The 129,877-nt window shown below is 45.1% G+C and overlaps 2 protein-coding genes across 3 annotated transcripts; one reads left to right on the forward strand and one right to left on the reverse strand.

Annotated features, from left to right (window-relative positions):
• The first annotated feature begins 19,290 nt into the window (after positions 1-19,290).
• LOC139231806 (GTPase IMAP family member GIMD1-like) lies at positions 19,291-50,050 on the forward strand. Its single transcript, XM_070862534.1, has 4 exons — positions 19,291-19,674; positions 21,889-22,057; positions 24,939-25,024; positions 49,790-50,050. The coding sequence occupies exons 1-4, from the start codon at positions 19,291-19,293 to the stop codon at positions 50,048-50,050; spliced, it is 900 nt and encodes a 299-aa protein (XP_070718635.1).
• A 9,015-nt stretch (positions 50,051-59,065) lies between these two features.
• Positions 59,066-120,979, reverse strand: aimp1a (aminoacyl tRNA synthetase complex interacting multifunctional protein 1a). 2 transcript variants are annotated; one of them, XM_070872588.1, is made up of 7 exons: positions 120,911-120,979; positions 113,418-113,551; positions 99,671-99,784; positions 86,922-87,086; positions 80,060-80,268; positions 69,197-69,365; positions 59,066-59,303 (listed from the first exon to the last, which is right to left on the reverse strand). In XM_070872588.1, the coding sequence occupies exons 2-7, from the start codon at positions 113,524-113,526 to the stop codon at positions 59,137-59,139; spliced, it is 933 nt and encodes a 310-aa protein (XP_070728689.1). In that variant the 5' UTR covers positions 113,527-113,551; positions 120,911-120,979; the 3' UTR covers positions 59,066-59,136. The 2 variants fall into 2 exon arrangements, with proteins under 2 accessions (XP_070728689.1, XP_070728688.1); XM_070872587.1 differs by lacking the exon at positions 120,911-120,979 and adding an exon at positions 114,185-114,279.
• Positions 120,980-129,877: the final 8,898 nt, after the last annotated feature.

The raw sequence follows: 129,877 nt of genomic DNA on the forward strand, positions 1-129,877 counted from the left end.
TCGGGATGTAGCTCAGGATCTGGAATATTAGGTCCTTCATTGAAACACCTGTGAACTCATCCCTTTTTGGCGTGGAAGCAAGTCATCCTCGCTTTGAGGGACTGCCTATGATGATGACTATCCGTGTGTACCAAGTGCCTTGCATAGTTTAGTGGATGTTACTGTATGTAAGTCTTCACAGTTCGATGTAACTTCCATTCGCTGCGTGGACTTGCTCTGACAATGCTTGAATTTGGGGGCCAGGACCTAACAGTAATGGGGAGGCTACCGACTTCCAGATGTATATGAAGACTGAGGAGTTAACAACATGAGGGGTGGGCCTGCAGATCCCAGTAGCAAGGTTGACATTGCATGCAGACCCTTGCAGTGGATGAGGCTTCAAATGGGAACTTTGGATCTGGCTTCACCCACGTAGAACATGGATTCGGAAACACTACATTGAGCAAAGAGTGCACATTGAGTTCAGAGCTTAGCATGTTGATGTTTAAAGTGTAAGATACTCGCCCCCACCAGCCGCGTGATGTCGTTCCACTTCTTTCAGCATTGAGTGGCTGTCCTGGCCACCGTGTCACTCGCAGACACTCGTTCCGCGATTTCCCTCCCGAGCCGTCTGTATGTCTGTGGTTGTGCTCTCCTCCCAGCCTCTGTCCTGAGCAACTCCCGCCGCCTCTCCAGGGCATCAAGGAGAGCATCCAGGGCGGCGTCCGCGAACCGGTGGGCACGCTGGTGAGCTGCTGCTAGGCCTGCCATCCTCACCGTCTGGGCGAGTGCATCGGAAGCGACTACAACCACGGGGCTTGAGGCGCCCGATCAACGCCTCAATGGAATCCAGGCCGCACCATTATGTCTGTGGCCACGGCTCCAAATGCTGCCTAACGCCCGGATGTTGAGCTCTACTTAACGGCCTACTTAACGCCGCTTACCGCCTCCTGGTAAGTGCAACGCCATGATTTAACCCTGCAATCCACGCTTCAGGTGGCAAAACTGAATTTCATGTTTCAGGGCCGCACCTAACATCTGGCGTTAAAAAATCCTCTCAGCCAGTGACACCGCCTCAAAAACGGCAATACCCAATTTTGGCCCCTTAGACTTTTCGGAGTGATTAAAAAGAGAAGAGAAGAGTCAGCTTGGCTTAGCGGTAGCACTGTGGGCCTAAGTCCCATTCCAGGAGTTAAGGACACAATCTAGGCTAACATTTCAGTGCCCTCACGAGGGGTTCCCTGTCGGAGTGGCCAACTTTCAGATGAGACTTTAGACCGAGACCCAGACTACCTTTCCCATGGCACTATTTAAAGTAGAGCAGAGGAGTTCTCCCCAGTGTTCTGGCGAGTGTGTTACTGTTATCAGTGCGTATGCCCCAACCCTGGAAGCTACAGACGAGGCCAAAGAGGAATTTACTCCAGCCTTGAACAATCCCTGACTCGAGTGCCAATGGGTGGCAAGCTGATTCTCCTTGGCGATTTTAATGCCAGATTTGGAAAGGACACAGACCTATGGAGAGGAGTGATTGGCAGGGAAGGGGTAGGGAAAACCAACTCCAATGGTATCCTCCTCCTGACGAAATGGTCAGAACACGGTCTTGTCATAACCAACACTTTATTTCATCAGAAAGACAAGTACAAGGCCTCCTGGTAACACCCTCGCTCCAGGCACTGGCATCTGATCGACTAGGTACGAGTGGCCGCAAGGACGTCCACATCACTTGTGCCATGACAGGAGCTGACGACTGTTGGACTAACCACCGTCTAATCTGCTCTGCTATCTCCATCAATCTAGCCTCAAAACGGCGGGGGCAACAGAAATGCTGCCACAAAAAGATCAATGTTGGAGCACTCAAAGACCCTGCAAAGAAAGCCCTACTCAGCTAACGCCTCACAGCCAACCTGACGACCTCAATGAATCAGAGCCGCAGAGTGTTCACAGTGCCTGGCCTGCCCCTCACCAACATTTATCTCTCAACCAACGTTACCAAAACAGATCATTTCATTTGCTGTGGGCCATTGCTGGGCTGCTGCATTTGCCTGCAAAACATCAGCGACTACACTTCAAAAGTAATGAATTAGCTGGGAGATGCTTTGGGACGGCCTGAGTACATGAAAGGTGCTATATAAATCTAAGGCCTTTTTTCCTTTTCTTTTTAACTAAATGTAATACATATCGAGCAATATACAACTATGTAAACTTAAGGAACAGAAAGAAAAGACGGAACTAAAAAAAAAACAGGAATGTGGGAAGGGAGGACCTTGAGACAATCACTATCACTAGGGGGGTAGTGCTGGACAGGCTAATGGGACTCAAGGTAGACAAGTCCCCTGGTCCTGATGAAATGCATCCCAGGGTATTAAAAGAGATGGCGGAAGTTATAGCAGATGCATTCGTTATAATCTACCAAAATTCTCTGGACTCTGGGGAGGTACCAGCGGATTGGAAAGCAGCTAATGTAACGCCTCTGTTTAAAAAAGGGGGCAGGCAAAAGGCAGGTAACTATAGGCCGGTTAGTTTAACATCTGTCATGGGGAAAATGCTTGAAACTATCATTAAGGAAGAAATAGCGGGACATCTAGATAGGAATAATGCAATCAAGCAGACGCAGCATGGATTCATGAAAGGGAAATCATTTTTAACTAACTTACTGGAATTCTTTGAGGATATAACGAGCATGGTGGATAGAGGTGTACCGATGGATGTGGTGTATTTAGATTTCCAAAAGGCATTCGATAAGGTGCCACACAAAAGGTTACTGCAGTAGATAAAGGTATGCGGAGCCAGAGGAAATGTATTAGCATGGATCGAGAATTGGCTGGCTAACAGAAAGCAGAGAGTGAGGATAAATGGGTCCTTTTCAAGTTGGAAATCGGTGCCACAGGGATCGGTGTTGGGACCACAACTGTTTACAATATACATAGATGACCTGGAAGAGGGGACAGAGTGTAGTGTAACAAAATTTGCAGATGACACAAAGATTAGTGGGAAAGCGGGTTGTGTAGAGGACACAGAGAGGCTGCAAAGAGATTTAGATAGGTTAAGCGAATGGGCTAAGGTTTGGCAGATGGAATACAATGTCGGAAAGTGTGAGGTCATCCACCTTGGGAAAAAAAACAGTAAAAGAGAATATTATTTGAATGGGGAGAAATTACAACATGCTGTGGTGCAGAGGGACCTGGGGGTCCTTGTGCATGAATCCCAAAAGGTTAGTTTGCAGGTGCAGCAGGTAATCAGAAAGGCAAATGGAATGTTGGCCTTCATTGCGAGAGGGATGGAGTACAAAAACAGGGAGGTCTTGCTGCAACTGTATACGGTATTGGTAAGGCCGCACCTGGAGTACTGCGTGCAGTTTTGGTCACCTTACTTAAGGAAGGATATACTAGCTTTGGAAGGGGTACAGAGACGATTCACTAGGCTGATTCCAGAAATGAGGGGGTTACCTTATGATGATAGATTGAGTAGACTGGGTCTTTACTCCTTGGAGTTCAGAAGGATGAGGGGTGATCTTATAGAAACATTTAAAATCATGAAAGGGATAGACAAGATAGAGGCAGAGAGGTTGTTTCCATTGGTAGGGGAGACTAGAACTAGGGGGCACAGCCTCAAAATACGGAGGAGCCAATTTAAAACCGAGTTGAGAAAGAATTTCTTCTCCCAGAGGGTTGTGAATCTGTGGAATTCTCTGCCCAAGGAAGCAGTTGAGGCTAGCTCATTGAATGTATTCAAATCACAGATAGATAGATTTTTAACCAATAAGGGAATTAAGGGTTATGGGGAGCGGGCGGGTAAGTGGAGCTGAGTCCACGACCAGATCAGCCATGATCTTATTGAATGGCGGAGCAGGCTCGAGGGGCTAGATGGCCTACTCCTGTTCCTAATTCTTATGTTCTTATGTTCTTATTAACTAGTTCCAGTAAGTCAATGACATGAAAACAACTCCCATTGTACTTGCATGTCACTATGCCCTTAAACCTAGTACATACTACCAAGGCTGAAGAACACACTGCTGAGGAAGTACAGTGCCACCATTGTGCATATCTGCATATTCCCATCAAATGGCAAAGAGACTAGAGTGGGCCAGTGCTGGTCTGTTTCCAGTATGAAAATATATCCTTTTCAACTTCAATTATTTGCAAAATGTAAACAACCAAATGTTTGATGTATTCTGAAACATGTAATTTAAATTTATTTCACTCAGGGACAGGAAAAAGTAGCAAAAGGCCGAAACTAGCGCAAATCCACTGAGAAGACTGGACTTGCACATCATAGCCAGAGTAAGACAATGACTGTATGGTTAGTGTGTGAACTACACTATTTAGCCACATATTTGAAAAGGAGAATCAATGTTAAGATGTAAAATGATAATCACAAATGGATGTGAATTAATATGGTTATATAACAACTTGCATTTATGTACTGCCTTTAAGGTAACAAAACCTCAAAAGTACTTTTCAAGGGGAATTAGACACTGAGTAGCTGGGAGAAGTGTTTTTAGAGTTGAATCAAGCATAGTCAATGAGTTAACTTTTAAGGAGGCTTTTAGACGGTGAAGAAAGAGATGTCATGGAATAAGAGTTTAGGAAGAGAGTTCCCGTGCAGGGACATAGTAGCTATAGGCTCCTCCTGTGATGCTGGAGGGTGAGTGCGGTTGGTGAGAGCAGGGGTGATAGGTGAGCGGGACTCATTATAGGAGAGGTGGAACTCATGGGCAGTGAGCTGGGCGGTGCAGGGAAGGCATGATTGATCAATGTAAATATAATATTCATTGCAATATGGTAAACTTTTCAACAGAGGTGATACATTGAAGTATTGACATTGTTTTACAAGCAAGGTATACTTTCCAGACAATTTATTTTTAAGGAAATTTTACTTCCTCATGTGTTTACTTAACCTTTAATACTGTCGCTATTAACCCTTAGACTGCTGGCACATTCTGGGCGCCTCCTGCTTCCTGGACCAACCTGTTTTTTACAGTTCATTTCACACATTACGATGCTGATGTAAATATTGCAGTGATAAAGCTACAATAACATCAGCAATAGCTTTATTACTGCAATGCTTAGTTTAATAATTAACAAGATTAAGCACCTAAAATTGAACATAAAATTTATAAAATACAACCTGTGCTTACGTCCAAATCCTTTTTCCTTCTAGTCTTTCTTTGCTATTCCCTTTTCAAATTTGAACTTTATTACTCTTTGCTACCTATTCAATCTCTACCCTGCCCATTTTAACCCTCTCGTGGCTTTTCACTTTAACCTTAAACTCTTTTATTTACCTTTCTTCTTCAGTGGGTAGCACTCTCACCTCTGGGTCAGAGGGTCATGGGTTCATCGTCCCACTCCGGAGACTTCAGCACAAAAAACTTTGTTGTGAAACTACTTGTTGGAGAGGTTTTTTTAACCAGGGTTAAAACATTTAATTAAATTGCAAGAAATCTCGTTTTATTAATCAACTCACTTCATCTCTAAAACCCGGCTATAGCTGCATTGCTGTTGTCACCCATGGATTGTCAAACTTTCCCCAATTATAAGAACATATATTTTATAAGAAATAGGAGCAGGAGTAGGCCATACAGCCCCTCGAGCCTGCTCCGCCATTCAATAATGTTATGTATTTAACCCTTTGTAACCTGCATGACACCTGACCACCAGAGGGCCCACCTGTTAAAGTCCCAAGGGATCCCAGCATCCCTTGGGAGCACAGTGTATAAGCAGGCCACCCATGAGGTACCTGCACTCTAGAATCTTATTAAAGGAGCTAAAGTAACACTTGCTCATTATACACAGTGCTCAGTTTCACCCTTTATTGTGAGTGTATCAATTGGCGACGAGGTAACGAACAACTGCACGAAAATGCAAAGAACAGTCAGCATCCTGGAGAAATTCTCAGAAGGGGACAATTAGGAGGCCTTTATGGAGAGACTTGACCAATACTTTGTGGCCAATGAGCTGGAAGGGGATGAGAACACTACCAAAAAAAGAGCGATCCTCCAAACTGTCTGTGGGGCAACAACCTATGGTCTCATGAAGAATCTCCTGGCCCTGGCAAAACCAACAGAGAAATCCTATGAAGAATTGTGTACACTGGTCCGGGAGCACCTAAATCCTAAGGAAAGCATTTTGATGGCGAGATATCGGTTCTACACGTGTCAACGATCGGAGGGCCAGGAAGTGGCGAGCTACGTCGCTGAACTAAGGCGCCTCGCAGGACATTGTGAGTTTGAGGGATTCCTAGAACAAATGCTCAGAGACTTTTTTGTACTGGGCGTTGGACATGAGACAATCCTTCGCAAACTGTTGACTGTAGAAACTCCGAATCTAAGTAAAGCCATAACGATAGCCCAGGCATTTATGTCCACCAGCGACAACACCAAACAGATTTTGCAAAATAAAGAAGTTTCGGCCAGTACTGTGCATAAAGTAACGTCGGTCTCGAGCAGAAATGTACATGGTAGAATGTACACGCCGGCTGCTGCAGCCCGAACTCAGATAACCCAGAGTCCGCCATCAATCGATAATGCGAGGCAGTTAATACCCTGCTGGTGCTGTGGAGGTGATCATCGGCCCCATCAGTGTTGCTTTAAGCACTATGCGTGCAATGGTTGAAAACAATGGGACACCTCCAACGAATGTGCAGACGAGCTGCAAACCCTGCAAACCCTGCAAACCACCACGTTGCAGAGGATCGATCTACAGTGGATCAGGCTGAATTGGAGACTCGTACTAAGGAGGCAGAAGTGTACAGAGTACACACATTCACTACGAAATATCCACCAATAATGTTGAAAGTTGAATTGAACGGCATTCCAGTATCTATGGAGCTGGACACAGGGGCAAGTCAGTCCATTATGAGTAAAAAGGCCTGCGACAGGCTGTGGGGCAAAAAGGCACACAGGCCCAAGCTCAGCCCCATTCACACCAAACTAAGGACTTACACCAAGGAACTAATCCCTGTAATTGGCAGTGCAGAAGTCAAAGTCTCCTATGACGGAGCAGTACACGAACTCCCGCTGTGGATTGTACCAGGGGATGGCCCCACGTTATTTAGCAGAAGTTGGCTGGGAAAAATCCGCTGGAACTGGGACGACATCCGAGCGCTTTCGTACATTGATGACGCCTCATGTACCCAGGTTCTGAGCAAGTTCCCATCGTAGTTTGAGCCAGGCATCGGAAGCTTCTCGGGAGCGAAAGTGCAGATCCATTTGGTTCCCGGTACGCGATCCATCCACCACAAGGTTCGGGCGGTACCGTACATGAAAAGTGGAAATTGAGCTGAACAGGCTGCAACGTGAAGGCATCATTGCGCCAGTGGAATTCAACGACTGGGCCAGTCCAACTGTCCTGATACTTAAGGAGGACGGCACGGTTAGAATTTGTGGGGACTATAAAGTAACGATTAACCGTTTTTCGCTGCAGGATCAGTACCCCTACCCAAGGCAGACGACCTATTTGCGGCCCTGGCTGGAAGGAAGACATTCACCAAGCTGGACCTGACCTTGGCCTACATGACACGGGAGCTGGAGGAGTCTTTGAAAGGCCTCACCTTTATCAACACGGACAAAGGTCTGTTTATCTACAATCAGTGCCCTTTCGGATTCGGTCGGCCGCGGCAATCTTCCAGCGGAACATGGAGAGCCTGCTAAAGTCAGTTCCTTGCACATTGGTCTTCCAGGACAACATATTGGTTACAGGTCGGAACACCATGGAGCAATTGAAGAATCTGGAGGAGGTTCTTAGTCGGTTGGATCGCATGGGGCTCAGGTTGAAATGGTCGAAGTGTGTTTTCCTGGCACAGGACATCGAATTCTTGGGAAGGAGAATCGCAGCAGACGGCATCAGACCCACCGACGCCAAGACGGAGGCCATCAAGAACGCACCGCGACCACAGAACGTGACAGAGCTACAGTCATTCCTGGGACTCCTTAACTATTTCGGTAATTTCCTACCTGGGTTAAGCACCCTGCTAGAACCCCTACTTGTCGGGTGTGTGCTACAACAGGATAACGAATCGGGGATTTTGCAACCTGTCGCTTATGCGTCCAGGAGTATGTCCAAGGCCGAAAGGGCCTACAGCATGGTTGAAAAAGAGGCTCCGGCGTGCGTTTATGGGGTAAAAAATGCACCAATACTTATTTGGCCTCAAGTTTGAGCTTGAAACTGACCACAAGCCGCTCATATCGCTGTTCTCTGAGAGCAAAGGGATTAATACCAATGCCTCTGCCCACATCCAAAGATGGGTGCTCACGCTGTCTGCATACAACTATGTAATCCGCCACAGACCGGTCACAGAGAACTACGCTGATGCTCTCAGTCGGCTGCCATTGCCCACCACCGGGGTGGAAATTGCTCATGGTCAAGGAGGCATTCGAGGACGAGATGTCCCCCGTTACAGCCCGCCAGATCAGGACCTGGACCAGCCAGGACCCTTTACTGCCCTTGGTAAAAAAACTGTGTCCTCCATGGGAGCTGGTCTGGTGTCCCAGTGAAGATGCAGGAGGCGATTAAGCCGTTCCACAGACGCAAAGACGAGTTGTCCCTGCAGGCGGACTGTCTATTGTGGGGCAATCGCGTGGTCTTGCCCAAGAAAGGCAGAGACACATTTATATGTGAACTGCACAGAACCCACCCAGGCATCGTAATGATGAAAGCCATAGCCAGATCCCATGTGTCGTGGCCCGGCATCGACTCGGGTTTAGTTGAGCAATGCACCCAGAGAGGCACCGCTAAGTTTGTGGTTGTGGCCCTCCAAACCGTGGTCAAGGATCCATGTAGACTATGCTGGCCCATTCCTCGGCAAAATGTTTTTAGTTGTCGTGGACGCTTACTCAAAATGGATTGAATGTGCAATAATGTGTGTAAGCACGTCTATGGCCACCATTGAAAGCCTACGAGTCATGTTTGCCACACATGGCTTGCCTGATGTCCTAGTCAGCGACAATGGACCATGCTTCACCAGTGCTGAATTCAAGTAATTCATGACCTGCAACGGGATCAACCACATCACATCTGCCCCGTTCAAGCCCGCATCCAATGGCCAGGCAGAACGGGCAGTTCAGACCATCAAGCAAAGCTTGAAACGTGTGTCGGAAGGCTCCCTGCAGACCCGGTTGTCCCGAGTGCTGCTCAGCTACCGCACCAGACCCCACTCACTCACTGGGGTTCCCCCAGCTGAGCTGCTCCTGAAAAGGGCGCTTAAAACAAGGCTCTCTCTTGTCCACCCTGAGCTCCATGATCACGTGGAGAGCAAGTGGCATCAACAAAGTGTGTACCATGACCGCGCAAATTTGTCACACGATATTGAGATCAATGATCCTGTGTTTGTGCTCAATTATGGACATGGTCCCAAATGGCTTGCTGGCACGATTACAGCCAAAGAGGGGAGTAGGGTGTTTCAGATCAAATTGGCCAATGGACAAACGCACAGAAAACGTTTGGACCAAATCAAATTGCAGTTCATCAACAGCTACGAATAACCCGAAGAGGACACCACCAACTTTGACCCTCCAACACACACACAAGTGGCAACTGACATCATGGTTGACCATGAAACTGAACTCATCATCCCCAGCAGCCCAGCAAGGCCAGCTGCCCAACAGCCCAGTGAAGAACTGGCCAACCCATCCACACCCGCATTTGTACCGAGACAATCAACAAGGGAGCGCAAAGCCCCAGATCGTCTCACCTTGTAAATAAGTATACTGTTGACTTCACGGGGAAGTGATGTTATGTATTTAACCCTTTATAACCTGCATGACACCTGACCACCAGAGGGCCCACCTGTTGGAGTCCCAAGGGATCTCAGCATCCCTTGGGAGCACAGTATATAAGCAGGCCACCCACGAGGTACCTGCACTCTGGAATCTTATTAAAGGAGCTAAGGTCACACTTGCTCATTACACACAGTACTCAGTTTCACCCTTTATTGTGAGTGTATCAAATAAATCATAGCTGATCTTATCCTGGTCTCAACTCCACTTTCCTGCCTGTTCCACATAACCCTTGACTCCATGCACCAAATTCTGTTTCACAGCTACCAAATTGAATATCTTCTGTAACACTTGTACAGGTGTACAAGTTGTACAGGGCATTGGTGAGGCCACACCTGGAGTATTGTGTACAGTTTTGGTCTCCTAACCTGAGGAAGGACATTCTTGCTATTGAGGGAGTGCAGCGAAGGTTCACCAGACTGATTCCCGGGATGGCGGGACTGACCTATCAAGAAAGACTGGATCAACTGGGCTTGTATTCACTGGAGTTCAGAAGAATGAGAGGGGACCTCATAGAAACATATAAAATTCTGACGGGGTTAGACAGGTTAGATGCAGGAAGAATGTTCCCAATGTTGGGGAAGTCCAGAACCAGGGGTCACAGTCTAAGGATAAGGGGTAAGCCATTTAGGACCGAGATGCGGAGGAACTTCTTCACCCAGAGAGTGGTGAACCTGTGGAATTCTCTACCACAGAAAGTTGTTGAGGCCAATTCACTAAATATATTCAAAAAGGAGTTAGATGAGGTCCTTACTGCTAGGGGGATCAAGGGGTATGGCGAGAAAGCAGGAATGGGGTACTGAAGTTGAATGTTCAGCCATGAACTCATTGAATGGCGGTGCAGGCTAGAAGGGCCGAATGGCCTACTCCTGCACCTATTTTCTATGTTTCTATGTCTATGTTTCTATGTAACACTGTTAACTGAACAGAAAACAAAACGGTAACTACAGTGCACTACTCTATTACCTTTGCTACCAGAATTGTTTGCACTGATTTATTTTATTGCCGAGTGAAATTAAGTTATACATTTGTGAGAAGCTATCTATATACAACTATCAATGGAGACATGATATTTTCTAAAGGTCAACCATACAGAATTTGCTCAAGTACTGCTGCCCTCGATAATGTCACATCAGCTTTTGTGATAATCGGTGCAAGTGAGCTGACTGACATCAGTTCTTCATGTAAGAATTCAATTCAGCGGTGCCCTAAAGTCAGTGGCTGAGAAATTGGTTTTGCGCCTGAATCAGTGCACGATCAGCAGCACTCACAGAATCAGGACGACGGCAAACTGGCCCACTGACCTTATTACAACAGCACTGGCCCTAGAGGTAACTCGCCAGTCACGGGGGCAGCAAGATTATCTGGCTGGAAAGCCTCAGGGCAGTCTGGTGCGGATGAGGGGTGTAGTGGGGGTGAGGGGGGGAAGTGGGGGTGAGGGGGGAGAGTGGGGGTGAGGGGGGAGTGGGGGTGAGGGTGAGCGGTGAGGTGGGGTGGGGGTTGAGGGGGGGAGTGGGGGGGTGAGGGGGGAGTGGGGGGAGAGGGGGGAGGGAGGGAGGGGGGGGGAGTGGTGGGTGAGGGCTGGAGTGGGGGGGGAGGGGGGAGAGGGGTGTGAGGGGGAGGGGGGAGTGGGGGGGGGAGGGGGGATTGGGGGGGTGAGGGGGGAGTGGGGGGTGAGGGGGAGTGGGGGTGAGGGGGGTGAGGGGTGAGGGGGAGTGGGTGAGGGTAAGGGGAGTGGGGGTGGGGGGGTGAAGGTGAGGGGGAGAGTGGGGGTGAGTGGGGGAGAGTGGGGGAATGGGGTTGAGGGTGAAGGGCGGAGTAGGGGTGAGGGCGAGGGGGTAGTGGGGGTGGGGGTGAGGCTGAGGGGGGAATGAGTTGGGGAGTGGGGGTGAGGGGGAGTGGGGGGAGATGGAGGGGGGAGTGGGGTTGAGAGTGACGGTGAGTGGGGGTGAGGGGGGAGTGGGGGTGAGGGTGAGGGACGGAGTGGGGTTGAGGGTGAGGGGTGGAGTGGGGGTGAGGAGGGAGTGGTGGTGAGGTTGAGGGATGGAGTAGGGGTGAGGGTGAGGGGTGTAGTGGGGGTGAGTGGGGGAGTGGGGTTGAGGGTGAGGGGTGGAGTGGGGGTGAGTGGGGGAGTGGGGTTGAGTGGGGGTGAGTGGGGGAGTGGGGTTGAGGGTGAGGGGTGGAGTGGGGGTGAGTGGGGGAGTGGGGTTGAGGGTGAGGGGTGGAATGGGGGTGAGTGGGGGAGTGGTGGTGAGGTTGAGGGATGGAGTAGGGGTGAGGGTGAGGGGTGTAGTGGGGGTGAGTGGGGGAGTGGGGTTGAGGGTGAGGGGTGGAGTGGGGGCGAGTGGGGGAGTGGGGTTGAGGGTGAGGGGTGGAGTGGGGGTGAGTGGGGGAGTGGGGTTGAGGGTGAGGGGTGAAGTGGGGGTGAGGGGGGAGTGGTGGTGAGGTTGAGGGATGGAGTAGGGGTGAGGGTGAGGGGTGTAGTGGGGGTGAGTGGGGGAGTGGGGTTGAGGGTGAGGGGTGGAGTGGGGGTGAGTGGGGGAGTGGGGTTGAGGGTGAGGGGTGTAGTGGGGGTGAGTGGGGGAGTGGGGTTGAGGGTGAGGGGTGGAGTGGGGGTGAGTGGGGGAGTGGGGTTGAGGGTGAGTGGTGGAGTGGGGGTGAGTGGGGGAGTGGGGTTGAGGGTGAGGGGTGGAGTGGGGGTGAGGGGGGAGTGGTGGTGAGGTTGAGGGATGGAGTAGGGGTGAGGGTGAGGGGTGTAGTGGGGGTGAGGGGTGTAGTGGGGGTGAGGGGTTGAGTGGGGGACATGGGATGCGAGGCAATCAATGGCCTGCAGCAAACATGGAGCTACTCCTGCTCCACAATGTAATGAGTCAATAAGGTGAAAGTTAACTTTTGGGGTGGCACCCTCGAACAGCTCATTGGTTTGGCTGCTGATCACATGAAAAAATCCGATGGCATGGCACATGCTGCGGTTAGTCGCGAGCCAGTTTTACAGAGGAGCCTGAAACGGGCGTTAGCTCCATTGCTTATGCAAATAGGGGGCCTAACGACAACTCCGGGCAGGCACCCGTGACACCTAATAAGCAATAATACCAAAGCAAAATATTGCGGATGCTGGAAATCTGAAATAAAAACAGAAAATACTGAAACTTTAACTCTGCTTCTCTCTCCACAGATGCTGACTGACCTGCTGAGTATTTCCAGCATTTTCTGCTATTGTTACACCTAATAAGCAGCCTGGTCCAATGTTGCAGGTGGTGCACTTGCAGCTTGGAATGAGCACCGAATACCCCAACCCCCCAACATTGGATCCAAAGGTGTCCGTTTTATGCTTGTAAAACGAATGAGAACGATCAGTTTCTAAGACATTGTGAGTCATTTTATTACCTAATTTCTCTGAATAAAAATGGCTGCTCAACAACAACAACAACTTGTATTCATATAGCGCCTTTAATATAGTGATACATCCTAAGGGAACGAACTTTTGGGGCCATCCGACACGGAGGAGGACGCTCCATAGACCCACGCGGTTGACAGTGTCAAAGGCCTTTGTAAGGTCGAAGAAGGCCATGTATAAGGGCTGAGGCTGTGCCTTATATTTTTCCTGCAGCTGTTGCGCTGCAAAAATCATGTCCACGGTGCCCCGTAGGGGACGAAATCCACACTGCGACTCCGGGAGGAGCTCCTCGGCCACAGGGAGAAGACGGTTGAGGAGGACTCTAGCGACGACTTTCCCAGTGGCTGATAGCAGGGAGATTCCTCTGTAGTTGCCGCAGTCGGACTTGTCCCCTTTTTTAAAGATGGTCACGATCACGGCATCTCTGAGATCTCCCAGCATGCTCTCCTCCCTCCAGATGAGAGCGATGAGGTCATGTATTCGCGCCAACAGTGCCTCTCCGCCATACTTCAGTGCCTCAGCAGGGATTCCATCCCCACCTGAGGCCTGACTGTTTTTAAGCTGTCTTATGGTTTTTTCTACCTCGTGCAGTGTTGGGGTTGCACTGAGGTGGTGGCGGGTAGCATGCCGCGGAATGGAGTTGAGAACACTCGAGTCAAAGGCAGAGTCTAGATTGAGGAGATCTTCGAAGTGCTCCTTCCAGCGGGCCCAGACTACCTCGGTGTCCTTGATGAGTGTTTCCCTGTTCTTGGAGTGGATGGGGCCTTGGGTTTTTGGACTGTAGGTGGCCTTGACAGCGGTGAAGAATCCTCGTGTATCATGGCTGTCGGCCAGCTGCTGTATCTCCTGTGCTTTCTCCACCATGTGTTCTTTATGTCCCAGGTTTTTTATTGGACCTCAGCCATGAGCCGCCTGTAATGCTACTTTGCTGCTCCCGAGTTGGGTTGTTGCTTAAGGCTCAGAAATGCCCTGCGCTTGAGATCTATATGCTCTTGGAACTCCTGGTCATTTTCATCAAACCAGTCCTGATTTTTCCTGGTTGAGTGACCGAGTGTCTCTTTGCAGGCCAGGCCAACATCCCCAGCATTGAAGCACTGACCACATTTGATCAGCTCTACTGGACAGGCCACATAGTTCATATGCCAGACACGAGACTCCCAAAGCAAGTGCTTTACTCCGAACTCCATCACGGCAAACGAGGCATAGGAGGGCAGCGGAAACGTTAGAAGGACACCCTCAAAGCCTCCCTGATAAACTGCAACATCCTGGGAAGGCCCGGAAGCAGTGTCCTAGGGGGAGTGTTTGCTAGTGATGTTGGGGAGGAGTTAAAATAATATGGCAGGGGGATGGGAACCTATGCAGGGAGACAGAGGGAAGTAGAATGGGGCCAGAAGCAAAAGATAGAAAGAAGAAAAGTAAAAATGGAGGGCAGAAATCAAAAAGGGCCACATTACAGCAAAATTCTAAAGGGGCAAGTTGTGTTAAAAAGATAAGCCTGAAGGCTCTGTGCCTCAATGCAAGGCTTATTCATAATAAGGCGGATGAATTAACTGCACAGGCAGCAATTAATGAATATGATATAATTGGCATCACGGAGACATGGCTCCAGGGTGACCAAGGCTGGGAATTCAACATCCAGGGGTATTCAACATTCAGGAAGGATAGACAGAAAAGAAAAGGAGGTGGGGTAGCATTGCTGGTTACAGAGGAAATTAACACTATTAACAGTAAGGAAGGACATTAGCTTGGATGATGTGGAATCGGTATGGGTGGAGCTGCGGAATACCAAAGGGCAGAAAACGCTAGTTGGAGTTGTGTACAGACCAGCAAACAGTAGTAGTAAGGTTGGGGACAGCATCAAACAAGAAATTAGGGATGCGTGCAATAAAAGTACAGCAGTTATCATGGGCGACTTTAATCTACATATAGATTGGGCTAATCAAACTGGTAGCAATACGATGGAGGAGGATTTCCTGGAGTATGTTCGGGATGGTTTTCTAGACCAATATGTCGAGGTACAAACTAGAGGGCTGGCCATCCTAGACTGGGTGATGTGTAATGAGAAGGGATTAATTAGCAATCTTGTTGTGCGAGGCCCCTTGGGGAAGAGTGACCATAATATGGTAGAATTCTTTATTAAGATGGAGAGTGACACAGTTAATTCAGAGACTCGGGTCCTGAACTTAAGGAAAGGTAACTTCGATGGTATGAGACATGAATTGGCTAGCATAGACTGGCAAATGATACTTAAAGGGTTTACGGTGGATAAGCAATGGCAAACATTTAAAGATCACATAGATGAACTTCAACAATTGTACATCCTTATCTGGAGTAAAAATAAAACGGGGAAGGTGACTCAACCATGGCTAACAAGGGAAATTAAGGATAGTGTTAAATCCAAGGAAGAGGCATATAAATTGGCCAGAAAAAGCAGCAAACCTGAGGACTAGGAGAAATTTAGAACTCAGCAGAGGAGGACAAAGGGTTTAATTAGGAGGGGGAAAATAGAGTATGAGAGGAAGCTTGCCAGGAACATAAAAACTGAGGCAAAAGCTTCTATCGATATGTGAAGAGAAAAAGATTAGTGAAGACAAACGTAGGTCCCTTGCAGTCAGAATCAGGTGAATGTATTTATAATGGGGAACAAAGAAATGGCAGACCAGTTGAACAAATACTTTGGTTCTGTCTTCACGAAGGAAGACACACATAACCTTTCGGAAATACTAGGGGACCGAGGGTCAAGTGAGAAGGAGGAACTGAAGGAAATCCTTATTAGGTGGAAAATTGTGTTAGGGAAATTGATGGAATTGAAGGCCGATAAATCCCCAGGGCCTGATAGTCTGTATCCCAGAGTATTTAAGGAAGTGGCCCTAAAATAGTGGATGTATTGGTGATCATTTTCCTACAGTCTATCGACTCTGGATCAGTTCCTATGGACTGGAGTGTAGCAAATGTAACACCACTTTTTGAAAATGTAGGGAGCGAGAAAATGGCTAATTATAGACCGTTTAGCCTGACATCAGTAGTGGGGAAAATGTTGGAATCAATTATTAAAGATGAAATAGCAGCGCACATGGAAATCAGTGACAGGATCGGTCCAAGTAGCATGGATTTATGAAAGGGAAATCATGCTTGACAAGCGTTCTGGAATTTTTTGAGGATGTAACTAGTAGAGTGAACAAGGGAGAACCAGTGGATCTGGTGTATTTGGACTTTCAAAAGGCTTTTGACAAGGTCCCACACAAGAGATTAGTGTGCAAAATTAAAGCACATGTTATTGGGGGTAATATACTGACGTGGATAGAGAACTGGTTGGCAGACAGGAAGCAGAGAGTCAGGATAAACGGGTCCTTTTCAGAATGGCAGGCAGTGACTAGTGGGGTGCCGCAGGGCTCAGTGCTGGGACCCCAGCTATTTACAATATATATTAATGATTTAGATGAAGGAATTGAGTGTAATATCTCCAAGTTTGCAGATGACACTAAGCTGGGTGGCGGTGTGAGCTGTGAGCAAGAGGCTGCAGGGTGACTTGGACAGGTTAGGTGAGTGGGCAAATGCATGGCAGATGCAGTATAATGTGGATAAATGTGAGGTTATCCACTTTGGGGGCGAAAACACGAAGGCAGAATATTAGCTGAATGGCAGCAGATTAGGAAAAGGGGAGGTGCAACGAGACCTGGGTGTCATGGTACATCAGTCATTGAAAGTTGGCATGCAGATACAGCAGGCAGTGAAGAAGGTAAATGGTATATTGGCCTTCATAGTTAGGGGATTTGAGTATAGGAGCAGAGAGGTCTTACTGCAGTTGTACAGGGCCTTGGTGAGGCCACACCTGGAATATTGTGTTCAGTTTTGGTCTCCTAATCTGAGGAAGGACGTTCTTGCTATTGAGGGAGTGCAGCGAAGGTTCACCAGACTGATTCCCAGGATGGCAGGACTGACATATGAGGAGAGACTGGATCGACTGGGCATGTATTCACTGGAATTTAGAAGGATGAGAGGGGATCTCATAGAAACGTATACAATTCTGACAGTACTGGACAGGTTAGATGCAGGAAGAATGTTCCCGATGTTGAGGAAGTCCAGAACCAGGGAACACAGTCAAAGGATAAGGGGTAAGCCATTTAGCCATTTAGAGAGTTGTTAACCTGTGAAATTCCCTATCGCAGAGAGTTGTTGATGCCAATTCATTGGATATATTCAAGAGGGAGTTAGATAGGGCTCTTACGGCTAAAGGGATCAAGGGGTATGGAGAGAAATGGGTACTGAGGTGAATGATCAGCCATGATCTTATTGAATGGTGGTGCAGGCTTGAAGGACCGAATAGCCTACTCCTGCTCCTATTTTCTATGTTTCTATGTTTCTATCCCCACCGACAATTGGGAGTCCCTGGCCAAAGATCGCCCTAAGTGGAGGAAGTGCATCCGGGAGGGCGCTGAGCACCTCAAGTCTCATCACTGAGAGCAAGCAGAAACCAAGCGCAGGCAGCGGAAGGAGAGTGCGGCAAACCAGTCCCACCCACCCTTCCCTCAATGACTATCTGTCCCACCTGTGACAGAGACTGTGGTTCTCGTATTGGACTGTACAGCCACCTAAGAACTCATGCTAAGAGTGGAAGCAAGTCTTCCTCGACTCCGAGGGACTGCCTATGATGATGACATCACAAGGCACTTCACAGGAGTATTATGAGCTAAAAATTTGACACCGAGCCGCATAAGCAGAAATTAATGCAGATGACCAAAAGCTTGGTCAAAGAGGTAGGTTTTAAGGAGCATCTTGAAGGAGGAAAAAGAGGTTTAGGTAGGGAATTCCAGAGCTTGGGCAAGGCCACCAATGGTTGAGCGATTATAATCAGGGAGGCTCAAGAGGGCAGAATTAGAGGAGCGCAGACATCTCAGGGGGTTGTGGGGCTGAGGGGATTACAGAGATAGGGAGGGGAGAGGTCATGGGAGGATTTGAAAATAAGGATGCAAATTTTGAAATCGAGGTGTTGCTTAACCAGAAGCCAATGTAGGTCAGCGAGCACAGGGTGAGTGGGACTTGGTGCAAGTTAAGACATGGGCAGCCGAGTTTTGGATCACCAGCCACATTCACAGTGATAAAGATGTACTGCTCCTGAACTAAATGCACCAATTGTCAATTAATTTTAGGAATACAGCACCACAGCTTTTTGTATATTGGAAAATATTATTTAGATCTTCATTATTAAAGCATGTTTTTTGTGCAAGGAAAATGCAGTAAAGAAATTACTAAAACATTTACATTATAGGGACTTTTTCTATTACAGATATTAGATAAAATATGTAAATGTGTAATCTGGAACAGGCGTTTAATATGCAAACGTTAAATTAGCTGTAGTTTTAGTTATCTACAACTCATACAGGAAGAAAATGTATAATTATTAATCAATAATGATTCATGACTAAAAACACAAATTGATTTTAACAGCATCACTAGGCAATGTACAACCGAAACCAGCATCACATGAGGATACTCTAGTGAACTATTAACTCTAAGCAAACAGTCTGTATCAAGCGTGCGGTGGTACAGATGATTACATGTCAAAGTACGCACCACTGAATACTTCAAATCAGCCGGACCAAGGAGTTCTTGTTCAGACAACTGTGGTAACTATATATTATAAATACCTAAAAAAACAGTAATAAGCAAAACCACGTAAAATTCATTTAGCATTTAACCTTAAGGCAAATTGTACATTTAACAAGACTGTCGAGGGACGGAATGGCAAACAGAGATTGGTAAGAGAGAAAACATGAGGTAAAAGAAAAGTAGGCAGTCACGCATGGAAAGAAAAACAGAATGAGAGAGAGAAAAACAGATATACGTTTAAAAAAAACAGATTGACAGAAAATCGAGAAATGAAGAGGGATGCAAATGGACAAGAGACACATAGGTCGAGAAAAGATGGGAGAAGTCGAGAAGTGGTAGAGAAGGGTAGCTGTGACATTAGGTAATAGATTAGTGAATTACGGGAGTTACATTTATAAATGTCTTAATTCTATAACCGACTGCTAAGTAAACAAGGATAAAATTAAATCTTTTTTTATTTGAGACAGAAAACAAATTTGTGTTTCCTGCTTGATTATTTCTTCCAGCAGTTTCACATCTTTATAAAAAGATGGCAGACTATGAGGAGGCGGCACTGAACCTTCTACTCCTGGGAAGGACCCAGAGTGGAAAGAGTGCAACTGGAAACAGTCTCTTGGGAAGTTGCGAGTTTCAAAGCAAGCTCTCCTTCAGCTCCGTGACAGATGACTGCCAGCTGTGCAGTGTCCCTGTGGACAACCTCATGCGTCGTAATGGCAAGAAGCTGAGGCTCGAGGTCAACGTACTGGATACTCCAGGGTATCCCCATTCAAAGTTTAACAAGGACATTGTAACAGAATCCATTCAGAAGGCTTTGGGCCAAACATTCAAGCAAGGTCTACATTTTGCCATCATTGTGCTTAAGGCAGACATCCCACTTTGTGAAGAGGACAGTCAAATTATACAGCTGGTAAAGGTAAAAAAAAATTATTTTCGGAACTGTTTCCATTACTGAATCCTGGACAGAAAAATCAAATACGTGTTAAAAGTGAATATATAACGTTCTACCTTGTGAAAGGGAAAATCTAACTCGTGAACCAGGCACGATTCAGGATAGTTAGTTAGCTAGCAAATCTGATGGAAGGACAGATAATTGGAACCAAAAATAACAGTTGTGGCATCCTGTGTGGAGGGGAACGGGCAGGTCGGAAGGCCTCCTCATAGGACTGCTCCTGGGCATAGCCAAGGTGGCCATTAACTGATCCAGGCAGCGGGCAGTCGAGGGGATCGTTCAGCCCGACTGCCTGCCTCTCTTCCGCAGTTACATTCGAGCCAGGGTGTCCCTGGAGATGGAGCACGCGGTGTCCACCGGTACGTTCGCGGCCTTCCACGAGAGGTGGGCGCTGGAGGGACTGGAGTGCATCATCACCCCCGGCAACCAAAATTAAATTTGATCCTTTAATGTTAAAAGTTTAATAAGGGGGGCACTTGTATTAGTGTTTTACAAAAATAGTTGTAGCTTGTCTCACTTCAGAAGGTCACGTGAGCAAGCCCTGCTCTAGAACTTCAGCTCATAATTTGGGGTGATATTTTAGCGCAGTACTGAGGGAGTGCTGCATTGCTGTTAAACGACACATGAAACCAATGCCCTGAAGTATAAACTGCGAATTGGTAGGGCGATCCAACTTGGGTAGGGCAAAATTGGAATTGTTAATTTATTAAGTGAGGTGCACTTCCTTTTATTCAGTTAAGGAGAGCCACAGCTATTGGTTATACAATGTAGCCCAGACCATTATAACCCACCTGCTGAAGAAGGCTGCGTAAAGTAAAATTTTTGATGGAATTCTCCCTTCAGTTCTATTTCCTCTACCTTGGTCAAAGATGTACTGTCATTGACTGATCATATGCATGGATTAAATGTCATTGTCCAAAATTAAATATGAGCTACCCAGTTGGTTTTATGTATTCGTTCCTGGGATGTGGTCATCGCTGCAAGGCCGGCATTTATTGCCCATCCCTAATTGCCCTTGAGAAGGTGATGGTGAGCCGCCACCTTGGGCCACTGCAATCCACGTGGTGAAGATACTCCCACAGTGCTGTCAGAAACATAGAAACATAGAAAATAGGTGCAGGAGTAGGCTATTCGGCCCATCGAGCCTGCACCGCCATTCAATGAGTTCATGGCTGAACATGCAACTTTAGTACCCCATTCCTGCTTTCTCGCCATACCCCTTGATTCCCCCTAGTAGTAAGGACTACATCTAACTCCTTTTTGAGGGCATTCCAGGAGTTTGACCCAGCGACGATGAAGGAACGCTAATATATTTCCAAATCATGATGGTGTATAACTTGGAGGGCAACTTGGAAGTGTTGGTGTTCCCATGCTCCTGCTGCCCTTGTCCTTTTGGGTGGTAGCAGTCACGGCTTTGGGAGATGCTGTCTAAGAAGCCGTGGAAGCTGCAGTGCATCTTGTAGATGGTACACACTGCAGCCACGATACGACGGTGGTGGAGGGAGTGAAGGTTTAAGGTGGTGGATGAGGTGCCAATCAAGCAGGCTGCTTTGTCCTGGATGGTATCAAGCTTCTTTAGTGTTATTGGAACTGCACTCATCCAGGCAAGTGGAGAGTATTCCATCACACTCCTGACTTGTGCCTTGTAGATGGTGGAAAGGCTCTGGGGGGTCAGGAGGTGAGACACTCACCGCAGAATACCCAACCTGTCTTGCAGCCACCGTATTTATTTGTCTGGTCCAGTTAAGTTTCTGGTCAATGATGAGCCAAAGAGGAGTTGGTGATGGTAATGCCGTTGAATGTTGGAGATAGTCATTGCCCGGCACTTATGTGGCGCGAATGTTACTTGCTACTTACCAGCCAAAGCCTGAATGTCGTTCGGGTCTTGCTGCATGTGCCCACAGAATGCTTCATTATCTGAGGAGTTGTGAATGGAACTGAATACTGTCCCATCATCAACAAATATCTCCACTTCTGACCTTATGATGGGGGGTAGGTCATTGATGAAGCAGCTAAAGATGATTGGGCAAGGACACTGCCCTGAGGAACACCTGCAGTGATGTTCTGAGGCTGAGATGATTGACCTCCAACAACCACAACCATCTTCCTTTGTGTTAGGTATGGCTCCAGCCAGTGGAGAGTTTTCCAACTAATTCCCATTGACTTCGGTTTTACTAGGGCTCCTTAATGCCACACTCCATCAAATGCTGCCTTGATGTCAAGAGCAGTCATTCTCACTTCACCTCCAGAATTCAGCTCTTTTTTTTCCTTATTTGGGCCATGAATGAGGTCTGGAGCCAAGTGGTCCTGGTGGAACCCAAACTGAGAATCAGTGAGCAGGTTATTGGTGAGTAAGTGCCGCTTAATAGCCCTGTCAACAACACTTTGCTGATGATTGAGAGTAGACCGATGGGTCGGTAATTGGCCAGATTGGCTTTGTCCTGCTTTTTGTGGACAGGACATACCTGGGCAGTTTTCCACATCGTCGGGTAGTGTTGTAGCTGTACTGGAACAGCTTGGCTAGAAGCAAGTCTGCAGCACGACAGCCGGGATGCTGTCAGGACCCACTGCCTTTGCTGTGTCCAGTGCGCTCAGCCATTTCTTGATATCCCGTGGAGTGAATCGAATTGGCTGAAGACTGGCTTCTGTGATGGTGAGGACCTCAGGAGGAGGCTGAGATGGATCATCCTCTCGGCACTTCTGGCTGAAGCTGGTTGCAAACACTTCAGCCTTATCTTTTGCACTCACGTGCTAGGCTCCGCCATCATTGAGGATGGTGATGTTCATGGAGCCTCCTCCTCCTGTCAGTTGTTTAATGGTCCACCATCATTCACGACTGGATGTGGCAGGACTGCAGAGCGTTGATATGATCCATTAATTGTGGGATCGCTTGGCTCTGTCTATGGCATGCTGTATCCGCTGCTTTGCATGTATGTAATCCTGTGTTGCAGCTTCCTAAGGTCGGCACCTCATTTTTAGGAATGCCTAGTGCTGCTCCTGGCATGCTCTTCTGCACTCCTCAATGAACCAAGATTGGTCGCCTTGCTTGACGGTAATGGTAGAGTGAGGGATATGCCAGGCCATTAGGTTACAGATTGTGGTGGAATACAATTCTGCTGCTGCTGATGGCCCACAGCGCCTCATGGATGCCTAGTTTTGATCATCTAGATCTGTTCTATTGTTATGTCTCTGAAGATCTTTATGATTTTATCCCTTCCTCATAAGTTGGTATTATCCACAAACTCAGATATTCAATTTTTATTACTTCCATCATATCATCTCTTAGCAATGTTGCTGTTGTTAACAACATTTGAACAGTACAGATTCTTGAACTTACTTCAAGATATTTTCTGATGACATCTGTGCAATTAGATTTAGACATCACCTCTTTGTTCTATTATACTTAGCAAGAATTCAACTTCAATAAGTTCATTAGGCATGACATGTCTTCCCAAAATCCATGTTAGTTTGGATGTATTGCATTTATTCTCATTACATTCACTTGAGCAGCCTCCTTTTAACTCATGAAAAGAAAGATTTTTGAGCATTCTTGCACATTGGTTAAATTTAACTGGACAGGGTAGGATTCTAATTATATTATAACAATGAAAAGGAGTAACTGACATCCTGTAAATAAATTATAAATATAATTTTAATCTAATTTTGAATAGAAAAACAGGCTTTCTTGCTCTCAATGTTATCCACCAACATAATTCATTCATAGAAAGAACAAAGACTTGGATTTATATAGCGACTTTTACGATTACCGGACGTCTCAAAGCGCTTTACAGCCAATGAAGTACCTTTGGAGTGTAGTTACTGTTGTAATGTAGAAAACGCTTCAGCCAATTTGCGCACAGCAAGCTCCCACAAACAGCAATGTGATAATGACCAGGTAATCTGGGATTTTTTGTTATGTTGATTGAGGACTTGTAATAAGTTACAAACACTCTTGGAGCTTAAAAACAAATTAATCCCTCATCAAATGAGTATAATTTCTGTAACACATTTCTGTAATTCAGTCAGATTCAAGTTGATTATGGATAAGGACAAGAATAGGCCTGGAAAAAAAGTTCCGAATTGGGGAAAAGCTAATTTTGTTAAGTTAAGGAGTGATTTGGCCATAGTGGACTGGATACAGCTACTTGTGAGTAAATCAGTGTTGGAACAGTGGGAGGCATTCAAGGAAGAGATCCGGGAGGCTCAGGCCAAACAAGTGTCCTTAAAGAAAAAGGCTGGAAAAAAATCATTCTAGAGCCCCCGGATGTCTAGGGACTTACAGGGGAGGATTAAGAAAAAAAGGGACGCTTATGTCATAGACCAACTGCTAAATACTTTAGAGGAATATAGAAAGTTAAGAGGCAAAATTAAAAAGGATATTAGGAATGCTAAGAGAGAGCACGAGAAATTCTTGGCCAGTAAAATGAAGGAAAATCCTAAGATGTTCTACAAATATATTAAGAGTAAGAGGGTAACTAAAAATAGGGTAAGGCCTATTAGAGACCATGAAGGTAATCTTTGTGTGGAGGCAGAGAATGTTGGTAGGGTTCTTAATGAATACTTTGCATCTGTTTTCATAAAGGAAAGAGGTAATGCAGATACTGCTATCGAGGAGGAGTGTGATATTCTGGATGAAATAAATATAGTGAGAGAGGAAGTATTAAGGGGTTTAGCAGCTTTGAAAGTAGATACCGGTAAGTCTCCAGGCCCGGATGAAATGCATCCCAGGTTGTTGAGCGAAGTAAAGGAGGAAATAGCAGAGGCCTTGACCATCATTTTCCAGTCCTCTTTGGATCTGGGCATTGTGCCGGAGGATTGGAGGACTGCTAATGTACTACCCTTGTTTAAGAAGGCAAAAAGGGATAGGCCGAGTAATTACAGGTCTGTTAGCCTAACCTCAGTGAGAAAATTATTGGAAAAATTCCTGAAAGATAGGATAAATCTGTATTTGGAAAGGCAAGGATTAATTAGGGACAGTCAGCACAGATTTGTTAAGGGAAGATCGTGTTTGACTAACCTGATTAAATTTTTTGAGGAGTTAACTAAGAGGGTCGATGAGGGTTGTAAGGGGGGGGGTCTCTATGAGGGGTCAAGTTCCCGTCTAACCAACTTGAGCGGTTCGAATCGCTCCCACTCCCTTGGGTTCTAGTCTCTGGATTTATTTGGGGGGTGTGACAAAAGTGCAAAGGACACTGGTTTGACGCAAAATTACTTTGTTTTTATTGCAGTCAAGGAAATACAAGCTTATTACTCCAGTAAGAAAATAAAAGACCAAACTTACAATCGTTCTAATAAGGGACAATACAAGGAAAAGGTACAAGGTTAAACTTATAATCACTCTTATTGTGTTCCTAACACAGATGAGGCTGCACACAGGGAGGTTAAAGTAACAGTGACCTCAGTCTTTAATAAGACACCCCAGAGTGAGGAACAGGCCTAAGGGGCTGGCTTATATATAGTGCTACCAAGGAATGCTGGGATCCCTTGGGACTTCAGGGGATGAGCTCCCTAGTGGCGGAATATGGGAGTGCATGATTTACAGATACACAACATCAGTCCCGCCGCCCCCCCCCCAAAGTCATAGAAACATAGAAACATAGAAAATAGGTGCAGGAGAAGTCCATTCGGCCCTTCGAGCCTGCACCACCATTCAATAAGATCATGGCTGATCATTCACCTCAGTACCCATTTCCTGCTTTCTCTCCATACCGCTTGATTCCTTTAGCCGTAAGGACCATATCTAATTCCCTCTTGAATATAGCCAATGAACTGACACCAACAACTCTCTGCGGTAGGAAATTCCACAGGTTAACAACTCTCTGAGTGAAGAAGTTTCTCCTCATCTCGGTCCTAAATGGCCTACCCCTTATCATTAGACTATGACTCCTGGTTATAGAAACATAGAAAATAGGTGCAAGAGTAGGCCATTCAATGAGTTCATGGCTGAACATGCAACTTCAGTAACCCATTCCTGTTTTCTCGCCATACCCCTTGATCCCCCTAGTAGTAATGACTACATCTAACTCCTTTTTGAATATATTTAGTGAATTGGCCTCAACAACTTTCTGTGGTAGAGAATTCCACAGGTTCACCACTCTCTGGGTGAAGAAGTTTCTCCTCATCTCGGTCCTAAATGGCTTACCCCTTAGCCTTAGACTGTGACCCCTGGTTCTGGACTTCCCCAACATTTGGAACATTCTTCCTGCATCTAACCTGTCTAAACCCGTCAGAATTTTAAACGTTTCTATGAGATCCACTCTCATTCTTCTGAACTCCAGTGAATACAAGTCCAGTTGATCCAGTCTTTCTTGATAGGTCAGTCCCGCCATCCCGGGAATCAGTCTGGTGAACCTTCGCTGCACTCCCTCAATAGCAAGAATGTCCTTCCTCAAGTTAGGAGACCAAAACTGTACACAATACTCCAGGTGTGGCCTCACCAAGGCTCTGTATAACTATAGTAACACCTCCCTGCCCCTGTACTCAAATCCCCTCGCTATGAAGGCCAACATGCCATTTGCTTTCTTAACCGCCTGCTGTACCTGCATGCCAACCTTCAATGACTGATGTACCATGACACCCAGGTCTCGTTGCACCTCCCCTTTTCCTAATCTGTCACCATTCAGATAATTGTCTCTCTGTTTTTACCAGCAAAGTGGATCACCTCACATTTATCCACATTATACTTCATCTGCCATGCATTTGCCCACTCACCTAACCTATCCAAGTCACTCTGCAGCCTCATAGCATCCTCCTTGCAGCTCACGCTGCCACCCAACTTAGTGTCATCTGCAAATTTGGAGATACTACATTTAATCCCCTCGTCTAAATCATTAATGTACAATGTAAACAGCTGGGGCCCCAGCACAGAACCTTGCGGTACCCCACTAGTCACTGCCTGCCATTCTGAAAAGTACCCATTTACTCCTACTCTTTGCTTCCTGTCTGCCAACCAGTTCTCAATCCACATCAGCACACTACCCCCAATCCCATGTGCTTTAACTTTGCACATTAATCTCTTGTGTGGGACCTTGTCAAAAGCCTTCTGAAAGTCCAAGTAAACCACATCAACTGGTTCTCCCTTGTCCACTCTACTGGAAACATCTTCAAAAAATTCCAGAAGATTTGTCAAGCATGATTTCCCTTTCACAAATCCATGCTGACTTGGACCTATCATGTCACCTCTTTCCAAATGCGCTGCTATGACATCCTTAATAATTGATTCCATCATTTTACCCACTAACGATGTCAGGCTGACCGGTCTATAACTCCCTGTTTTCTCTCTCCCTCCTTTTTTAAAAAGTGGGGTTACATTGGCTACCCTCCACTCGATAGGAACTGATCCAGAGTCAATGGAATGTTGGAAAATGATTGTCAATGCATCCGCTATTTCCAAGGCCACCTTCTTAAGTACTCTGGGATGCAGTCCATCAGGCCCTGGGAATTTATCGGCCTTCAATCCCATCAATTTCCCCAACACAATTTCCCGACTAATAAGGATTTCCCTCAGTTCCTCCTCCTTACTAGACCCTCTGACCCCTTTTATATCCAGAAGGTTGTTTGTGTCCTCCTTAGTGAAAGTACTTGTTCAATTGGTCCGCCATTTCTTTGTTCCCCGTTATGACTTCCCCTGATTCTGACTGCAGGGGACCTACGTTTGTCTTTACTAACCTTTTTCTCTTTACATATCTATAGAAACTTTTGCAATCCGCCTTAATGTTCCCTGCAAGTTTCTTCTCGTACTCCATTTTTCCTGCCCTAATCAAACCCTTTGTCCTCCTCTGCTGAGTTCTAAATTTCTCCCATTCCCCGGTTCACTGCTATTTCTGGCCAATTTGTATGCCACTTCCTTGGCTTTAATACTATCCCTGATTTCCCTTGATAGCCACGGTTGAGCCACCTTCCCTTTTTTATTTTTACGCCAGACAGGAATGTACAATTGTTGTAGTTCATCCATGCGGTTTCTAAATGTCTGCCATTGCCCATCCACTGTCAACCCCTTAAGTATCATTCGCCAATCTATCCTAGCCAATTCACGCCTCATACCTTCAAAGTTACCCTTCTTTAAGTTCTGGACCATGGTCTCTGAATTAACTGTTTCATTCTCCATCCTAATGCAGAATTCCACCATATTATGGTCACTCTTCCCCAAGGGGCCTCGCACAACGAGATTGCTAATTAATTCTCTCTCATTACACAACACCCAGTCTAAGATGGCCTCCCCCTAGTTGGTTCCTCAACATATTGGTCTAGAAAACCATCCCTTATGCACTCCAGGAAATCCTCCTCCACCGTATTGCTTCCAGTTTGGTTAGCCCAATCTATATGCATATTAAAGTCACCCATGATAACTGCTGCACCTTTATTGCATGCATCCCTAATTTCCTGTTTGATGCCCTCCCCAACCTCACTGCTACTGTTTGGAGATCTGTAGACAACTCCCACTAATGTTTTTTGCCCTTTGGTGTTCTGCAGCTCTACCATATAGATTCCACATCATCCAAGCTAATGTCCTTCCTAACTATTGCATTAATCTCCTCTTTAACCAGCAATGCTACCCCATCTCCTTTTTATTCTATCCTTCCTGAATGTTGAATACCCTTGGATGTTGAGTTCCTCATCCTCAAGCCACGTCTCTATAATCCCAATCATATCATATCTGCTAACATCTATTTGCACAGTTAATTCATCCACCTTATTGTGGATACTCCTTGCATTAAGACACAAAGCCTTCAGGCTTGGTTTTTTTTAACACCCTTTGTCCTTTTAGAATTATGATGTAGTGTGGCCCTTTTTGTTTCTTGCCTTTGTTTACTCGGCCTTCCATTATTGCTTTTTACCTTTCTACCATCTGTTTCTGACTCCATATTACTTCGCCCTGTCTCGCTGCATAGGTTCCCATCCCCCTGCCATATTAGTTTAAACACTCCCGAACTGCATTAGCAAATGTTACCCCCAGGACATCAGTTCCAGTCCTGCCCAAGTGCAGACCGTTTCTTTTGTTCAGATCCCACTTCCCTCAGAACTGGTTCCAATGTCCCAGGAATTTGAATCCCTCCCTCTTGCACCACTGCTCAAGCCACGTATTTATTCTAACTATCCTGCTCCCTCTACTCTGATTAGCATGTGGCACTGGTAGCAATCCAGAGATTACTACCTTTGAGGTACTACTTTTTAATTTAACTCCTAGCTCCCTAAATTCAGCTTGTAGGACCTCTTCCCACTTCTTACCTATATCGTTGGTACCTACATGTACCACAACAACTGGCTGTTCACCCTCCCTCTCCAGAATGCTCTGCAGCCGCTCCGGGACATCCCTGACCTTTGCACCAGGGAGGCAACATACCATCCTGGAGTCTCGGTTGCGGCCACAGAAACTCCTATCTATTCCCCTTACAATAGAGTCCCCTATCATTATAGCTCTCCCACTCTTTTTCCCGCCCTTCTGTGCAGCAGAGCCACCCATGGTGCCATGAACCTGGCTGCTGGTGCCTTCCCCTGGTAAATCATCTTCCCCAACAGTATCCAAAACGGTATATCTGTTTTGGAGGGAGATGACCGCAGGGGACTCCTGCACCACCTTCCTGCTCTTGCCTTGTCTCTTGGTCACCCATTCACTATCTGTCCTAACCCTTACCTGTGGTGTGACCAACTCACTAAACGTGCTATCGACAACATTCTCAGCATCGCGCATGCTCCAGAGTGAGTCCATCCGCAGCTCCAGTGCCGTCATGCGATCTGTCAGGAGCTGCAGCTGGACAGTGTACATTTCTGCTCGCAAACAGAGTTCCAGTTAATTTATGAACATTGCTATCACTTGTGTGTTGAGAGATTTGTTTGGTGTTATCACTGGTGGACATAAACGCCTGTGCTATCGCAATGGCCTTACTGAGGGTCGGTGTCTCTACAGTCAAAGGTTTTCGTAGGATGGTCTTGTGGCCAATGCCCAGTACAAAAAAGTCTCTGAGCATTTGCTCCAGGTAGCCATCAAACTCACATTGTCCTGCAAGTCGCCTTAGCTCAGCAACGTAGCTCGCCACTTCCTGACCTTCAGATCGCTGGCACGTGTAGAACCGATAACTCAGCATCAGCACGCTCTCCCTTGGGTTAAGATGCTCCTAAACCAGTGTATACAGCTCCTCATACGACTTATCTGTGGATTTCACCGGAGCCAGAAGATTCTTCATGAGGCTGTAGGTCGGTGCCCCGCAGACTGTGAGGAGGACCGCTTTCCTTTTTGCAGCGCTTCCTTTTCCGTCCAGCTCATTGGTTACAAAGTACTGGTCTAGCCGTTCCCAGTCCTCACTCTCTGAGAACTTCTCCAGGATGCCCACAGTTTGCTGTATTTTAGCGTTGGATTCGTATTCTCGTCGCCAGTTGTTGTGTTTCTAACACAGATGAGGCTGCACACAGTGAGGTTAAAGTAACAGTGACCTCAGTCTTTAATAAGACACTCCAGAGTGAGGAACACGTCTGAGGGGCCGGCTTATATACAGTGCTCCCAAGGGATGCTGGGATCCCTTGGGACTTTCAGGGAATGAGCTCCCTGGTGGCGGAACATGGGAGTGCATGCTTTACAGATACACAACAACTCTAATAAAAAACCATACGCAACACATTCAAAGGGGATTGCAGTAAAATTATACCTCCCACCTCCCAATACCTAATTCTAGCTAGGTTGGACTCCAGGGCCAGCAGGGACTATGCTCACCAATCCTTTGACAGTTACTGGTAGATCGCGGTTTTGGGGTTCGCTGTATGTGGTAGGGTCTGCTTGCTGTACCCCCAATGTCGGAGAAGACTTCTTGCTGCAAAATCTTCAGTTGGGTTGAGTCCGTTGATGCGGTAAGGTGCGTTTTGGATCTATGGGGTAAGTACCTGGTTTTCTTCGTTAGAAATAGGTTTCTACAGTCTTTTAGGTAAGGTTTTACCCATTGGTAGGTCAGGATTAGATTGTAGAGTGGAAACTTTTCGATTCTTCGTTTTTTTCCTGTTGGAGTTTTGTACGAGTTTGGTCGATCGCGGTGGTTTTTCCGGTGATACCACGTTGACTGTGGTCGGTTGCTGCCGCGATGGTCATTTTTTTCCTTCCTTCAGGACTTCAGGACTTCGAGGCTGGAGAAGTTAGTTTACAACTGTCGCGTTGGTTTACTCCTTGTCTTGATGAGGTAGTAACAACCTTGTAGCTACCTAGCAACCTCACCTCTGTTGAAAACAGGGGCCAGTTATATGATTTCAGTGGTTCTAATCTTGGCGCCAAATCAGTTCAAAATCCTTTGTATAATTTTGGAGGCCTTGGTTCTTCTTTGTAATATTTTGGCGGGCTCGATAAAAGTTGATATGTTTTGGGTGAGTTGATGTTCGAAAACTGTTTCCTGATGGAAATATTAGTTTGGTAATTGCAATGTTCTTTTGTGCTTAGTCTTTCGCAAATAGCCTGGATTGGGCCTCTTTGTGATGGATATGCTGAAATGGGTTTCCAGACCCATGTTGATGGGTAGCTATCTCTGGGTGATTTTGTGATGTAAATGTTTCTTGTGGGGGAAGGATTTTCGAATACTCATCCCTCCAGACAGGTTAACTTAGTCCTCACACCAAGGTAGCTTCACTTAATCAGACTGTCTCCTGCTAGTTCCTTAGGCCCACCTACAGCCTTGAATTTGTCTTTTAAAAATTCTATTAAAGTTCGTAGTTTCTTCCATAAGCACTTTAGGGTTCCAAACTTTTCGGTAGATAGTCCCAAATTAAATTTCCTTTCAAATGAGCCCAAACACTGGGGGGGTTCTTGTGAATTTTGCATCCTTCAGGGTAGTGCGTACAATATAGTGTATATATGGATTTTAGCGAGGCTTTTGATAAGGTCCTACATGGTAGACTGGTCATGAAGGTTAAAGACCATGGGTTACAGGGCAAGGAGGCAAGTTGGATCCAAAATTAGCTTGGAGGTAGGAAGCAAAGGATAATGATTGATGGATGTTTTTGTGACTGGAAGGATGTTTCCAATGGGGTTCCGCAGGGCTCAGTACTGGGTCCCTTGCTTTTCGTGGTATATATCAATGATTTAGATTTGAATATAGGGAGTATGATTAAGAAGTTTGCAGACGACACAAAAATTGGCTGTGTGGTCAATAATGAAGAGGAAAGTCATGGGCTACAGGAGGATATCAATCTACTGGTCAGGTGGGCAGAGCAGTGGCAAATAGAATTTGAATCCAGAGAAGTGTAAGGTGATGCACTTTGGGAGGGCGAATAAGGCCACTTAATAGTGTAGATGAACAAAGGGACCTTGGAGTGCTTGTCCACAGATTCCTGAAAGTAGCAGGCCAGGTGGATAAGGTGGTTAAGAAGACATACGGAATGCTTGCCTTTTTTGGCATAGAATATAAGAGTAGGGAGGTTATGCTTAAATTGTATAATACTTTGGTTAGGCCACAGCTGGAGTACTGCGTGCAGTTCTTGTCGCCGTATTATAGGAAGGACGTGATTGCACTAGAGAGGGTGCAGAGGAGATTTACTCGGATGCTGCCTGGAATGGAGAATCTTAGTTATGAGGACAGATTAAATAGGCTTGGTTTGTTCTCATTGGAACAGAGGAGGTTGAGAGGAGATCTCATCGAGGTGTACAAAATATTGAAGGGCCTGGACATCGTGGTTAGTAAGGATCTATTTCCATTGGTGGAGGGGTCTATTATGAGGGGGCATAGTTTTAAGGTGGTTGGTGGAAGGTTTAGAGGGGATTTGAGGGGGGGTTTCTTTACGCAGAGGGTTGTGGGGATCTGGAACACATTGCCTGGAAGAGTGGTGGATGCAGAAACCCTCACCACTTTTAAGAGATGGTTGGATGCGCACTTAAAGTGCAGTAACCTGCAGGGTTACGGACCCAGATGTGGTAATTGGGATTAGACTGGATGACCTTTTGTTGGACGGAGCAGATATAATAGTAAGTACTGCAGGGAATAGAATACAGCCAGGGTGATCTCCTGGACTAGTGTCGATCACTGGATGGGCCGGAGAGGAATTTTCCCAGATTTTCTCTCCCTAAATTGACCTGGGTTTTTATCTGGTTTTTGTCTCTCCCAGGAGATCACATGGCTCCAGTTGGGGTGGAGTGTAGAATGTTTTAGTATAAGGGGTGTCGCAGTTGTGGTGAGGCGGACTGGTTGGGCTGGGTGCTCTTTGCCTTTCCGTCTTTGTTCATAGGTTTATATGTAACCTTTAGGGCTGCTGACCAAGGGCCGTGCGGCTCTTTGTCGGCCGGTGCAGACATGATGGCCTGAAATGGCATCCTTCTGCGTTATAAATTTCTATGTTTCTAATACTTTACTGGTGTCTAGCAATCTTGCAGCTACAGAATTTTCAAAAGAACATGTTTGATATGGTAGTGAAACAATATGCTGTCCTCCAGCTGAAGTGAAGGCTCATGCTCACGATGGTCATGTCCGTGAAGACCAAACACAATCCCACAATAGATCAATCACCCCAGGCCAGTCTCGTACCAACTCGTCAAACAGTACTGTTGGCAGAATGCTGCAAGTACATCATCTGCTCCTCATCTTTTCTGGGCAATCTTTTTTTGAATTCATTCGCGGGATATGGGCGGTAAGGCCGGCATTTATTGCCTATCCCTAATTGCCCTCAAGCAGGTGGTGGTGAGCCACCTTCTTGAATACAACTGAATGGCTTGCTAGGTTATATCAGAGGGCTGTTAAGAGTCAACCACATTGCTGTGGGTCTGGAGTCACACATATATATATATATATATATATGGGCCAGACCGGGTAAGAACAACAGATTTCCTCCGCTAAAAGACATTAGTTAACCAGATGGGTTTTTACGACAATCCGGTAGTTTCTTGGTCACCAGATTTTATTTAATTAACTGAATTTAAATTCCCCAGCTGCTGTGGTGGGATTTAAACTCGAGTCTCGGGATCATTAGTCCAGGCCTCTGGATTACTAGTCCAGTAAACCACTATGCTACCATATCATAAGAATAAAATGAAAAAAAGAGGGAGAAAATGTCTTAAATAATAGGAAAAAGTTCATTCTCCATACTTCCTATGCCCGACTTCCTGTTGGTGCTCTAACTTGCTGTTGCATTGCCATCATGCAAAATAGGTGGATTTGACTTGGAATATTCTATAAGTTGGGCACCCATGAGTCATGGTAATTATCTTTTCCCAAGTCCCATGAAGCCTATTGTCCTTTAGCTATCATTAGTGTGATAGGGAAAAGTGTGAGATAATGCATTTGGGGAGGGTGAATAAGGCAAGAGCATACACATTAAATGGTAGGACACTGAGAAGTGTAGAGGAACAAAGGGACATCAGAGTGTCCACAGATCCTTGAAGGCAGCAGGCCAGGTAGATAAGGTGGTTAAGAAGGCTATCGGAATACTTGCCTTTATTAGCCAAGGCATAGAATACAAAAGCGGGGAGGTTATGCTTGAACTGTAGAAAACACTAGTTAGGCCACAACTAGAGTATTGTGTGCAGTTCTGGTCACCACATTAGAGGAAAGATGTGATTGCACTAGGAAGGGTACAGAGGAGATTTACGAGGATGTTGTCTGGACTGGAGAATTTTAGCTACGAGGAAAGATTGGAGAGGCTGGGTTTGTTTTCTTTGGAACAGAGGAGGCTGAGGGGAGACCTTATTGAGGCATATAAAATTATGAGGGGCCTGGATAGAGTGGATAGGAAGGACCTATTTCCCTAAGCAGCGGGGTCAACAACCAGGGGGCATAGATTTAAAGTAATGGGTAGGAGGTTTAGAGGGGATTTGAGGGGAATATTTTTCACCATACCTCGGAAGCCTCTTGTCAACAAAGGCAGACATTGATGCGGAGATTCAACACCGCCTCCAGTGTGTCAGTGCAGCCTTCGGCCGCCTGAGGAAAAGAGTGTTCGAAGACCATGCCCTCAAACATACCATCAAGCTCATGGTCTACAGGGCTGTAGTAATTCCTGCCCTCCTATATGGGTCAGAGGCATGGACGACTTACAGACGACACATCAAATCGCTGGGGATATATCACCAACGATGTATCCGCAAGATCCTGCAAATCCCCTGGGAGGACAGGTGCACCAACATCAGTGTCCTCACCCAGGCTAACATCCCAGCATTGAAGCACTAACCACACTTGATCAACTTCGTTGGGCAGGCCACTTAGTTCGCATGCCAGACACGAGACTCCGTAAACAACTGTTATATGTGGAGCTCCTTCATGGCAAACGAGCCAAAGGTGGGCAGCGGAAACGTTATAAAGACACCCTCAAAGCCTCCCTCGTGAAGTGCAACATCACCACTGATACCTGGGAGACCCTGGCCGAAGATCGCCCTAGGTGGAGAAAGTGCATCCGGGAGGGCGTTGAGCTCTTTGAATCTCAACGCTGCGAGCGTGAAGAGGTCAGGCGCGGGCAGCGGAAGGAGCGCGCGGCAAACCAGTCCCACCCCCCCTTCCCTCGACGAATGTCTGTCTCACCTGTGACAGGGTTTGTGGCTCTCACATTGGACTGTTCAGCCACCAAAGAACTCACTTCAGGAGTGGAAGCAAGTCTTCCTCGATTTCGAGGGACTGCCTATGAATGGTGGGGGTCTGGAACTCACTGCCTGAAAGGGTGGTAGAGGCAGAAACCCTTACCATATTTAAAAAGTACTTGGATGTGCTGTAATCTACAGGACTACGGACCAAGAGCTGGAAAGTGGGATTAGACTGGATAGCTCTTTTTTGGCCGGCGCGGACATGATGGGCCAAAATGGCCTCCTTCCGTGCTGCAAATTTCTATGATTAGCTTACAGACATAATTCTGTTTGAACATACTGTCACGTGCAACTGAAAGTGAGTGATATTTTCACGTGGGACATCACAACCAAATGAAGACAATTCCTCGGGGAGGTTTTGTCTCAGCATAAAGTCATCACTTTGATGTGTACTAAGTTCAACACTTATATTTTCACTCTTGGCTTTTTGGAGCTCAAAATTGTGATTTAAAATCAGTTTGTTTCTACTTTGGACTAACCTTGGAGGCAGAATGAAGCTGCTGGAACTATGACCAGTGTAAAATGAACTAAAATTGGAATTTAGTTCAAGGTCTGGCATTTAAAAAAAAGAATCACTCTAACATACATTACATTTGGGATTCAGATCAAAGACTAACTTTAAAATATCTCTCCAAGACACATTAAAGTTGGAATTCAGTTTAATGTTACTGTGAAATTGAACGGTGCCATCGGCACACTGCAGTTCCTTGCATTAAAATTACATTCATGGTATTTTCAAAGAAAAATAACAATATTTGCTTTGTAGAATTAAGTAGTTACTACATTATAAAGTCAGATAGTTCAGAACAGCAGGCAAGCTGGCTACTGCATCAGTGCAACACATAGCCTATAATCTTACCTCGTTGGAAGCTGTTTTGCTTGATCAGAGTTTTGTTAAGTCCTTCTGAAAACATATAGGGAAATACGCAACAAGATAAAGAAGAAGCTATTTGTTTCTTCTACTTAACATGGACCTGAGTATAAATGAATGTAATGTGAAGCAAATGGGGAGCAGGAAACAATGAACTTCCACATGGCAAAGGGTGATCTATTAGCAGAGGGGTGTGATTTATTATCATTCACTGAATGCTTCCTGTCGCTGTGAGTGAGACTATTCAAAGACTAGACCCAGCTGACGGGCATTTGACTGCAAGTTAAAACAAGATGATCCTCGCATTTAAAACATGAATGCGAGGCACATTTCAAACTGTATTTGTATTTTTGAGATCCCAGTTTCAAAAGGATATGGGTGCATTTATAAGGGTTCAAAGAGAGCAACAAAAACGACTCTGGAATTTGGAGCTCTGAATTCTAAGATTAGATGAACAGAGCTGAGCTTTTCATTGGAGCAAAGATGAGGTGGGACAGAGAAGGCCACATGATCCAAGGCTGTAAAATGCTAATGGACCCAGATGATGTAGATGGAAGCATGCTCTTTCACTTGGAATGTAAGCACAGCACCAAAAAAAAAGCTTCACATTTTTTATTGATGTCTCCAGTATGTCTCCCAGCAAAAGCAGTTGACACCCTTTCAATTAACTCTTTTCAAAAACAAGTAATAAACATCTGTCTGGGAACAGGGTTGCAAACCAGAGCACACATTGGTTCCTGTGCTGTTGAATTGGGTTTTGGAAATACTGACTTGGGGCTTAACAGGACAAGACTGGATTGTGGAGATGTGACGGCAGATGAATATTCTGGTTGAATTGTCTCTGGGGATCAAGAAGTATTTACGCAAAAAAACACTCTCTGGATTCCAAGAGTCCATGATGTAGGGTGAATTGTACTTGCTCTGTGTAAGGAGTGGTCTAGTGAGCCAAATCGCATGTTCTTATTTCATACTTCCTTTATATTCTTATGTATAATTTGACCTATTGTGAACCTTATTCAACTTAATCTCCTGAGGAAGATGATTACCACAGCTATAGTTATGAATATCATTTTCTCTCTTCCTGAGCCCCAAAGATCACTGAACAAGAAGTCCAGCATATCGTAGAATCATAGAATAGTAAATAACAAGAAAAAGGAGTAGGCCATATGGCCCCTCGAGCCTGCCTTAATAAGATCATAGCTACTTCAACACCTTCCCGCACTATCCCCATTTCCCTTGATACCCTTACTATCCAAAAAGCTATCGATCTTTGTCTCGAATATACTCAACGACTGAGCATCCACAGCCCTCGGGGGGGGGGAAAAGAACTCCTAAAATTCACAGCTCTTCGAGTTAAGAAATTTCTCAATCCTAATGGCCGACCCCTTATTCTGAGACTGTGACCCTTGGTTCTAGACTCTCCAGCCAGGGGAAACATCCTCCCTGCATCTACCCTGTCAAGCCCTGTGAAATATAGGCCCAGTCTCCTCAATTTCTCCTCATAGGACAACCCCCCATCTCAGGATTCAGTTTGAACCTTCATTCCATTCCCTCTAAGGCAAGTACACAGTACTCCAAGTGTGGTCTCACCAAGGCTCGATTGAATAGCAGTAAGATTTCTTTACTCTTGTAGTCCAATCCTTTAGTAATAAAGGCTGACACACCATTAGCTTTCCTAATTGCATGCTGTATATGCATGTTAACTTTAAACTCTGAATGCCAACATTTCCCAATCTCTCACCATTTAAGAATATTCTGTTTACTATTTTTCCGACCAAAGTTGATAACTTCACATTGCTCCAACATTATATTCCATTTGCCGTGTTCTAGTACGGACCATAGAGTCTGTGCCGGCTCTTTCAAAGAGCAATCCAGTTAGTCCCACTCTCCCGCTCTTTCCCCAGATCCCTCCAGTTTTTTTTCTCCTTCAGGTATTTATCCAATTCCCTTTTGAAAGCCACTATTGAATCTGTATCCACCATCCTATCAGGCAGTGCATTCCAAATCCTCACCACTCGTTGGGTAAAAAAAAAATCATAACCACTCATAAAATATCATTCTATTATATTACGTTACGTCCTACGTTATTCAACTCCAACTACTAGCAGAGAGGCCACAAGCATGGCTACTGTGAATTAAAGTGATGTCACCAGTATAGATGGTAGAATGCTCTTCTGGGGTCTGGGATAAGAAAGAAAGAAAGACGTGCATTCATATAGCATTTTTCATGACCACCGGACATCTCAAAGCGCTTTACAGCCAATGAAGTACTTTTGGAGTGTAATATTACACTGTTGTATTGTTCTTTGTATAAGGTCTTTGTTTGGGTAATGGGAACATTATCATCGGGATGGACTGGGGGAATATGTGCAGAAATCATTGATAATGGCAGGGCAGATTGAGAAAGTGCTTAAAGAAACATACGGGATCCTGGTCTTTATAAATAGAGGCATAGAGTACAAAAGCATGGAAGTTATGATGAACCTTTATAAACATAGAAACATAGAAAATAGGTGCAGGAGCAGGCCATTCGGCCCTTCGAGCCTGCACCACCATTCAATATGATCATGGCTGATCATGCAACCTCAAACACTTGTTCGGCCTCAACTGGAGCATTGTGTCCAATTCTGGGCACCGCACTTTAGGAAGGATATGAAGGCCTTAACGAGGGTGCAGAAAAAATTTACGAGAATGGTTCCAAGGATGAGGGACTTCATTTACGTGGATAGACTGGACAAACTTGGGTTGTTCTCCTTGGAGCAGAGAAGATTGAGAGGAGATTTGATAGAGGTGTTCAAAATCATGAGGTGACTAGACAGAGTAGATAGAGAGAAACTGTTCCCATTGGCGGAAGAGTCAAGAACCAGAGGACACAGATAAAAGGTGATTGGATAAAGGACCAAAGGCGACATGAAAACCTTTTTTACACAGCGAGTGGATAGCCTCTGGAATGCACTGCCTGAAAGGGCGGTGGAAGCAGACTCAATCATGGCTTCCAAAAAGGAATTGGATAAGTACCCGAAGGAAAAAAAAATTGCAGGGCTATGGGGAAAGGGCAGGGGATTGGGACTAGCTGAAGTGCTCTAGCAGAGAGCCGGCATGGACTCGACAGGCCGAATGGCCTCCTTCTGTGCTGTAACCATTCTGTCATTCTAGAGAGATGAGTTTTCTTCTGCGTTTCTTGAACCTCCTGCAATCATTCATTGTGTCTATGTTGTGGCTCTGAGGAAAATCTGACTTTTTTTCTGGTGTGAGATTGGCTGCCAACAAATGTGTCTTCATTAAAAGTTTTAATGCGACTCTGGTCTTCAAACTTTTCATTTCCTGTGCATCTGGCTGTAAATTGTCATTGTTCTTGTGTGTTTGCCCAATGACTAATTTTCATTCTGTAAATGAAATCATTGTGGGAACTGGAAGGAAGTGAGGAGTTGGGAGAGACAGAAAGGAGCCTCACTTATTAACTGGATCGTGCAGTTTAGTTATTGTTCAAATAGTGTTTTGTCTGAAGTTTCCAGCAGTTTTATTTACAAAGTTTGCGATTGGTAAGCAAGCAATCATAGGGTATTCAGTTTAAAAAAAATGAAGACTTGAATCTACATAGCACTTTAATTCTAAGAAATGTCTCAAGCTGCAATGTGGACCACACGCTGTCCGATTTCTCTACTCATTCAGATATTCATCCTTTTTTGGTGAGGCTAAGCAGAACAAAGACATCAACACGCTAGCTCAGGTACAAAACCTGATGTCAAACAGTCACCTTCAAAAGAAAGAAAGACTGACTTGCATTTATATAGCGCCTTTCACGACCACCGGACATTCCAAACCGATGTACAGCCAGTGGTACTTTGAGGTGTCTGCAGCTGTCGCGCTGTAAAATTAATGTCGGTTGTGCCCCGTAGGGGACAAAATCAGCACTGTGACTCCGGGAGGAGCTCTTCAGCTACAGGGAGAAGACGGTTGAGGAGGACTCTAGCGACGACTTTCCCAGTGGCTGATAGCACGGAGATTCCTCTGTAGTTATCGCAATCCCCTTTTTTAAAGATGGTCACGATCACTGTATCTCTCAGATCTCCCGGCATGCTCTCCTCCCTCCAGATGAGAGCGATGAGAGAGGTCATGTATTCACGCCAACAGTGCCTCTCCGCCATACTTCAGTGCCTCAGCAGGGATTCCATCCCCACCTGAGGCCTGACTGTTTTTAAGCTGTCTTATGGTTTTTTCTACCTCGTGCAGTGTTGGGGTTGCACTGAGGTGGTGGCGGGTAGCATGCCGCGGAATGGAGTTGAGAACACTCGAGTCAAAGGCAGAGTCTAGATTGAGGAGATCTTCGAAGTGCTCCTTCCAGCGGGCCCATACTGCCTCGGTGTCCTTGATGAACGTTTCCCCGTTCTTGGCCAACAGTGGGGTGGGGCCTTGGGTGTTTGGATCGTAGGTGGCCTTGACTGCGATGAAGAATCCTCGCACATCACGGCTGTCGGCCAGCTGCTGTATCTGCTGCAGCGTGGAGGCCCCGTCCTGTGTGAGAACACCAGCGGCAGGTCAGGGCCATAAAAGGAGCGGCGTGGAGGCCTCAGAGCAGCGTGGAAGCATACTACTTCAGGGAGCAGCGCGAGTTGGTGCAGGAGGGAGACAGCAGTGAAGAGTGACATCATCGAGGTCCAGGTCGGTGATTGGAGCGTGGGCAGACACAGCAGGAGCGGCGAAAGACTGTAGAGTGACGTGATCGGGGTCCAGGAGGGGCGCGAGTTCAGGGCCAGGGGCCCAAGGGCAGCACGGGCCAGCCCACACTGCGATACGTGTGCGCACTAGGTCCGTGCAGCAGAGCAGGTCTCCAGTCATCTTAGATAACCCTTGCCACTGGACAAAGACCTAGCTCTATCAAGCCCGTGTGGTGACTGGTGTGCAATAGCCACCATATGTTAAAAAAAATCCATGTACAGGCATCTTCCACCCTTCAGGATGTAGTTCGGGACCTGGAATATTAGGTCCTTCATTGAAACACCTGTGAACTCATCCTTTTTTGACGTGCAAGCAAGTCATCCTCCTTTCGAGGGACTGCCTATGATGATGATGGTATCTCCTGTGCTTTCTCCATCCACCACCTATTTTTTAGGTCCTGAGTTTTTTGTTGGACCTCGGCCTTAAGCCGTCTGTATTGCTGCCTTGCTGCTCCCGAGTTGGGTTGTTGTTTAAGGCTCAGAGATGCCCTGCGCTTGCGAATTATTAGCTCTTGGATCTCTTGGTCATTCTCATCAAACCAGTCCTGGTGTTTCCTGGTTGAGTGACCGAGCGTCTCTTCGCAGGCACTGGTTATGGAGGCCTTGAGGGCAAACCAAGCGCTGTGGGCATTCTGCGTCTCGGGGTCATCAGGGCACACCAGGTTAGCTGTGAGACGCTGACTGTATAGCGCTCTCTTAGCTGGGTCTTTGAGTGCCACGGCATTGACTTTTTTGCGGCACTGCTTTTTACAGCACGACAGCTGCAGGAAAAATGTAGGGAACAGCAGCAGCCCTTATACATGGCCTTCTTTGACCTTACAAAGGCCTTTGATACTGTCAATTGAGAGGGTCTATGGAGTGTCCTCCTCCGTTTCGGATGCCCCCAAAAGTATGTCACCATCCTCCGCCTGCTCCACGACGACATGCAGGCCGTGATCCTTACCAACGGATCCATTACAGAACCAATCCACGTCCGAACCGGGGTCAAACAGGGCTGTGTCATCGCCCCAACCCTCTTCTCAATCGTCCTCGCTGCCATACTCCACCTCCGTCAACAAGCTCCCTGCTGGAGTGGAACTAAACTACAGAGCCAATAGGAACCTGTTCAACCTTCGCCATCTCCAGGCCAAGTCCAAGACCACCCCAACCTCTGTCATCAAGCTACAGAATGCGGACAACGCCTGCGTCTGCGCACATACCGAGGCAGAACTCCAAGTCACAGTCAACGTATTTACTGAGGCGTACGAAAGCATGGGTCTTACACTAAACATCTGTAAGACAAAGGTCCTCCACCAACCTATCCCCGCCGCATAGCATTGGCCCCCAGTCATCCAAGATCCACGGCGCGGCCCTGGACAACGTGGACCATTTCCCATACCTCTGGAGCCTATCAACAAGAGCAGACATTGACAACAAGATTCAACTCCGCCTCCAGTCAGCCAGTGCAGCCTTCGGCCACCTGAGGAAAAGAATGTTTGAAGAACAGGCCCTCAAATCTGCCACCAAGCTCATGGTCTACAAGGCTGTAGTAATACCCGTCCTCCTGTACGGCTCAGAGACATGGACCATGTACAGTAGACACCTCAAGTCACTGTAGAAATGCTACCAACGATGTCTCTGCAAGATCCTGCAAATCCCCTGGGAGGACAGACACACCAACATTAGCGTCCTCGATCAGGCCAACATCCTCAGCATTGAAGCACTGACCACACTCGATCAGCTCCGCTAGGCAGGCCACATTGCTCGCATGCCAGACACGAGACTCCCAAAGCAAGCGCTCTACTCGGAACTCCTTCACGGCAAACGAGCCAAAGGTGGGCAGAGGAAATGTTTCAAGGACACCCTCAAAGCCTCCCTGATAAAGTGCAACATCCCCACCGACACCTGGGAGTCCCTGGCCAAAGACCACTCTAAGTGGAGGAAGTACATCCGGGAGGGTGCTGAGCACCTCGAGTCTCGTTGCCGAGAGCATGCAGAAATCAAGCGTAGGCAGCGGAAAGAGCATGTGGCAAACCAGTCCCACCCACCCTTTTCCTCAACGACTATCTGTCCCACCTGTGACAGGGACTGTGGTTCTCGTATTGGACTGTTCAGCCACCTAAGGACTCATTTTAAGAGTGGAAGCAAGTCTTCCTCGATTCTGAGGGAATGCCTATGATGATGATGATGATGAGCTGGTTGAAGGATAAATTCTGACCAGGACACGGGGAGAACTCCCCTTCTCTCCGAAAAAAGTCATGGGATATTTTATGTCCACCTGAACAAACAGACGGGGCCTCGGTTTAACATCTTATCCAAAAAGTAAATCAAGTACACTAGTATTTCTCACTTAATTCTTTTTTAAATGAAGATTGTTTTGGGAAATAAAAAGAAAATATACTTCAGTTCTCCCTCAAATGGTCGGGGAAAAAAAATCCTTTTGGAGGATTTGGCAGTAATATACCACAGACCATTCGTGTATTTTATGCTTTGGGACCTTGTAGAAAGCTACTATCCGATTAAACTATTGAGTACTTAGGAAAAGGTTTTTCTTTAGTGCCTTTCATTTAAAGACTGGCTTTTAAATTGTAGATACAAATTCAGAAAGAGAATAAGACAGCTGACATATAACAATTGCAATGTAGAGGCAGTGATGTTAACAGATAAATAGGGATAATAAGCAGAACCATTTTTGTTCTTTTCTCCTGCAAACATTCTGGAAAGTAAACAAAGCAAACTGTCTCCAAAATCTTTGAAAAATACTTGACCAGTAGCCAAAAGTGTTTCACCCCAGATCTCCTGTAGACAGAAAGCTGTTAAAGATTATTCACTAACCTGACTACATAAATCTATCGGATAGAATAAAGAGCTCCTTTCTTTGTGATATATAAGATTTTATAAACATAAATAAATGCAAGAAAAAAAAACATGAGACTTATATTTAAAATAAGAGTAAGGGAGGAACTTCTGTTTGAAAATATGTTTTTGATTACAACAGGGTGTGTGCCTTTTTGTTTTAACATACTGGATTGCAAGAGAGGCTCTGCCTTTTGTTTTAATATGTATTTGGTTGCAAGACTGGCTGTGCCTTTAGTTTTAAAACACATACTTGATTATAAGGCTGAGTGGCTTTTGTTGTAAAACGGGAATTTGGTAACAAGGTATTTGTTTATAGAGGGACTGTTTCAGCATCGTTTATTTCTCATCATAAAACATTTCAACCGACACAAAATCATATAAATCAAGAACAATCCTTCCGTTGACTTCAGCAGGGGTAAATAGTTCAGCAGCGTGCAACCTCTGCACAAAATATTGAATGTTAATGCGACCAATTGGAGATAGAATAATGCTGTGAAAGTCAATCTATCTATATTCAATGTTTTTAATTATATCTGTGCACATTGCCTATCTACAAAACCTTACTTCCTGTTATCCTGTTTTAGTGACATTTTTGTACCAACTTTTTCAATTATAAATTCATGTGTAAACATTTATAATTGGAACTGCCTTTGTAAACCTGTCACACTGTAATTACATCCTCCCACCAGTGGTGGCCCTATAGGGCCTCAGATTTGCATCTCCAAACTCCTCAGCTGAGAAATTCCTTTGCTTTACCAACTTGACTCCTCTGGTTCCCAAATTGCGATCAATATTGTTATTGAACTGTAAAAATGTCAAATCTAAATATTACATAAAAATATGAACAGAATAAAATAGGATCATAAAAAGAGGAGTAGGCCATTCAACCCCTTGAGCCTGCACTGCCATTTAATGAGATCATGGCTGATCTGGGATCTAACTCCATATACTCAGCTTTGGCCCATATCCCTCAATACCTTTGGTTAACACAAAGCTATCAATCTCCAATTTAAAATTAATAAGAATATAAGAAATAGGAGCAGGAGTAGGCCATTTGGCCCCTAGAGCCTGCCCCGCCATTCAATAAGATCATAGCTGCTCTGATCTTGGCCTCAACTCTACTTCCCTGCCCGCTCCCCATAATCCTTGACTCTCCTATCATTCAAAAATCTGTCTATCTCTACCTTAAATATATTCAATGAACCAGCCTCAACAACTCTCTGGGGTAGACAATTCCAAAGATTCACAACCCTCAGAGAAATTCCCCCTCATCTCCATTTTAAATGGGTGACCCCTTATTCTGAAACTATGCCCCCTAGTTCTAGATTCCCCCATGAGGGGAAATATCCTCTCAGAATCTACCCCGTCTAGCCCCCTCAGAATCTTATACATTTCAAAAAGATCACCTCTCATTCTTCTACACTCCAATGAGTACAGGCCCAATCTGCTCAACCTTTCTTCATAAGACAAGTGCTTCAACTCAGGAATCAACCTCGTGAACCTTCTCTGAACTGCCTCCAATGCAAGTATATCCCTCCTTAAATAAGGAGACCAAAACTGCACGCAGTACTCCAGGTGTGGTCTCACCAATACCCTGTGCAGTTGTAACAGGACTTCCCTACTTTTATACTCCATCCCCCCCCTTGCAATAAAGGCCAACATTCCATTTGCCTTCCTAATTATTTGCTGTACCTGCATGCTAACTTTTTGTGATTCATGTGCAAGGACCCCCAGATCCTTCTGTACAACAGCATCTTGTAGTCTCTCTCCATTTAAAAAATAATTTTCTTTTTTATTCTTCCTACCAAAGCGGATAACTTCACATTTTCCCACATTATACTCTCTGGGCCAGACTTTCCCTAAAGGCCCTCAACGTCCGATTGTCCACTGAGAAGCACCGTTAACATCGGCGAAGAAAGCTAGCAAGGATTTCCATTTTAAAGTTTAAAGTAAGTAAAACTAATTGCCCAGTGAGAAATGGGCATTGCACACTCATTGTCAGCAGTTTTCTCGGTGGGTATGTGCAAAGTTAGCAACATGGGCGGCCGTTACCAGAATGGATGGTAAGTAGTAAAATTTAGTCCGAGGCTGCGGTTAGGCCTGGGGGAGGGGGGGAAAAAATACCTTTTTAAAAAAAATGTCATAAAAAAAAACGTACAAAGTATTCCCAAGACAGTTTTAGCCCTAATGGCCATGTTAAAATTAAAAACAAATAATTAAAGAACCTTTAACTGACCTTTCTTTGCAGGGTCCCCCTTTATCGCCCTGTTCAAGCAGCATTTACAGGGCGGGTCTCTCGGCGATCTCGACGCCGGCGGTGAGGCCAAACTTACGCCCTGGCGGTTGTTCTCGACGTTGCACGTGGGCAGTTTGCTCCCAGCGGGCGACTTTAGATGTGGGCGATAACGTTGAAAAACTTACGTGGAAACTCTCGCCAGACGGAAAATCAGCTGTAACACTGAGAAAATCGCCGACAATGAAACAAAAGTCCAGCCCTATCTGCCAAATTTTTGCCCGCTCACTTAACCTATCTATATCCCTTTGCAGATTCTTTGTATCCTCTTCAGAACTTGCTCTCCCACCTGTTTTTGTATCATCAGCAAATTTGGCTACATTACACTCAGTCCCTTCCTCCAAGTCATTAATATAGATTGTAAATAGTTGAGGCCCCAGCACTGATCCCTGTGGCACCCCCGCTAGATACAGTTTGTCAACCTGAAAATGACCCATTTATTTTCTCTTCGTTAGCCAATCTTCTATCCATTCTAGTATATTACCCCCAACCTCTTGAACTCTTATTTTGTGCAGTAACCTTTTAAGTGGCACCTTATCGAATGCCTTCTGGAAATCCAAATATGTATCATCTACTGGTTCCCCTTTATCCGTTACATCCTCAAAGAACTTCAGCAAATTTGTCAAATATGATTTCCCTTTCATAAAACTATGCTGACTCTGCTTGACTGTATTATGACTTTCTAAATGTCCTGCTACTGCTTTCTTAATAATGGACTCCAGCATTTTCCCAGTGACAGATGTTAGGCTAACTGATCTAGTTTCCTGCTTTCTGTCTTCCTCTTTTCTTGAATAGCAGCGTTACATTGCAATTTTTCAATCCACTGGGATTTCCCCAGAATCCAGGAAATTTTGGTAGATTATAACCAATACATCCACTATCTCTGCAGTCACTTCTTTTAAGACCCCAGGATGCAGACCACCATTAGTCCCATTTGCTTGCCTAGTACTTTTTCTCCAGTGATAGTGATTGTTTTAAGTTTCTCCCCTCCCTTATTATTTCTTATCTCCACCCAAACTGATTCTACATCTTGATCTTCTGAGCCAATATCGTTTCTCACTAACGCACTGATCTCATCTTTTATTAACAGAGCTACCCCACCTCCTTTTCCTTTCTGCCTGTCCTTCTGAAATGTCAAATACCCCTGAATATTCAGTTCCCAGCCTTGGTCACCTTGCAACCACGTTTCTGTAATGGCTATCAGATCATACGCATTTATTTCTAATTGTGCTGTCAACTCCTCTATCTTGTTACGAATGTTGCGCAATTAACAATTGATCGAGCATCAATTGCCGTTTGCGGAAGAGAATTCCAAACTTCTATCGCCCTTTGTGTGTAGAAGTGTTTCCTAATTTCACTCCTGAAAGGTCTGGCTCTAATTTTTAGATTATGCCCCCGAGTCCTCGAATCCCCGAGCAGTGGAAATAGTCTGTCTCTATCTGCCGTATCTGTTCCCCTTAATATCTTGGTATTCCATACCCGTCAAATGCCCTGACTGTGATAGCCTTGCGCAAGGTCCAAGTGAAGCAATGAGAAACAGAAACAACAATAAAAAAATAGAATAGTTGCCAGCAACAAACTGAATATGACTTAATAAGAAACAGGTAGACATATGGGCCTAGAAATTTGTGGCTGCCACGAATGTTGCTAGTGTCACCATGGCCTCGGGTTAACTGGCGCTGAAAATGGTTGCTCCGGTAGGAGAGAAAAAATCGCGCTGGGGACTAAAGATCTGGCAATGATGAGGCCATCCCTGTCCTGCCGGGCAGCAATGTGGTTGGGTGCTGATGCCCTCGGTCCTGTGCAGCATCAGGGATTGCGGCGAAGATTGGTGGTGGTGCTTTTACATTTGAAGCTGTCAATTCAACAGCTGATTCAATGGCCACTGAACTCGCGCCTCAGCTTGACAGACGTGGTCCATGACTAGCATGAACCCCGTGAGCGAGCTGTCAAATGCAAGACGTGAGCTCAAATTCATTCTTAAGTGGCTCTAAACAAGCCACTAATTATTTGAATTGGGTTCCCTGCTATGAACCCGCCGCTGCTTGTCGGTTCTGCTCAGCGCTGACATACCCGACATCGGGCAAAGGCGCGTGTCGGCGGGTTCACAGTGGCTTCCCGACCCACTAGGGAAAAAAAAATCACTTTCCCACCTGACCCGCCTGCTGACCCTTCCCACCCCCTCTTCAAAATCCAGCCCTATGTTACTATTCAATGAGAACCACCTCTTTATTTAACCTACTTTCATTTTAATTGTATATACTAATGTATAACTATCTGCATTAATATAGTGCCGTTAATGTCCCAAGGCGCTTAAAAAAAAAACTTGTTCATGGGATGTAGGCATTACTGGCAAAGCCAGCATTTATTGCCCATCCCTAATTGCCCTTGAGAAGATGGTGGTGAGCTGCCTTCTTGAACTGCATGGTGAAGGTACTCCCAGTGCTGTTAGGGAGTTCTATGATTTTGACCCAGCAACGATGAAGGAACGGCGATATACTTCCAAGTCAGGATGGTGTGTGACTTAAAGGGGATCGGGAAGTGATGATGTTCCCATGCGGCTGCTGCCCTTGTCCTTTTAGGTGGTAGAGGTTGCAGAGGTGCTGCCGAAGAAGCCTTGGTGAGTTGCTGCAGTGCATCTTGTAGATGGTACACACTGCAGCCATGGTACAGAACCATGAACCTATCAGACTCTGAACAATTGGTTGTCCAGTACTTTACAGTAGTAGTTGCCTTGGTATAAAAAACTGGAAAATGTGAGTCTAGATAGGCAGCTGAAAGAAATTAATGTGAACTATTATCTACTTCTATAACTAGACAATAATGGTATCTTATCCCTTTATGACTATACAGTTTCTTTTTAAACTGTAATGTAAAATGTTAAAATAATTGAAAAAGCTGGCTTTGCTTAAAATAAGTTGACATTATATTGGATTAACCTTTAGACTGTTAGTACTTTTTGGAACTTCAGTACTCCCTGACCTTCGTGAGATTCAAACTCAAACACTGATGCTGAAAAATCCCCATATCCTATAGTTGTGAAATATGTTACTTCACAATTTGGGGGGAAACAGCAGCAAATTGTCACACAGCAAGGTTCCACAAACTGACCAGATAGTCTGTTTTAGTGATGTTGGTTGGGGGATATATATTGGTCAGGACACCGCAGAGAACTCCCCTGCTCCTCTTCGAAGAGTGCCATGGGATCTTTTACGGCCACCTGAGAGAGCAGACGGGGCCTCGGTTTAGTGTCTCATCCAAAGACTGCACCTCGGGCAGTACAGCACTCCCTCAGCACTGCACTTATGTGTGAGCCTAAATTACGTGATCAAGTCCTACACGAGGCTTGAACCAAGACCTTTTAACTTAAAGGCAAGAGTTCTACCACTGAGCCAAGGCTACAAAAACAAAAATTTCTTTCTCTTGTTTCTTTTTCTTTTACTTTCCTAGGCACCCCTCTAGTCACTAGTTTAACATTTCAGTTATATCTTACTTATTCTATTTTAACATTGAAATTTCACTTTTTCTTTATTTATTTAAAAACTAAACTTACATTTCTTTCACTGATCTGCACCATTCTGGAACAGAGGCCCATTTCTGGCTTAAAGTCCCCGTTTGGCTAGAAATCAGCTCCAAAATGTGGAGTTTTGTGCCAGAGTTTGGTTTACAAGCCCTCCTGAACCTACTCCCTCTTAAAAAAAAATCCTGCTGAGAAGTGAGTTATGTATTTAACTGCAACACTAGAAAAGCACATATACGAGTGTGTAAATTGTTGTGTTTATTGTCTTTAAAGATTAAAGGTATCATTTGTGTTGTTGCAGGGCATTCTTGGAGCCGAGTGGAATGATTTTACTGCAGTGGTCGTTACCCACAGAGATATAGTTGAGAAAGCTCATTATAATGAAGACACGTATTTGCAAACTGCCGCTGAACCTTTACAAAGACTCCTGGCATTTGTGCAGAACAGGTTTCACTTTGTCAACAATGGCACACACTTTCTCAAAAACGAGCAGGGCCCACTTTTGCAAAAAATAATGGGATTTGTTAAACAAAATAATTACAAAGTTCTAAAGTTTAATTGAAGTGTCGAGAATTTGTACTCACAGAAATTCAGTACTTAGATGGATAAACTGCTGTGGTCAGAAATCTGGTTTATGATAGCCATGCTTATTTATGATGAGTTCTTAGTTCATTTGTCATCTTTAAACGATTAAACTTTTGTTTGCCTTAAACCTGCAGTTATGATTTTGAAGCAATAAGCTGGTCACAAAGTTCAGATCATTTTCAAAGTCAAACCAAGAATCACTCGATCTTGAATATGAGATTTGGTTGAAGTAATTTTGAGACAGTCTTAATGGATTTTTTTCTAGACCTTGCAATGATGGAGATACATCCAAAAGAAACACTCAAGCTAGATTGTTGTGTCTTGTTCTTAACCAGACCAGAACGCATGCAGCATTTTTTGTCGGGAGTGGGAGGAGTGGAAGGGGAATGAAATTGCATTTACTGTGTTCGGTATTTAACCTGCAATAATGATTTCTTGTTTTTGTTCAACAAAAATAGCTTGACACTTTCAACAATGATCAATGAATCCAAAGACATACACAACCAGTTAGAGTTCAGTGATATGCCACAGCACGAGTCTCATTGCCTTGCCCGTCACTATTAGCTACCACTCCAGCTACATGAAAGGGTCATGGATGGAAATAGCTAAACACGACATTTGAAACAGCAGTTCCTGTTCCATAATGCAGTGAAGCTTTTGTAAATCTCAAACATATGATAGTTTTCAGAGGGAAACATTCAAAATGCTTTTAGCAAACTACATTTAGAAAAATACTCCAAGAAATCTGTCAGAGGAGAATACAATAATCGAACTCCAGGATACCTGGTCAGGGTTTGTGGGTTGTCGAGCGTCTCCAAAACAAAAGGAAATTGGCGAGCAACATTACTCTCTGCACATACAACCCTATCTACAAGAGAAGCTACATACTAGCAGCTTCCACATTCTTAAGTTACAACACAAATGATAAATTCCAGCAGTGGAGAGTAAAAAAGATGACACAGGCTAGATAGTGATTACTTGAAGTCACAGGAGCTGCAAAACCACCAGGCTCAATTAACGATACCAAGAGGATTCTTTGCTATGGGGGCATTCAACGTGACCTCATGTTGCCCGTGAAATCTTTTTAAAGAATAAAGGAATGGCTAAGACGTTTAATATGTATCTCACCTCTGTATTTTCAGAGAACAGCCAAGGAAGGACGACAGGAGTATCAGGGGACTGTGTGCAGGAATGCTAATACGATATAAATATTAAAATGAAAACAGTATTAACAGGGTTAATGGAATTCAAGGGTTAGCCCAGATGGTCCATGCTCCAGAATACTGAGGGAGGTTAGCAATGAAATACTGTTGATACTAACTAATTTTCCAAAATGCTTTGGAAACAAGAGTTGCATCTAATGACTGGAGGCTGGCAAATGTTACCCCTCTGTTCCCAAAGGATAAAGGAATTAACTACAGACTAGTTAGCTTAACATTGGTAGTAGGAAAACTATTAAGACACCACAATAAGGAATAATATTAGTGGGCACTTAGAAAAGTATGCACTAATCAGAAACAGTTAGCACAGATCTGTAAAGAGCAAGTCATGCTCAGCTAAGTTAATGACTGTTTAAATAAAAGTAATGCAATAGACGCTATATATTTGGAAATTCAAAAACAAGAAAGGCTTTCATTTATATAGTTATACCTTTCACGACGTCCCAAAGCACTTTACAGCCAATTAACTACTTTCGAAGTATAGTCACTGTTGAAATATAGGAAATGCAGCAGCCAATTTGCATAATACAAAGTCCCATGAACAGCAATGTAATCATAAGCAGATTTTTTTTTAGTGATATTGATTGTGGGCATAAATATTGGTCAGAACACAAGAACTCCCCGACTCTTGTTCGAATAGTCCCGTGGGATCCTTTATGTCCACCTGAGAGAGCAAACGGGTCTCGGTTTAACGTCTCATCTGAAAGACAGTACCTCCACTAGAATAGGAGCTGGAATAGGCCATTTGGCCTTTTGAGCCTGCTCCACCATTCATTAAGATCATAGCTGATCTTCTACCTCAACTCCACTTTCCCACACTATCCCCATATACCTTAATTCCTAAAAATGTATCGACCTCTGACTTGAATATACTCAACAACTGAGCATCCACAGTTCTCTGAGCTAGAGAATTCCAAAGATTCACAACTCTTTGAGTGAAGAAAGTTCTCCTCATCCCAATCCTAAATAGCTTGACCTTATTCTGAGACTTTGACCCTGAATTCTAGATTGCCTAGCCAGGGGCAAAATTTTTCCCAGCATTAACTCTGTCAAGCCCTTAAAAACTTTTGAGGGTGAAATTGGGTGCATTTGCACCTCCCGTTAACGGCCCGGGGTGGGGGGTGGTGGCACAAATGAGTTTGCGACCGGGCATAGCGAAAAACTCCCTCTAAATTCGTCCTGAGTTTAGTGGCTGCGTTATGGCGTTGTGCCTCAATCTCCTGCGCCCGGAGATTGTGACGTGATCGCCGTGCGCATCGCCCCGGTCCCTAAAGTGGGTTTCCCCCCCTGAAGCAGCATGGGGCGATAATAGTGACTGCTTCAGGGGATGTGTAATGGGCGGCTGCTACTGGGGAGAAAATTCAAGGGGAATCTGCCTTTATTTGTTGCCACTCCGGTCACGGTTTGTTCACGGGGTCGCTGCAGCAATCGCTCAGCCCAGAGTGCTGGGCTGATCGCATGGAACCCCCGCTCCCCGGTGATCCAGGTAGGTGGCTTCTTCTTTGGCAGAGTATACAGCTTGGGCTTTCGCCTTTAATTGAGGGAAGCGCCCCTTGTACGCGGCAGTGCTACATGGCCCAGTGCATAGCGCTGCTGAGGCGTACGTCCCGTTACTGCTCCACTTCCTTAGGGGGGCGGTAGCCCAAATTTAGCGAGTGGGGCGGGAATTCTGTGCCTGGCGCAAAGCTTTCTGCCTCTCGGATGTTACCGCTCTCAAAAGGAGCGATAATGAATTTCTAGGCCCATATGTTTCAATTAGATCACATCTCATTCTTCTAAACTCTAGGAAATAAAGGCCTAGTCTACTCAATGTCTCCTCATAGGGCAATCCCCTCATCCCAGGAACCAGTCTAGCAAACCTTCGTTGTACTCCCTCTCTAAGGCAAGTATGCCTTTCCTTAGGTAAGTAGACGAGAACTGTACACAGTACTCCAGGTGTGGCCTCACCAATGCCCTGTAATTGTAGTAAGACTTCTTTACTCATAGTTCAGCACACCGTCAGTACTGCGCTGAAGTGGCAGCCTAGATTTTTGCATTTCAAGTCTTTGGGGTGGGACTTGAACACACAACCTTCTGACTCAGAGGCGAGAGTGTTACCAATCAGCCACGGCTAAAAAGCATTTGATAAAAGTGCCATACGAGAAAATTGTTGCAAACATAAAGGGCCATAGTAAGAATAGGACATTTCTTAGAAACGTAAGATCTAGCCAGTATTACAGCACACGGATCTGTGTTAGGACCACTCTTGTTTTCTATATGCGTAAGTGATTTGGATAGGGGCATGGATAAGAGTACTGCTAAAATTTGCTCTTGATATGAAACTAGGGGGGAAAGCAGGAGACTGAGAGGGACACAGATAGGTCAGGAATGCATAGATAAGTGGAGAATGTAGTTTAGTATAGAAGTAGTACAAGTTGGGGAAAAAGACAATGGAAATACAACAAATGCTAAAATTCTCCCTGGGATTAAATAAAGGAACAGAAAGAGGTTGGGGTACAAATACATGGACCTTGATGTTAAAAGCAGGATTCCAGATGTAAAAAACATTAAAAAGGGCAAATGGGATCTGGGGGTAAATGAGAACATTGAGTACAAAACGCAAGGAGGTGATAATGAATCTGGACAACATTGGTTAGATAACACAGTACTGTCCGCAGTTTTGAATACTCTGTTGTAGAGAAGATAATGGCCCAGAAATCCCAGTTTCTCCTTCCCGCGGGCTGATCTGAAGCTGCCGCACTCACGCAAGATCCCGGTCCTGAGGCCTCCCCTGACTGCGTGTCGCAGCGTGTGCACGTCGGGACGCGCGCTGGCCTGGAGCTGAAGTCACATGACTCTGGGCAGCCAATCAGGTATAGGATATTCTCATTCATAATAATGGGAACTCCATAAGTTGGGAGTTCCCATTATTATGAATGAGAAACAGCCCCCTAAACACACATAACTAATAAAATATAAAAAAAATGCACAATATATTTTTATTAATTTAAATTAGTTATTTATGTATTTAAAAAATGTATTTTCCGTAAATACCACAATCTTGCCCATTCAAATGTCCTCGCTCTCAAGATACGGAGGATCTGTCAAGCTCCAGCTTGTCAGATCAGAAAATCCGGCTTTCAACGCATGCGTAGTGCGCGCTGAAAACCGATTTTTGCAATGCCTTCCCGGGTCCATAGAAACTCCGTACGGACCCGGGGAAGCCGGGATTTCTGCTTCATTAGGCACAGAAATGATACATGATAGATTCACTGGTATGATACAGGATGAGAGTATAAAGACTAGTATTTATGTAGCACCTTTCACGTCTACCAGACGTCCCAAAGCGCTTTACAGCCAATTAAGTGCTTTTTGAAGTGCAGTTACTGTTGTAATGTAGGAAACATGGCACCAATTTGCACACGGCAAGCTCCCACAAACAGCAATGTGATAATGACATCATCTTTTTTTTGGTGGATGTTGATTGATATTGGCCAGGACATTGAGGATAACCTCCCATTCTCTTCTTCGAAATAGTGCCATGGGATCTTTTATGTCCACCTGAGAGAGTAGGCGGGGCCTCGGTTTAATGTCTCATCCGAAAGACAGCACCTCCAACCGTGCAGCACTCCCTCATTGCGAGAGGGTATTCCCCGTGGATCCTACAGGTTTTGAAATGAAGATAACTCTATAGTATGCATACATTGTGATAATATGGCTGCAAGTTCCTTCAGGTGACCACTATCTGTATCCTAGGCAGAACAGAAATAGCCAACGAGAAGTTGATGAGAACATATCCTGGCCCTGGAGCTACCTGTGGGCATAGATACCACGAGGGAGACTCTGAAGGAGAGAGACCTAGAAACTCCAAAAAGTGTGCGTCTGAGCTGCTACTGCTTTAGCAAATTGTTAGGAACATAGGTACAGACTAAGCCACTGAGCCCCTCATGCCTGTTCCACCATTTGATAAGACCATGGCTGATCTGTGACCTAACTCCATATACCCACCTTTAGCCCATATCCCTTAATACCTTTGGTTAACAAAAATCTAGCAATCTCAGATTGCCATTTGCAGAGTTCCAAACTTCTACCACCCTTTGTGCAGAAGTGTTTCCTAATTTCACTCCTAAAAGATCTGGCTCTAACTTTTAGACTATCCCCCCCCCTTCACTTAGATCACCCCTTAACCATCTAAATTCTAGGGAATACAACCCTAATTTGTGTAATCTTTCCTCATAACATAACCCTTGAAGTCAGGTTTTCTGGTAAACCTACGCTGCACCCCCTCCAAATCCAATATATCCTTCCCAAGGTACGGTGCCCAGAACTGCTCACAGTACCCCAAATGTGGTCTAACCAGGGTTTTGTATAGCTGCATTCTACCCCTCCAGATATAAAGGCCAGCATTCCATTAGCCTTTTTGATTATTTTCTGTATCTTTCGATCTCCGCTGTTTTTAGTGTATCACCATTTAGAAAGTATCCTGTTCTTTTCTGTGTAGGTCCAAAGTGGATACCACATTTGCCGACATTGAAATCCATTTGCCACAATTTTACCCATTCACTTAAGTCTGTCACCATCCCTCTGTAATTTTATGCTTTCATCTACACTGCCTATAATGCTACCCATCTTTGTGACATCGGCAAATATGGATATATGACTTTCTCTGCCATCATCGAAGTAGTTAATAAATATTGAGTAGTTGAGGCCCCAACACAAATCCCTGCAGGACACTTGTCACATCCCGCCAATTTGAGTTCCTACTCAGCTGCGAGGAGGATGCTATGAGGCTGCAGAGTGACTTGGATAGGTTAGGTGAGTGGGCAAATGCATGACAGATGAAGTATAATGTGGATAAATGTGAGGTTATCCACTTTGCTGGTAAAAACAGAGACAGACTATTATCTGAATGGTGACAGATTAGGAAAAGGGGAGGTGCAATGAGACCTGGGTGTCATGGTACATCAGTCATTGAAGGTTGGCATGCAGGTACAGCAGGCGGTTAAGAAAGCAAATGGCATGTTGGCCTTCATAGCGAGGGGATTTGAGTACAGCGGCAGGGAGGTGTTGCTACGGTTGTACAGGGCCTTGGTGAGGCCACACCTGGAGTATTGTGTACAGTTTTGGTCTAACTTGAGGAAGGACATTCTTGCTATTGAGGGAGTGCAGCAAAGGTTCACCAGACTGATTCCTGGGATGGTAGGACTGACCTATCAAGAAACACTGGATCAACTGGCCTTGTAGTCACTGGAGTTCAGAAGAGTGAGAGGGGACCTCATAGAAACGTTTAAAATTCTGACGGGTTTAGACAGGTTAGATACAGGAAGAATGTTCCCAATGTTGGGGAAGTCCAGAACCAGGGGTCACAGTCTAAGGATAAGGGGTAAGCCATTTAGGACCGAGATGAGGAGAAACTTCTTCACCCAGAGAGTGGCGAACCTGTGGAATTATCTACCACAGAAAGTAGTTGAGGCCAATTCACTAAATATATTCAAAAGTGAGTTAGATGAAGTCCTTACTACTAGGGGGAATCAAGGGGTATGGCGAGAAAGTAGGAAGTGGGTACTGAAGTTGCATGTTCAGCCATGAACTCATTGAACGGCGGTGCAGGCTGGAAGGGCCGAATGGGCTACTCCTGCACTATTTTCTATGTTTCTATTATCCCTACTGCCTGTCTCCTGCCACTCAGTTAATTTCCTAACCAGGTCAATAATTCGCCCTCAATTCTGTGAGCTACCTTAGTTAACAGTCTTTTATGTGAGAATTTATCAAATGCCTCTGGAAGTCCATATAAATAACTCCATACACATTTCCCTGTCCACTACTTTTGTCACCTCCTTAAAAAATTCCATCAGGTTTGTCAGACATGACCCATTTTTCACAAAACCATGCTGGCTCTCTCTGATCAACTGAATTTTTTTTTGAGGCGTTCCATCACCCTATCCTTAATTATAACTCTAGCAATTTCCCAACAGATGTTAGGTTAACTGGTCCATAATTCCCTAGTTTCCCCCTCTCACTATTCTTAAATGCGCAAATTTTCCACTCTAAAGAAACGATTCCTGAATCAAGAGAACTTTGGAAGATTATAGTTAGTGTATCTGCAATGTGTGCACCAACTTCCTTAAAACCCTGGGATGGAAACCATCTGGCCCTGGGGATTTGTCACAATTTAGTGCCATTATTTTCTTCATTACTATTATTTTAATTACATTAATTTTATTGAATCTCTGTCCCTGATTCAATATTAGTTTCCTTGGGATTTCCAGCATGCAATCTCTTCTTCTATTGTAAATACTGATGCAAAGTAATTATTCAATATGTCCACCATGTCCTTATTATTGACAATATTACCGCTTTCAGTTTTTATGGGGCCAACGTTGCTCCTGACTATCCTCTTTTTCCTAGTTCAAATAGAAAGTGTTTTATACCCATCCCCATCATAGCATGCACGTGCTGCTGTATTTCCTCTACATCTTTACCCACAAATATATATATATATACACATATATATATATATTCACATGCATCTGTTTCCGCAGCACATGTATATGCCATAAAGGGTATAGAACGTAGAATGAAAAAGTGGAGTAACTAGAATTAGTGTCCTGCCCTTCTGAACATTCAGCACCATCACGGGTACTGGTTTAGAGGGAATTCATTATAGGTTACAGAGCCCCCCAAAAAAAGGAACAGTGTGGTGCAGTAGTTTAGGAGGCTATCCTTTCATCTCCGAGTCTAGGTTTAAGTCCAGTGTAGACCAATGGGATGAAAGTCTCCTTATTTTGACAGTGAAAAGAGAGTAGAGACAACAGTTTTAAAATGTCTTGGTGAAAGTCATTTTGCTTTATTTTGTGCCTTATTTGCTGCAGTGTCAGAAACATTGGAATATCTTTTGCCAAAATACCACAGGACAGAGTAAAGATGGGGTCAATTAATAATTAAAGTTGGGTCCAATCATTATTATTCACTATTTAAATTTTCAAATCAATGGCTTTAAATCAAATGTACAGAAAAATGGATGTGGAAATCAATTCTAATTTTTTGTAACTGACTGATTTTGAAAAGGGAGAAAATGATGCCACATTGTCTGGCTTAGAAACAGAACGAACAGTGCAAAATGTTTGTTTGATTGTGGTTAATTAATTGGTTTAATCTAATATCAGCTGGTCTTGGTGGTCAAATCTGTTAAAATATTTAAAGGTGTATTGTTTAAAAAATGACAGTGGAAATATAGCAAAATCAACAGTTGCCAATATTATAAAGCATTTCTCCCACATGTGGATTCTAAAATATTTTGCAAACTGAATTTACATTTGTTTACCGATGGCCACATGATGATAGTTTTGATTAAGTTCTGCAAACGAATGTGGGTGAAGCAATTTTTTAAAGTATTGGCAGGAATAATGCAATTGAATTCTCTTTATAGATTAAAAACAAATCTACTGGATAAAGGAAGTCACATTTTGAATAAATATTGGGCATGGAAGTCAGTCACTCTCTTCATGCATTATCTGAAAAAAACAATGGTCTTTTCTGCAGCTGAGGCAGGCAGCAAAATTATTTCTCATATAACTAGAGCACAGACAATAGACTTTTAAAGCCAGATAATGATAGTGTTATACCGGACATTGATCTCATTGAAAAAAGTTGATTCAAAATAGATTTTAGAATGATTATGCTGTACAATACTTTAGTTATACAATGTCACGGTATTTGTTGGATGCAAAATAAATCACACCATACAAACATATCTTTTCAAGTACACACAAAAATGAATAATTCACAGCTACTTAATGTTTTCAAGTATTTATTGTGCTCTTTGCAATATTAGACTCTCATTACCACATTAGTGACATAAAAGTTATTTGATTCCACTGTTGGCCATTGTCTGAGCCTTGCAAACTCCCTTTCCTTTCACCTCAAATGGCGTGCCTTTGTACGTGGCAACATACTCTGCATTTGTGCTGAGGTCAGGCTGAATTTGATCCCATGTTTTCTTCTTTGGATTTAGCTCCTTGTCAGGTTCACCTGAAGAGAAGGAATATAAAATACATTAAGAGTTAAAGATACAATGGAAAGGAGCACACACAGACTACTGGTTCATTTACTGGCTACAGCAGGAAGAAATAGTGCCAACATTTCACATGATATTAAACTCAACAGTGTGTAGATGCTCATCACATTTAACAAAACATTATTTAGGTCCTAAATTATTGCTGTGGCGATTGTTATTGTAGCTCAACATGGACAAAATTATGGGCTCAATTTTGCCCAAAGCCAATTTTTGGCGTATTGCTAAAGTTATGTCATTTTTCGAGGTCAGAACTACTCTAAAAATAAATGTGCCAAGCCCCGCTCTATTTTTCAAAATTGCCACCGTGCAGCCGGTCCTGTAGCCTGGGGGGGACATGGAGCTTACTATCTGTGCCAGAAAAACGATGCCGCCCCTTCTGCGCATGCGCGGGGGGAAAAAAAGGAAGTTTATGACGTTATGCCTATGGGCGCACATGCGCAGTACAGCTCCCGGTCCGTCGGCTATTTTTAAAGAGCCAGTTGTTTGAGAACTTTAATTATCATTGGAAAAATAGGAGCTGCAATACAAGATGCAACGCAGCGCAAGGACCAAGTATTTCTTACAGGATGAAGTGGAGGCACTAGTTACTGTAATTGAGGCCAGATGGCACGAGCTGGACACCAGCAGAGGTCACAGAAAAGTTTCACGCAAAGAAATGAAGAAACGCTGGAACCAACTTGCAGAAGATTACTGTGCAATGGTGACCACCCAGAGGTCTGCCGACCAGTGCAAAAAGTGGTTGGACCTTGGTCAAGTAGTTAGTGTAAGTAATATTTTCATTTTTCAATGGAATTGCAATTGTAAATGTGACCATCTGTGTATGTCCCACCTAGCAGAAAGACATCCTTTCTAAAAAGTTATATTTTCATCTATGCAGAAGAAAGTGGCACACTACAAACAAGAAAGAACTCGAACAGGAGGAGGCCCGGCAAATCTGCAGCCACTGACACCCCTGGAAGAGAGGGTCGCTGCTTTGATGGGTCCTGCCTGGAGAAAAGCAACCACCACTGGACAAGCTGGGCCCACACTCAAGGAACAGGGCAAGTCCTGCAAATTCCACAGTCTAGCTTTCCAAAATGTTAAGTACTGCGTGGGCTAGCCATGCTTCGGTTCATGGGGATGTCTCAGTCAGCTATGCTTCGATTGATGCAATGTGCTATCATTCATCGTGGTCCTTCAAATCAGCTTGCTGCCTGCACTGCATGAGCCTACTCATGCCACCCACCCTGACCCCTCCTCTGCTGCTAACCATTTGTCTGTTGTGTTATATTTTGCAGGATTTGAGGCCAACCCTGATAATGCGGAAGATGATTCAGACGAGCACGAGCCTGAAGAGGAGAACATCTTCTAATCCCACCTTCCAGAGCAAGAGTATTGGGAATGATGGGGAGGGGATGGATAAGCCCCACTGTTGTACTCACTCTGTAGGTGCAGGTGCTGCCCATTGAGGTGCCAGCCCCTTTCCTGAGTGGTACAAGTGTTGGGACAGTCCATGGTTTCCCACTGTCCGAGGCTGGGGAATCCAGTGGGATGCAGCGAGGCACACCCAGGGCCCCACTGTCCCAGGCTGCGGGTCCCACTAGGATGCAGCGAGGCACACCCGGGGCCCCACCGTCCCAGGCTGCGAGTCCCACTGGGATGCTGCAAGCCACACCCAGGGTAAGAAGAGCTCGACCACGCTCTCCTGAGGTGCAGGATGTAACAGATATGGTTCAGATAATGGCAATGAATGCGGAGATCATTGACCTTATGCAATCATTCCTGGACACCATCAGTGGGGTGGGTGATGAGGTATCGGGACTGTCGGGAGAAGTAACAACACTCTCACGAGAAATGGGAATGCTGTCTGGGAACATGAGGGAGGGAATATCTCAGTCAGCTGATACAATGTCGGTGCACACGAGGGAGGGAATGTCACAGGTAGTTCAAACACTGTTGCTCAACATGAGGGAGGGCATGTCACCGGTAGCTGAGACACTGGCGGCGAACATGAGGGAGGGAATGTTGGAGGGAGTTGAGACACTGTCATGGCACGAGGGAGGGAATGTTGGAGTTAGCTGCTGCAATAAGGGAACACGCCTAGACCCCGCGCCCGTTGACAGAATCAACTGCCCGCCTACTCCACCCCCCCACCCCCTAGCCTCTGAAGAGGCCCATGCCGGGCCTTCCACATTACTACCTGCCCCCCACCCCCCCGCCACATCAAGAAATGCACATTACCCGAGATGTTCTAAAGTATAAAAGCTTAGTACCAACCCGAGAAACGCTGCATCACCGTCTGCGGGCAGGGGTGGTGGAGTCACCAAGACCAAGCGCAGCGAGCGGTCTTAGAATAAAGGTGGAGGAGAGATGGATGCAGCCTTTGTTGGCTGTTGTTATTATTGTTGTTACTATTGTAGCTGTTCTCAAATTAAAAGTTTTTTGTAAGTTATGTAAATTTAAAAGTTAGTAAATGATCTTAAAGTTCTTATGTGATCTTAGTGATCGTGAAAATTTTAAAGTTTACACAATGTGTTTATTAAAGTTAAGTTACGTACAAATATTTGTTAAACTTCTGAATAAAATATATTTTACATTATAACTGAATCATTTACATTATTTGTTCCATTATTAACACAACTTTTGAAGTAAACAAGAATTATTTCCATCATTTGTTCCATTAACACAACATTACGGAACAGGTCCAAACAGTAAACATGGTCCATGTGGAATAGTTCCTGCTGAGCCTTCAGGCAGCAAAGCATTCACAGATGAGCTGCTGGCGCAAGGCTCGAGCGATCGTTAAAGGGGCACGACAGGCCGCCTTCCTCCGCCCTCGTGCTCCAGGTTCAGGTAGTTACATGGCTTCCTCGTCCTCGTCGTCATCTGCATCATCATCATTATCAGCCAATTCACCTCAGGTGGGTCTTCCACTACCATCTGCTGCTGAGTCATGATGGCTAAGTTATGCAGCACACAACAGTGAACTGACCGACAATCTCAGGGGCGTATAGCAAGTAGCCTCCGGGATGGTCCAGGCATCGGATACACTATTTCAAGATGCTAATGGTCCTCTCTATGATGCTGTGCGTCGCAATGTGCAACATGTTGTATTCCTGGTCAGCTTCCGTCCGGCCGTCATTAGCCAGGTGGCGAGGCCGTACCCTTTGTCCCCCAGCAGCTAGCTCTGCCCTTCTGGCTGCTGCTGAAACATTGCAGATATAATGCTCTCGCATGGATGAACGCATCATGGGTGCTCCTGGGGTATCTTGCCCCAACTGACATGATGCGATGCATGTCGTCACACAAGAGCTGCACAATAGTGGAGTGGAATCCTTTTCTGTTCCTGTACATCTCGGAATCCTCCAAAGGTGCTCGCAAGGCGATATGGGTAAATCAATGCAGCCCTGTACCTTTGGGAAGCCAGCAAACCTGGAGAAGCCCACAGCCCTGTCACGCATTGTCTGGGCAGTCATGGGGAGCTTTATGTGGTCATCCTCCGGGCATATAGTGCAGCAGTCACCTGCCGAATGCAGACATGTGTTGCATGTTGAGAAATGGTGCACACATCCCCAGTTGTAGCTTGGAACAATCCGGATGCATAGAATGAAAGTGCAGCTGTAATCTTCATTTCAACTGACAAAGCAGTCGTCCTGACACTTCTAGGTTCCAAGTCTACTTTTTTTCAATTCACAGATCTCAGTTACAACTTCTTTGTGAAAACGCAGCTTTCTGGCACAGTCTGCATCACTCAGGTGCAGGTACGAACGCATGTCTCGATATACCCGACGTAGGTAAGGCCTCCTGCCCATCACCCCACAGCCTTTGAGGTTCCTCATGCGATGATGTCGGATCAATTGTCTCCTCCGCAGCACCATCATGCAAAAGGCTTGCACCAAGGTATGGCATTGTCAGTATTGCCCCCATGCTTAAATGTTACCTTTGCAAGAAGCTCAAAACGGCAGGCAGGCTGGACAAGGTTCTTTGTTCTCCCTCCCCACAGGTCTGTATAGACCACACCCAGATCTGAGCAGTGATCGGGAACCCCCCCACCAAAGCTACATTTGATGTGTAGTTGAGTCTTGTGATGCCTTCCGATTGCCTTCCACAGCCCCCCACCCACCCACCCGGGCTTGGTTTGACGGGTAGTGCAGGTTTCTGATGCCTTCCCATCTCCTTCCACAGTCCTCACACCTTCACCTGCCTCCCCCATCCCACACCCCCACAGGCTTCTTTTGCAGTTGAGCCCCAAGCTAGTATCCGGGCGCGGGACCGATTCTGCCGGCCGACCCTCTGACCCTCCAGCCCTGTTTGCAGACGTTCGGTGGTGGCGTGTCAGTTGAAAAAATATGAAAGCTTACAGAATTGCATCAAACTTCGATCTACTGTGTTATAAGGTAAAAAAAAAATTATTATGCATATTTAAGTCTTCTTGACTCCCTCCAAAACTTCGCTGGCTGAAAAACAATGGCGTCTTTCTGCGCCAATTTTTCAATGCATGCTGCTTTTTCTTAACTCACCAGAAGGTTTTTCTGGAGTGGTCACATACGCCGACCTAGGAGAAATTTTTTTAGGGGTAAACTCTCATAATTGACAAAAACTGGCGCAGACATCAGGTTACGCCCCTATGATGCAAAAAAAAGAACCTAAAAAAAATCGTTACTGAGTTACGCCGGTGCACATTCCTTGCAGAAACTTTAATTTTTTTTAAACTTGCGTCAAAAAAACGCCGCAAATCAATGGGGAAAATTGAGCCCAATGAATGGCAATATATCCTAAATGCTGAAATTTAAAGTGGCGTGGAAGAACACAGAAATCTAAGGGTACAGATACAAATCTTTAGAAGCAGGTCTATAGGTGAAGGAAGTCATAGAAGAGACAAATGAAGATTGTGATATTATATATAGGCACTGAATAATGCACGGTGAAGGTGATTAACCTGTATAAGACGATAAGACGGATGATCATAGGAAGCTGATAGGCCAGGCCACATTCTATATTGTCTAGCAGTTTAGTTGGATTGGTTCATTTTCCCATCTTACTACTCATGTCATATTGCTCCTCCCTCTATAGGAGAGTACTTGATGGGTGAGAAACATTGAACAGGTCTCCAGAATACTGGCCCAGATTGATTGGTACTTTTCTACTCTTGGGTAGAAGCTCATCATTCCAATATGGATACTCACTTTGGTTGAATGCACCTCTGCAAAAGCCATTTTCTTGAGGCCGTGTAGTAGGCGATTCTATTCAAATGCCTTATCTACATCTAGGCGGATGATTCCGATATTACTGCACTAACGTACCACAGTAATTAGGTGCCTGCTATTGTCTTCTGATTTTCAGCCTTGAGCTAGATTATGAAATGAATTTTGCAGCATCAACTTCAGAGCTCCAGAAGTTTCCAACTGGTGGCCCATTTGATTGCTGCCTGAATTGGGAGCCAGTAGCAGTATTGAGAGTATGTGCAAGAAATCCACAATTTGGACATGCAAACATGAGCATGCTGAAGTTAATCAACTATCTGAATTGCCCTGAATCTTCAATTCCATCAATTTCTTTAGTAGTCAAGTTTCTCTCCGACCCCCAAAAATGACATACAAGAAATGCATGAAGAAATAGTTTGCAGATTTAATTATGGGTTTTATGTCCTTTCTACAATGGGGTGCACAAAGCTGCACGCAGAACTATATCTGTGGCCTGACCAATGTTTTGTATAAATTTATCATTACTTCTTTACTCTCTGCCATTATTTGTCATACCCCAAATGCTGTTGGCTTTTTCTACCAATACTCTCACTTTTGGGGAATTAGAAATTTGAATCCATAGATTTCTTTGTTCATCCAAACCCTTCAGCACTTTCCATTTAGTATATGTGTCATTCCTTGTATTTCCTCACATTTCTCCATGTTAAACTGTCCTCCCATTCTATTAACCGCTCTGTGTCTTCCAAAAGCCTTTTACAGGCCTCCTCTCTGTTTGCCAAATCTCTTAACTTCTCATCATCGGTAAATTTAGAGATTTTCCTCCCTATGCCAAGGCATCTATATATACTGAGAATAAAAGTGGACCGAGCATTGACTCGTGAGGCACTTCACTGCCAACCTTTCTCCAATCTGAGGAATAAACCACTTACTAAAACCTTGTTACCCAACAGTCAACCAACTTTCTATTCATGCTGCTACATTTCCTCTAATCACATAGGCTGAAATCTTTGTAACTAGCCTGTTATGAGACAACTTATTGAATGCCTCTGAAAATCCACATACACTGCAACTACTGCAATCCTTTATGTATTCAATCTGTCACTTCTTCAAAATAAAAATGAATTAAATTGGTCAAACATTGTCATCCTTGATTAACACATGTATTTCTAAATGTTCATTAATTTTACCTCAAATTATGGACTCTTAAGATTTTGTCTGCAACTGACATTAGACTGACTAGTCTATAGTTATATGGTTTAATCTTCTCTCCGTTCTTGCACAAAGATGTTACATTAGTTTCTCTCCAGTCCAATGGCAAAATTTGTATATTTAAGGAGGACTGAAAAATTGTAGCCACAGACTCCGCTCCTTTCTGACTGCTTTCAAGTCTCGGGTCCATTCATCAGTGGCAGGTGACTTATTCACATTTAATTTTTACAGAAGCAATTTCTTGATACACTTATCTCTAACAATTGTCCCATACCCATCTCTAGTGCATACATGTTCTCACTGCCACCGTTTGTGAAAACTAATGGAAAGTATTTAATCTCAGTCATATGTCCATCCTCCACTATTGGACCATCCCACAGGGGTCCCATCCTCTCTATTCTTTTGCATGCTTAGAAAAGTGCTTACTAAGAGTATTTAATGTGTTTGAAATGCCTGAAACAATGTTTTCCATCAGAGGACTATAAGAACATAAACATAAAAAAATAGCAGGAGTAGGCCATTTGACCCCTCAAGCCTGCTCTGCCACTTAATAAGATCATGGCTGATGTGATCTTGAACTCAGCTCCACTTCCTTGCCCACTCCCCATAAGCCTTTATTCCCTTATCGCTCAAAAATCTGTCTATCTCCACCTTAAATATATTCAATGACCCAGCCTCCACAGCTCTCTGGGGCAGAGAATTCCACAGATTTACAACCCCGAGAAGAAATTCCTCCTCAAGTCAGTATTAAATGGGTGGGCCCTTATTCCGAGACTAGGCCACCTATTTTAAGTTTCCCGTGAGTGGAAATATCCTCCCTGCATCCACCTTGTCGAGCCTCCTCATTATCTTATATATTTCAATAAGATCACGAACTCCAATGAGTATAGGCCCAACCTATCTTCATAAGTCAACCTCCTCATTGCCGGAATCAATCGAGTGAACCTTCTCTGAACAGCCTCCAATGCAAGTAATATCCTTCCTAAAATATGGAGACCAAAACTGTAAGCTAGGTGTGGCCTCACCAATACACTGTACAGTTGTAGCAGGACTTCTGCTTTTATACTCTATCCCCCTTGCAATAAAGGCCAACATTCCATTTGCCTTCCTGATTACTTGCTGTACCTGCATGCAAACTTTTTGTGTTTCATGCACAAGGACCCCCAGATCCCTCTACTGCAGCAACCAATGCATCCACTATCTCTGCAGCCACTTCTTTTAAGACACTAGATGCAAGCCTTTAGTCCCATTATTTTACTGAGTACTACTTCTTTAGTGATAGTGATTGTATTAAGTTCCTCCATCACTATAGCCCCCTGATTATCCACTTTTGGGATGTTTTTAGTGTCTTCTACCTTGAAGGCCGATACAAAATATTTGTTCAAATCTCTGCCACTTCCCTGTTCCCCATTATTAATTTCAGTCTCATCCTCTAAAGGATCAATATTTACTTTAGCTACTCTTTTCCTTTTTATGTACCTTTACAAAACTCTTAGTATCTGTTTTTATATTTTGTGCTAGTTTGCTTTCATAATCTATCTTCCCTCTATTATTTAGTCGTTCTTTGCTGGCTTTTAAAAGTTTCCCAATCCTCTAGCCTCCCACTAGTCTTTGCCACATTGTATGCCTTTGTTTTCAATTTGATACCGTCCCATATTTCCTTAGTTAGCCACGGATGGTTATCCCTTCTCTTAGTCTTTCCATCTCATTGGAATATATTTTTGTTGAGAGTTATGAAATATCTCCTTAAATGTCTGCCACTGCTCATCAACTGTCCCACACTTTAATCTGTTTTCCCAGTCCACTTTAGCCAACTCTGTCTTCATACCTTTGTAGTCTCCCTTGTTTTAAGCTTAGGACACTGGTTTGAGATCCAAGTTTCTCACCCACCAACTGAATTTGAAATTCAACTTTGCTATGGTCACTCATTCCTAGAGGATCCTTTACGAGGAGATCGTTTATTAATCTAGGCTCATTACACAGTCTGTGTGCCTATCTATGTGAGATGCCTGAAGCTCAAGTATATGCAAGTTTCCATACATACGATTAACTGGTTTCAGGTTTCAGTTCCCAGAACACATCTATGCCTATTCTTAGAAAAACATCCATTCACTAATTCCTAATGTATGAAGCTTGTGCATGAAACACAAAAGGTTAGTATGCAGGTACACAAATGATCAGGAAGGCCAATGGAATCGTGGCCTTTATTGCAAAGGGGATTGAGTATAAAAGCAGGGAAGTCTTGCTACAGTTGTACAGGGTATTGGTGAGGCCACACCTGGAATACTGCACGCAGTTTTGTTTTCCATATTTACAAAAGGATATGCTTGCTTTGGAGGCAGTTCAGAGAAGGTTCACTAGGTTGATTCCAGAGATGAGGGGGTTGACTTATGAGGAAAGGTTGAGTAGGTTGGGCCTCTACTCATTGGAATTCAGGTGATCTTATCGAAACGTATAAGATTATGAGGGGGCTTGACAGGGTGGATGCAGAGAGGATGTTTCCACTGATAGGGGAGATTAGAACTAGAGGTCATAATCTTAGAATAAGGGGCTGCCCATTTAAAACTGAGATGAGGAGAAATATCTTTTCTGAGGGTTGTGGATCTGTAGAATTCGCTGCCTCAGAGAGCTGTGGAAGCTGGAACATTGAATAAATTTAAGACAGAAATAGACAGTTTCTTAAATGATAAGGGAATAAGGGGTGATGGGGATCGGGAAGGGAAGTGGACCCTATTCTGTGATCGGATCAACCATGATCGTATTAAATGGCGGAGCAGGCTCGAGGGGTTGTATGGCCTACTCCTGCTCCTATTTCTTATGTTCTTATGTAAAGTGTGTCTGTGGGATAGGTGGCAATTATTAGGCTGGATTGCTTTGTGGCTAGAAAGTAGACAGCAGAGAGGTGGTGTGTGGGGAGGTATTGGAAACTAGTTGGTAGAGCAATTCCACAGGGATTCAGGTTGGGGCCTCTGTTGATTAAAAAGCCCAAACTGTAAGATCGTTACTCAAAGCAACTGAAGTACATCAGTATGGCTCCTCTGCATTTTTGTATCTAGACCTGCTCTGGAAATTGTAATTCCAGTTTCCTTCCTGAGCATAATTATAATTCACAGATGTCAAGATATATATTGGCTGCAGTGGGCCACTCCGTTACCAAATATTTACTTCTGCAGCTCAGTTTTGCATATGGCCATTCCAAATTGATGCGTGGAAAATTTACTTTCAAATTGACTGTGACCAGAATGACATCTGTTGGTCAATCTGAAGGCAGTATGTTGAATGTAACCCTACATCAAAAATTAAAATTCTGATTCTAGTCACGGATCAATCAAGGCCTGCCAATGTATGGGCTATCTACCTAGCACAGGTTCACACATGATTCGTTCAGTCACAATCTTTTTTGTCAAGCATTAAATTAAGATTGCGTATTACGATCAGATAAATCAGCTACTTACCAGGATAACCCTCAAAGGTTACTCGGTCTCCAGGCACAGCATCACTCGGAGGGTCCAAGATTTCAACTTTCTCTGGTGAGCTTGCACACATCACCATAGCTTGCGAGACCACTCCCCGCATTTTAGCTGGTTTAAGGTTGCATAGCATTACTGCCAGTCGATTTTGCATCTGCAAAAACAGTAAATCGTACAAGATAGTTTTCTAAAGCGTTTTCTGAAACCGTAAACAGCACTTTCTTTTTTTTTTAAAAAGAAACACATCAAGATTGTAATAATTTTCAAAATCTGTTGCAGGACAATCAGTTTCGAGAGGATTAGAGTGCTCATGTTCATGTAGTATCTAAATAGTGATAAATTAGGAATAGTGGAGTTGCAAGAGATTTAGTGATCCATGTATAAAGATTACTAAAATGTAGTTGGCAGTTACAAAAAATGATCAAAAAGGCTAATGGAATGTTGGCCTTTATAACACATCTGGAGTACTTTGTACAATTCTGGGCACTGCATCTTAAAAAGGATATATTGGCCTTGGAAGGAATGCAACCCCCATTTTAATCACTCCACCATTGGCAGCGGTGCTTTCATCTACCTCAGCCCTAAGCTCTGGCATTCTCTCCCTAAACCTCTCCGTCTCTCTCTCTCTTCCTTTAAGATGCTCCTTAAAACCTACTTCTTTGGCCAAGCTTTTGGTCATCTGTCCTAATATCGCTATGTGGCTCCATGTCAAATTTTGTTTGATAACCTTCCTGTAAAGCGTCTTGGGATGTCTTACTACGTTAAAGGTGCTATATAAATGCAAGCTGCTGTTGTGACACAGATGCACCAGTGTGTTACCAGGGCTCCAAGGGTTAGATTAGAAGGGGAGATTACATAAACTTGGCTTGTATTCCTTGGAATATGCAAGACAATAGGGCGATTTAGAAACATAGAAATACCTTCGAGCCTGCACCACCATTCAATATTATCATGGCTGATCATGCAACTTCAGTACCCCACTCCTGCCTTCTCTTCATACCCCCTGATCCCTTTAGCCCCAAGGGCAACATCTAACTCCCTTCTGAATATATCCAACAAACTGGACTCCACAACTTTCTGTGGTAGAGAATTCCATATGTTCACAATTCTCTGGGTGAAAAAGTTTCTCCTCATCTCGGTCCTATATGGCTTACCCCTTATCCTTCAACTGTGACCCCTGGTTCTGGACTTCCCCAACATCGGGAACATTCTTCCTGCATCTAACCTGTCCAATCCCGTCAGAATTTTATATGCTTCTATGAGATCCCCTCTCATTCTTCTAAATTCCAGTGAATATAAGCCTAGTCGATCCAGTCTTTCTTCATATGTCAGTCCTGCCATCCTGGGAATCAGTCTGGTGAACCTTTGCTGCACTCCCTCAATAGCAAGACTGTCCTTCCTCAGATTAGGAGACCAAAACTGCACACAATACTCAAGGTGTGGTCTCACTAAGGCCCTGTACAACTTCAGCAATACCTCCCTGCTCCTATATTCAAATCCTCTCGCCATGAAGGCCAACATGCCATTTGCTTTCTTTACTGCCTGCTGTGCCAGTATGCCTTTCAATGACAGATGAACCATGACACCCAGGTCTCATTGTACCTCCCCTTTTACTAATCTGTCACCATTCAGATAATAATCTGCCTTCCTGTTTTTGCCACCAAAGTGGATAACCTCACACTTATCCACATTATACTGCATCTGCCCACTCACCTAATCTGTCCCAAGTCACCCTGCAGCCTCTTCACAGCTCACACTGCCACCCAGCTTAATTGAGGTTTGATTGAGGTTTTTAGTATATTAAAAAGAATTGATGGGGTAGATAGAGAGAAGTATTTTCTGCTGGTGGGCGAATCTAGGACAAGAAGACATTACCTTAAAATCAGAGCCAGGCCATTCAGGAGAGAAGTTAGGAAATACTTCTTCATGGAAGGGGTGGTAGAAGTGTGGAACTCTGTTCCACAAAAAGCAGTAGATGCTAGCTCAATTAATAATTTTAAATCAGAGATCAATAAATTTTTGCTAGCCAAAGGTATATAACGATATGGAGTTAAGGCTAAGGTGGATGAAGTTAAGACAGAGATCAGCAATGATCTTATTGACTGGCAGAATACGCTCGAGGGTGTCTAGACGGTTCATTTTGGGCAACGAGAAAAAAGGAGTTCTAGCTCTGTTGGAATGATGGAAGTATTAATGTGTTGGCAGCTTCTGCAGTTGCTAGGGGCTAGACTGGAACTGAGAAACGGAGCCAAGCCAATGCTGGATCCGTGCAACTGGCTGTTGTGGATACCGGTGGTATTCTGCAGAGGCTTCAGCAACTGACCCAAGTTACAGAGCCGGGAGAAGAAACCCATTGCAACATCTTCAAACACAGAGACAACACGCAGAGAGCCAGTGAGTCAAACGCAGACAGTCACTTAATATACAGATTTCCAGATGCAACAGGCTAGATTTTGCAGGGGGGGGGGGGGCGGGTGGAGGGGTCAGCGGGCTCGATTGGTGGTGGGTCGAATGGGAAAGTGTTTCCCCCCCCCAGCCGGTCGAGACCCTGCTGTCAGCCCACCACCATGCGCCTTTACCAAATGTCGAGTCAGTCATCGCTGAACAGACACGACACACAGTAGCAGGGGATACAATTAAAATTATTCATGGCTTGTTTACAGCCACTTATCAATGTTTTTACCCCAGCTTTCTGGATTTGACAGGTCGCCGACCAGTTTCCCGCCTAAATCTTGTCTGTGAAGCCGAGGCAGGTGAGTTGCCATTGAATCAGCTGATGAGTTGACAGCTTCAAATGTCAAATCTAAGCTCTCAGCTGATTGAGATATGTTCCCTTAACCACCAGCTTCTCTAAACTGCATTTCCACTGTGCTGCAAGCCTTTACACGTCTCTGTCCAGTCTGACATTACCTCTCCTACCATTAACAGATCATTTCTGTCATCTCTACTTCACCTGCAATCTATTCCACCAGCATTAGTGCCCTTGAAACTCTCAGCTTGGTCCTCAGAATCCCACCACAGTCAGCTCCAACACCAGCAGCACCAATAACACCACCAACCTTCTCCGCAATCACCTGATGCTGCACAAGACACAGGGCCTCAGCACCTGAGCATATTGCTGCACTGGAGGCCAGGGATAGCCTCACTATGGCCAGATTTACTTCACTTGATGTATATACAACTTGGCTGCCACATGACATGCCAGGTTGGCACCACCCCACACCAACACCATAAAGCATTCCTACAATGCCCAAGCCATTCCTTTCACACTCATCACCACTGCAGGGGGCACCATTATGTCTCAATCTTCACTGCAACTCACTACCAAGGTGCACACAAATCTGTCCAAGAACGCAAAGTGTTGAAAATAGAGGTTTCAATGTTTGACACCACATGAACAGAAACTTTACATGAACATTGCATAAAACACCCAAGTGCCTATCGTAGTTTGTTGTTAGTTGGTATGTTTGCATTAGGATGAGGAGGAGTGTGAGGGGTGGCTAGTGAGATGGAAATGAGATAATGCAGAGAGAGAAGATGGGTGGAGGTGCAAGGTAAGTTGGTGTGACTAAAGATGTGCAGAAGTAGGGGAGGGAAGGCAGAGTGATGGGGATGTGATAATAGGCACAGCAAGATGAGGCTGAGTGTGATGGAATACTCTCCAATTTCCTGGATGAGTGCAGCTCCAACACTCAAGAAGCGTGACACCATCCAGGACAAAGCAGCCCGCTTGATTGGCTCCCCATCCACCACCTTCAACATTCACTCCCTCCACCATCGGCGCACCGTGGCTAGTTTACCATCTATAAGATGCATTGTAGCAACTTGCCACGGCTTCTTCGGCAGCACCTCCCAAACCCGCGACCTCTACCACCTAGAAGGACAAGGGCAGCAGATGCATAGGAACACCATCACCTGAAAATTGTCCTCCAAGTTGCACACCATCCTGACTTGGAAATATGTCGCAGTTCCTTCATCGTCGCGGAGTCAAAATCCCGAAACTCCCTCCCTAACAGCACTGTGGGAGTGCCTTCACCACAAGGACTGCATCAGTTCAAGAAGGCAGATCACCACCAAATTCTCAAGGACAATTAGAGATGGGCAATAAATGTTGACATTGCCAGCGCTGCCCACATCCCGGAACGAATAAAAGAAATACAGTAACAGGATGAAATACTTACAGCACCCATTCCTTCTTTTCTCAAGGCGGCAAATTTTAGCTTGGCGCAACTTTTTGAAAGAATTTGCGCACTTGTTGGGTCCACCTTTAACAAGCTTACCAAAAGATATCCTTTTATTAAACAGGTAACCAGAATACAAGATTTTGTTTGTTTGAGAAACTAACCAAACCTACATGGAACTCTCAATTTCCCTCGTGCTTCATGACAGAAAAATGCTTGTGTTCATAATCTTGCAAGTTGCATAAAACTTAGCCAACACTATTTTATGAAGTGACCTATAGAACTCACAAACAGTGCAACCTTTCAATTAAAATGTTGCACTGTATTATTGTCGGACTCTTCAAAACAGGACACTTATAGCAAATACTGAAAAAGTTAAAGTACTTTCTGATAGTGTAGTATTCCTCAAATAAAAATCTCTTGCATGTCCCATGGGATTTAGCTCTCAAGCTAGCATTCTAAAATAAGACAAACTGCCTATCCTTCTAATGCATTTGTGCCGGAACATGTCTAGACTGTTATCATGCCAAATGTGACTTCTTCAATATACATAAAACCAGTTCAGCATCACAACTATTCAGTAAATGAGATCTTTAAGGGATCATGGGCTAGAACCTGCACTTTTTTGCCTGCTTAACGGCCACTTTACCGCTGAAATGATGTATAACGCCCATATATCGCCCATTTTGGCACAAAATGGAAACTGGCAAGCATTTTTCAGAAAATTATCGCTGAGCATTACTGTCCCCGTGTGCTTAACGCCGAGAAAAAATATTACCGCCCGCCCACTTTTTTGGGGCAGAATCAGCAGAATGGGCGACTTCAACGGCCAAAATATCGCCCAGCGTTACTTTCTGCACGGAATTAACACCGAGATTCAATATTAATGCCCGGCCACTGTTTTTTGTCGTAAAGTAGTATTATTTACCCAAACTAGCGGCCATGGAGATCGCCCATTGTCAATTTCACAACCTTGGATACATATCGCCCACAATATCGTTCGCTCAAAAAAACACCCACAAAAACCACTTGGTGACCAAATACATCGCCGAAGGAACGCTCCACTGCATTATGTGACAGACTGACGAGGAGGACAAGACATTACACCCCCCACAAGTACAAAGAGAAGCAGTCTTACCTCGACTTGCCCAACACCACCTGCCTTTGGAGACTGCGCATCCACAAAGAAGTTATCACTGAGGTATGCCAGCTGATAAGGGCAGATCTGCAGCCTGCCAGCACCATCAGAACTGCACTGTCTGTCATTCTACACACCTGGTTCTTTTCTGGCCACAGCTGGCGGCATTTGCGGACTTTCTCAGCACGCCACACATCGCTGCATTAGACAGGTCACTGAAGCCCTGTACGCACACAGGAGGGACTTGATCAGCTTCCCTATGACCAGGGAGGCACAGAGTGAGGGGGCTCTAGGATTCTCCAGAATTGCAAACTTCCCCAAGGTGCAGGGAGCAATAGACTGTTCGCACATCGCGATGCAGGCACCTTTTCAGGATGCTGAAGTTTTCAGGAACTGCAAGGGATTCCACTCCCTGAATGTCCAGCTGGTTGTCAACCACCAGCAAATTATGCTAGCAGCGAATGCTCAATTTACGGGCAGCATCCATGATGCTCACATCCTGCGTGAGAGCACTGTAACAATGAGCAATAAGGTCAATGCTGGATGCATGGGGACAAAGGATATGGTCTCGCCACCCGTGTTATACCCACACTGAAGCCGAGAGGCGACACGAGAGCCACAGAACAACTCGCAATGTCGTGGAGAAAACCATTGGAATGCTGAAGCAGCGCTTTAGATGCCTGGATCACTCAGGAGGCGAGCTCCAATACCACCCTGAGCAGATAGCTCAATTCGTGGTGTGCTCCATGCTACACAACTTGGCTATCAGGAGGGGACAAGAATTGCCTGATGAGTCTGATAGTCCACCTCATCAGAGAGAGGAAGAGGAGAACGAAGAGGTGGACGCTGACATCGGGCCAATCAGGCTGATGCTGAAGCCATGCCCTACCCCCCACTGTAGACCGCATGAAAGGACCCATGGTGGCATGATAGCTGCAAGAGCCTTACGTAAGGAGCTCATCAATGATCGCTTTGCCTGAAAGAACATTGGTGTTATTTACAAGGCTGACACATTGCTGGGTATGCAGCTCATATCAATGGTGGGCATCACTTTGGTGATAGTTGAAGTTTAAGTTGATTGAAGTCAAGTGTGATTATATTCTTTGATGTTAAAGAATCACCAGCATGTAATGGTGCAGCTATCTGAGTCAATGTGCTTCAAGGTTTTGTTAAATAAAAAACATTTAAACCGAACATTAGTCTGAAATCATCAGTATTTCTGTGCAAACTAACCCTTCCCCCCACCCCCCTGACCGACGAGGTCCTCAGGCGATGCTTCATGGGGGGGGGGGGGGTGACGGCCGAAGCGCTGCTTGGACGGAACGGGAGAGGATGGTCCCGAGGTGACTGCTGGCTCTCATGTGTGGTTGGCAATGGGGGTGCATCACTTTGGGGTGCAGTGCGGCGCTCTGGGACCACTGGGAGCCCTCTGCCACCAGTGTTCCTGGCTACCAGCTCCAGGGCCTCCTCCATGTTATATCTTATTTGTTGGACAAAAACTCGGTGCCAACTATGTTCTTGATGCTCAATCGGCTTTTTGCTGCTGGTGAATCTGTGTCGTTCCTTCCACAACAGCCAAACAAGCACACACCACAGCCACACACGCTTTCAGTGCCTCTGAGCTCCCTCTCTCTCTCTCTCCTCTTCTGCGCATGTCATGATGATCCTTGATCTCCTGAATCGCGGGAATCGAGCGTTGCCATGCCGTTGCTAAGGACGGCCACACTTTACGGCAGAAGGACAGAAATTTTTTTAATGCTACCGCCATTTGATATTGCTCGTGGCAACGCCCATTTTCAAAAATGTAAATTAGATGTTTTGAGAATGGGCGAGAAGCCGTCCACGCCGGAAATAATGCCCATTTTTGGGCAATAAGCACAAAAGTGGAGGTTCTAGCCCTATGGCACTTAGTCAATAACTGCACACATTTTAGGGTGCCTCTACATACCATCAAATATACAATGTTATTTTGGTACCTAGCCATACAATTGTGAAATTGATCGGGAGGCTAGTAACTCAAACAATTTTTTAAACTGCATATCTTATTTTTACATGAATTGTGAATAATGAGACATTATCCTTCAATCTATCTTATTTTAATACTATAGCTTTCGTCTTAAAACTGTCTTTATGCAACAATCTGGAGATTGAGTAGACTAGGCCTAGATCTTCTCGAGTTTAGAAGAATAGGAGGTGATCTCATTGAAACATACAAAATTCTTACAGGGCTTGACAGGGTAGATGCAGGGAGGATGTTTCCCCTGGCTCGAGAGTCTAGAACCAGGGGTCACAGTCTCAGAATAAAGGTACGGCCATTTAGGACTGAGACGAGGAGAAACGTCTTCATTCAGAGGATGGTGAATCTTTGGAATTCTCTACCCCAGAGGGTTGTGGAGGCTCAGCCTTTGAGTATATTCAAATCAGAGATCGATAGATTTTTGAATATTGAGGGAATCAAGGGATATGGGGACACTGCAGGAAAGTGGAATTGAGGTAAAAGATCAGCCATAATATTGAATGGTAGAGAAGGCTTGAGGGGACGAATGGCCTACTTCTGCTCCTAATTCTTATGTTCTAAATCATATTTGAACGCGAAAGTTAGGGTTCCTTCAATTTTTCAACTACAGATGCTTGGGGATCATAATGGCACAGTGACTAGATTCAACCACCAACATGGTTGTATCTAACACCCATTATTTGGTGAAGTTAAAAGTAGTTTGGAAAAAAAAGGACAACAAGTGGGACAGAGCATGATACATATTTACATTGTGTAATGAGCACTGACCCCGTCACACTTAGCATAGGGGGGACATTAATTTAAGAATTTGAGTGATCTCCAGGGAAGTAGCATGCTGTTACAGGATTTAACGGTCTGCAGCTTAAAGAGCCAGCTGTTACCTCAGTAGTTTTCGCCGCATCAATATTTTATTCCAATAATGTCGGAGGTCTGCTTTAAGAATTCTTCTGTGGAAGTGCTGCTGCAGATTAGGTAGTGGAGGGAGGTTCACTTTCAAATGGAGAGGTGTGTTGGGTAGGGTATCAAAAAAATCTGTTTAAGCTCAGTGGAAGGAGGTAGTTCGAACAGTCAGCATCAATTCCAACATCCTGTGCAGTCCCCTACCCGACTTTTAATGCATGTTGTAGGAACAAAAAGGTCATTCTTTTTCAAGGTACAGGCAGTCCAAAATAGTCAAGAGCACGCTGCAAAACGAGGTGCCCCGAAAAACCTCCTTTGAGGAGGGAGCATTACAGATCCTTGGGGAATGGTCATAGAGGTGTTAGAACTGGGGAAGTAGGAGAGCATGTACCAGTTGAGGGTCCACCACATTGTTCTTTTCCTATTATACGCTGCGTTAATTATCAGTGAACCACAACATGAAACCCTCATGTCACTCCCACTGTTACTCACACAAGGTCTAAACCATTCTAACCTCTTTTCCTAAATGTTCTATATCAAGAAGAAAAAGGGCTTCCTCGATGTTAGCACTTTGCTGCATAAACCATCACACACTTTACCCCTCCGAAGCACTCAGCCATGCCAGGGCAATTAAAAGATTGAGAAAAAGCCACGAAGAGCATATGTAGGCAGGACCAGCGGATGGTGGCACGTAGGAGAGGACGTTCCTGTTGAGGACTAGCAGGATGCATTGCTGGTCAACAGATGAGCATGGATATATGGAGCTCATAGATCCTGTGTTTAAAAGAATGATCCTGGAAGATCAAGATTTGGGGTGCAGAGAATAGGAGCCAAATCAGACAGTTACGGATCGGCAACTCCAGGAGCATTTGAAGCGAATGCCCCCATGACAGATGCTCAGGCAGCTGCCACATAGACGTGGGGTATATTAGAGAGGGCTGTCTCTTCTCACTTTGACAGGCTTGGCAATTGGTTAGATACTCATAGGTAGCGCTTCACTGATCTCAGTGGCACCATTATATCTGCGTTCCTGCAAATCAATGGAATTCCGAGCCAATGCGCAGTACTAGTGCATGGCAGGAATGTGCATAGATAACCATGGTCTCTCTGGATAGCAGCACATGCATGCCCTCCCACCAGTTCCCCCAATGCCTTGATCTCTCAGGAACCACCCAGAAATTTTCCTTTCAGTGTTAGTAGCATAGTGCCTATGGTAGCGGTATGCTGCAGATTGGGTTGCAGCATAACTCAGTGACAGCTTCCTTTGTAAAGCAAGGCTTACAAGCACTATTCTTGTGACAGATGAAGATAGGATTGCCACTGCCTGTACTGGTGGGTGATGTTATCTGGCTGTCCCTTTTTAAATTTTGTCGGCCTGAAGGTTTGGAAAGGGCTAGTCTTAGCACTATTGTCTCTTGGTATATAAATCCGAAATCAGAACACCAAGATCAAAAGTAAAGACGCACAAGGAATTCCTGATGGGAAGTCCATTGCGTTTGTCTGAAACAGAAAGAGCAGGTATGGGGAAGGAGAGAGTGAGGAAAATGGCAGCAAGTGTCAGAAATGCAAATGTGAAAGCAACAAATATAATTATTTTTTTCAAATCACCATAATCGAGTCAGTCAAAGTAGGGACTCTGCAGAGCTTACAATCTAGCTACTGGCCTTTTTAAATCGTCTTCTGTCTTTTCTCAGGTGTTTTGTGGGCCACAAAGACACATTAAAAGATTAAGTCCATGTTCCCATTAATTTACAAATATTTGATTTTACTAATGCTGACAAACCAGCAAGTATGAAATCGAAGCACAATTAGGAATGTAGGTTGCTGTGACCGGCATTGACTTCCGGTTAAGCAAAGCCTCGATTTCAAAATTCTCATCCTTGTTTCCCCCCCCTGCCCCCGTGAGATGTCTGCGCTTCTCCAATTCTGCCCTCTTGAACATTCCTGATCATAAATCGCTCAACCATTGGTGGCCATGTCTTCTGTTGCCTAGGCTCCAAGCTCTGGAATTCTCTGCCTAAACCTCTCTATCCTCCTTCAAGACGCTCTTTAAAACCTACCTCTTTGACCAAGCTTTTGGTCACCTGCCCTGATTTCTCCTGGTGTGGCTCGGTGTCAATTTTAGAAAATCTAATACCACCTTGGGACGTTTCACTACATTAAAGGCACTATATAAATACAAGCTGTTGTTGTTGTTGACTCAAATGAGAAGGAAAAGGCTGAAAGAATAGGAAGGCGCTTTCACTGGCCCATGGAAATGAGGATGGAAAACCAAGGAAGGGCTTAAGCAGAATGGAATTCTCACCCATTTTCTTCTTCTGCCACCCAATTTACACTGGTCCAAAGGGAAGTTGGAGCCAAAAACCGCAGGCTTGTATTCATTTATTCTCATTGGTTCAATTATCTAGCCCTTCTTCAGTCTTGCAAAATAATAAAGGATGGGCATTCTTTATTTATTTAAATATAATCTACAAACAGAGCACTCTATATCCTGCTAAAAAATAATGATTGATGCTTAATTACTGTAGAAATAGCACAGCTATAGCAATGTGTGCGACATTAGCTTCATATAATTTTCTTCTGGCACTGGAGTGCTTTTAACCAGGCATTACCTCCTCTATGGGCACGTGTTTCACCAGTCCACTGACAACAGTTCTTGGGTTTGCTTCTCCAACATCAACCTCTTCCACATAGAGCGTGTCAGCATCTGGGTGCTTTTTAGCAGTGATGATACGCCCAATACGTAGGTCTAAACGAGAAATGTCAATTGGTTTGGAATCATCACCACCTCCCGCTGCCTGTTTCCTCTCTTTCTTTTCTCCTTCAAATACAAAAGGAATCAATATTGAACATTTCAAAATGTACAATTATAGGTAGCATCCCAGTAAAAGAAGTGCATCTGCTTGTGTTCAAAACAGCTGCAAGCACCTTATTGAACACTGATACTGTAATATCTTTTGAGAACTACCTTATGTTGTGAATCAGTAAAAGATGACAACTATATTCTGTACTAAAATTTATTTTGTTTTAAAGTTTGGACTGCGATTCCGGAGGATTAAACACATTTTTGTCAGCTGAACTGAATGGATCACCAAGTACCTTACTGTGACAATATGTCAACTCCATCCAGTGCTCTACATACTGCATGGAATCACTCCAGACACCCCCACCGCCACTCCCCCAACCCCCCGCACCATTTATCCAAATGTCTTGTCTGAAGTACTTGATGAATATTAGGACAACATTTTGAAAAGCACACAATTTGCATTTTGGGGAAAATTGCACAGTGACAATTGTGCAACATACTGAATTCACAAGTATTCGTCATTCTAAGAGAATGGTTAGTAAGTTACAAGAGTTTCAACAAAACATTTCCAATTTTTAAATGTAAACATTTGAGCTTGTTTTAAATGCAAGCCTGACAACCATTGAGAAGACAGGTAAATTAATAAATCATCAGGCAATGAATGTTTTTATTTGAAAGATGAGAAAATAAAAGCTAAAACTTTTCACCACAATGCAATTTGAAATAGAATGAAACCACAAGAACTCTGTGGGGACCATTTCAAAGTTAAATGTCTTCCGAAAATATGCCCCATGGCGTCAGTTGAGGGCAAACCTTTCTGATACAGACCACCAACTATTAGGAAGCAGATCGAGACCACCCAAATAATTTCCATTCATGCCCTTAACAGATCTGAGAATTAACATGTTACAGATTATTACTTTGAGAAGTGAGTTTAACAAAAAAGCCACCATAGTTCATGTGTTTCAACATAAATTATTTTCAACATAAACACTCTGCAGATAATTCTAAAATTGTCAAGAAAAAATATTTTTTATATAAAATCACACAACCAACTATTGAAAAGATGATATAGTTCTATTTTCAAATAGGAATATTCAGAGTAAAAAGGAACAGAAAGCCAATGATAGAATTGCTCGATTGTGCCTTTTAATAAAGTGAAATAAGTTGGACTCTGCGTCACATTTTTTGGGGAAACATAAGGTGAGCCAAAGGATGGTGGGAGGGTGAGGGAGACTACTTCAATGTTAAGTATCTCCCCTATGGACTTTCAGAAGGCTTTCAACAAGGTCCCACACAAGAGATTAATGTGCAAAGTTAAAGCACATGGGATTGGGGGTAGTGTGCTGATATGGATTGAGAAGTGGTTGGCAGACAGGGAGCAAAGAGTAGAAGTAAATGGGTACTTTTCAGAATGGCAGCCAGTGACTAGTGGGGTACCGCAAGATTCTGTGCTGGGGCCCCAGCTGTTTACATTGTACATTAATGATTTAGACGAGGGGATTAAATGTAGTATCTCCAAATTTGCGGATGACACTAAGTTGGGTAGCAATGTGAGCTGCTAGGAGGATGCTATGAGGCTGCAGTGACTTGGATAGGTTAGGTGAGTGGGCAAATGCATGGCAGATGAAGTATAATGTGGATAATTGAGAGGTGATCCACTTTGGTGGTAAAAACAGAGAGACAGACTATTATCTGAATGGTGACAGATTAGGAAAAGGGGAGGTGCAACGAGACCTGGGTGTCATGGTACATCAGTCATTGAAGATTGGCATGCAGGTACAGCAGGCGGTTAAGAAAGCAAATGGCATGTTGGCCTTCATAGCGAGGGGATTTGAGTACAGGGGCAGGGAGGTGTTACTACAGTTGTACAGGGCCTTGGTGAGGCCACACCTGGAGTATTGTGTACAGTTTTGGTCTCCTAACTTGAGGAAAGACATTCTTGCTATTGAGGGAGTGCAGCAAAGGTTCACCAGACTGATTCCCGGGATGGCAGGACTGACATATCAAGAAAGACTGGATCAACTGGGCTTGTATTCACTGGAGTTCAGAAGAATGAGAGGGGATCTCATAGAAACGTTTAAAATTATGACGGGTTTAGACAGGTTGGATGCAGGAAGAATGTTCCCAATGTTGGGGAAGTCCAGAACCAGGGGTCACAGTCTAAGGATAAGGGGTAAGCCATTTAGGACCGAGATGAGGAGAAACTTCTTCAAAGAGTGGTGAACCTGTGGAATTCTCTACCACAGAAAGTTGTTGAGGCCAATTCGCTAAATATATTCAAAAAGGAGTTAGATGAAGTCCTTACTACTAGGGGGAATCAAGGGGTATGGCGAGAAAGCAGGAATGGGGTACTGAAGTTGCATGTTCAGCCATGAACTCATTGAATGGTGGTGCAGGCTCGAAGGGCCGAATGGCCTACTCCTGCACCTATTTTCTATGTTTCTATAAAGTTACAAAAACATTGCCATGGGAACCATTTCAATCCTTCACTTTTTAAATTCCAAAGTTCAGTTATGAATTATGGAATATTTTCCCATTCGGTAATTGGAACTGGAACTTCACAAGGGGCCAAAATTCTCCACAAAATGTCCGTTTCCTGGCTGTTAGCCAGCAGATGTAAAAGAGGTGATTGAGATGCAAGTGTACAGGTATCTCCCCACCACCCTCCACTTTGTTATATGTAGAAATATGGCCTATTTCGGTAGAATGTACACCCACTTTAACTAAATTACCCATTTTGTTTCCTGCTTGAAAAGCTCCTGATTACTCACCATGTAATTCACATCATTAGGTGAGGATTTTTCTTCCCAAAATCCAGCAAACTCAAACATCCCAGTGATGCAAAATTACCAATAACTCACAGGTAAGTTCTGAATGGTGGCGTGTTATGATGCTGCCCTGAACAGTTTCATTGCTGCATGCTTGTGGGAGGGTAGACTTAATGTGCACTGAGTCAGGTCCTCTGGAATTAGTCATCACTTGTGTAGTCTTCTGGACTGTAGTACAGAATGGCTGAAATTCAGGGCATGACCAGAACCTGAGTAGTTTGTGTGTCCCTCCAAAAGTTGTCAGGTATGGAGAGATGAAATTTTTGGGCCATGTTTGGGTGTGCTGTGTGAAATATATGGCCTTGAGTAGGTCTTCATGCATCTTGCTGAAGGTGGCGATGAGAATTGCTGTTCCTATTTCCTTACCAGATAGACTTGGTCTCACTCCAAGACTTCAGGTTTCTGTCCTAACTTTGATCATAGAGCTGAGCAACATGGAGATATGTTTACAGAGGAGTGGAGGAAGAGTTCTAAAGAGGTTGGCGTATGCAGAGTTCTGGGCTGCAAATGTCTAAAAGGGTGTGAACGTGCCTGTAAGGGAGGGAGGGGTTGCAGCACTTGGGATAGGTTGCAAATGCCGCAGTTTCAGCTCTAATCCCTCCCTCCTGGCCTACCAGCTGTCACAGGCCTAAATATTATTATAAAAATACAGCATAAAATTAAATGAATGAATCATTTAATGCTTGGATTCATTTCCCACATTTTTAGAGGAACCTCTATTACGTGGCTTAGATGAAGAGCACTGATTATATGTGCCATCATCTGTTACTTTACATTGTTTAAATGCTATATTTTGATTATTAAAAACAAAAATTCTACTCAGCTGAACAGTTAACATTCAATTTTTTTGTTCAGTTACAATAATAGTGAAACAATTATTATTCCTTTTAAAAGATAAAATCTTGTAGCTTCCATTGAGAAGAAAATTTATATGGTGCTTTATTATATCATCCAGGATTGAGTGCTCAAGACGGTATTCCCCCTGCACTTTCCTTCATGGGTTCAAGCCCCACTGCTGGGACTTAAGCACGTAATCTAGGCTGACACTTCAATGCAATACAACACTTATGTGTTTTCGGAGGGGTTGTCTTCTGGGGAGAGAAGTGAAACCAAGTCACCCCTCTGCTTGTTCAGGCAAACGTAAAAGATCTTGTGGCACCATTCAGGGATTAGCAGGGGAGATCTCCCAGTGTCCTGGTCAACATTTGTCTCAAACAATATACTCAAAAGCAGATGAACTGGTCACTTACCTCATGTGTTATTTGTGGAACCTTGTGCACAAATTGACTGTCGCAATCGCCTTCTTAGAAAAGGTGACTACACTGGAAAATAATTCATTGGCTGTGGAACACTTTGGAACAAAATCCTTCAGTTTAGAACTATACTTTCCGAGTGATCTCCTCTGGGAATATACCCACAGTATTATTTGTAACATCTTATAATGAAAGAGTAATTGAAAATAATAAAAGCGAAATACTGCAGATGCTGGAAATCTGAAATAAAAACGGAAAATGCTGGAAACACTCAATAGGTCAGGCAACAGAGTTAACTTTTCAGGTCGATGGCTTTTATCGATCTGAAATGTTAACTCTGTTTCTCGCTCCACAGATGCTGTCTGATCTGCTGAATGTTTCCCAGCATTTTGTTTTTACAGTAAATAACTGAGTATTTTTGCAGAGCAGTGGTACAGTGTTTTGCAACTATCTAAAAAGAGTTGAGTGACAAAATGCCCAGGCATAGGTCTCCTTGTTTAGCCTCTTGTCCAGACAATTACATTGCAAGTGGTTACACATTTTTTCTCTTCAAAAATGCTATTTTTAATGAGTAAAAATAAATCCTCATGTCCCAAATTTACTGACTTAAGTCTATGGCTGACTATAGGCTTAAAACTTCGACGTGTTCATATAAAAATCAATTATTCCAAGTGTACATATATCTTTTATTATTTATTAAGCTTTTGCAGACACTTAGCTTGAAATGTGGGTTTGTTAAGGAGTGTTTTTCATTCATTACTCTTCCATATTAAAAAAATGCAAATTTCATTAGGATGACTTTCAAAAACCTTAACGTACAAGCCACTCACTTTGTTGTGCTAACCATATGGAGTTGTTTATTGAACAGGTTGTAAATTAAGTGCTCACTAATATAGCTAAATAAACTATTCAGTGGATTAGTGTGGCACCCCCTGCATTAGAGTACCATGCAATTTGGTATCCATTTCAGCAAACTATGTCAAGATACAACATAATTTGCTGCACAACAAATGTGTTTCCCATTCAGTCAATACCCTCTTTAATTCAAATTATGAGCGATCTGGAACATCTGTATTTGACTGCAGAAACAAGCAAGAATTCCCCAATATCCTGTCAAAATGCCAGAATTCTGGATCCACATCAGATAGCTGTCTCCACATGAAAATCCTGTTTCCATTCTATTAACAACAGCTTTCGGCTCACTGTTTTGGTGCCAGCTAAGACCTTTCATTCCAATGGCTGGGATGCGGGCGGGGGGGCCGGGGAAAGAGAACCAAACGGCGGGATATTAAAATGTGCTCCCATTAGAAACAAGTATCACTACAAATGGGAAATGCTTATGAGCATTTGTTATATTTTTAAGCATCTTTGATAGATAATTTTCATACGTGCAAAAATGCTCCATAGTACAATTACTGGTCTTACAATATGTAACATCTTGGATTAGCACCTTTATAGGAAACAAAAATTGTGCAGCTAGCAGTTCAGTTTTCTTCAATTTTGGCGTGAACCCAATGTGAACAAAGAAAACTGATCACAATTAGCATCTTTGGTAAATCGTTATGTGCGTTCCTTTACAAAGGCTGCTCCAAATCCTCCCCATTCAAATAAAAATCTGATGTGCAGGAAAAGTCGCAAAACGACAGAATTACCCAATACTTGTTTCAGTGCCCAGTTTTCTCTTCCCAATATTACGCTTCTGGTACCTCTTCACTGTGCTTTCAAAACACTCTCTTCAGTGCCAGTGCAATTCAGTTTGAACCAAAGGGTGTATTTACAATACACTGGCATGTCTGTGTGAAGCGGTTTTACAGAGCCAGATTTGGCTCAGATATCTAATTTACAATCCACAAGTTTAGCGTTGGTTCAAAGCTGAAACTGCTTGCAATATTACACATCTTAACATTCTGAAGACCAATTGAATTTAAATTCCTCATTCATAAGGACCAGCTTGTACTAAGGTCTGACGACACCCAGCTTTACCTCTCCACTACCATTCACAACTAGCACTGTGCTGCCCAATCTTAACAAGATCAAACCTAGAGTCATCTATGAGTTCTACCAGAAACTCCACACCCTAACCTCCGATTCCATCCCCTTCTTCAGATGCTTGCTCATGTAAATTAAACTATTTAATCCTGAGCGGATAGGCTAAACCCCACCTGAGCCAAGGTTCCCCATGCCCCAATGAAAAGATTTTAAAATTATCACCCTCCCTTACAAATCCCTCCGTTGCCTTGTCCCATGGCGATCTCCTCCAGCCTCATGCCTCCACATGCACACTGCATACCTTGCCTGCTCCTTCCACTCCACTACTAGTGCTTGTTTGCTCACCCTCGACTACTCGTGTCTTCTGGAAAGCCTACCTTCCTCCTTATTTTCAAACAGCTCTTCCAAATTCTTCTCAATGACCACCTTTGCTTCCTCTCCTTTCCCCCTCTAACGTTCTTTGGGGTGTCCGGAGGATGTGGTAAAGTGCAAAAAATATACAAGTTATTTCTTTAATCTTTATGAATACTTAATATTGTGTTTTGTGTACACCTCAATACGGTATTATAGCCTATAGATTGTTCGGGATTAATACCTTTCTTGTCTGCCTTCTTCTCTGGTTTATCTTTCTTTTTCTTGTCTTCACTCACTTCTGGTGTTTTTCCATTAGTAGTTGGAGTAGCCAGTGCAGCTGGTAGAGACATACATGTTGCAGAATTGAACTGAACTGAAGCCTCTGTCGGAAGTGGAACTTGTTTAACTGGAATTTAAACATTTTCACATTAGAGGTAATATAGAAATCAATGTGAACTGCACAGATTTAGCTTCTTTCAATTCTAACTTTTCAGGGGTAGACAAGTGACTCTAGATAACTAAAGAATCTTGAAATAGTTATTCTAAATACTATGAGGCCCTCTTATTATAATTCAGTTTACCAGTAAACTCATGAGGTTAAACCATTTCAGTGATTCAGGAAGCATAGGAATTATACTTGAGGCAAGAAGTGATAGCAAGGCATTGAAATCAAGATTTTTATTTACTCACTGGAAGATATCAAGATATGGTGATTTAGTCATTGCAGAGATAGTTGCAGGTTGCATGCATTGAAGATTTGTCACCCATTTAAGAATGGAGAATGGGGTTTTCAAGAAAAGAGTGGATAGGGTTGGTTGATGAATGAAGTTGATAACTGATATGGAGAGACAAAGCACTGGAGATTTTCTAAGTTAACATTTTAAAGAAGAGCCATTCAATACAGCATTATTTTAGACAAAACTAGATACCTGTGAACATTACTTTGGAATGAGCCAAATAATAGTCGTTTGTTTGGGAGTGCCTGGTGCTAGATTGGTCAAAGGATTTGGAGATCTCCAAATTAATGACAGGTAAGTTACTAAAGAGTTCAAGAACAGAGCTCCAGAGGTGCCTAACACTGGCAACAAGATCACCATAGGAATGGCTAGTCTGAAGACCATACTGGTGATTACAAAATTGGCCAGAACTTTGAAGGTAATGGAGCTCACCGATGTTTGGGTTCCTACACAGACTTCAGCAATTCAAGAAGGTAGCCTACCACCACCCTCTCAAGGGAAACTAGGTATGGGCAATAAATGCTGAGCAGCGACGCCCATTTGCAAGGAACAAATAATTTTTTTTAAATTATACTTTTGAATTAAGAAAAGTTTGCATAACTTTTGAAAGTACCAATGTAAAGGCAATAAAGGAAACAGTGTGAAAGGATCACCTTTGTTTGAGATAAACAAAAACAGAATTTCCAAGGAATCATTGGATATATTCAAGAGGGAGTTAGATATGGCCCTTGTGGCTAAAGGGATCAAGGGGTATGGAGAGAAAGCAGGAACGGGGTACTGAAGGAATGATCAGCCATGATCTTATTGAATGGTGGTGCAGGCTTGAAGGGCCGGATGGCCTACTCCTGCACCTATTTTCTATGTTTCTATGACACAAAGATAAACTGGGAGTAATCGAGATTGAAGAAATGACAAAGGACAGGGGCAAGTTCAGAGGTACACATCTTTATGATGAGAGGATTCCATCAAATGCACAAGCAGACAATAGGGATCAAACCTGGCATCAGTCACAATGGTGAAAGAGAATGGAATATGGAGGGAGCTGTTTTACCAAGATCATTGAGGTTTGAGTCAAAGATGAAATGGGAATCTTTAGCAACTGTGCCAAGAGGACAGAACAGAAGGCAAAAGAGGATTCAAAGAAGTCATGAGGTTAATGACCAGAAGGAAGATGACAATTGACATTTTTCAATGTAGTTGCAATTAGCAGCTTTAATGAGTAGAAATACAGTTGGGGTTGGATTGCTTTGGACATTAAAATACAAGGATCCACACATCTTTTATGAAAGAAAACCAAATGAGGAGCATGATTAAATCAAGATGTAATACCAGATCTAAAGGGATGAGTGAGTTATGAAACATTCCTTGCCAGCTAAATAAAATAAATCAGTTACTTCACTAAGCCCCGGAGAATGGAAACAATATTTGTACAAGAGAAAGACAGCAAAGAATCCCCAATGACCATTGTCAGTTGGCTGGCTTCAAACAAGACAAAACTGGTTAACAGAGTTGGATTTATTACAAGATATCCCGAAGAGGTAGATACGAGTCAGAAGAAAGAAATGATGAGAAGCAGATGCATTGTACAAGTTAGAATAGACACGGGGAAAAGGTCTGGGAGATTAACTGAATTACCGGAAAGATCAGGCTATAGGAAGACTAATTAATAGGTTATTCAAGGTCAGCCAAGATTGCAGTTGACTCAGTATGGGTACCACCCTGATCAACTGAAAAATTGGCAAAAGAATTTTAATTGTCGCAACCTAGAAAATAGTACATTAGAAAAGTCAAAGATAATGTTGCTTTCCACTTCATTCACCATTACCCAAACAAGAATGTCAAGCCTTGGCTCTGCCTCTGAGTCACGTTGGGTTCAAGCCCCACTCCAGAGGTTTGAGGATATAATCTAGGCTGACACTTCAGTGCAGTACTGAGGGAGTGCGGTACTATTTGGAGGTGCAGTTTTGAGAGTGAGTCATTAAACTGAGCCCTCATTTGTCTGCTCAGGTAGACATAAAAGATCCTGTAGCACTATTCAGAGGAGCAGGGAAGTTCTCCCAGTGTTCTGACCAGCATTCATCTAACAACATTAAAACAAACTAACTGGTCTTTTACCTCATTGTGCCTGCTGGGACCTTGCTGTGCACCATTTGGTTTTCAAGTTTCCCCCACATAAAAAGTGACTACACTCAAAGTACTTAATTAAGTCCCTGAAGACATAAAAGGCACTATATAAATGCAAGTTATTTCTTTCAATTTTGGTCCCGGTAAAAGATGAAGGAAATTTATTACAATAAAATGTGATTGCATTTTTTCCTCCAACCTTTCGGAAACAAGCCCATCAAAAGCAATATTATAGCTTTCATTGTAACCTCATGAAATGCTATCTCCTTAGGGACATAGCAATCTATTTGCCATATTCCGCTTTGATGTAAAACAAATGCATTTTGACATTAGTATTTTGTAATTGTAGTCCAGGAGCTGCAATCAAGCAAGCGCCTGTACTTTGCCAATGATTATATTATGCAAGGGATGCTTGAGGGAAAAGTTACGTTTAAAATTTGAGTGCTTAATTAAATTAATACAAAAAGTTGATTAAAAAAAATAAAAATACCCATATCATTTAAGAAACAAAGTGAAATAGAGATGAGAAAGTTTTTTTTTTTGGGAAGGTTGCAGATTAAATTGTGTCTTCCATTATTTGCCAGTAGAAAATGTGCAACATCATTTAATTTATTAGCAAAAGAAAAAACAAAAATCCTTTCCCGTCTAAAGATACATTTAACACCCAACAATTTAAATTTGCCACTACTCGAGGGATGAAGGCCAGCCTGGATGATAAGTAAAGTTGTCTGCAGCAGAGTAAGTGCCAGCATAAAGAAACACTTAGGAGAAGTGCAAAAGCACTGAAACTAGCTAAGCAAGAATATATGCATTTAAAAACTACTACAGAAATGAAGAAAAACAACAAGAACATTTTTCAAGCATGTTAGGTGGGAAAAAATACAAGAGACCATGAGTACATTAGTAAAGATGAGATTAGTACTTTAGTTCCATGTTTACAAGAGGTGATAGTACAGTGACTGTGGAAAAATAGGTGTCCCAAGGTAGTCAGAATGAAGGGTGTAATACAATTAGCATTACTGTATTGATGGAGCTGGATGCTAGAATAAAATCAGAGTGAATAATCCAGCTGGGCCAGGTGAAATTTATCTTGGGATTCTTCGCAAACACAAGGATGCATTGGTGGAACCACTGGCAGAAATATTTGGGGATTCCTTAGATAATAGCCGACACCCAAGGACTGGAGATCAGCAAACATAATGCCCTCATTTTAAAAGGGATCTTGAGGACAGGAAATTATAGACCAATGTGTTTTGATTCAGAATAGGGAAAATTTCAGAATCAATTATTAAGGTCAAGCTGGTAGAAATTTAGTGATATATAACTTGCAAGAGTCAGCATAGATTTACAAAAGGAAGCCATGTCTGCAGAATTTTTTTTGATAAAGTAACTCAGGATGTGGACATTGTAGATGTTGTTTATTTGGATTTTAGTACAGCTTTAGACAAGGTGTTTCATGCAACACCGGTAAATAAATTTTTCAAGCAAATGCTGGGGTAGATCAAATCTGAAATGGGTGTTGGCAAAAGAGAGTCTGCTTAAATGTTATCAAGAATTTCTTCGGGTTTCCTGCTGAACTTGATCAGTGTAAAATCTTGAAATAAGCAAATAATTATAAAATGGGGAAATACCGACAAAAACAGGGGTCAGAGTAGATAAATTCCCAGACTCAATACATAACTGCTGTCAAAAAGCACATCGGATGTTAGATTGTATAAAAAGATGAACAGAGTATAGATTAAAGGGCAAGATCCTGTGATAAAAAGCATTGCCAGGCCACACCTGGAGCACTGTGTGCTGTTCTAGAACCCTCATCACAGGATGATGTAGCCGAGCTGAAAAATGTGCAGAGAAGAATGATTAGAAGGTAAAGAATACGAGGACAAATTCACAGAGCTGGGTCCCTTCTCAACTGAGGGAAAACTGATGGGAAATATGATGGAGGGTATTCAAATTACAGAAGCTCAAGTATGGGAAAGCAGTAAAAAGGGCCATAAAGGTGGAGAGAGATAATTTCAGGCCGGAAGTAAAAAAGCATTACTTCAATAATAGGATAGTTGGTTTTTGGAATAGCTTACCAAGGGAGGTTGTAGGTGCAAGGAGCTTTGATTGCTTAGATGTGAAATTGCTAAGTATCTTGGCCCCAAGTTTCCACATGATTTGCTCCTGATTTTTAGGAGCAACTGGTGTAGAACGGAGTATCGTAGAAATCGTATTTCTCGTCATTTAGTTTGCTCCAGTTCTAGTCAGTTAGAACAGTTTCACTTTGGAACAGAATTTTTTTTTTCAAAATGGGGCGTGTCCGACCACTTACGCCTGATTTCAAAGTTTCGTGAGTGAAAACTTACTCCAAACTGACTTAGAATGGAGTAAGTGAAGATTTTTGTACGCTCGAAAAAACCTTGTCTACACTTTAGAAAATCAGGCGTAGGTTACAAATCAGGCGTAGGGAATGGTGGGGGGGGGGGATTAAAGGATAATTTACAAACATTAAACACTTCAGTTTTACAAATAAAGAGCCATCATCAATAATAAATGATAAATACATTAATAAATCAATCAAAAAAAATTAATAAGAAATAATTTTTAAAAATCAATAAATAAAACATTTTCTACTTACCGACTGCAGCACCTGGAGCCCTCCAACAGCGTGCTGGGATGCCCCACCCCCAGTGTGTCTCTGTCAGTGTCTCTATCTCTCTGTCTGTCTGTGTCTCTCATTCTCTGTCTGTCAGTGTCTGTGTTTCTGGGAGGGGGAGGAGGGGGGGAGCAGAGGCAGAGAGGGGGGGGGGAGGAGACCGGCGGGCGGGGGGGAGGAGACCGGCGGGCGGGGGGGAGGAGACCGGCGGGCGGGGGGGAGGAGGAGACCGGCGGGCGGGGGGAGGAGGAGAAGGGGGAGGGAGGCTGAGCGGGCCGGGCCCGAGACTTCGGGCAGGGCCCATCCCCAGCACCAGATTTACAGGTAGGTGGCGTTGGGTCGGGTCGGGGGGAGCGCGGGTCGGGGGGGGTGGTGGGAGGGAGGTCGGTTTGGGTCGGGGGGAGGGAGGAAGAGGGAGGTCAGGTCGGGGGGAGGGAGGTCAGGTCGGATCCAGTCTGGGGGCAGGGGGGGGTCGGGTCGGGGTCGGGTCCGGTTCGGAGGCTGGGGGGGGGGCGCGAGCGGGAGTCGGGTCGGGGGGGAAGCGGGTGTCAGGTCGGTGTCGGGTCCGGTCCGGAGGCGGGAATCGAGTCGGGTCGGGAGGAAGCAGGAGCTGGCCGTGGGAGGAGCCTTATTCACGCAGCCCCAGTGAGGCCATTCGGCCAGGGCTAGGGGCTGCGTGCTTCGGCCCCTCCCACACAGTTTTGGGCGCCTGGAGCTACTGCATTTGCGCGCCCACTGTAGCGCGCATGTGCAGAGGTCCCGGCACTGTTTTCAGCGCAGGGACCTAGCTCCGCCCCCTACAGCTCTTGCTGCGCTGCGCCGAGGGCCAGAGGACCTGCAGGGAGGTGGAGAATCTGGAGGGTTTTTTTAGTGACTCTTTGTGGCGCGAAAAACGGGCGTCCAGGTCGGGACTGCGCCGTTCTAGGCGCGGTTCGAAACTTGGGCCCCTTGAAACTAAACAAATTAATGGATACAGCAGGAAGGCAGATTGAATGGACTATAGTTTTCAAGATTTGAGATTTTGTACATGACTTAAATCTGCATGGCACACTTCACCATCTCCTCTGCTGTGACAAGAGTGGGTATGCTTCCACACACCAAATGTAGCCCAGCAACTTGTCCTAGTGGCCGTTCTTCACATCCATCCAGATGGAAAAAATTAGCAGGCTATGCGACAATGGTGGCAAATCATAGCTAATTCTGTTCCTGTTCTCAACATTCATTTGTGTACCTTTCAACTGGAATTACTAGATAGTGATCAGGATTGGGAACCCGGGAAGCTCTCCCCCGCTACTCACATGCCTGAGGCCATTTGCAGTATCCTATCACTGCTTTGACAAAAATCAGCTCTCTCAGCCATGGATTGAACCTGGGACTTTTCTGATCTCTATGGCTCAAGTGTGCACCATACAGTGTATTTAGGCAGTGAGCCAATGGGGGCTGAGGAATCCGCATTGTTCTTTTTATAAGCTAGACTGAAAATAAATGTTAATAAACCATAAAATATTTTACCGTTGGTTCGCTGCAGCCCCATTCCTTCATTTACCTGCAATATAAAACTTCTTGGCTAATCCATGTAAGTTATAAAACCGTAAAAATAGAATCACCTTAAATTTGCTGTGGATATTACATTTCGTTATACTGCAGATTGTGGAAAATACTTGCAACATATTGCATTTCTGTGCTTTAATGGAATAAGTAGTCAGTAAAAAATGTATTCGTTTTGAAAGGCTCAGCTTTTGTATCATAAATATAACATTTATTTTAGGGCTGGTATATTAGTAGAGGTGAACACTTGATTTATTAGATGCAGCTCAGTACAGTTGGAAACTTTTAAGAACACCAGAATGTTAATTGGGTATTAGGAACACGAGCATGGAGTGATGTGCAAGATTTAAATTTTCAGCACTGCTTATATTTAAAATGGCGAAGGCAAGTGATTGTGACAAAAATCAACACAAATACTACAAATTGTGAAGGATAAGGTCTCTGGAAGCAAGAGTCTGATCCAACCAAAAACCAAAACAAAAACCTTTTAAGGCTATATTTTTAGATCCATATCAAGTAATATTTATTTCCTACCCCAGCCAAGGCTAAGGTCAGCGAGCAGTTTCACCATAACTGGGATCCCTATAAACTTGTAAAAGACCAATTTAAAACTGTTCTGAAGCGTCTGATTATTGCAGTCCCTTGCCCTGAAATTGAGAAACGCTAGTTACATACGAACATCTGAAAAAGGACAGGAAGAGACCAGCTTGTCCACCGAGCCTGTCCCATCTTGCCATGCTGTTACATAGAAACATAGAAAATAGGTGCAGGAGTTGGCTATTCGGCCCTTCGAGCCTGCATCGCCATTCAATAAGATCATGGCTGATCATTCCTTCAGTACCCCTTTCCTGCTTTCTCTCCATACCTCTTGATCCCCCTTAACCATAAGAGCCATATCCAACTCCCTCTTGAATATATCCAGTGAACTGGCATCAACAACTCTCTGCGGCAGGGAGTTCCACAGGTCAACAACTCTCTGAGTGAAGAAGTTTCTCCTCATCTCAGTCCTAAATGGCCTACCCCTTATCCCAAGACTATGTCCCCTGGTTCTGGACTTCCACAACATCGAGAACATTCTTCCCGCATCTAACCTCTCCAGTCCTGTCAGAATCTTATAAGTTTCTATGAGATCCCCTCTCATCCTTCTAAACGCCAGTGAATAAAGGCCCAGTTGATCCAGTCTCTCCTCATATGACAGCTCAGCCATCCCTGGAATCGCTCTGGTAAACCTTCGCTGCACTCCCTCAACAGCAAGAACGTCCTTCCTCAGACTAGGAGACCAAAACTGAACACAATATTCCAGGTGAGGCCTCACTAAGGCCCTGTAGAACTGCAGTAAGACCTCCCTGCTCCTATATTCAAATCCCCTAGCTATGAAGGCCAACGTACCATTTGCCTTCTTTACCGCCTGCTGTTCCTGCGTGCCCACTTTCAGTGACTGATGAACCATGACACCCAGATCTCGTTGCACCTCCCCTTTTTCTAGTCTGCCGCCATCCAGATAATATTCTGCCTTCGTGTTTTTGCCCCCAAAATGGATAACCTCACATTTATCCACATTAAACTGCATCTGCCATGTATTTGCCCACTCACCTAATCTGTCCAAGTCACCCTGCAGCCTCTTAGCGTCCTCCTCACAGCTCACACCGCCACCCAGTTTAGTATCATCCGCAAACTTGGAGATATTACACTCTATTCCTTCATCCAAATCGTTAATGTATATTGTAAAGAACTGGGGTCCCAGCACTGAGCCCTGCGGCACCCCACGAGTAACTGCCTGCCATTCTGAAAAGGACCCGTTTATCCCAACTCTCTACTTCCTGTCTGCCAACCAGTTCTCCATCCACGTCAGTATATTACCCCCAATACCATGCGCTTTGATTTTGTACACCAATCTCTTGTGTGGGACCTTGTCAAAAACCTTTTGAAAGTCCAAATACACCACATCCACTAGTTCTCCCTTGTCCACTCTACTCGTTACATCCTCAAAAAATTCCAGAAGATTCGTCAAGCATGATTTCACTTTCATAAATCCATGCTGACTCAGTCCGATCCTGTCACTGCTTTCCAAATGGGCTGCTATTTCATCCTTAATGATTGATTCCAACATTTTCCCCACCACTGATGTCAGGCTAACCGGTCTATAATTACCCGCTTTCTCTCCCTCCTTTTTAAAAAAGTGGTGTTACATTAGCTGCCCTTCAGTCCATAGGAACTGATCCAGAGTCGATAGATTGTTTGGAAAATGATCACCAATGCATTCACTATTTCCAGGGCCACTTCCTTAAGTACTCTGGGATGCAGACTATCATGACCCAGGGATTTATCGGCCTTTAATCCCATCAATTTCCCTAACACAATTGTCTGCCTAATAAGGATATAGAAACATAGAAACATAGAAAATAGGTGCAGGAGCAGGCCATTCAGCCCTTCTAGCCTGCACCGCCATTTAATGAGTTCATGGCTGAACATGAAACTTCAGTACCCCCTTCCTGCTTTCTCGCCATACCCCTTGATCCCCCGAGTAGTAAGGACTTCATCTAACTCCCTTTTGAATATATTTAGTGAGTTGGCCTCAACTACTTTCTGTGGCAGAGAATTCCACAGGTTCACCACTCTCTGGGTGAAGAAGTTTCTCCTCATCTCGGTCCTAAATGGCTTACCCCCTATCCTTAGACTGTGACCCCTGGTTCTGGACTTCCCCAACATCGGGAACATTCTTCCTGCATCTAACCTGTCTAAACCCGCCAGAATTTTAAACGTTTCTGAGGTCCCCTCTCATTCTTCTGAACTCCAGTGAATACAAGCCCAGTTGATCCAGTCTTTCTTGATAGGTCAGTCCCACAATCCCGGGAATCAGTCTGGTGAATCTTCGCTGCACTCCCTCAATAGCAAGAATGTCCTTCCTCAAGTTAGGAGACCAAAACTGTCACAATACTCCAGGTGTGGCCTCACCAAGGCCCTGTACAACTGTAGCAATACCTCCCTGCCCCTGTACTCAAATCCCCTCGCTATGAAGGCCAACATGCCATTTGCTTTCTTAACCGCCTGCTGTACCTGCATGCCAACCTTCAATGACTGATGTACCATGACACCCAGGTCTCGTTGCACGTTCTCTTTTCCTAATCTGTCACCATTCAGATAATAGTCTGTCTCTCTGTTTTTACCACCAAAGTGGATAACCTCACATTTATCCACATTATACTTCATCTGCCATGCATTTGCCCACTCACCTAACCTATCCAAGTCACTCTGCAGCCTCATAGCATCCTCCTCGCAGCTCACACTGCCACCCAACTTAGTGTCATCCGCAAATTTGGAGATACTACATTTAATCCCTTCGTCTAAATCATTAATGTACAATGTAAACAGCTGGGGCCCCAGCACAGAACCTTGCGGTACCCCACTAGTCACTGCCTGCCATTCTGAAAAGTACCCGTTTACTCCTACTCTTTGCTTCCTGTCTGACAACCAGTTCTCAATCCACGTCAGCACACTACCCCCAATCCCATGTGCTTGAACTTTGCACATTAATCTCTTGTGTGGGACCTTGTCGAAAGCCTTCTGAAAGTCCAAATATACCACATCAACTGGTTCTCCTTTGTCCACTTTACTGGAAACATCCTCAAAAAATTCCAGAAGATTTGTCAAGCATGATTTCCCTTTCACAAATCCATGCTGACTTGGACCTATCATGTCACCATTTCCCAAATGCGCTGCTATGACATCCTTAATAATTGATTCCATCATTTTACCCACTACTGAGGTCAGGCTGACCGGTCTAAAACTCCCTGTTTTCTCTCTCCCTCCTTTTTTAAAAAGTGGGGTTACATTGGCTACCCTCCACTCGATAGGAACTGATCCAGAGTCAATGGAATGTTGGAAAATGACTGTCAATGCATCCGCTATTTCCAAGGCCACCTCCTTAAGTACTCTGGGATGCAGTCTATCAGGCCCTGGGGATTTATCGGCCTTCAATCCCATCAATTTCCCCAACACAATTTCCCCAACACAATTTCCCGACTAATAAAGATTTCCCTCAGTTCCTCCTCCTTACTAGACCCTCTGACCCCCTTTATATCCGGAAGGTTGTTTGTGTCCTCCTCAGTGAATACTGAACCAAAGTACTTGTTCAATTGGTCTGCCATTTCTTTGTTCCCCGTTATGACTTCCCCTGATTCTGACTGCAGGGAACCTACATTTGTCTTTACTAACCTTTTTCTCTTTACATACCTATAGAAACTTTTGCAATCCGCCTTAATGTTCCCTGCAAGCTTCTTCTCGTACTCCATTTTCCCTGCCCTAATCAAACCCTTTGTCCTCCTCTGCTGAGTTCTAAATTTCTCCCAGTCCTCAGGTTTGTTGCTTTTTCTGGCCAATTTATATGCCTCTTCCTTGGTTTTAACACTATCCTTAATTTCCCTTGTTAGCCATGGTTGAGCCGCCTTCCCAGTTTTATTTTTACTCCAGACAGGGATGTACAATTGCTGAAGTTCATCCATGTGATCTTTAAATATTTGCCATTGCCTATCCACCGTCAACCCTTTTAGTATCCTCTGCCAGTCTATTCCAGCCAATTCACACCTCATACCGTCGAAGTTACCTTTCCTTAAGTTCAGGACCCTAGTTTCCGAATTAACTTTGTCATTCTCCGTCTTAATAAGGAATTCTACCATATTATGGTCACTTTTCCCCAAAGGGCCTCGCACAACAAGATTGCTAATTAACCCCTTCTCATTACACATCACCTAGTCTAGGATGGCCAGCTCCCTGGTTGGTTCCTCGACATATTGGTCTCGAAACCCATCCCTAATACACTCCAGGAAATCCTCCTCCACCGCATTGCTACCAGTTAGGTTAGCCCAATCTATATGTAGATTAAAGTTGCCCATGATTACTGCTGTACCTTTATTGCACACATCCCTTATTTCTTGTTTGATGCTGTCCCCAACCTCACTACTACTATTTGGTGGTCTATACACAACTCCCACTAGCGTTTTCTGCCCTTTGGAATTCCGCAGCTCCATCCATACCGATTCCACATCAACCAGGCTAATGTCCTTCCTTACAATTGCACTGATTTCTTCTTTAACCAGCAACGCCACCCCGCCTCCTTTTCCTCTCTGCCTATCTTTCCTAAATGCTGAATACCCTTGGATGTTGAGTTCCCAGCCTTGGTTACCCTGGAGCCATGTCTCCGTGATGCCAATCACATCGTATCCGTTAACTGCTATCTGCGCAGTTAATTCATGCACCTTATTCCGAATACTCCTCGCATTGAGGCACAGAGCCGTCAGGCTTGTCTTTTTAACACACTTTGCCCCTTTTGAATCTTGCTGTAATGTGTCCCTTTTGGCTTTTTGCCTTGGGTTTCTCTGCCCTCCACTTTTACTATTCTCCTTTCTATCTTTTGCTTCTGCCCCCCTTCTATTTCGCTCTGTCTCCTTGCATAGGTTCCCATCCTCCTGCCATATTAGTTTAACTCCTCCCCAACAGCACTAGCAAACACCCCCCCCCCCCAGGACATTGGTTCCGATCCTGCCCAGGTGCAGACCGTCCGGTTTGTACTTATCCCACCTCCCCCAGAACCGGTTCCAATGTCCCAGGAATTTGAATCCCTCCCTTCTGTACCATTTCTCAAGCCACGTATTCATCCGAGCTATACTTCACCCATCATCCTGCAACCATGCAATCGCTTGGGGAAGGCAAAAAACATCAGCCAATTTAGGAAAAAAGCTTCGTGAAATTCCTCTCCAACCTTCCCAAAGGCAATCAAGCAAGCTCCAGGAGACCACGATGAGTTTGCAAACAAAATATAAGCGGGGCACATTACCAATACGCTCAGTTAATGGAAATCGACTTTCATAATCAAAATTCCATGATAATTCAAATGTTTCATATACAGTACAACATTATGATTATCATTTTCTTACAAAAGCCTACCTCCATTACGGATCTCTGCTTCAATAAGATTTTGCTTTAAATCATCGATTTCCTTTTTCAACTTTGCATTTTCAACCCGAAGCCTCTTTTCTTCTCTTTGGGAAGCCTGTAGGACTTAATTACCAAAAGATAAAGTATTTGAAATGGGAAGTATTCAGTTTATAATGAAACACTGAAATTGGTTTAGAAAGGCTAAGTTGTACTCAATTTGCTTAACAAATTAACAGATAATTCACACAATTTTTAAGCACGGTTCGGACACAAAATGTATACACTAGCATATGGCAATTGGTTCCTTCAAAAAGCTTGCTCACTCGGAAATTGACTGAAGCTACCCAAATTGATTTCACATAGAAAACAGAGGGGGAGATAACAGAGAGTTTCACTTTGAGTTTGTGCTGGATATGAATCCATGTCCCAAAGGTGCAAAGCCAGTGTCTAACACACTACACCATTCAGTCCACCTTCCTACTGGCTGAACATTTTTTTTTAATTCTCATTGTTATTTTACAAATTAGAGCATTCAATTCATCTCCTATCCCCAAAAATGTGATCCTTTATGCCTCCTAGAGACACATTTCTTTCAATTATAATTGAAAATTTTAGTAAAAATTATACCAATTTGCTTGAACTGATTACAAAACTGAAGCACCCTGATCTGATTGGATCCCTTTGTTACTTCTTATGAAAGTGTCCATTGATTACTGAACATTTAGGCATCAGAACATTCTGTATAGGTACCCTATATGACACACAAAATACTTTTGACTAGGTCGATTGTGAGTTTCTGAGTTCCGGAATTCTAGCTTGCATGAACATTGCAATGCAGTGAGGGAGTTACTAGTACATTCAAATCCATTACTCTAGTGGCAAATCCAAATAGTTGTCAAGTTCTAGCAAGGAGCCTGTACCAAGTGTGGCAAAGGCAGCAATTTCACAGAATATTGCTGTTGCCTCACTTACGAGTGAGATCGTTGCCAAAACTTCTCAGCCAATTGCAGACAGCAATCCCTCTTTGTCTCACAGGCTCTCTCATCCTCTTCCATGAAGGAAAACGTCCCTTCTCTAGCACAAAGACAACAAAACTCTCTGTCTGGTACTTCATTGGCTGAGACGTCCGGTGGTCATGAAAGGTGCTATATAAATGCAAGTCCTTGGGCTGGATTTTCCAGTCTTCTGCGCTCTGTTTTTCACCCCGGAGCGGTGGCAATGGCAGCAGTGAGGTGCTTTGACCAGGCAGTCAGCCTCCAGCGCCCCGCAGCGATTCTCAGGTCCGGATTTGCAGCGTCGCCAACCGGAAGAGCCCCTGGTTGCGACACCGGCGTGAGTTTGAGCTCCTGCCCAACTCATCCACCTGGAATCCCACCTCGCAATGAGAAATCAGGGTCATCCGTCGGCGAAGAAGTGAGTAATGGACTCCCAAGGTAAGTGTGATTATTTTTTCTTTTAATTTTTTTTGTGATTTGTGTTGTGGTGGCGTGGGCAACGTTTTGGGAATGTTTTTGTGTTTTTTTTTTCCCCAGTTAGGTTCCCTCCCCTAACCCCGCCCCCACCCCCCCCCTCTCGGAACGCTCCCGGGCTGGCTCTTTAGCTCGGGTGTTTCTCATCCTAGTGTCAACAGTGGTGTACAATGCCTCCACTTGCTCTGCGTCACGACACAGGGCCCAGACGTCCAAACTTACCTACTGAGGCGCAAACTATTCCCGGCCGCTAACTTTCCCGCCACACTGCCATTATCGCCCCATAAACATGAAAGCCGAAAATCCAGTCCTTTATATCTTTCAGCTTTCATTTTGACAAATTATAGGGCTCAATTTTGCCCAAAGCTGTTTTTTGGCGTATTGCCAGAGTTACACCCGTTTTTCTAGGCCAGAAATACTCCCAAAAATATGAGACACAAGTTTCCCCGCTGTTTTTCTCAAAATTGGCACGGCGTAGCCTGGCCAGTCGCCTCAGGGGGTGGAGCCAGATGTCTCCGCCACACCTTCTGCACATCCACGAGAAAAAAAAAGGATGTTTTTGACGTTATTGCTATGGACGCACATGCGCAGTATAGCTCTCAGTCTGCAATCGGCCATTTTTAAAGTGCCACTTACAGAAAAAAAAAGGGCGTAAATGACCGGGGAAAATTGAGCCCATATATTTGTTCAATTAAGCCATAGCTTTTGCCTTTTCCTGATTCTCAAGCGAGGCAGTAGCTATTTGTCTTGTTTTATCCCAAGTTTGGCTACAATACAATTAATGTATGCAGTGAATAGCTGTGCAATAAACATACAATTGCACAAGTTTGCTTGGCAGAATGAGTCTTTAATGCTGAAATAAACTGCTATTTAACAGATTTTTGTGATTAAACAATGCAAGTTGATTTTGAATATGATTTGATTTGTCTACAATTTGTATTACCAAATTGCTCAACAGAATAAAATGCCACAGCTTAATTGATTATAGTGCAGTATGTGTCTACTGTCTGCAATTTTTATGGAAACAGTGGTGCTTAAATCAACCACTTAATCATTTACAACAGACTAAAAGAGCTTTTAAATTCACATTTATTGCATTTGGCCCAAGTAGATCGACGTTGTAAATGCGTGATGGCTGCAGATGCTGTTAAGAAGCTTACACCAGAAGGAAACTAAGAAACTGCAGTCTCAGTGCTCACTGAATATAATCGATGGTTTCAAAGTCTTGTTTATTTTGCCCACAGAACACAGTATTAAATCAATAGAAAACATGTATCCAGTTTGATCCTTATGAAAAAGTACCATTTGTACTGAAAAGTAATTTTAAATAAATAGCTGAAGGGCACAGAATCACTTGTTGTGATTGCTAACATTGATAAGTATACTAACCAAGTAGACAGATACATGCATCTTGAACTGCACAATCTGAACAAGACAATACAGAGAATATCACAATTTATTTACACAAAACAAGATTACATCACAGCTTGTTGGAGTTCAAGAGCTTCGTAAATTAGATGCACCAATTGAATTTGAGCTAATTGTCACGATGGTACAAGTTCACACCTGTGTACCTTTAATTCACCCTTTGGAACCTACTGTCATCTTTGTGTCCCATCTAGAATCTCGAGTATCTGAAGTGCATCAGCATATTTACGAAAGGATATACTTGCTTTGGAGGCAGTTCAGAGAAGCTTCACTAGGTTGTTTCCGGAGATGAGGGGGTTGACTTATGAGGAGGTTGGGCCTCTACTAATTGGAATTCAGAAGAATGTGAGGTGATTTTATCGAAACGTATAAGATTATGAGGAAGCTTGACCAGGTGGATGCAGAGAGGATGTTTCCACTGATAGGGGAGACCAACTAGAGGGCACGATCTTAGAATAAGGGGCTGCCCATTTAAAACAGAGACAAGCAGAAATTTCTTCTCTGAGGGTTGTAAATCTGTGGAATTCGCTGCCTCAGAGAGTTGTGGAAGTTGGGACATTGAATAAATTTAAGACAGAAATAGACAGTTTCTTAAACGATAAGGGGATAAGGGGTTATGGGGAGTGGAGCTGAGTCCATGATCAGATCAGCCATGATATTATTGAATGGCGGAGCAGGCTCGAGGGGCCGTATGGCTTATTCCTGTTCCTATTTCCTATGTTCTTATATCATTCATACATTGAATAATCATATATGTACCACTGGCATCTTAATTTTTTATGAAACCACTCAGCAGGAACACAATACCAGGGGTAAAAAATTCCCATGGTTTGCGACTGCAATTAGCGTCTCCGGGGGGCGCTCCCGACTCCCGTGAAATTGTGTGGACGTCAGTGGAGGCGCCAAACTGGTAGCGCCCCACTCTCGCCGGTAGCCCCTTGTTATGCTGCGCCTCCGGCCATGACGTCATCGCTGCGCACGAAATTGGGCAACGCCCTGTGATCCTGCCACGGGCGACGTCATCGCCAGCCTTGCGGGTCGAGAACCTGAGCCACACTCCGCTCGCAGGGCGAAAGCAAAAGGGGAGATGCGTGGCACCATTTTGTGCTGTCCTCCGACTTACCGGTCCGGCCTACGTTTGATTTTTCATGAGATCTGTGCTGCGATGGTGCAGCCCGGCACTCCGCTTCGGTGCCTGGTTGTGGCCACGGCACCCGGCATCTGCGGTGGCCGAATAGAGACCCCTGAAACCCATGCAGAGCTCGCAGCATGTCACCCCTTTAACGGAAAGCGAGGGCCCTGTGATCACGTCAGCGCTACACGGAGAGGCCACATAGTGCTCTGACTTGTGCACGCTTAGCGCCCCAGACCCACCCCCAACAGGATGTGGAGTGCCCGACATTGCGCTCCACTTCCTCTCGGAGGCAGTAACCCCAATTTAGGTCGGGGGTGGCGGGGGGGGGGGGGGGGCGGGTGGGAGGGACGTCTGTGGCTGAATGAGTGAATTAACTCTTTCTTGCCAAACCTTCAAGGACGCCAGACCACAAGTTATGCAATGAACACAATTTATTGATTACAAATCAATATTACAGTTGGATACACAAACGCTTAATAAACATATATAAGTTTGATTAGTTATCTAGCAGTTGAGCAGCAAATCATTAATGGGCAGAGTTAATTAACAAAACAAGTAGCAGAGATTACACAGGCGTTACAGTAAATTAATGTATTACAGGAATAAAAACAGAAAATGCTGGAAATCTCAGCAGGTCAGGCAGCATCGATGAAGAAGCAGCAGAGTTAATGTTTCAGGTCGACGACCCTTCATCAGAACTGCCGAATGTTCAAAAAGAGCACATTCTTAAGCACTGAAAGAGGGAGGGGAAGAATGAACACAAGGGAAGGTCTGTGATAGGTTGAAGACAGGAGAGATGAGAGACAAAGGGGATGATGTCCCAAATTCAAATGGTAATGCCAGGCGTTAGAAAAACATGAGTCAAGATAGGGTGTGAATGACGGGATAAATGACCAACTGCCATTAGAGACGAGGAGAAAAAAAAAGAAACAGGCTCTGGAGGGGGGTGGGGGGGGGGGGAAGGAGAGAGAGGGGAAAGGGAGGCAAAGGCTGGCAGCTGTTACGCTCTGAAATTTTTTAAACTCGAAGTTGAGTCCAGAAGGCTGTAAAGTACCTGAACGAAAGATGAGATGCTGTTCCTCGAGCTTGCGTTGTGCTTGGTTGGAACAGTGTAGGAGACCGAGATTCCTTGAGATTCCGGCATCTGCAGTATTTTGCTTTTGTATTAATGCATTACAGGTACTATCAATCAGAACTAACAGATGATGAACATGAATACAGCAATGACCAGAGCATGTTATAAATTGTTGAGATTTCTTGGAGTAACTCCTCAAATAGCTGGCAAGTTAACAGTTTTGAATAGCCAGCCTATTAAATAGCTCAAGTCTATGTAAGTGATTAACAAGGTTCAGAGCTTACACAACCTCGTCTTTACGAATGGCGTGGTTGAGTCAATCTTCCCTGAAACACAGGCCTTAGCTTCTGGAGTGTTGAGTCAACGAGCCCCCTTTTGGCAGTAGGGTTTTCTGTTCCACTTGGATCTTCAGTGCCAACTGCTTCACAGTCCGCTCTCTCTGATCTCAGCCACTTCAAAGTGGCATCTTTCTTTGCCTGCAACTGGCTGGTGAAGCCTCAAAAAACGAATTTGGTGTTTTACTCCTCGTCCTAATACGCTGTACCTTTAAAGGCACCTTCCTTTGTCTGCTATGTATAGGTTCTTACAGAACAAAGAACCAAAGTGAACTAGCAGAGAGGCTGCTACTCCTACAAAGATAACAAAAGACGTGTTCCCTGTAGAAAAAGGTTAGTACAGACTGCCTACTATAACTGACTACCAATTGTCTAAAACTGAATGATCAGAGAGGTGCAGAACTCTCTATTTTTGTATCTTGATATCAAAGGGAGGTGTCCCAAAATTCATTAAAAAAATTAGGATGACACTGGTGCCAGTACGTCTCGACACTGCGCCACCTCCACCCTTTTGCCAATCAAACACATAAGAACATAAGAAATAGGAGCAGGAGTAGGCCATATGGCCCCTCGAGCCTGCTCCGCCATTTAATACGATCATAGCTGATCCGATCATGGACTCAGGTCCACTTCCCTGCCCGCTCCCCATAACTCCTTAAGCCCTTATCGGTTAAGAAACTGTCTATCTCGGACTTAAATTTATTCAATAACCCAGCTTCCACAGCTCTCTGAGGCAGCGAATTCCACAGATTTATAATCCTCCGAGAGAAAAAATTCCTCCTCATCTCAGTATTAAATGGGCAGCTCCTTATTCTAAGATTATGCCCCCTAGTTCTAGTCTCCCTTATCAATGGAAACATTCTTTCTGCATCCACCTCATCAAGCCCCCTCATAATCTTATACGTTTCGATAAGATCACCCCTCACTCTTCTGAATTCCAATGAGTAGAGGCCCAACCTACTCAACCTTCCCTCATAAGTCAACCCCATCATCTCCGGAATCAACCTAGTGAACCTTTTCTGAACAGCCTCCAAAGCAAGCATATCCTTTCGTAAATATGGAACCTAAAACTGTATGCAGTATTCTAGATGTAGCCTCACCAATACCCTGTATAACTGTAGCAAGACTTCCCTGCTTTTATATTCCATTTCCTTTGCAATAAAGGCCAAGATTCCATTGGCCTTCCTGATCACTTGCTGTACCTGCATACTAACCTTTTGTGTTTCATACACCAGGATCCCCAGGTCCTGCTGTATTACAGCAGTTTGCAATTTTTCTCCATTTAAATAATAACTTGCTCTTCGATTTTTTCTGCAAAAGTGCATAACCTCACACTTTCCAACATTATACACCATATGTCAAATTTTTGCCCACTCACTTAGCCTGTCTATGTCCTTTTGCAGGTTTTTTTTGTGTCCTCCTCACACATTGCTTTTCCTCCCATCTTTGTATCATCAGCAAACTTGGCTACGTTACACTCAGTCCCTTCATCCAAGTCGTTAATATAGATTGTAAATAGTTGGGGTCCCAGCACTGATCCCTGCGGCACCCCACTAGTTATTGATTGCCAACCCGAGAATGAACCATTTATCCCGATTCTCTGTTCTGTGTTAGTTAGCCAATCCTCTATCCATGCTAATATATTACCCCAACCCCGTGAGTAACCTTTTATGTCAAATGCCTTCTGGAAGTCCAAATACACCACATCGACTGGTTCCCCTTTATCCACCCTGTTCGTTACATCCTCAAAGAATTCCAGCAAATTTGTCAAACATGACTTCCCCTTCATAAATCCATGACGACTCTGCCTGACTGAATTATGCTTTTCCAAATGTCCTGCTACTGCTTCTTTAATAATGGACTCCCAACATTTTCCCAATCACAGATGTTAGGCTAACTGGTCTATAGTTTCCTGCTTTTTGTCTGCCTCCTTTTTTTCAAAATAGGGGCGTTACATTTGCAGTTTTCCAATCTGCTGGGACCTCCCCAGAATCCAGGGAATTTTGGTAAATTACAACCAATGCATCCATTATTCCTGCCGCTAGTTCTCTTCAGACCCTAGGATGCAAGCCATCAGACCCAGGGGATTTATCTGCCTTTAGTCCCATTATCTTACTGAGTACCACCTCCTTAGTGATTGTGTTAAGTTCCTCCCCTGCCCTATAGCCCCTTGACTATCCGCTGTTGGGATATTTTTAGTGTCCTCTACCATAAAGACTGATACAAAATATTTGTTCAGAGTTTCTGCCATCTCCATGTTCCCCATCGCTAATTCCCCAGTCTCGTCCTCTAAGGGACCAACATTTACTTTAGCCACTCTTTTCCTTTTTATATATTTGTAGAAACTCTTGCTATCTGTTTTTGTATTTTGTGCTAGTTTACTTTCATAGTCTATCTCATAGAAACATACAAGATTCTGACGGGACGGGACAGGTTAGATGCAGGTAGAATGTTCCCGATATTGGGGAAGTCCAGAACCAGGGGACACAGTCTAAGGATAAGGGGTAGGCCATTTAGGACTGAGATGAGGAGAAACTTCTTCACTCAGAGAATTGTGAACCTGTGGAATTCCCTGCCGCAGAGTTGTTGATGCCAGTTCATTGGATATATTCAAGAGGGAGTTAGATATGGCCCTTATGGCTTAGGAGATCAAGGGATATGGAGAGAAAGCAGGAAAGGGGTACTGAGGGATGATTATATTGAATGGTGGTGCAGGCTCGAAGGGCCAAATGGCTACTCCTGCACCTATTTTCTATGTTTCTATGTTTCCCTTTCTTAATCATTTTTAAACACGATATATGTGAAGTCCTGTACCTGTCATCTGACTTGCTGGGGTCTGGCTATTTCCCCAGCGAGACAGACTTTCTGTCTATGATTGTTACGACCACCCGCCCCCTCCCCCCCATACTGACCGATTTCTAGAGTTTTTCGATATAAATGAAGAGAGGTGACATTTTTATGTTCCATTATCCTTTCCACCCGAGACCAAAGCTAAGGATAATGAGGTCTCATATGACCAGTCTGTAGTATAAACACAAACCCTTCTGGTCCAATTAACCTACAGGTTTTATAGCTTTAATTAATTACTTTATGGCCTTTATCTTAGAAGATTTTATGGCCAGAAGCTTGGATGATGGTTAGCTTCCATTGTGTTAGTTAAACACCTTCACCAGCATTCAGTTCAAGAATTGAACTCCATTTTGTTTCGTCAACTTTCAAGCTAAAACTCCATTTTAGGGCATTCAGAGAATTCCAGAGGCGAGGTGAGAGCGACTACCCTTGACATCAAGGCAGCATTTGACAGAGTGTGGCATCAATGAGCTCTGGTAAAATTGAAATCAATGGGAATCAGGGGGAAAACTCTCCAATGGCTGGAGTCATATCTTTTTGTTGTAGGTCAATTATCCCAGCCCCAGGACATCGCTGCAGGCATTCCTCAGGCAGTGTCCTAGGCCCAACCATCTTCAGCTGCTTCATCAATAACCTTCCCTCCATCATAAGATCAGAAGTGGGGATGTTTGCTGATGATTGCACAGTGTTCAGTTCCATTCGCAACTCCTCAGATAATGAGGCAGTCCATGCCCGCCTGCAGCAAGACCTGGACGACATTCAGGCTTGGGCTGATAAGTGGCAAGTAACATTCGTAACACACAAGTGCAAGGCAATGACCATCGCCAACAAGCGAGAGTCCAACCACCACCCCATGATATTTAACAGCATTACCATCGCCGAATCTCCCATCAATATCCTGGGAGTTCACCATTGACCAGAAACATAACTGGACCAGCCACATAAATACTGTGGCAACAAGAGTAGATCAGAGGCTAGGTATTCTGCGATGAGTGTCTCACCTCCCGACTCCCCAAAGCCTTTCCACCATCTACAAGACATGTCAGAAGTGTGATGGAATACTCTCCACCTGCCTGGATGAGTGCAGCTCCAACAACACTTAAGAAGCTCGACACCATCCAGGACAAAGCAGCCCACTTGATTGGCACCCCATCAACCACCTTCAACATTCATTCCCTCCACCACCGGCGTACCGTGGCTGCAGTGTGTACCATCTACAAGATGCACTGCAGCAACTCGCCAAGGCTTCTTCGGCAGCACCTCCCAAACTCGTGAACCTCTACTACCTAGAAGGACAAGAGCAGGAGGTACATGGGAGCACCATCACCTGCATGTGCCCCTGCAAGTCACACACCATCCTGACCTTGGAATATGTCGCTGTTCCTTCATCGTTGATGGGTCAAAATCCTGGGACACTCTCCCCAAGAGCGCTGTGGGAGTACCTTCACCACAATGTACTGCAGCGGTTCAAGAAGGTGGCTCACCACCACCTTTTGAAGGGCAATTAGGGATGGGCAATAAATGCTGGCCGTGCCAGCGACGCCCACATCCCAGAATGATTTTTTTTTTAAATCCCCCACAAAACCTGTGGCAATTTACAGGACATTGTTCCTACTGACTCCAAAAACAAAACTTAACATAGAAAGCCACTACACACTACATAAAGTCCATAATGTCCTTTTCTTCTAAGTTACATTAGTATCAGAAAGTGGGAAATTGGTACCTTTTTAAAACAATAATTGTATAACAATCCAGTGATAAATAAACGATCGCCTGCTGAGAAAAATAATAACCAATGTTCCTTAACAAGAAAAAATTTAGTGCAACAGTATGACTTCAGTGCCAATTATGGGCAGTCTTGTACTCTGGTCTCACACAACTAGACACTACATGGCAACTGCAAAAATTTGTTTCACTCAGGAGTATTAGTCATTGCAGACTTCCATACACCTTTCATGGCTAGATTTATAGTTTGGACCCAGAATAGATCAAATCCCAAATGAATACACATTTAAGATCAAATTAAAGTAATTGGGCCAAAAAATACAACGGTCTTTTTTTCTTCTTTGTTTTCTCTCCTTACGCAATTGAAAGCAGGAACTCCTGCTGGTGTAGTTCTACAGGCAGCAACCACCTTCTGGCACTTCAGCCAAGAGACTATTTTTAGGCATGAGTGTTCGACAATTAATGTTGATGATTTCATCAAACGTGGGAACTAACACAACCAAGCCATGTCCTCACTTGTTAAGAATATAAGAAATAGGAGCAAATGTAGGTAATTTGGCCCCTCAAGCCTGCGCCGCCATTCAAGAAGATCATGGCTAATCTGATCATGGACTCACCTCTACATCCCTGCTCACTCCCCATTACACTTTATTCCCTTATCGCTCAAAAATGTGTCTATCTCCACCTTAAATATATTCAATGACCCAGCCTCCACAATTCTCTGGGGCAGAGAATTCCATAGATTTACAACCCTAAGAAATATCCTCTCTGCATCCACCTTGTCGAGCCCCCTCATTATAAGTTTCAATAAGATCACCTCTCATTCTTCTGAACACCAATGTGTATAGGCCCGACCTACTTAACCTATCCTTTTAAGTCAACCCCCCTCATCTCCAGAATCAACTTAGTAAACCTTCTCTGAACTGCCTCCAATGCAAGTGTATCCCTCCTTAAATACGGAGACCAAAACTGTACGCAGTACTCCAGGTGTGGCTTCATCAATACCCTGTACAGTTGTAGCAAGATTTCTCTGCTTTTATACTCTATCCGCTTGCAATAAAGGCCAACATCCCATTCGCCTTCCTGATTACTTGCTGTACTTGCATACTAACTTTTTGTGTTTCATGCACAAGGATCCCCAGGTCCCTCTGTACTGCAGTACTTTGCAATTTTTCTCCATTTAAATTATAATTTGCTTTTGCATTATTTCTGCCAAAGTGGATAACAGCACATTTTCCCACATTATACTCCATCTGCCAAATTTTTACCCACTCAATTAAGCCTGTCTATATCCCTTTGCAGATTTTGTGTGTCCTCCTCACAATTTGCTTTCCCACCCATCTTTGTATCAGCAAACTTGGCCAGATTACACTCAGTCCCTTCATCCGTCATGAATAGATTGTAAATAGTTGAGGACCCAGCACCAGACTGTGCGGCACCCCACGAGTCACTGTTTGCCAACTGGAAAATGACCCATTTATCCCGACTCTCTGTTTTCTGTTAGTTAGCCAATCCTCTATCAATGCTAATATATTACCCCCAACCCCGTGAGCTTTTATCTTGTACAGTAACCTTTTATGTGGCACCTTATCAAATGCCTTCTGAAAATCCAAACACATCACGTCCACTGGTTCCCCCTTATCCCCATGCTCGTTACATCCTCAAAGAACTCCAGTAAATATGTCAAACATGATTTCCCTTTCATAAAACCATGCTGACTCTGCTTGATTGAATCATGCTTTTCCAAATATCCTGCTTCTACTTCCTTAATAATGGACTCCAGCATTTTCCCTGCTTTTTGTCTGCCTCCTTTTTTATCTTGACACACAGCAATTAGAAGGGGGAAACCCTGGTCAAGTTTTCCCTTCTTGGCATTCGATTTGAACCAGAGCTGAGTTCCAGACCCCTATATCCTTTCCCTCACCAAGACCTCCTACTTTCATCTCCACTACTGCCTCAGCTCATCTGCAGTTGTTAGCTCTAAATTTGACTATTCCAATACTCTCCTACCCGGCCTCCCACTTTCAGATCATCCAAAACTCTGCTGCCCGTATCCTAACTTGCATCGTCTCATTCACCCATCACCCCGAAACTCGCTGACCTACATTGGTTTGATCCAGCAACGCCTCAAATTTAAAATTCATATTCTCATTTTGAAATCCCTCCACGGTCTCGCCCCTCCTTATCTGTGTAACCTTCAACAGCCCTACAACCCTCGAGATCTGTCTTCCTCCAATTTTGGCCTCTTGCGCATCCCCAAATTTCATCACTCCGCCATTGGTGGGTAAGCCTTCAGCCTTGTCCCGAAGCTCTGGAATTCCCTCCCTAAACTTATCTACCTCTCTCTCCCCTCCTTCAAGATGCTCCTTAAAACCTACCTGTGACCAAGCTTTTGGTCACCTGTCCTGATATCTCCTTATGTGACTTGGTGTCAAATTCCATTTGATAATACTCTGATGAAGAACCTTGGGTCGTTTTACTACATTAAAAAGGTGCTATATAAATGCAAGCTGTTGTTGTTCTTAACTAAGGAATATTGAGATCAACTGTACTGCAGTCCCACTGACTGACTCAGTGAAAATCGGGGATTAAAGCACCTTTAAAACAAAACACTACTGCTACACAGCATTTGGAAAGAATAGTTACAGCAGTAGTAAATATCATGCGTTCAGGTCAAATATTCTAAACCCACTATTAGCAGTATGAGATTTAAAGGTTTAAGACAAACAGGATTTATAGGCAATATTTTAATATATCAGAAAGAAAAATAATTCTCAAGAGTACCAGAAATCAAAGGGTTCCTACTAGTAGTGCTGCAAAGCAATTGGGATTTGGGAGACATGAGGGCTACTCTTGGCTGGACAATTGAATATTACTGTAAAGTTAACAGGTTGGCATGGTATTTCTTTGTTGTCAGCATGCCTATCATCATTTTAGGCGGTCCCTCAAAACGAGGATGACTTGCTTCTATGCCAAAAAGGGACAAGTTCACGGGTGTTTCAATGAAGGACCCGAACTACATCCTGAAGGGTGGAAGATGCCTGTGCGTGAATTTTTTTAACGTGGAATGACCGTTGCACACCAGCCACCACACGGGCTTGACAGAGCTCGGTCTTGGTCCGATGGCAAGGGTTAACCAGGACGACTGGAGACCAGCTCTGCTGCACGTACCTAGTGTGCACACATATCATAGAGTGGGCTGTCCTGTGCTGCCCCTGGAACCCTGGCTCCGAACTCGCGCCTCCCCATGGCCCCGTTCACGTCCCTCTACAGTCTCTCGCCGCTCCTTCGCCCCGACCTCGCCGCTCCTGCTGTATCTGCCCACGCTCCAATCACCGACCTGGATCTTGATGACGACACTCTTCACAGCCGTCGCCCTCCTGCACCAGCTCGCGCTGTACCTTGCAGTGGCACGCCTCCACGCCGCTCCTGGGCCTCCGCTCACCGCTCCTTTTATGGCCTCGACCTGCTGCTGATGTTCCCTCGCAGGTCGGGGCCTCCACACGCCGCTCCTTTTATGGCCCCGACTTGCCGCTGATGACCATCACCTGCTTATACAGCAGTACTGAAAAGAGTTGTGAAAGTCAATGGTTTAGACAATCATATCCATCTAACTGCCAATGCATGCAGTGGAATGGGAATTTCTTTTTAGACATGGAGAAATCCTAACTAAGAAAACCTGTGGGAAAAGGGTAACATAAGGATACATCAATAAACCAGCATAACATTCCAAACTTACTTGCTTTCTCTTTAAGTAATGCCACCTGCTGCTTAAGGTATTCAATGACTTGGTCAGCCTCTATCGCTCTCTGCTCCAGTCGGTTTAATAGAGCACGATCACTAGACATCCTTATCAGCTGACGAGCTAGAAACCTGAGAGAAAAGACCAAGTTCATCAGTGCCCACACAGATGCCCATCCACAACATTAAAAAAAAACACATCTGGAAATGCTAGTTTTTTTTTTTAGAAACCAAGTGTCACAAGAACAAGCTTGCATCATTGATTTACAGAACAAATTATGAACAGAATGCCAATGGCTAGTGCTTTGATCCTGAAATAAACAGGCCTTTTAGGAACATACTGCAGCAGTTTTGGTGTAATTTTGGGCAGTAAAGAGGCAGAATTGATTGCTACTACTGTACTTCTTTCTTTGCATGCCAGACACGAGGCTTTCAAAGCAAACGCTCTACTCTGAACTCCTTCACAGCATGCGAGCCAAAGATGGGCAGAGGAAACGTTACAAGAACACCCTCAAAGCCTCCCTGATAAAGTGCAACATCCCCACCAACATCTGGGAGTCACTGGCCAAAGACTGCCCTAAGTGGAGGAAGTGTATCCGGGAGGGTGCTGAGCACCTCGAGTCTCATCGCCGAGAGCATGAAGAAATCAAGCACAGGCAGCGAAAAGAGCGTGCAGCAAACCAGTCCCACCCACCCCTTCCCTCAACGACTATCTGTCCCACGTGTGGCAGAGACTGTGGTTCTTGTATTGGACTGTTCAGTCACCTAAGGACTCATTTTTAGAGTGGAAGCAAGTCTTCCTCGATTCCGAGAGACTGCCGATGATGATGACGACGACGATGATCTTTCTTCGGCTAAGTATGCTTTGGGGCTCCTGTACGTTTTACATGATAAAATCCTAAATTTTAAAAAAAGTGTTTAAAGCAGATACAACGAGGAAATGTCGACATCCTCCGCAACGGCTCACATGTGACATTTGAGAAAACATCCAGAACCCATGCTGTGCCCATGTAAGGAATCATTGACTTCCGGAGAGGAGAGAATAAGGAAGAAAATTAGGGGGAAAAAGTCTGGTACTTCGTAAATATATTGTATTTTCAAGGGCAAAATATAAAATGTATCAATTGAAGTACAAGCACATAATAACTGCTTTAATTTTAAATTGCAAATTTCATGCAATATTAGATTTTGATTTGAGTCTTGCCTCTACTCAGAGCACAAAGCGACATTTTGATCGATGTTTGAGGATTTCAAAAGACAAAAAGTTCCAAGTAAACAACGGAAGTTGCTAGTCGGGCAGTCAACACACATTTGTCGCAAGACTTGAAAGGTGTAACTACAAAATTAAGCAGCCTTAAATAAAACTAGAAAACTATTGGAAACATTTTTGCCCTCTCAGGATAGCAGATACACAGCAAATCTCATTATTTAAGATTTTTGTAAAAACATGGGATGATCAATTGGTTAAGAACTGGATTAAAGGCTATAATGATAAATCAGGATTAAAAATAATGTTGACCGATATCCCAGAGTAGTTGCTTCTTCGGCTTCATCACCAATGTTTTATCTTGCAAACTACGGTTTCATCTCCGACCTCTCTTTCCTCTTCAAAATCTTTGAACGTGTTGTTACCTCCCAAATCCATGCCACCTTTCCTTTAACTCCATGTCTAAAACTGTTCAGTCAGATTTCCATCTCTGCCACAGCACCAAAATGGCCCTAACCAGTCACATCCTCGGTGACTGCTGCATTATCCCTCCTCGACCTCTGTACAGCTTCTAAAATGTTCAACCATACCATCCTCTTTCAACTCCTCTGCTCCATTCTCCAACGTGGTAAGATTTTTCTATACTAAAAGGTGCTATGTAAATGCAGGTGGTTGTTCTTCTCAGTGGTTTTATCTTTACTTATTCGCCTCTTGTTGGAAGACTAAAGTTAGGAATGTTCCTGACATTACATATTCCACATATAAATCATAGGATGTTGCAGCACAGATGGAGGCCAATTGGCCCATCATGCCTGTGCCGGTTCTTTGGTAGAGCTATCCAATTAATCCCACTCCCCTGCTCTTTCCACATAGCCCTGCCATTTTTTCCCCTTCAAGTATTTATCCAATTCGGTTTTGAATTTTACGACTGAATTTATTTCCACTACCCCTTCAGGCAGTGCACTCCAGGTCACAACAACTTGCTGTGTAAAAAAGTTTCCTCATTTCACCTCTGGTTCTTTTGACAAATCACCTTAAATTTGTGTTCTCTGGTTACTGACTATCCTGCTATTGGAAATAGTTTCTCTAAATTTACTCTATCAAAACCATTCACCTCTATCAAATCTCCTCACACCCTTCTCTGCTGCAAGGAGAAAAACCCCAGCTTCTCCACATAACTGAAGTCCCTCATCCCTAGTACCATTCTTATAAATCTCTTCTGCACCCACTCGAAGGCCTAGTCATCCTTCCTAAAGAGTGGCGTCCAAAACTGAACCTAATACTCCAGCTGAGGCCTAACCAGCGTTTTGCTAAGGTTTAGCATAATTTCCTTGCTTTTGTACTCCATTCCTCTATTAATAAAGCCAAGGATCCCATATGCTTTTTGAACAGCTTTCTCAACTTGTTCTGCCACCTTCAAAGATTTATGTACATACACCCGAAGTCTCTCTGTTCCTCACCCCCTTTAAAATGGTACCATTTTAACTTCGTATTGCCTTTCCTCTATCTTCCGACCAAAATGTTTAACTTCACACTTCTCTGTTAAATTCCATCTGCCATGTGTCTACCCATTTTACCAGTCTGCCTATGTCCTCTTGAAGTCTGTTACTATCCTCCTCATATCAGAGTTTCGTATCATCTGCAAACTTTCAAATTATGTCCTGTATACCCAAGTCCAAGTCATTAATATATATCAAAGAGAGAAGTGGTCCTAATACTGACCCCGAGGAACACCACCGTATACTGAAAAATAACCGCTCACCACTACGCTCTGCTTTCTTGTCCTTAGCCAATTTTGTATCCATGCTGCCACTATCCCTTTAATCCCATGGGCTTTAATTTTGCTAACAAGTCTATTATGTGGTACTTTGCAAATGCCTTTTGAAAGTCCATGTACACAACATTAACCACATCACCCTCATCAATGTTCAGATGATATTGTCTATTGAAAGGAGCAAATTCAATTAGTTCATCCTTTGCTTTCGAGCATGGTTGGTCAAATTTTCTAAATTAGAGCCAGTAAACAAAACTGTACTGACAAGAACCATAAATTGTGGGGTTTAGCAATTACATTGAAATTACAGTTCAGAAACAAGGCACTCAGCCGTACCACTAGTAGTGGTCTTAATCCCAGTGCCCGCCCTGTTCCCATATCCCTTTATCCCCCGTTCCTTCAACCACCTATCTAACCTATTGTTAAAAGTTGACATGATCCCTACTTCAATCACGAACTCCAGTAGTGTATTCTATATTCTTACAATCCTGTTTAAATAAAATCTCTCATCCTTTGTCCTAAATCTCTTAGTTATTATATCTATGTCTTCTCATTAGTACCCAAGTTCTGTAATAAAGCACATCTCCAGCCTAAGCAATACAATTTTAAACTTGGAGGAGGCCGAGAATGTATATTCTTTATTTACTCAAAATATTTAAAATATAAAAATCTCAAGATACCCTTTTGCTAGGTTATTAACATATATGTAGCCCATGACCCTAAATTAAAATTAATCCTAAATTACCCAATTTAACTTTTGTCACCCTGTTAAATTACAAAGAACACAAACAATCTTTACAGGAGGAAGAGTAATACATAAGATGAAATGTGCAAGTGTTCATTTATTGAGCACTGTGGCCTTCATGCTTTTGTTTTGCCTCATAACCCTCCTGTGAAGCGCCTTGGGATGTTTCACTATATTAAAGGCACTATATAAATACAAATTGTTGTTGTTGTATTCAATGAATAAAAGATTAAACTCACCGATACCACACACCTCACTTACACATCAAGCAATTGCACTAGCATCTCCACTGTTACAGGGCAATATCAATAAGCTGTCATGAGGTCCGTCAATAGTGGATAGTTTTCTAAAGGAATGATTATTAGCTGCTATCGAATTAGTTCCTTTCTGACTAGTCTATGTTTAAAATGGTGTTTTCAGGGCTGCACTTTCGCCACTGAAAAACCTTATACATACCGTATATCCCAATCAGTGTAATGTTTGGAACAATTTATTTCGAAGCTCTTGTGCACACTGGTTTGAGAACATGCCAAGTCTGCTCCTCATTGTAAATATGGTACTGCTGAAGTCCTGTACATTTCCTTCCCCCGCCTCACATTATAAAATGCTGTATCGTGCCACAGTATGTTAAATGGAATGTAATTATTTCTCAGTAAACACAATGGAAATTATTCATATTAACCTGATAAAATCCTCCTTAATCAAAACAATCCTTTGAGGTATTCTGCAAGCAGTCGGTTAGTTTAAGAATTTTATTCCTGACCCTAATAACTTCTCGATTAAGATCCACTTTAAAATATTTGGCAAACTTGTCAAATGAGTCTCGTCAAAAGATTGAATGGTGTGTCTGTTTGTGCGCGCTCACGCACTTTCCGTCCTAACTTTTGTGAAAAGTGCCTGAGAGGTTTTCACTGTTAACTGTGTCACATCTGGTGACCCTTTCCCAGTCACATTTTTAATAAGATTTTTTCCATTAATGTGACAGTGACTTACATTGCCCCTCCTCCTCTGCTGCATCCCGCCTCCTGCCCACCGCCAACTTCCTTAAAACTCATTTTTATTAAATTTACACAAATAATATATAAATTGTGCTATTTTTATATAGCTAATGTCAATTTTTTTTAAGTTACAATGTGTACTGTGGGTTGGGTTGGGAGACCTGGTTGTGCGGAAATGGCCCTGATCAGATTCCCGAGCCTGTTTCTCCCCTTGCTGTGCTGCACTCCCTTGCACCTCTGCCCACCTCACTCCCTTGCTATAATGGCCTGCTTCAGAGAAAAAAATTACAGAGAACACAGAACTGGCAGGTGGAGCAGCTAGGACACAGCAAAGACTCAGCACTTTTCCTTTTCATTAATTAATGGACAGGGTGTGAGGGTTACTGAATATTTGTGGGAACAGGTGCTTTTGGAATTCATCACAGACTATATTCCTTTTAAAAGAGAGGGTAAAAATAAATAATGTGCAGCAATATAAAGGTTCAAGGGACAAAATTAATAACATGCAAGTATTTTTTTTTTTTACATTGAGCCCTGGTAACTGCAGTGGATAAAAATTGTGTAATTTTCCCTAAGTCTACTTTAAATGGTCTGTAAGCATGAATCCCAGTAAATGTTAATACTCATTTCAGAGAATAATGGACCAGGGTGAGCCTCGGCTGGGTTACCATTTTACTGCATGTCATTATTTCCTTTAATGTGTGTTATTTTGGATTTTTGAGGCTATTTCTCCATAACCAGGTAAATTAATGAAACTGGGACTATGTTCCCCAACCCAACCCACAGTATAAAAATAAGTACAGAATGTGCGACTTCAACGTGAGAACTGAATTGCGTCAATGCACCCTGGTCCAAATATCCACCACCCGCTAACCCCACTTTACCTGAAAACTACATGTGAAATCTTGACAAATGATGTGACAACGCCATAGAACATTGACAAGTATATTGGAACTCGCTACCACAAGGAGTAGTCGGGACAAATGCATAGATGCCTTTAAGGGAAAGTTAGATAAATACACGAGGGAAAAAGGAATAGAAGGATAAGCAGATCAAGTTAGATGAAGTAGGGTGGAAGGAAGCATAAAGCATAGACCAGTTGGGCCGAATGGCCTGTTTCTGTGCTATAAATTCTATGTAATATAAATATGTAATATACTACGATATCAATGACAGATTCAAACACAGTTCATGCCATATTACAGGCAGGCATAAGTTATCAGACATTAAATTAGCAAAACAATTTAAAAAGTGGTACAACACAACAGGATGCTATACAACACAAGAACTTGCATTTATATATCATCTTTCATGACCTCCGATCCCAAAATGTTTTACAGCCAATTAATTAAGTATTTTTAAAAAAATGTAGTCACTGTTGTAATGTAGGCAAACGTTGCAGAGAACTTGCACACAGCAAGGTTCCACAAACAGCAATGAAATAAATGACCAGTTTGTCTGTTTTGAATAAAGGAGAAACTTTGAAAAGCATTACTCTCTTTCAATGAACTGTTTATATGGCTTCTAAAGTCAGAAAAACTATTGCAATAACCGACGACACCTATTCAGGATAGGAAAGCATCAAGCGAAGTTAAACAACTCACTCTTACTTGGTCCTGGGAGAAGGAAATCAAGTGGACACAAAGCCACTTCAGACTTCTTAAACAACACTATTGTGACTGGCATCATCTGAGTTGTGGGTTTAAAAAAAGACACTTACCTACTGTGAAATTATTCGTGAGTTATATATACAGATTACAGTTAAATTGAATTTCGATAGGCAGATTTAAACTATTAAATTAGTTGCACATTATTGTCAAAGGCAGCATGTGACTGAACAGAATACGGGAAAGTGGAGTGGAGGGGGTGTTTCATTTGTTATTTGCTAAGGTAATTTTTAGTCTGGTCTGAAGAAACTCTGAGCATGTTATGTGTTTTCCTTTGTTAGTTTTGATCAGTGTTAGTGGAAAAAGTATAAGTTTAAGGAAAACCGGCGTCAACTTTTTCCACCCACAAAAATGAAGAAACGTGTAATGGAGATAACTATACTATAGATAAGGGCCCGATGCCACTGTCTCAAGTCTAAATACAGTACAGGTTGAACCTCCCTTATCCAGAACCACCCCTTGTCCAGAACCATTCCTGGCCACCGGGTGGCGCATGCGCAGAACTCCGGCATGAACAAACTGAAGTCCTTCCTCGCTGCCGACTCCTGCAATCCCCCCCCCCCCCCCGGTGATCTCTCTGCCGTACTCTCAGCCCCAATATCCCCTTCCTCAGTACCTGTACCATCCAATTTAACGTGATCACCCCTTGTCCAGAAAAATCCCTTATCCAGAACAGGCCAGGTCCTGAGGGTTCCGGTTAAGGGAAGTTCAACTTGTACAGCAGCAGTGTAAATGGAATGCACACAAACAGTTTTGTTCTCCCAATACCTATTTTTACATTTTTTTTTTTAAAAGATAGGACAGTGCAGCAGGGAGCATCCGAACTCGCATTAAAACATGCCGTTTAAAGTCCTCAGGAAGTCCAGACCTTTTGAAATGCAATTCACACCAGGCTAGAGTTATACTGCAGCCAGTGTTAAGCCATTGTCATGCTAGACATCCTCCTGAGATGTGCTTTGTGCTCCTATTACAGATATACGGCACACTATATAGGAATTACAACTTAACATGAGTGCAAAAATATTACTACAACCATAAACACTTTAAAAAGAAAATTAACTTTCAAAAGCTAGTTATGTTTCCGTAATAGCTTTCTGCACCTTTGAAATTGAAGCACTAAAGATGATATTCTAGTTGCTTCCCGCCTAGGACAACTTCGGAATTTGAAACCGTATCCAAATTTGCTACATATGAAGACGAAAACAAAAATTATGGATAAATTAGACTTCAACACTCCATCGCAATAGTGGCAATGCTGGTTTTGATTAAGTTGTCAAAAAGATGGTTCTATTAATAACTTAAATGATTTTGGTAACAGAGCAACAAACCTTTCGACAAAACAAATAGAACAAAGTGCATCTTGAAAAGTAGATCCAATCTACTATCTCAAGAGACAGGATTCAGTTTTCTTTTCTAACCACATGGGGAAGACCAGAACCAGGGAACACAGTCTTAGGATAAGGGGTAGGCCATTTAGGACTGATGAGGAGAAACGTCTTCACTCAGAGTTGTTAACCTGTGGAATTCCCTACCACAGAGTTGTTGATGCCAGTTCATTGGATATATTCAAGAGAGAGTTAGATATGGCCTTTATGGCTAAAGGGATCAAGGGGTATGGAGAGAAAGCAGGAAAGGGATACTGAGGGAATGATCAGCCATGATCTTATTGAATGGTGGTGCAGGCTCAAAGGGCCGAATGGCCTACTCCTGCACCTATTTTCTATCGCTTCTTTCTATGTGCTACAGATCAGCTCAGAGCATTAGACAAAATGATCATGGTTCGAGATTTTTAGTTTTTTTAATTCCCGGATTAAAAAAATAAATCCGAGTGAAAATCAGGGAGAAAAGTTTACTGTAACTTGTACAGAAGGTTTTGGATATTTAATCAATTAGTTTTAAAGGATACAGAAGGGAAAATTGGACAGGAAAATCAGGACAACAAATTCGGTGCGCTGACCTCTGGGCCAGTTTTCCTAATCCAAACTCCCCCTAAGTGCTGCTCTGTACCGGGAACCTCACCCTCAGGTAGTTTTAAATGGTGTGTAATGGTAGTGTAAATGGTGTATTAGAGACTTCAAGCGCAGTTTGAGAACAGACAACCAAGTATAAAAAGACACCAAAACATGGGATTTCAAGAAACTGAATAGGTTGGCAATAATGTCAATCGTATAGGTAGTCAGGATATAAAAATCAAGCTATTAATAAAAATACAAAGAAGGCCTTTATTGGATGTGACCCTCACGATTAAAGGGATCAAGGGGTACTTTTGTTAGAACAGAGGAGATTAAGGTTATTTGATAGGACAGAGTACATCTGAACAGACTGTTCCCAGGCATCTAGAATGAGGGGATGTAGATAGAAGAGTAAATGAGAGAGAGATTTAGGACATAGAAACATAGAAAACAGGTGCAGGAGTAGGCCATTTGGCCTTTCAAGCCTGCACCACCATTCAATATGATCATGGCTGCTTTCTCTCCATACCCCTTGATCCCTTTAATCGTGAGGGTCACATCTAACTCCCTTTTGAATATATCTAACGAACTGGCCTCAACAACTTTGTGGTAGAGAATTCCACATGCTCACAACTCTGAGTGAAGACAGAGCAGAGAAACTTTTAGCACAGACTTGTGAACCTGTGAATGCACTAGAGGTAGTGAGTGAGGCAGAGACAATTTCAACATTTAATAGGTTAGATAGGTCGTTGAAGGAAAGAAGGGTTATAGAACCTGAGCAAGGCCATGGGATTAGGACTACTACTCATGTGATAATGCACTGGCTGTGAAGCATTTCGGGACATCCTGTATGGGTGACACAGCTTTATATAAAGGCAGTCTTTCTCTCTCAGAGATGAGGCTCAGTACATCACATAAATAATATAGCACAGGAGGCCATTTGGTCCATCATGTCGGTGCCGGCTCTTTGAAAGAGCTAGCCAACTAATTAGTCCGATTCTCATGTTCTTTCTCCATAGCCCTGAAAATTTTTCTTTTTTAAGTATACATCCAATTCACTTTTGAAAATTACTTTTTACCCTTTCAGGTAGTGCATTCCAGATCATAACAACACACTGCGTTAAAAAATTGCTACTAATTTCTCCCCTCATTCTATTGCCAATTATATAAAATCTGTATCCTCTGGTTACCGACCCTCCTGCCAGTAGAAACAGTTTCTCCCCAACTCCTTGATCATATAACTTTAATTCATTCATAGGCAGTCCCTCGAATCAAGGATGACTTACTTCCACGTCAAGAAGTTCACAGGTGTTTCCATGAAGGACCTAAAATTCCAGGTCCAGAACTAAATCTTGGAAGGGTGGAAGATGCCTGTGCATGGAATTTTTTAACGTGGGGTGGCCATTGCACCACACTGGCTTGAGCTAGGTCTTGGTCCAGTAGCAAGGACTACCTCTATTTAAACACCTCTATTAAATCACTCCCGAAATTTATCTGCTTCAAGGAGCTCAATCCTAGCTTCTCCAGGCTCTTCACCTATCAGAGGCCCCTCATCCCTGGTACCATTCTAGTAAATCTCCTCTGCAACCCTTCCAAAGCCTTGACATCCATCGTAAAGTGTGGTGCCCAGAATTGGATACAATACTCCAGGTGAGGCTTAACCAGAGTAATATATATTTGTAAATGGTCGGATGTGTGCAGAAGATGTGCAGCTGGCCAATCTGAATTAAAATACAGATGATTTTGAGGCGTCCCATCCAGCAGAAATTGGTCCTGGAAATGGTGGGGTGGGTCTCATTGGATGTTCCCATCCTTGTTGTGGCCACCTCCATTTTCCCCTATGCCTACCACTGGATGACCAACCAGCTGGCCTAAGTGAGAAGATATGCCATTTTAATCTGGTTGGGGTCTTACAACATACCAACAACCTGGTTTGCCATTTCAGGATGCTTGGGTGTAGCGTGCCTCTACATTGGGGAGACCAAGCATAGATTGGGTGATCGCATTGCTGAACACCTCCTTTCTGTCCGTAAGTGTGACCCTGAGCTTCGAGTCGCCTGTGACTTTAATTCTCCACTCTGACCTCTCCATCCTCGGTCTCCTACATTATTCCAATGAAGCTCAACGCAAGCTCGAGGAACAGCACCTCATCTTTCGTTTAGGCACTTTACAACCTTCTGGACTCAACAAAGAGTTCAAAAATTTCAGAGCGTAACTGTTGCCAATCTTTGCCCCTGCCCCTGCCCCCGCCCCCCCGCAAAGCCGGTTTCTTTCTTTTTTTCTCCTCCTCTCTAATGGCAGTTTGGTCATTATCCCACCATTCACACCCTATCTTTACTAATGTTTTTCTAACTCCTGACATTACTATTTGAATTTGGGCCATCTTCCATTTTGTCTCTCCTCTCTGCCAACCTATCACAGACCTTCCCTTTTGTTCTTTCTTCCCCTCCCCCTGTCAGTGCTTGTTAAGAATCTGTTCTTTTCGAACACTATCCAGTTCTGACAAAGGGTCATCGACCAGAAACGTTAACTCTGCTTCCTCTCCACAGATGCTGTCTGACCTGCTGAGATTTCCAGTATTTTGTTTTTATTCCAGATTCCAGTATCCGCAGTAGTTTACTGTTGTAATAGAAGGGTGGGGGTACACAAGAGGTAGTGTGAACGGAATCGAAAATTTGGGGTGGGGATGGTTGTGGGTCTGGATGAGATTACAGAGATAGGAAGGGGCAAGGCAATGGAGAGATTTAAACACAAGGATGAGAATTTTAAATTACAGACAATGGGGGACCAGGAGCCAATGTAGGTAACTGAAGACTTGAGTGATGGTGAGTGAAACCTGGTGCGGGCTGGCATATGAACAGCAGAGTTTTGGATGCGGTGAAGTTCAAAGGGTGGAGGGTGGGAGGTGGACCAGAAAAATATTGGGGTAATTGAGTCTGGAGGTAACAAAGGTATGGATGAAGAAGCTGGACAGAGGTACAAATTGAGAGAGGTGACATTATGGATACCGTCAGGGAGTTGCAGGTGAGATAAGAATGGATTTGGGAAGCAACAAGATGTTCAAGGGCATGGACAGTGGTTGGATATGGGGTAGTAGTTATCGGGGACCGAATTCTCAACATTTGTGATATGTGCACGAAGACCTTAAAGTTGTGAAAGAAAATTGATAGGGCCCAAGTTTCGGCCTCAGTTGCTCCTGATTTTTTGGAGCAACTGGTGTAGAACGGAGTATCTTAGAAATTCAAATTCTCGGCATTTAGCTTGCTCCAGTTCCAGTCAGTTAGAACAGTTTCACTTTGGAACAGAATTTTTTTCCAAAAGGGGGCGTGTCCGGCCACTTACGCCTGTTTTCAAAGTTTCGGCAGTGAAAACTCACTCCAAACTAACTTAGAATGGAGTAAGTGAAGATTTTTGTACGCTCGAAAAAACCTTGTCTGCACTTTAGAAAATCAGGCGTAGGTTACAAATCAGGCGTAGGGAATGGGGGGCGGGGGGGGGTTTAAAGGGAAGTTTACAAACATTAAACACTTCAGTTTTACAAATAAAGAGCCATCATCAATAATAAATGATAAAAACATCAATAAATCAATCCAAAAAAATTAATAAAAAATATATTTTTTAAAATCAATAAATAAAACATTTTCTACTTACTAACTGCAGCACTGGGAGCCCTCCAACAGTGTGCTGGGATTCCCCCCCCCCCCCCCCAGTGTGTCTCTGTCAGCGTCTCTATCTCTCTGTCTGTGTGTGCGTGTGTCTCTCACTTTGTCTGTCAGTGTCCGTGTTTCTGACAGCGACGGGAGGGGGAGGTGGGGGGTAGAGGGGGAGAAGGGGAGAAGGGGGGGGGCGGGAGGGGGAGGCGGGAGGGGGGGGCGGGAGGGGGAGAAGGGGGGGCGGGAGGGGGAGAAGGGGGGGCGGGAGGGGGAGAAGGGGGGGCGGGAGGGGGAGAAGGGGGGGGCGGGAGGGGGAGAAGGGGGGGGCGGGAGGGGGAGAAGGGGGGGGCGGGAGGGGGAGAAGGGGGGGCGGGAGGGGGAGAAGGGGGGGCGGGAGGGGGAGAAAGGGGGGGCGGGAGGGGGAGAAGGGGGGGGCGGGAGGGAGAGAAGGGGGGGCGGGAGGGAGAGAAGGGGGGGCGGGAGGGAGAGAAGGGGGGGCGGGAGGGAGAGAAGGGGGGGCGGGAGGGAGAGAAGGGGGGGGCGGGAGGGAGAGAAGGGGGGGGCGGGAGGGAGAGAAGGGGGGGCGGGAGGGAGAGAAGGGGGGGCGGGAGGGAGAGAAGGGGGGGCGGGAGGGAGAGAAGGGGGGGCGGGAGGGAGAGAAGGGGGGGCGGGAGGGAGAGAAGGGGGGGCGGGAGGGAGAGAAGGGGGGGCGGGAGGGGAGGAGAGGGGGAGAGGGGGGAGGGGCGGGGAGAGGGGGAGGGGCGGGAGAGGGGGGCGGGAGGGGAGAAGGGGGGGCGGGAGGGGGAGAAGGGTGGGCGGGAGGGGAGAAGGGTGGGCGGGAGGGGGAGAAGGGTGGGCGGGAGGGGAGAAGGGGGGCGGGAGGGGGAGAAGGGGGGCGGGAGGGGGAGAAGGGGGGCGGGAGGGGGAGAAGGGGGGCGGGAGGGGGAGAAGGGGGGCGGGAGGGGGAGAAGGGGGGCGGGAGGGGGAGAAGGGGGGCGGGAGGGGGAGAAGGGGGGCGGGAGGGGGAGAAGGGGGGCGGGAGGGGGAGAAGGGGGGCGGGAGGGGAGAAGGGGGGCGGGAGGGGAGAAGGGGGCGGGAGGGGGAGAAGGGGGGCGGGAGGGGGAGAAGGGGGGCGGGAGGGGGAGAAGGGGGGCGGGAGGGGAGAAGGGGGGCGGGAGGGGGAGAAGGGGGCGGGAGGGGAGAAGGGGGCGGGAGGGGGAGAAGGGGGGCGGGAGGGGGAGAAGGGGGGCGGGAGGGGAGAAGGGGGGCGGGAGGGGGAGAAGGGGGCGGGAGGGGGAGAAGGGGGGCGGGAGGGGAGAAGGGGGGCGGGAGGGGGAGAAGGGGGGCGGGAGGGGGAGAAGGGGGGCGGGAGGGGGAGAAGGGGGCGGGGAGGGGGAGAAGGGGGGCGGGAGGGGGAGAAGGGGGGCGGGAGGGGGAGAAGGGGGGCGGGAGGGGGAGAAGGGGGGCGGGAGGGGAGAAGGGGGGCGGGAGGGGGAGAAGGGGGGCGGGAGGGGGAGAAGGGGGGCGGGAGGGGAGAAGGGGGGCGGGAGGGGGAGAAGGGGGGCGGGAGGGGGAGAAGGGGGGCGGGAGGGGGAGAAGGGGGGCGGGAGGGGGAGAAGGGGGGCGGGAGGGGGAGAAGGGGGGCGGGAGGGGGAGAAGGGGGGCGGGAGGGGGAGAAGGGGGCGGGAGGGGGAGAAGGGGGGCGGGAGGGGAGAAGGGGGGCGGGAGGGGGAGAAGGGGGGCGGGAGGGGGAGAAGGGGGGCGGGAGGGGGAGAAGGGGGGCGGGAGGGGGAGAAGGGGGGCGGGAGGGGGAGAAGGGGGGCGGGAGGGGGAGAAGGGGGGCGGGAGGGGGAGGAAGGGGGCGGGAGGGGGAGAAGGGGGGCGGGAGGGGGAGAAGGGGGGCGGGAGGGGGAGAAGGGGGGCGGGAGGGGGAGAAGGGGGGCGGGAGGGGGAGAAGGGGGGCGGGAGGGGGAGAAGGGGGGCGGGAGGGGGAGAAGGGGGGCGGGAGGGGGAGAAGGGGGGCGGGAGGGGGAGAAGGGGGGCGGGAGGGGGAGAAGGGGGGCGGGAGGGGGAGAAGGGGGGCGGGAGGGGGAGAAGGGGGCGGGAGGGGGAGAAGGGGGGCGGGAGGGGGAGAAGGGGGGCGGGGAGGGGGAGAAGGGGGGCGGGAGGGGGAGAAGGGGGGCGGGAGGGGGAGAAGGGGGGCGGGAGGGGGAGAAGGGGGGCGGGAGGGGGAGAAGGGGGGCGGGAGGGGGAGAAGGGGGGCGGGAGGGGGAGAAGGGGGGCGGGGAGGGGGAGAAGGGGGGCGGGAGGGGGAGAAGGGGGGCGGGAGGGGGAGAAGGGGGGCGGGAGGGGGAGAAGGGGGGCGGGAGGGGGAGAAGGGGGGCGGGAGGGGGAGAAGGGGGGCGGGAGGGGGAGAAGGGGGGCGGGAGGGGGAGAAGGGGGGCGGGAGGGGGGAGAAGGGGGCGGGAGGGGGAGAAGGGGGGCGGGAGGGGGAGAAGGGGGGCGGGAGGGGGAGAAGGGGGGCGGGAGGGGGAGAAGGGGGGCGGGAGGGGGAGAAGGGGGGCGGGAGGGGAGAAGGGGGGCGGGAGGGGGAGAAGGGGGGCGGGAGGGGGAGAAGGGGGGCGGGAGGGGGAGAAGGGGGGCGGGAGGGGGAGAAGGGGGGCGGGAGGGGGAGAAGGGGGGCGGGAGGGGGAGAAGGGGGGCGGGAGGGGGAGAAGGGGGGCGGGAGGGGGAGAAGGGGGGCGGGAGGGGGAGAAGGGGGGCGGGAGGGGGGAGAAGGGGGGCGGGAGGGGGAGAAGGGGGGCGGGAGGGGGAGAGGGGGGGCGGGAGGGGGAGAAGGGGGGCGGGAGGGGGAGAAGGGGGGCGGGAGGGGGAGAAGGGGGGCGGGAGGGGGAGAAGGGGGGCGGGAGGGGAGAAGGGGGCGGGAGGGGGAGAAGGGGGGCGGGAGGGGAGAAGGGGGGCGGGAGGGGGAGAAGGGGGGCGGGAGGGGGAGAAGGGGGGCGGGAGGGGGAGAAGGGGGGCGGGAGGGGGAGAAGGGGGGCGGGAGGGGGAGAAGGGGGGCGGGAGGGGGAGAAGGGGGGCGGGAGGGGGAGAAGGGGGGCGGGAGGGGGAGAAGGGGGGGGCGGGAGGGGGAGAAGGGGGGCGGGAGGGGGAGAAGGGGGGCGGGAGGGGGAGAAGGGGGGCGGGAGGGGGAGAAGGGGGGCGGGAGGGGGAGAAGGGGGGCGGGAGGGGGAGAAGGGGGCGGGAGGGGGAGAAGGGGGGCGGGAGGGGGAGAAGGGGGGCGGGAGGGGGAGAAGGGGGGCGGGAGGGGGAGAAGGGGGGCGGGAGGGGGAGAAGGGGGGCGGGAGGGGGAGAAGGGGGGCGGGAGGGGGAGAAGGGGGGCGGGAGGGGGAGAAGGGGGGCGGGAGGGGGAGAAGGGGGGCGGAGGGGGAGAAGGGGGGCGGGAGGGGGAGAAGGGGGCGGGAGGGGGAGAAGGGGGGCGGGAGGGGGAGAAGGGGGGCGGGAGGGGGAGAAGGGGGCGGGAGGGGGAGACGGGGGGCGGGAGGGGGAGACGGGGGCGGGAGGGGGAGACGGGGGCGGGAGGGGGAGACGGGGGCGGGAGGGGGAGAAGGGGGCGGGAGGGGGAGAAGGGGGCGGAGGGGGAGAAGGGGGCGGGAGGGGGAGAAGGGGGCGGGAGGGGGAGAAGGGGGCGGGAGGGGGAGAAGGGGGCGGGAGGGGGAGAAGGGGGCGGGAGGGGGAGAAGGGGGGCGGGAGGGGGAGAAGGGGGCGGGAGGGGGAGAAGGGGGCGGGAGGGGAGAAGGGGGCGGGAGGGGGAGAAGGGGGCGGGAGGGGAGAAGGGGGCGGGAGGGGAGAAGGGGGCGGGAGGGGGAGAAGGGGGCGGGAGGGGGAGAAGGGGGCGGGAGGGGGAGAAGGGGGCGGGAGGGGAGAAGGGGGCGGGAGGGGAGAAGGGGGCGGGAGGGGGAGAAGGGGGCGGGAGGGGGGAGAAGGGGGCGGGAGGGGAGAAGGGGGCGGGAGGGGGAGAAGGGGGCGGGAGGGGGAGAAGGGGGCGGGAGGGGGAGAAGGGGGCGGGAGGGGGAGAAGGGGGCGGGAGGGGGAGAAGGGGGCGGGAGGGGGAGAAGGGGGCGGGAGGGGAGAAGGGGGCGGGAGGGGGAGAAGGGGGCGGGAGGGGGAGAAGGGGGCGGGAGGGGGAGAAGGGGGCGGGAGGGGAGAAGGGGGCGGGGGGGGGGGGGGAGAAGAAGGGAGAGGGGGAAAGGAGAATTGGGGGGAATTTGGGGGGGGGGAGAAAGGAAAAGGGTGATGGAAAGGGTGGGGGGAGAAGGAAGGTGGGGGGAGGAGAAGGTTGGGGGGAGAGGAGAAGGATGGGGGGGGGGGGGAGAGGAGAAGGATGGGGGGGAAGAGGAGAAGGATGGGGGGGGGGAAAGAGGAGAAGGATGGGGGAGGGGGGGGAAGAGGAGAAGGATGG

Source organism: Pristiophorus japonicus, chromosome 2, assembly GCF_044704955.1.
Source record: "Pristiophorus japonicus isolate sPriJap1 chromosome 2, sPriJap1.hap1, whole genome shotgun sequence".
NCBI classification, from domain to species: Eukaryota; Metazoa; Chordata; class Chondrichthyes; family Pristiophoridae; genus Pristiophorus; species Pristiophorus japonicus.

Bases quoted from the DNA above. Each gene is read 5' to 3' on its own strand.
- LOC139231806 (XM_070862534.1), top strand. From the start codon at position 19,291: ATGGCAGACTATGAGGAGGCGGCACTGAACCTTCTACTCCTGGGAAGG. The intron at 19,675-21,888 runs GTAAAAAAAAAT...CGGTTTTACTAG, and splicing joins AAATTATACAGCTGGTAAAG to GGCTCCTTAATGCCACACTC. The intron at 25,025-49,789 runs GTACAAGGTTAA...GTGTTGTTGCAG, and splicing joins AGGGACAATACAAGGAAAAG to GGCATTCTTGGAGCCGAGTG.
- aimp1a (XM_070872588.1), bottom strand. From the start codon at position 113,526: ATGTCTAGTGATCGTGCTCTATTAAACCGACTGGAGCAGAGAGCGATA. The intron at 99,785-113,417 runs GTAAGTTTGGAA...TTGGTAATTAAG, and splicing joins ATTACTTAAAGAGAAAGCAA to TCCTACAGGCTTCCCAAAGA. The intron at 59,304-69,196 runs GTAAGTAGCTGA...CCTTCTCTTCAG, and splicing joins AACCTTTGAGGGTTATCCTG to GTGAACCTGACAAGGAGCTA.